This window comes from Malania oleifera, chromosome 4 (assembly GCF_029873635.1).
Source record: "Malania oleifera isolate guangnan ecotype guangnan chromosome 4, ASM2987363v1, whole genome shotgun sequence".
Lineage (NCBI taxonomy): Eukaryota > Viridiplantae > Streptophyta > Magnoliopsida > Santalales > Ximeniaceae > Malania > Malania oleifera.
The window spans coordinates 89,728,145-89,872,323 of NC_080420.1; the positions used below are offsets into that span (position 1 = coordinate 89,728,145).

At 36.5% G+C, this 144,179-nt stretch overlaps 3 protein-coding genes and 1 non-coding gene across 5 annotated transcripts; 3 read left to right on the forward strand and 1 right to left on the reverse strand.

The window, feature by feature from the left end:
* The first annotated feature begins 7,573 nt into the window (after window positions 1-7,573).
* LOC131154315 (flavin mononucleotide hydrolase 1, chloroplatic) lies at window positions 7,574-92,779 on the forward strand. Of its 2 annotated transcripts, XM_058107008.1 has the most exons (8): window positions 7,628-7,896; window positions 18,768-18,949; window positions 26,106-26,181; window positions 40,768-40,819; window positions 54,935-55,049; window positions 68,569-68,639; window positions 84,576-84,663; window positions 92,294-92,779. In XM_058107008.1, the coding sequence occupies exons 3-8, from the start codon at window positions 26,107-26,109 to the stop codon at window positions 92,457-92,459; spliced, it is 567 nt and encodes a 188-aa protein (XP_057962991.1). In that variant the 5' UTR covers window positions 7,628-7,896; window positions 18,768-18,949; window position 26,106; the 3' UTR covers window positions 92,460-92,779. The 2 variants fall into 2 exon arrangements, with proteins under 2 accessions (XP_057962990.1, XP_057962991.1); XM_058107007.1 differs by lacking the exon at window positions 18,768-18,949 and having other exon boundaries at window positions 7,574-7,896.
* On the forward strand, window positions 55,687-55,805 carry LOC131154604 (5S ribosomal RNA). Its single transcript, XR_009136523.1, has one exon. It is a non-coding gene; the product is annotated as a 5S ribosomal RNA (ribosomal RNA).
* Window positions 92,780-95,548: 2,769 nt separating the features above from the next.
* LOC131153879 (galactolipase DONGLE, chloroplastic-like) lies at window positions 95,549-96,859 on the reverse strand. Its single transcript, XM_058106328.1, has one exon. It carries the CDS (start codon window positions 96,857-96,859, stop codon window positions 95,549-95,551), a length of 1,311 nt encoding a protein of 436 aa, XP_057962311.1.
* A 20,954-nt stretch (window positions 96,860-117,813) lies between these two features.
* LOC131153880 (uncharacterized) lies at window positions 117,814-118,107 on the forward strand. The gene has a single exon (XM_058106329.1). It carries the CDS (start codon window positions 117,814-117,816, stop codon window positions 118,105-118,107), a length of 294 nt encoding a protein of 97 aa, XP_057962312.1.
* The last annotated feature ends 26,072 nt before the right edge of the window (window positions 118,108-144,179 follow it).

The window sequence follows — 144,179 nt, forward strand, 5'->3', positions numbered from 1 at the left end:
TTATTATTATTATTATTATTATGTTCATTATTATAATGATTATTATTATTTTATTTTATTATATATATATTTTTTATTATTATTAAATATTTTTGATTTTTATAATCCCTATGATTTAATTGTGGGGGGTATTAGCCTTTGGGCTTCACGTACCTTAAGCTCTGAGGGAATATATGTATATATTTATTTATTTTTCATAGGTATTTATAAATTCATAAAATGGAATAATTTAAAGACTTATTAGATTAACTTAGGGATAATTTCAAATTAATTAGGTACCGTTCATAAGAACGGGCGCGTAGGGGGTGCTTGTACCTTCCCCTCGCGTAACCGAACTCCCGACCCCAACTCTGGTAATGTAGACCGATTCTACCCCTAACGGGGTAGTAATCATGTGTTCTAACCGCACTAAAGGTTAGTGGCGACTCCGACCTTTTCCATGATTTTCCTTGAAAATAAAAAATCATTTTAATTTCGCCGCCCGGGGCACGCGCTCCCCGGGACGTCGCGACAAAAATGTCTATAGATACTCCTTTAACCCCAAGGAATTAATTACCTAAGCAGAATATCAGCATTCAAGCTCTCTAAATTCAATCTTCTCTTGCTTAACTCATTGCAAAATTGATTTGCTGAGATAATCTGAAGTGCTAAACCCATCCTACTCTGGTCTTTACTACAGATCTTCATCTAGAGAAAGAATTGGTGATATCTTATCTTGAGCTTCAATTCTATTTCATCTTGATATTTAAATTCTTAAAGTACATAGTGCTTAATATTGTACTAATCTGCTCTGTTTGAGAGTATTCTTGTACACAATGTTTATTTCATATTTCTTGTAGTTCTTGGTCGATTCAAGGTGTTTGGATTGTTGACTGAGCGTGAGGTATCGATTGGAGAGGTGACTACTCTAGCCTATTGAAGAAGTGACTGAGTGTGGGGTATCACATATAGAGGCGGTGCTTTGACCTATTGAAGGAGTGTGTAATGGTTTTGTTTCGCTCAGAAAAGAACTGGTTTAGTCAATCCTTAGGTGGTTTTCCTTAGGCGAGGACGTAGGCTGGGGATAAGCCGAACCCCGTAAAAATCCCAGTCTCACTCTTTTTCTCTTTACTCTCTTTATTTTCAGCAAACATATAAACTTCGTGGATGTTTTTAATTCCTTAATCATAAAAACTACGTAGATTGGAAATTAAATAAACCAAAGTTTAATTTTGATTTGGGATTGTGGAAATCGGAAGGGAGTATGTTGGTTGATCAATACTTTGTAGAGACCTCAAAGGGAGTACGTTGATTAGTTAACACCCAAAGACAAATTAACTAAAAGTTTATTTAAATTCTGAGTTGTTGGGAATTTGAGTTGTGGTTTGCATTGAAGAAATGAATTTCATTACTACAGGGCATAAATAAGTTTCATATACACAAGGCTGCAAAAACTGAGAATTGTTAAAGTGCTGAATATTAAATTTTTTGGATTGAACACTTTGGTTGATTGATTGGTTGAATGTTTAAGTTTTGAATTACTTAAGTTGTGTTGTGATTAGTTGTGGATTGAATAAAGAAATAAGGATTGGTTGTATTATTGCTGAAATAACAAGAGGTTAAGAATTCACCAAAAGAATTAAAAAAAAAAAATAAAACCCAATTCACCCCCCCTCTTGGGACTATACCTTAGTTTTCAGTACTAATATCTCCCCCGTCAATCCGGCCACCTCTAGCCATAATTCTGGGGAGCTTGCAATCCTTCCAAGACATGGTTGACAGAAATTCACATACTATCTGAGATATGTGGTTACATTCTGATCTGATATAGCTACGGTACCATGCTCTGCTAACTAAATCTGACTAAAATAATTCATCAGGGTCTGATACTATATAATACTAATTTATATAATTATCTTACTGTTTTATCATGATTCCAAAATAACCATAATACTGTAAAACTGATATGAGAATACTGTAATATCTAACTGAAATAACTGTAATATATGAATTGAAATAAATGTAATATCTGAGTGATATGGTTTTGAAATTCTGGAAATCAGGGTATTCTGTAAATATTGTAAAATATTTGTCTGTAAAATATCTGTCTGTATATGCACTGTAATTCATAATTCTGTAAAATCTGGAAAAGCATATTTCTGTGCAAAAATACTGTAAATCATGATATTCTAAGAAATTGTATAAATTTTGAACTGTTCTGGTATTAACTCATGCCACACAATTAAATAAATAAATAAAATGCCTTATATTGAAATCTGTATTTTCTAATAATGAAGATAATTTATACTTTATAGAATTTACCCTAAAATACATATATATTACTGATAAAATTTCTAAAATTCCTAGCATAACATATTTCTCTTACCTTGGCTAACTGAACTTGCCTATTGATTCTAACTCACGCCCACGACGTTTATAATTCCGTAACCTTGAAATTATACACATACATATCTTCCTGTTAATTAACTGAATTCCCAAAATAATTTTCATATTCACATTTCCTAAATTCATAAACTATTTTTCATTTACCTAGGTTCCTGAAAACATCCACTAAAAATTCTTAGCCTGCCTGTCGTGTATACACCAACCCTAAATTTTACAAAATCCCAATTTCTCAATTTAACCTCAGAAATACATTCACATCGTTTTGGGATAGTGCCCCAAAACCCCAAATTGAAATTCTTCTCCGCATACGTTTTAGAGAATCTTCCCAGGAATCCCGTGGTGGTTCCTGATCGTCGAAATGAGGCATATTGGAGCAGAAATTGTAGAGAGAAGGGAGAGACATCATGGGTTTTTGAAGAAAGAGAGAGAGAGAGAGAGAGAGAGAGAGAGAGAGAGAGAGAGAGAGAGAGAGAGCGAGTAATCTGATTTGGTTTAAAAAAATAAAGCTCTCGGTTCTTTATAACTTTCAGCACTAGCCAGAAAATCGTCGCTGATTTTCTATGCTTCTCAGAAAATCATCGCCAGTTTTCTATTAACCGGCTCCAAAATTACCATTTTACCTTTTACCTAGTCGTGGTTAAAACCCAAAACCGTTGCCAGTTTTCTGGCTCCTTCAGAAAACAGTCGCCAGTTTTTCTCCTGCCTTAGCGAAAAATCCATTTTCCATTTTCGTTTATTATTACAATTTCTGAGTCACTACATTCTCCATTTCTTATAAAATTTCATCCTCGAAATTTTCTATTTGTGCTATACACCATCCCCTGAGGAAAAATTGGCTTATTTTATTAATTGCCCCCACTTATGGTGGAGGAATACCATGGTTACATATACAGTTTTGGGAGATTACAAATATATACATAAAAGAAAATTCTCCCAAAACCCAAAGCACTACCTATCTCATAGCCTAATATACAACTCGTATATACATCATTCTGCTCTGCATAAAATAAAACCAAACTATATAAACTGAATTTACTTTACCTGAATCGCTATTGTTCTTTCTGTCTAATAATGGTCCCCACTGAATAGATGTGGATATCTCTATCGTATCTCCTCTTCTAACTCCCACGAGGCCTTCTCCACTACATGATTTCTCCACAGGACTTTTACTAGTGGAATTCTCTTAGTACGCAACTCTTGTTCTTTTCTATCTAAGATTTTCACTAGCATCTCTTCATATGCTAGGGTATGCCTGAGCTCTATCTCCTCATAGCTGATCACATGGGAGGGATCCGGGACATATTTCCTCAGCATGGAAACATGGAATCATGTATTCTAGATAACGCTGGTGGTAAAGCTAACCTATAGGTAACTGGATCCACTCTTTTTAGTATCTCGAATGGGCCAATAAACTTAGAGCTCAACTTACCTTTCCTCCCAAATCTCATAGCCCCTCTCAGCGGTGCTACTTTCAAAAATACCTAATCTTCCACATCAAATTCTAGTTTTCGGCGGCGAGTATCTACGTAACTTTTCTGCCAACTCTAAGCTGCACTGATTTCATCTTTAATTAATTGGACTTTATCGTAAGACTGCTGCACTAATTCGGGTCCAAAAACTCGCCTCTCACCCATTTTGTCCTAGTATAGTGGAGAACGACACCTCTTACCATATAACGTCTCGTAAGGTGCCAGTCTGATGCTGGTCTGATAGTTGTTATTATATACGAACTCAACTAGTGACATATATTGTGTAACGCCCCAACCTGGGTCTGCCAGGGAGCACTGCGTCTTTCCTCATCCACTTGGACTAGATAACAGGGGGGCGTGCCTTATCAGACTAATGGCTGGCCCCACAAACCAACACGTGTTCTTTTTAGTGTGTTTTGTCCTCATTCACACACTTCCTGAGAAAACTTTCCAGAAGGTCACCCATCCCAATATTACTCCAAGCCAAGCACTCCGAATCGTGGAGTTCTTACGGGAAGGCTCTCGAAAAGAAAGGTGCACCTTGTTGATATGGGTAGTAACATCTAATCCTTTTAAGCCTTTCTTCCATGGGGTATCATATTCTCCCCCACTTACATAACGCAACGTCCTCGTTACGAACCCACATTTCCAAACCTAGGCGATGTGAATCTCATCATACTTTTGGCTGAGTAATTGTTCTGATACCATCTTGTAAAGCACCAACCTGGGTCTGTTAGGGAGCACTACATCTCTCCTCCTCCACCTGGACCAGACAATAGGGGGTGGGCCTTATCGGACTAATGACTGACCCCATAGACTAACATATGTCCTTTTCAGTGTGTTTTATCCTCACTCACACACTTCCTGAGAAAAATTCCTAGAAGGTCACCCATCCCAAGATTACTCCAAGTCAAGCACACTTAACCGTGGAGTTCTTATGGGAAGGCTCTCGAAAAGAAAGGTGCACCTTGTTGATATGGGTAGTAACATCAAATCTTTTTCAAGCCTTTTTTCCACGAGGTATCACATGTATTTTAAGCCACATAGGTGTGAGTTACACAGTATTATATTTTATATGATATCTCAGTTCAGTTATTTATCAGTAAATTATTTATGTAAACTTAGTTGCCACACACTAGTAATAGCATATTTCTTCTTACTGAGAGTTGTCTCAACCCAGTGATTTAACATTTTTTAGGTGATCCAGTTAGACAAGCAGATCAGGCTCGCAGGTAGAAAGGTCATATACACTACCCTATTTGTAGGGTAAGTGTTATTAGGGGGTAGTATTTTTGTGTAGCATTCAGGAGATTGTGGGTAGAAGATGTTGGGATAATGTGTAATTATGTATGTATATTTTGGTGAGATACTGAATTCTCATATTGTGTATATGGTTGTACAGTTTTTTATTTTCCGCTACATAAGTATTTTCGAATAGTTATTACAGGGGTATCAGAGTAAGGGAAATTTACAGTCTATATATATACAATCAGAGTAAAGGAAATTTACAGTCTATATATATATTTTGAAAAAACGGTATGAATTTCAGGTCGCTACAGTGAATGTTTATTTGTTGTTCCTAATATGTAAATGTAATTGGGAAACACTGCTGACATAGTATGAATGTATAAAGTTGTGTATGAAAATTGTGAAAATGTTGTGATTGTTTGCCCATGGAAGTTGTTTTCTTTGAACAGGTGCAAGCATGAATGGACGTACTCGATTTTAAGAGGAGATTTTGCCAAATTTTTTATACAAGTTTAATGTAGTATGAATGTATAAAGTTATGTATGAAAGTTGTGAAAATAATCTGACTATTTGCAAATGAAAGTTGTTTTCTTTGAACAGGTGCAAGCGTGGATGGGTATACTCGATTTTAAAAGGAGACTTTGCCAAATTTTTTACACAAGTTCGATGTAGTATGAATGCATAAAGTTGTGTACAAAAGTTGTGAAAATACTGTGACTGTCGATGAAAATTGTTTTCTTTGAATAGGTGCAATCATGGATGTGTATACTCGATTTTAAGAGGAGACTCTGCCAAATTTTTAATACAACTAATTTTCCATACTTTTAATTCCGTATGCATTAACAATTTTTTAATTCGAGTAAACAACAAGTAAATTAAAGAAGAAATGTCCTTTAATCTAATCTAGCTAAATGTTGTTTCATATTGTCTAATTTATGCTCTTCCAACCAGATGTCTAGTTTTAAGCATACATATTGTTTAGTTTCAATGGGGACCTTCCATAATCAAATAATTAGGTATAGCCAAACATTTATGTTGACTAGGATATTGTATTTGCTAAACAAGAAACTTGATGCTTGGTTAATGAGAACTTATACAATGTTTAAGAAATCATGGAAAGTTGATTCTTCTACTTTGGAAAGTTTCTTTGGGGTGACATGATGGTTGTCCAAGTCACATTCTTCTTTGGGGGTAATATAATGGTGCTTCATAGGTTTAACAAATCCCACAAAATAAAAAAAAAAATTATGTAAATAATGTAGGAAAAAAAATTACTGCTTAAGAGTATATTCAAGGTTGGTTCCCTAGATCCATTTTCTAATCCCCCCCGGCCCCACCCAAAAAAAACCCCTAACTAGGGGCAGGATGGAAATGAGAGATATGCATCGAAGGTTTTTTAACCCTTACTGGGTATCTCGGTTTAAAGGCTTACTGAACCTAAAGAACATTTCTGTTGCCACATGTTCACCTTACCACGGTGGAGTCCCATGTAACTGGATTAGGACATAACTTAGGTCTTAAGATGCAAGATAGGAAGTTTTGGTGACTAGGGAAGATGCCCCCCCTTCCCACACACACACACACACACAGAATTGCCATAGAAAGATAATGAATCTGTCCTTTTCTTGAGCTTTATGTGGTTGTCAGCTTTTTGATTTATACTAAACTCAGATTTGATAATTTTATGCCCCTATGAAGTAAGACAAAGAAAAGAAGATTAACTTGTTGAAACTTTCTTGAAGTGGGGTTGTGTGGCAATTCCTTCTTATTACTTGTTTTGACTCTTGAAATCAGTATGCAAAATACATAAGAGCCTAACAGGTTAAAGTTTGATGGAGGATGATTTTAGGGATGCTCTTTTAGGGCTTCCTTTAGATAAGCTTACATCATACCATCTCATTCTTTGGGCAATTTCTTTTGTTTCCAGTACTAAGTACTCTTTCTCCTCCTCCAAGAACAAATTAATCATACGCTCCTGGATTTTACTTATGAAGTGTTTTGTTTGAAGGTTGATTTCAACAAAGTTGACGAAAATAGTTTTCAAAAGTGTAGGAGTTGAAGTTTGCGGACTGCATTTTGGAGGAAGGTAAAATGTTTTAAATCCCACCCAAATGGTGGCACTATATGCGAGCTCTTACTTATCTCGTGCTGCTAATGAGATATCACCTCCTAATTTAAATAAAATAGAAAAAAAGCTTATTTCAATAATATACAATAAACTTATTATTAACAAAAAGGAAGGCCGGGTGGCGCATACATGAGCCACGCAAAAAAATCACTACTCCAAATAGCATTTTTCAATTAAAAATGCCACGTGGTATAGTGTCTCTTATTAAAAGACTTGGATCATTCAGTATTTTTCTTTGCGTATTAATTCTAGAAATAAAGTTCATCCGTACTTTTTTCGAATATTTTTAGTTAAAATAAATTTAAATTCGGAAATAAAAGTTGATATTGATGGACAACGGATTGCGTTAAAAGGTGTTATAAAATTAATATATTATATAAAATATCCTGTGCGGGTGTGCATTGTCTGCTGGTTGTAAGAATTGAAGCAGATCCTAAGGCGTGAATGCTCGGTTCCTATGTCTCTGCTCTTGAAGTCTCCAATATTCGTTTTCTCTCAAACCCCTCGCAAAAAAGCTTCAAAAATGGCTCTGAAAAGCCATGCGACCTCCATCGCCTCTTCTTCTTCTTCTAGCGGGGAGAAGAGAAAGCTTCCTGTCCTGCTCTTTGATATCATGGACACCATAGTTCGCGATCCATTCTATTATGATGTCCCCGCCTTCTTCAGGTATTAGCTACTCATTTGATTGTTTTTTGAATTCTGCGTCTGAATCCTGATTTACAGCATTTCAAATTGCATAGTATGCTGTACGCTGTACTTTTGAACTGAAAACGTGGGGTAACCTGTTTGAAAAATATTGGTTGAAATCGAGTGTTTTGATGCCTTTACTGTTTTGGATTGAGTGGAGTTCAAAAATTGACGGTGAATTCAGGCTTCAGTTGGTTACACAAAATATATATTACTGGCAATTAACTTAGTTGTAATTAGTTTTAGGCTTGGGTAACCTCTTTCTAACCCATACTAGTTGCAACTAAAATATGGAATTGAACAGGCTTTAGCCCACATGAGCTAGGCTAGGTAGGCTTGCCTCCTTGGTCAAAATGACAAGGGAGGGAGGCGCTTGTGTTTTGTTAATAATCATCAATGGAGATCCTTTCCTAGAATGTTTAAAGGTTAAGTAGCAGTAGGAATAGGAGAGTTATGATGGAGTTAATAAATTGTGTCTCCCTTGACATTTTGTTCGCCCAAGAATCTAAGATTGAGTTAGTGGATGCTTTCCTGGTGAAGAGTATCTGGGAGTTAGGCTTAGAGACTTAGAGATTGAGTGTCCTTATTGTCCTTAGTAGCTTGGTTTTGGGGGAGGGGGGGATAGATTATCGTTTGGAGTACTAGGGTCAAGGACTGTGCCACAAATCACTTCTCTCTCTCTCTCTCTCTCTGTTACTCGATGTGAAAGGGTTTGGGGAATGGTGGTTTTTGTCATTTATGGTCCCATTCTTTCCCATCCGAGGGCTTCTTTCTTTGATGAACTGTCTAGTTTGTTTGACTTGTGCACTCCTTGTTGGGTGTTGGGTGGGGATCTCAATATCATTTGTTGTGCGAGTGAGATATTAGGGGGAGGGCGTTTCTCGGGTGACCAGTAGCATAAGGGCCTTGATACCATCATTAGGGACTGTGGGATCAAGAATTTAACTTTGTTGAATGGTTACTTGACCGAGGTAGCGTTGGGAGACAGGATTGCCTATTCCCTTATTGATTGTTTTTTGTTCACCAATGATAGGAAAGACACCTTCCTGACCCAGGAGCTTTTGGTCAAACCAAATTTTGGATCATTGCCCTGTCCTCTTGGATGCCAATCTCATACACTAGGGCCCTGTCCCCTTTTCATTTTGAAAATACATGGCTGACACATCCTTCTTGTAGAGAGTGAATTAAGTTTTTATGGGAGAGGAAGCAATGATGGGTAGGCTTTAGATTCATGAGCAAGTTGAAGTCAGTGAAAAGCAGACTAAAACTATGGAGTAAGGATGTTTCTATGGCTTCAAAGAGAAGGAAAAATTTGGTTTTGGATGATATTGAAGCACTTGGATAGGAGAGAGGTGCGTGGAGTGGCTAGTGAAGAGTAAAGGACCTAAAGAGGTTAGTTTAGCAATGATTTAGATGATTGGAGGAACATGTTGACTGGATGATTTTTTCTTGGGCATTTCTTATGTCTGTTGTTTTTTTTTTTTTTTAGTATTGGAGAGTCTTAGTTTGTCTTGAGAGATTTCTCATTCTCCCTCTTGTAAGTTATTTATTCCATTAATGGTATCTTCTTTTGTTATAAAAAAAACAGATTTAGATGTGATATCTTTTTGGGAAGCTATTAGTTGGAGGCAGAAATCAAGAGCAAAGTAGGTGAATGTAGGAAATTGCAATACAAAAATTTTCCATAAAGATGGAAAATGGGAGAAGGAGGAGCAACATTATTGAGGAGTTGGAGATAGAAGTAGGAGTGTGGTGTGGGACTCCGAACAAATATGGTGACACAATCACAAAATTCTATCGTAAGTTGTACTCTGAGAGTGACAAGAATAGGCTGATGGTTGAAGGCCTTGACCAGAGCCCCATTAAATTAAATTTTGCTACCTAGTTAGAAAGATGTATTGACGTTGTGGAGTTTAGGGAGGCTGCGCTTGAAATTAACATATATAAGGCCCTTGGCCCCAATGGTTTCACCATAGCTTTCTTCCATGATAGTTGTGAGGTTACTTAGGAGGACATGTTGGAATTGCTTAGTGGGTTTCATAAAAATGGGGTGGTGGGAACAACGTTAATTCCACTTTTTTCACTCTTGTCACTGAGAACGTGGGATTCTTTCGCTCAATAGTATTTAGAAATTCTTTGTGAAGGTTTTACCAAAAAGGTTCAGGGAGGAACTTGGGAGGAAAGTTACACTTGAGCACTTTGTGTTCATTAAGGACAACAAATCCTTGATGCTGTCCTAGTAGGTAGTGGAATGGTGGAGGATGTGAGGAGAAGGGCTGGGAGGGGCGTCTTGCTCAAATTAGACTTTGAGAAAACCTACAACATGGTTAGCTATAACTTCTTGGACTAGGTGTTGGCAAAAAAGGGTTTCGGAGGGGTGTGGAGAAAGTGGATGAAAGGATGTTTAACCATGGCGACTATGCCAATTTTAGTGAATGGCCTTCCTAGGGAGTATGGTTTAAAATAATGGTAACTGTCTGCGTTATGGTAATGGTCATGATCACCGTGGGCATTGCATAATGCGTATGGACACCACACCTGTATTTTTTTGCATTAGTGAACTTCTTAAAACCATATAGATTCATATGTCTTGATCCATAATCCTATATGCTAAATCTTAAAATGATTTTTAGTAAATTTATTCAAGTATTGGATGTCATCTAGGTTGCTTTAGTTGCTATTAGTGAGAACAAGCATTCATTTGCTACTTTTCACTAGCTTATTGATAATAAGAAATTCAAACTAAGAAATCATAAATGTAAACAAATATAAAATGTAGAATGCTTGTTATCAAAAGGAAAAAAAAAAGGAAAATGTAGAATGCCATCTTTTGTACTCTTAGTCTTTAATGGAATCTTTGTTATCCCAAAAATAAAATATAGAATATTCATATGTCAGACAAGAACAAAAATGCATACAATAGAACGTATTTTATGAATTGTTTGGAACTACTTACAGAAAAGTACTTTTTATAGAAAAAGTACTTACTTGAAAAGTACTTTAATAAAAGTAGTTTGGGATTATTTGTTATAAGTACTTTTTCAGATAAATACTTTTTTTAGGAAAAAAACTTTTTCAAAAAAAAATTATTTTCCTATAAAAAAAATAGTTTGGAAAAGCACTTTTTGAAATAAGTAGTTATTTAAATGTAAACCAAATACTACTTATTGACACAAGTACTTAATTTAAGTACTTTTCATAATAAGTACTTATTTTTAAGACGTTCCAAATGGGGGCTAGGGATCATTTGGAATCACTTATAGAAAATTAATTTTCTAGAAGTACTTATTTGAGAGTGTATTTATCTAGAAGTAGTAGGGGATTACTTATTATAAAGTGCATCTTTTAGAAAAATACTTTTTCAAAAACATACTTATTTCCTAAAAAAAATTGTTTGGAAAAGTACTTAATGAAATAAGTGCTTAAAGTGTAACCCCCACCCCCCCCCCCCCAAAAAAAAAAAAAAACTACTTATTGACACAAGTACTTAATTTAGGTACTTTTTATAATAAGTACTTTTAGAAAGGTTCCAATAGGGGGCTTAGTCTCCAAACTAGGTGTAAGTAAGACAAAAAAAAGAAAAGGGGGGGGGGGGGGAGAATAATTCAATGAGAGAAAAAATTGGGTTTATTTGAATGGTAGTTATTAAAAAATTGCATACTAAATGTCAAGGAAAATAAACCCAAAAGTGGCTTTTTTAAATAAAAAAAATCACTAACTAAATAAACCAACTCAAATTGAGTTTCTAAGCTTCAATAAAAGGAAAAGAGAGGAAAATGCAAAACAAAAGGACTCAAAAACCTGTTTTAGTCATTCAAAGCTAGTTTTGCTCTATAATGGACCATACCATAATGATCTTGGAAGCCACTAATACTGTTATGTAATGTCTGCTACTCTGTAATGACTGTTGCACACTGATTTTTCAAGCTATGCTAGGGAGTGGTACAAGATCTCATGGGGATTGAGGCAAAGGGGTCTCCTTCCCCCTTTTTTCTTTACATTTGATGTGGATGTGTTGACCAGGATAATCAATCATACTGAGGGTCCTATCCCAGGCTCTAAGGTAGTTTGCCGATGACACTCTTCTCTTTCTCAAAAATAACACCCAAGAAATTTCACAAGATTCTTACCTTGTTGAAAATCTTTGAGAATATTTTGGGTCTGAAGATCAACATGTCTAATGGTGGGGTGGCGGCCATTAACCTTGAATATCTGAGCTTGAAAATGTGGTGGTGTTCAATTTTTGGAGTGGCCTATGACATATTTGGGTCTGTATCTCGGTGGCAATCCAAATTCCTCATCTTTTTGGAACCAGTAGTGGGGAGAGCGGGCAATAGGTTGGGGGTTTGGAAAAGGACTTACTTATGTTTAGGAGGGCATTTCACCCTTAGCAGGCTGCTCTTTCCTACATTTTCATTTAGTATCCATCTTTTTTTAGAATTCCAACAGGGTGGTTGAGGCTTTGGAAGGGATTATGAGATATTTCTTCTGGTTGGCAGTTAGGGAGGGTAAAAGAGACCATCTCGTTGGTTAGGGATGAAAGAAGTAAATCTGAAGGGGGCGTGGACTTGAGGAATATGATGTCTAAAAACATCTCTTTTTTTAGTTGGAAAATGTCTTTCGAGATTCCCTTTGGACGTTAGCACGCTTTGGCACATCGTAATTAGAAGCAAGTATGGTCTACATTGAAATAGGTGAGATATTAGAGGAAGAGCCAATGCTTTTTAGCTAGCCCTTGGAAATTCATTTCCCAAGTAGCCCACTTATTCAATCTTCTCACTCTTTCTTGATTGGTAACGGTAACCTCATTTGGTTTTAGGATGGCATTTGAAGAGCCAATGTTTTGTTGGAGTGTTTGGTTGCTCATCCTTTTAGACTTTCCAGTTTACACAATTCTCTGATTATTGCATTCTATGTTTGGATAGGGACTCTCTCTTGGGATTTTCAATTCTTCAGAAATCTCAACAAGGGAGAGGTAGATGATATGATCACTTTGTTGAGAGTGTCAAATTCTTTTTCTTCTTGTATGAGTGATGACTCGAGGGTATGGATAGGGGAAACCTTTGGCTTTTCCACAAAATATTTCCCCCCTTAGCTTATGAAATCCCCAAGTCCTTACTTTTTCCCTTTTAATAATTTCATTTGGAAACAAAGTTTCCTTTGAAAATTAGAGTCCAAATGGACTATGGCCCTTTATAGGCTAAATACCAATGACTTGTTATAGTTGAGGAGACCTTTTAAGGCCATTAGTCCAGATATCTGTTTCATGTGTTATAAATTGAAAGAAACCATTAACCACTTGTTTCTCCATTGTTGGGGAACAGCACTAAATCCTTCTATTTTCAGCTTTTGATGAGCCCATGGTGCTTCCTCAAACTATTGGTACTTTATTGATGGTGCAATGCAGAGGTTTTGGGAGGAGCAAGAAAGGAGTGGCCTTATGGAGATGGGCTGTCTTTGTCCTCTTTTGGACTCTGTGGACTGAAAGGGGCACTAGGTTTTTAATGGAAAAAAAGACCCTTCTTAGCCTGCTTTAGGATAGAGTTGTTTTTCTTGCTTCTTTTGGGGCTTGCTCTCTTGGCTTTTTTAAGGGGAGTATTATTGTCAGATATTCAAAGGGATTGACCCTTTTTAGTTTGTTTGAAGGCTTTCTTATCCTCCTCCCGTTGTAAATTCTTCTCTCTTTTCATGATAAATTTCTTCTACTATATAAAAAGAAGAGTAAATATAGAATGTAGAGGAATGGGTGGGATTCGGGAGGGAGTGGCAATGCTACTCATGTGAGCCCTTGGAAGTTTGTTTCTTAGGTAACTTGCCTTTTCTTTTTTCTCAATGTTTCGAAGTGGGAATTAGGGATAAAATTTATTTCTGGGAGGATACTTGGCTTGGTGAGTCTTTGTTGAAGCTGTTTGTGCTGTGCTAGTTTAGACTCTCTTTTGTTCACACTGCATGAATTTCAGCTTTTGACTTCTTTGAGGGGCACTTTTTCTTGGGATTTCCACTTCTTAGGAGTCTCGATGAAAGAGAGGTTGATGAGTTTACTTGCTTACTCCGGTGTGTTGGAATCTTTCTTGCCAAATTTGCTGGGGGATACAAGGCTTTGGATTGGGGGTACTTCGGGGTCTTTCTCTTCAAAGTCTTTCTTTTCTAATCTTTCAAAATCCAAAAATCCTTGTCCCTTCCTCTTAATCAAAGGTTCCATTTTAAATTTGAGCTTTCATTTGCATTGTAATTCTTGACAAGATCAATAAAAATGATGTGCTACAGACAGGGAGGCCTTTCAAAGCCACTAGTCTAGATATTTGCATGCTCTACTGTGAGTCAAATGAGACTACTAGCCATAACTTCCTTGAGTGTAAGGTAGCGAGGTATATGTTGAACAACTTATTTTCTTACTTTAGTGAGGAATGGGTGGCTCTGGAAACTATTCATGACTTTACGGGTGTAATTGGTTCTTATTGGTTTGGTTTTGACCAAAATTGATAACCGAACCAAAAAAATCGGCTTTCAAAATCTAAAATTGAAACCGAACTGTACACCGACGGTATAGTGTAACCGTAAACTGAATTTTTACTTTTTGGTTTGGTTTTCACTTGATTTTTAATACAAATTTTATATTTAAAAAAAAATAAAAAAAAATAAAAAGGTTTGCCAGCCCAAAAGAGCCCAAACCTAAATCAAGCCCATCCAATGTAGACGGGTGGCCAGCTCACAACTTGAGTGCAGGGTTTTACTCAATGAATTGATGGAAAGGCTAGATGATCTATTCTTCCTCCAACCAATGTGAGACAAAGGTTCCCCAGGCAAAGTCCCCAACCCAACAGACAGATCTTCCACTCCACTACACTCATCCCACATCGCCAAAATGAGGATTTTGAGACTTATGCATCTTATATAAAATCCTTTCCCACTCCTTCCTTATCCTTGAGCAACTTCAACAACAATGCAAATTTAACTAGTCAAAAAAAATTAATTAATAAAACAAGGTATTAAATGGTTTCAATTATATAATTAAAGAAATAACATATTTTACAGCACACATATATATAGGATTAAAAGTAATCATTTTAAAATTATAATCGGTTTTTGGTTTTTGCAGTTCAATTTTTAAGTGAAACTGAAGCCGAAACCGAAAGTTGGTTTTTTATAAATTCAAAACCGAAACCGAAATACCGAACCGAAGTTTCAAATGGTTTAGTTTCGGTCCAGTTCTCAGTTTTTTGATAAATTTTATACACCCGTACATGACTTATTGATGGTGAAGCTTTGGGGTTTTGGGAAGAATGAAAGGGGAAGGATCTTTTGGGACTCTGCAGTTTTTACAACTCTGTGGTTGCTTTGGCTCGAAAGGAATGCTTGAATCTTCAAAGATAAGAAGATTTATCCAAAATTGCTTTGGGAGAAAATTTTATATATATATATATATATATATATATATTTTGCTTCTCGTTTGGCACATTCTTTTGGGGTTTTTGGAGGTATCTCGTTGTTTGATATCCCAAGGGATTGGAAGGCAGCTTTGATGTAATTTTTTAGTTTGTTTTCTTTTTTGCTTTCTGTCTTGCATTCCTTCCGGGAGAATTTCTTATCCTCATTCGATTGTGATTATTTCTTCTCATTAATAGATTTGTTTTGTTGTAAAAAAAATTATTTGGTATATTTGATGAAAGCTGGGTTTGCCCCTCCACATTGAAGGCTTTTTGTACCAAGTTTAGGGGATTTGGCAGGGGAAAGGAGAGGAAAGCTTTGTGGCAGTGCACTGTTATGGCTATTATTTTTCGTTTGGTTGGAGAGGAATGCTAGAATCTTCTGGCAGTGTGGTTATTTAGTCATTTAGCATTATTATCATTATATGTTAAGAGTTATGTTAATAAATGTGAGTTAGTAAGGGTATTGTACAATTATGGTCATTGCTATTGTACTTGACATATATTATAAATAGAGGGAGAGACCTATGATTGATGTTAGGTCATCCATTTTACCCAATTATTCAACATGGTATCCGAGCAAGATCCGACCTAAACCCTAATTGCATGACCGCTGCTAAATCAAACCCTAAACATCATAATACCACGCAACCTGCTGCAGTAGAAGGGTCATCAGCATCAACAAAGTTCAGGAACAGCTTCAGCAGTTGCTGGAAAAAAGTTGCAGTCGCCGGAAGAATCCTGGTTGCTGTTGTCCTCTTCAACACCTCTAGAAATACCTCATATTTTGCAAAACTAACCACGTAGCAAGCCACAGAACCTGCTGATCTTCCGGCCCTCAGAATTTCATAGACAGAGGATCCTCCACACGCCCCCACACAACAGCAGAAAGCTGGCAGTGCTGAACCCACGTGATGGCGCGTGAGACATTTTTGGGCAGGCATTTTGCTCTGATTTCCTGCCCAGTGTGTTGAATCCTTCCTCACACCGCAATATCTGTCATCTTTTTTGTCCAAAGGTATCGCCTTTTTTAGTTGTTCATGTGCGGGATTCTGGCAATGATTGCTTTCTAATGCCTGAAGCTTTTGGTCAATAATTATAGAGTTCATTGAGTTCTGAAACAGTGATATTGCTGGGTTCTTGATTCAGTTTTTATCTTTCTCGTTCATTGTGTGCTTGTGGTTTGCTCCGGTTGTCAAACATTGTGTGTTGGGATGGTGTCCAGGAATTCCAGGAGGGTGTTGTTTGCTGTGTACTTCAGATGTTCTACTGTATAGAGGCTGTTTGGTATTGTTACAGCTGCATGTTGGTTTTTTGGGAATGTGTTTTAAGTCTCTTCAAGCAGGGGCAGCATTTATACATTGATATTTTAGGGTTGTGGCTGTACTATGTCCAGTTGTTTAAGTCTCTTGGAGCAGTGGCAGCATTTATACATTGATTTTGTAAGGTTGTGGCAGGGCTATGTCTATTTCTTGGTGACTTGTTCATGGTTGAATCAATGGTTCACTCGTTTGTGCTTGGTTTGGTTGGTCTTAAAATTCACTTGTGGTTGTTTCGGTTGGTCCAAAAGTTCACTTTTGGAATCCCCAGAGCATTTGGTTCGCTGTGTATTTTTGATTTGCTTCTGTATTGAGATTGTTGTGTGTTTTGGGATGGTGTCCTCAATTCCCAAAAGTGTGTTTCCATTGTCAGACATTTGTTTAGGTGAACAGCATACTATAACTATCTCGGAGGAAGAGTATTCAAGGTTCCTACAGTATCAAACATCCCAACAAGCATCTCATCACATTGCATCTTTTGCTCAGAAGGGTAATCCTATAGTTTGTATGTCATTTGGTATTTCTCCCACTGGTCCTTGGATTATTGGTTCTGCTGCTATTGACCATGTGATAGGTGTAACCAATTTCTTTTTCACCCTCCAATATCCTAAAAATCTATTACAAATTACCCTTGCTAATGTGTCCACAACTACAGTTAAAGGGATAAAGACAGTAAATCCTACTCCCTCCATCACTCTTTTTTCTGTTTTGTACATTCCTAAGTCCCATTTCATTCTTATGTCAATTAGTAAGCTTATGAAGACACTAAATTGTTTTGTAACTGTTGGCCTCTCAAGGCTTAGAATCTTGTTTTGATGATAACAAAGCAAAGGAACTTAACATATTTGGTTAAGTGACGATGTTTCAGGTAACTCTTAAGTATCAAGATCAAGTGACTCATGTGATCAATATTAAAGTGCTTGACAAAGTCTATTAAAGGCTCGAACTTAATGCTATAAGATCTTATGAAGTTAAAGACTATTGAAGCTTAAAGTCAAGTCAAACATGAAGGAAGTCAAAGCAAATACGTGAAGACACTAAGAGCAAAGCAAATACATGAAGACTTAGCGCTTAGAAAGTTATTGTCTTTTAAGAAGTCTCATGTAAGTACTTCAAACAATCTCAATATGGATGCATGAAGTTCTTAGGTTAATTAATTGGACCTAGATACCTTTTAAAATACTTGGAAAATATTTTTATAAGGTCAAAAGTTATTTCAAGAGGGTTCAAATTATTTTTGGAACGAAAAACACCAAAACAAGATTCTCCAAATTCATTTCTTTTTTCTATATCTGCATTGATGTGCAATTTTCTCTATCAGTGGTTTCCTATCTTCAAAAATGGTCAACATGAAAGTTGTAGGATTTTTTCTTAGCTTTCTTTTGATACCAAGATCGTCTTATTTGGAGTTTTATAGTGAAAGTTATACCCAAAATACTGAAGGGTGGTTGAAGCTGACAGCATCAGGCAACTGACCTGTTCTAGTCAGGCGACTATACTTTTTATGCTGAAATAAATTGGGAACACAGAATAGGCCTAGTCTACTGACCCATGAGTCCAGGCAACTGACCCCATTTTGACTTTGAAATTTCCCTGGATTTTAAAAGATCAGGCGACTGACTCCGATAGTCCAGTCGACTGAACTTCGTAATGGTCAAATTTAAATAGCGAGGAAAAGTTTCCAAAAAAGATTGTTTGGCTCCCAAACTTTATGAAAGCTTGGGAAACACTCAAAGTAACTTGGGGAATACGAAAATTAACCTTTTTCCATCTATAAATACATGTTAAATCAAAGGATTAAAGACACCAATACCTACAATCAGCATTCAAGCTTAATATTTTCAACTCTTCAAAAGCTATCTTGCTAAAACTCTTGCTGAAGTGTCTATTGAGAATTTTCTGATTAAGACCTATGGTTCTTTGCGGTTCTGCTGAGTTTCTCAATCTAAGAAAGAACTCCGGTGATAAATTCTTGAGCTTCATATTTCTATATTGTCATTTGATTGAAGTATATTGGTTTTAACTTGTACTAATTTGCTCTTTTGAGAGTGCTTTTTGTACACAAGAATTGTTCTTGTTTCTCTTGTTGTTTTTGACGGTTCAGGATTGTTGAATCGTTGGATTGCTGAGCGTGGGGTATCAATTGGAGAGGAGGGCTCCATCCTACTTGAAGGAGTGTGTAAACTGGTTGCTCCGCCCGGTTAAGGGAGCGGTATAGTGAAATCCTTGGGTGGTTTGCGTAAGGCGAGGGCGTAGGCGGGTATAGCCGAACCTCGTAAAATCTCGGTGTCTTTCTCTTCCCTAAATCTCTTTAATTTTATGCATATATAAATTGCTTGGATATTTACTTAATTGCTAGAAATTAAATAATCATTGAGAATTGCGGAAACCTTGATTAAAGAAAGTATGTTGATTGTGGAAATTTTGATTATAGGAAGTACGTTGACAAACATCAAAAGTTCATTAAACATACTTAAACTCAACTAACTTGTTTGATATCAAAGTTTGAATTTGTGGAAGCTTGTTGAGATTTTATTTTGTTTCATATTGTGAAATCAAGCTTACCTTGTTGATTGGATTGACATATTCAAAAGCTAAATTGAGTTCTAATTTTGAATATCATAGTTGAAAGGAATTTTGCCAAAGATGTCATTGTTCATAGCTGAGAAAATATATTGATTCTGAAACTTGGATATGTATTGAAATATTGGATTCAAATACTGAAGTGCTGAAACTGAGTTTAATAAATCATCCTATTGAAACAAAATTACAAGGTCACTTAAAGATAATTTTCTGAAATTAATATTGTTCTTGATATATAAATCTGATCTGGAATTGTTATTCATTGAAGCACTAACAGTTGTATAAGCAACATCATCTTTTGTTGGTTAATATAAATAAAGTCGTTGATAAGAATTAAGTTGTTGATTGGAGAGTGTGATTATAATCAACCTAAGTTGAAGAAGGGTTATACTTAAAGAATTTGAAAAGAAATTTTAAAATCCCAATTCACCCCCCCTCTTGGGAGTACACCTTACTTCTTAGTAACCTTCTTTCCTGATTCTATCATTATCCAGGATCCAAAGATGAGGAAGACAATTGGTACAGGACATGAGGCTCGTGGACTATCTACTTTGAGTCGCTCACTTCTCCCATTGCCTGCACAGCTGCTGCTACACCACTTCAAATCCATTGTCGCCTTGGCCATCTGTCCTTGGACAAATCAAAACAACTAGTTGTTACCTTGAGTTTTGTGTCTGGTCTTGAGTGTGAGTCTTTTCAGTTGGCAAAACATCATTGTGTTCCCTTTGCTTCTTGAGTTAACAAACCATTATGATGTTTGGGGTCTGAGTCGTGTCACGTCAAAATTGGGATTTCGGTACTTTGTTACATTTGTTGATGACTATTCTAGGCTGACTTGGTTGTATTTAATGAAAGATTATTCTGAGTTGTTTAATATATTTTGTGCCTCATGTTCTCAAATAAAGGCTCAATTCGATATGCTAATCAAGATATTATGTAGTAATAAGGCTAAGGAGTACTTCAGTGCCCAATTCAATACCTATATGACTAATTCTTGTATGATCCATCACTCTTCTTGTGCCCACACTCCACAACAAAAATGGAGTTGCAGAATGGAAAAACAAACATATTCTCGAAGTCACTTGCATCCTGTTGTTTCAAATGAATGTTCCCAAAGTTTTTTGGAGTGATGTCATGCTCACCGCTTGCTCTCTTAGTAATAAAATGCCATCCTTTATCCTTGATGGTAAAATCCCATGTTTGGTTATCTACCCTAAGGCTCCTTTGTTCTTCGTTCCTCCTATATTTGGTTGTGTGTCTTTTGTCCATTAGTTAACTCCAAGAACGGATAAGTTGGATCCTCGCACTATCAAATGCATTTTTCTAGGGTATTCCTATACTCAAAAGGGATATTGATGTTATAGCCCTACTTTACATCTATTCTTTGTCTTTGCTGATGTCACCTTTTTTGAGTCTACACCATATTACTTTGATTCCTTGAGTTTTGTTGATCTTAATGAGTACCTTCCTCTACCTTGTCTTCTAGATCCTAACCTAATATTTGTGCCCAATCCTCCAACATCTTCATCCAGCTTAAGTTCTTCTTGTCGCTTGGATTATCCCAATTTGCAGGTATACACAGGTGACTCAAGGGAGGAGAGCCTCCTTTAGCTTCAACTTCTATGCCTTTAGTTACCTTGTAAAATGATCTTATTTCCCAAGATGTTGATCTGCCCATTACAATTTGAAAAGGTAAACATTGTCGTACCCAACATCCAATCTCTAATTTTGTTTATTATGATTTTTTATCACCTTCATATTACTGTTTTGTTTGTACTTTGTCTTCTGTTGCTTTACTAAAATATTTTTTTGAAGCCCTGTCCCATTCTGGGTGGTGGAATGCAATGATAGAAGAAATGCGTGTTGTACAGAATGATACTTAGGACTTAGCACATCTTCCTCTTGATAAGTCTGTGGTTGGTTGTTGTTGGTTGTACATTGTGAAGGTTAATCGAGATGGTTCCTTATTTCGATTGAAGGCTCGCCTTGTTGCTAAGGGATATACTCAGGTGTATGGCTTGGACAATTTAGACATGTTCTCCCTTGTAGCCAAACTCGCCTTAGTACGTTGATTCATCTCCTTAGCCACCACCTATATTTGGACTCTGCATCAGTTGGACGTGAAGAATGCTTTCCTACATGGTGATCTTCAAGACGAGGTCTATATGGATTGGTTGCTCAGGAGGAGTCAAAATTAGTGTGTCGGCTCAAGAAGTCACTGTATGGTTTAAACCAGTCTCCAAGGGCATGGTTTGGTCACTTTAGTACTGTAGTACTTGAGTTTAGCCTTCAACGGTGTGCAGTAGATTCTTATGTATTTTATTGCGATACTCCATCCGGAAGGAGTCTACTTAGTGTATGTGGATGATGTTGTGATTAATAGTTATGATGATCAAGGTATTCAAAGCTTAAAGCATTTCCTGCAGACTAAGTTTTAGACAAAGGATTTTGGACCATTGGAGTACTTTTTGGGTATAAAAGTATTGAGATCTTTTATAGGAAGGGTTGTTGGGATCTAAACCTATTGATACACCCATGGATCCCAATAGTAAGTTACTACTAGATATGGGTGATTTGTTGCCTAACCCAAGATGGTACCAAAGACTTGCTGGAAAGTTGAATTGTCATACAGTCACTCATCCAAATAGATCCTTTGCAACAAGTGTTGTGAGTCAATTTCTTGATTCCCTGAGAACAAGTCACTGGGATGCAATGATTTGCATTTTGAGATATCTCAAAGGGGCACTAAGGAGAGGTCTCTTATATCGGGTCCACACTTATATTTAGGGATATAGAGATGCAGATTGGGCTGGGCTGCCTTTTGACTGAAGATCCACAACCGACTACTATATCTTTGTCGGTGATAATTTGGTGTCTTGGAAAAAAGTAAGAAACAAACTGTGGTGGCCAAGTTAAGTGCCGAGTCAGAGTATAGGGCTATGACGCACACTACATGTGAACTTGTTTGGTTGAAGAACATGTTGAAAGAACTAGGTTTTCCACATTCTTAGCCTATGGAGTTAATGTGTGATAATCGAGCTGCTATCCATATTGCCTCCAACCTCCTCAACTCGGTCTTCCATGAGCATATAATGCACATTGAAGTTAATTGCCACTTTATTCGGGTGAAGCTTGTACAAAAGCTCATTACAACCACTTAGGTGAAGTCTAAGTTTCAACGTGCTGATTTATTCACTAAAGCCTTGGGAGGTGTTCGTGTGAAATTCATTTGTAACAAGCTAGGAGCATATGATATATATGCTCTAGCTTGAGGGGGAGTGTTAGTGATTATTTAGTCATCTAGCATTATTATTATTATGTGTTAAGAGTTGCGTTAATTTTTGTGAGTTAGTCATTGGAATTGTACTTGACATATATTATAAATAAATGGAGATACCTTTCATTGATGTTAGGTCTTCCATTATACCCAATTATTCAACATCTTCAAAGGTGTGGCTACTACTAACAATTTGCTTTGGAGTAGAGTGGTTTATCTTGCATCTTTGTTGGTGTCAGCAAGTGGATTTTTTTGTCGTGTTCTTTTGGAAGACCTGTAGTGGGATTGGTTGGCTCTGTTTCATTGAGTTGTTTTCCATTTTTGTTGTGATCTTGTCAGTGTCTTTAAAGGCGTAAATGAGGCGCGCCTTGAGGTGCTTTAGGGAAAAAATGCAGCAAGTCGTAAGTTAAAAGGCGCAAGTCCACAAAAGCGTACGCCTCAGGAGAGAAGGCATACGCATCAGGCAAAAAACCTCGCCTTTTTATGCCTCAGCATCCAGGCGTACACCTTTCGGTATCCCTGGCCAGAACCCAGAACGCAGCCTCTGCTTTTTCTCGAAGCCTCAACGAAGCCTTTTCTAACTCCGACGAAGCTCGAAGAAGCTTCTGCTCTCTCTTCAAAGCCTCCATTCTTCTCCTCTCTCAACGATTCCTCTCAACGAAGCCTCCAGTCTTCTCCGGCAGGTCGGCAAAGCTTCCATAGCTTTCCTCCAGCTCCTCCTCCCTCTCCGACGACTTGACAAAGCTTCTGTAGCTTTCCTCTAGCGCCTTCTCCCTCTTTGACGATTCCTCCAAGCTGTCGTGGACCCTTTAATTTGATCTGCCTCTATTTATTTAGTTTTATATTCTTAGAAATTAGTGGATGACTTTAATTTGGATTTTTCTATTCTTTTGGATGATGCTTTAATTTAGCTTTTTTTTTTTATATAATTTTTTATTCTTTTGGTAATGTGGCTCATGTTTATTTTTTAACATGTATTATTTGTGTTTTTTTTTTTAATCTAAAATTGGCTTATATGATTTTAAAAATTATTTTTTATATTTTTTTCTCCATTATTTTAAAATTTCTCTCATTTTTTTACTATATATAAATTGAATTTATTTATTTATTATTTAAAAAAATACAGTCCCAAAATGCTTATGCCTCAACGCCTTGAGGCTTATGCCTCACCTCAAGGAGGGTAAAACGCCTCGCCTTACGCGTTCACCTTTTAAAACACTAGATCTTGTAATTATTATTATTTTTTTTACCTTTTTCTTTTTTGATGTATGCTTTTCTCTCTCATACACTTCTTTGTTTATTTTAAAAGAAAAAGAGCATAGCATGATTTTAGTTTGGATTCTTCTTTGGATGATGTTCCTTATGTGTACGAGATCCATATATTGGATGTCAAAGAGGTTCCCATCCTCTTTTTTGATGGAATTAATCTTGATGCAACTTGTGGGCAGGCTTAGAGAGTAAGATAATGTTACTGAAGGGGATGGTATTTTTCCTCTTCCCCCCTCTCTCTTTTAATAGCAAAAGATGAGATTTCATAAATAAGAGAAGAATTTATGAAGAAGAGAATATGACATCTCCTTTCAAAACCCTGGAAAAACCTGAAAAAAGAAACTGAAGGAAAATACTAGGGAATATCAAAGCAAAAGGTTCCTCCATTGTTGCTAAACTTTTGAAAAACTAACTCCTTTAAAGAGTCCTCTTTCCCTTTCTCTATAGCAGAGGGTATATGGTAGGGATAAAGATGCTTAAGATCTTTTGGATAAAATGGGTTTGATATTGACTGCTCTTATATGTTTGAAATAAGATTGTGTGGCGGTAAGAGTAAGAAGAAAAGGGGTGAGAAAGAAGTGAAAATTTTAAGTTCTCTATAGACTATGAAGTGAAGGGTCCTAATAAGGTTTTTTAAAGGAGTTGTCTTAATCTTTTGGTTTCTTTCTTTTCTTTTCCTGTTTAACCTTGTGTCTCCTTGTCCTCTTTTAGTATGTACTTTCTTTCTTTCTCTTTTTAAAATTTCTTTTGCTACAAATAAAGTTATGTTTCAAACTAAAGATTTTGGTTAACTGAGACACTTCTTGGGCATTGAGGTAGCTAGATTTTAATGTATTTCTCTCTTAGACAAAATATGTTCTTGACCAACCATCTTAAACAAGAACATTGGGGTCAAAGCCTGTAGCTATTCCCTTGAGTCTAAGCACAGAACTTGTAGCTGATGAGGTTGAATTGCTGTCTGATGTTGGACAATGTAGAAGATTGTTTGTTTGTTGAAAAACTAAGTCACGTTACAATTACTTGACCACATACTTTGGTTGCAGTTAGTAGATAAAAATGGCGTCACCGGGCTCCCTGCTTTTCAAGGGCAGGGAGAGGTCATCTCAGTGTACGTTGCCTTACCCCTGCTTTTATGCAGAGAGACTGTTTCCTTGGATTCGAACTTGTGACCAATTGGTCACAGGAGCAACCTTACCATTGATCCAACTTCGGTTGCAGTTAGTGTGGTTAGTCAATTCTTGATGCTAATGCCACCCAGACCAGTCATCAGGATGTAGTTGGTTGGATTTTGTGTTATTTCAAGAGTTCATCATGTGGTTTGCTTTGTGGAAATCATGGTCATTTTCATTTTGAGGGTTATGCTGATATAAATTGGGATGTGTCTTTCTATGATAGAAGAACCATCACCAGGTATTGTGTTTGTTATAGTTAGCTTGGTGTCATGGAAGAGAAAGAAAATAACTGTTATTTCCAGATTGAGTGCAGAGTCCGAATATGATGTGTAAGTTGATTTGGTTGAAACTCATGATAGAAGAACTTGGTTTTAAGCAGCCACAACCTGTGAATTTTATTTTTCTGATAATTGGTCAGCTGGTTATTTTGCATTTAATCTGATATTCCATGAGCATATCAAGCATATTAAGGTTGACTATCATTCGAGTGAAATTTCTAAAGAATGCGATCTGTACTATTTTAGTAAGATTACAGGATCAATTAGCTGATTTGCTTATCGAACTTTTGAGATGTTGTAGAGTAATGCTCTAGCTTGAGAGGGGGTATCAAGCGAGTGAAAGGCATAGTGTCATTTGTATACATCTTGTTTAATATAAAAGAAACAGGAACTGGCCTGCTGTGTTTTCTGGTTCCCTCCTCTCTCTCTCTCTCTCTCCATTCAGAAATGTCCTCTATTTCTTCATATCTTCTACCATGTAACACACTTATGTATTTTTGTTGCATTATTAAACTATATTTCATTCACATATGTTTGGATGTAAAAAAATTGTGAACAATCTAAAAATCTGGCGAACCATCAGGCTATGGAATGAAAAAAGATATTCTGTTAATGCTCTAAAATCCTTATTTTCTTGAAATGGGGGATTAAACACGATTTGCAATAACATGTCTGGCTTAAAATGTCAGTGAAAGCTGAAAATACACATTTATGGGTTTTAAAAAAAAAAAATTTCATGTTAGCTAGAAAAGTTTATTTTAGTTTTGTTGCTGGTTTAATGTTCGATCATTTTTCCTACTTCAAGAATACTTATTGACTCTTGATTCCTTTGTTATGTCATCAAATTGAGTTTTCCCATTCAGAATGTCTCTAGAGGAACTAATAGACTGCAAGCATCCAAATGCGTGGATAGACTTTGAAAAGGGGCTGATTAATGAGGTAAACCTGTAAATGTTTTGAAAGAGTAATATTTGTTTGGGTTTTAGGGCCAGTTTTGCTCCTTTGTGGCCAATGAAAAGTAGCTGATGGAAATTTTTTGTAAGATTGTTCCTTTGCTAATTAAAACTGAAAACAAAAACATTGTTTTGGGACTGGAAATTTAATTGCAAAGCAGGTAATAAAACGTAGAAATAGTCACCCAGTGTTTGGTTGAAAGTGTCATATTTTACCAAAACTGAAGTTCCAAAGAAAAAGCTGCCTAAAGAAAGGGACAGCTTCTTTTTGAAGAAGTTACAGAACTTGTCCCAAGTGTCTCATGTACAAGTTTCCCTATAAAAAAGGAGACTTAACCCCAAGAAAGTTTGGCTAGACTAGTCCTTAATACTTGCTCCATATGTGAACTTTAGTTAGTATGAATGCATATGTTGTTTTAGGTAGTAACACCTATTTATTGTTAGGCTTTCTGTAATCTGTAGTATCATTAATAACTTCATGCTTACGGGAGCTTGGCATCCCCTCGATGGAGCAACTCCCTTGACGAAGCCTCTTTTCGATCTTCTCTGGCTAGACTACTCCTTTGACTCCGTTGCGTCTTCTCTCTAGCAGGTCATGATTCCTATCTTCCCTCTTTCTCTCTCCGATGTGCTGATTGGTGTATTTGAGAATCCCTCCCTCCTGTCAAGTCTCAACTGGATTGACCGAATGAAAATGGCTCGCATAAGATCCCTCTCCTTCTTCCTCTCTTTCTCTCTCTCGCAAAATAGCCCTTGCACTCCCTCATGCATTCGAAGTAATAAATTCTTGTGGAAGCCAATGTTAAATTGATTCAATTTTCCTTCCATCTGCAAATTGGCAAGGTGGGGGAGTTTCTGTCCTTACTATATTGGTTGAGAACAGTGTGTCTCGCAACAGGTGGGTTAGATTTTCCAAAGAGGCTGTGGTTTGGTTTACCGGTGGGTTGTCTGTTTTCACTCGTTTGCAAAGGGGCTTTGGATCTGTTCGAATGGGTATCATGAAGCTCTGGATGTCGATTAGATGGACGAAGGTGGTTAAGTATTTGGAGTTAGAATTGGGGTGGAAAGAGAAGAGCTTCTCAGTTTTCATTCTTGGGGGTGGAAAAGGTGATGGGTGGCAAAGCTTCACAAGCATCTTCTGCGAGATGATCAGGGGTTTTTGTGAGGAAACTGGGAGTGTAGCACACAGTTCTTCACGACACAGATCTTGGAGTCAGGTGGTGGTTGAAGGCAAGAATTGTCAAGATGTTGGCTGAGGTAGTCAAGTTCAATCTGAAAATAGGTCTGAAGGCGGGGGAACAAGGGGTGTGTCATTGATGTGGAGATGCGATGTAGTTGGTTGAACATGGGGTCATGGCAAATCAGCCAGATTCAATCAACTAGTGTGAGAAGGAAGCTAGGGTTTCGAATGGTGCAGAGATGATTTCAGAGGTGGCTAAGGCAGCATTGGGGAAGTGGCCATGAAGGGAATTGGGCCGGGATCCTTGCTCCTTATTCTGGACTTGGCTCAACTAATTGAAAAAGCAGATATTCCTTTATTGATTAAATTGGGACAGTTAGTTGAATAAGCCCAATGTTTAGGAAAGGCTGATTTGCCCTTCTGCTTGGATCCAAAGGGCGGCTCTCCTCATATGGGTTTCCTGCATAAGGCTGATTTGGGTGGTAACCAGATCCATGATTCTGTAATCGGGACCAAGTACTGCCATGTTGGTTCCGAAAAATGGGCAGGCCCGAACTGCTGTTCCTACATAAACGAATAAAGGGAAGGGGGAAGCTACTCCATTTGGTGAAGGAACTTTTATTCAGCCTCCAGTTATTAGAAATATTATTCAGCCTCCAGTTATTGGAAATTTGAATCATATTGATCAAGAGTTGGAGGAAGTTTAGGATGCTAGAAATTTAGATTCAAATCAAGATTGTGGAGATAGAAGTGTGTCTACTTCTGAAAATGTATTAGAAGGCAATGTGGAAAGAGTAAAAAAGAAGTGAGACCCGGGGAGAAATGTGATGATCGTCATCTTTATTAAGAAGTGAGACCTGGGGAGAAATGTGATGATCGTCATCTTTATTCTAATACATTTGAAGGTAATAAGGTTTACACTTGTTTAAAGGCGGCTTGTTTTGGTGCTGAAATGAAGAAGATATTTGAAGGAAAAAGAGAAAATTCAGGTGAATCAACATCAAAATTATTAAGGAAAGATTGTAATGGAGAATTCAGTATTGTGGAGTCCCTCGTGCTGAGAAGAATGTTGGATGTAGGAATGAGACTACTAAACGTGAGGTGGTAAAGAAATGGGAGGATTTTTCATACTCAGAAAGTGATGATAACAGTGATATTGACTGTGGTGGGGGGTTGTTAGAAGAATGTTGGATGTAGGAATGAGACTACTAAATGTGAGGTGGTAAAGAAATGGGAGGATTTTTCATACTCAGAAAGTGATGATAACAGTGATATTGACTGTGGTGGGGGTTTGTTGGATGAGATTTTAGAACAATACAAATACGTTTCTGAATCCTATGATGACATAGGGGATTTATCTTATGTCCATATCCCCCCTGCTGGAAGGTTTGAAGGAAGTTTCTATTTTTGATAATGATGGGTTGGTGAATAAGTTTCAGTGTGGGGATAGAATTTTGCCTATGGAGGAGATTTCGAAGGAGGATTTGGAAGCTCAAAATCTTCTGGATAAAATGGATTTTTAAAGTCGAGTGATATTGGAGGAAAAATGAAGTGCGTTCAGATTGTGACAAAAGTCAAAAGGAAATTAGAAAATTTGAAGAATTCGGTAAATTATGTTGGAAAGGGGTTGAAAAGGGGGTTTCTTGGTTAATTTTGTTTCGTTCTACTTGGGGATCTTGTGTTTTTTGTTTTGCTTATTCATTTTGTGGGTGTTATTATTTGGTGGATTACTTGTCCCCACACATTGTACCTGCTCTTCTTTCTATCTATTGTACATTCTTTTGTCATAAAAAAAAGAAATGAATGCATATGTTGAATCATTGTGTAGGAATTAAATAAATGGGAAAACTCTTCATTCTCTGCCATCATTGATGCCTCTGGGGTGAACTTCATCATTGAATGCACTTCACCTTAAATCCAGAATCTTTTCATTTTGACATCATGTTTTGCCTGCAATGTTGTCCAGAGTTCAAGCACTTCCTCATGGAACCATTTCCCCTTAAAACCCAGAATCATACCCATTCAACCTCATCTTAAACCCATAGCTGGCATTCATCCAAACCTTATCTTCATCCATACCCAGAATCCTGAAGATTTTCTAATCCTCTTTGATCCTTAACCTCATTGAAGTTCATCCTTTAGCTCTCAAGGGAAACATTAATCAGGATGAAGAATCTCCTTTGTGCAAGAGGGAGACCAATATTAAGGAAGATGTCTCCAGGTTACGAAGAGAATAAATTGCAGTCTTTTCATCATCTCTCTTTCAGAGGAGAGGCAATGGTTGTTGAGGGGCTGCATTTCTTTCTCTTCTCAAAAACAGGGAGCTCATTGGTGAAGACTTTGAGGGCATCCAATAATTTTGTCATTTTACGATTGAGAGCAAACATTTCTGGATGTTTTACATTGATGGAGAAAATATACCAGTCAAGGGGGGCAAGGAAGATATTAAGACGGAGGCTGAGGATACTGTAGGGGCTTCAGAATCAGAAAAAAGGATGTGTTTATCCCAATCAGAGAGGTATTGTTACAGATGATTTGCTGAGTCAAGAAGAATTTAGCCAAACTCTTTGGTGATCAATTGCCTAGTTCATCTATCTTCTGACAATTTCAGTGTTCCTAATTCTGTTCCAAATTTGGTGACAACGGATCTTTGAAATAACCAACCAGAGGCCTAGCAGGTAAATAATGCAATTTCTGAATGCATTCTCCCAACTTTGATATTTTCATACAAATATTGAATCACCTGCATGCCATAAGGAGTTACAAATGAGGGTTCTTTCAAGAGTGTAAACCTATTAGATAATGAGAGGGATAACTAAGCTATGTAGGATATCTAGATGTGTCAAGTCTGAGGTTAGTGAATCCTAGTGGAGAAAGAGTCATGTTGAAGGTAGAGGAACTTGGGGAAAGGAAAAAAGGTGAAGAAATTGATGGGGAATTGGATAGGTTAGCATAATGAGAGGGATAACTAAGCTATGTAGGATATCTAGATGTGTCAAGTCTGAGGTTAGTGAATCCTAGTGGAGAAAGAGTCATGTTGAAGGTAGAGGAACTTGGGGAAAGGAAAAAAGGTGAAGAAATTGATGGGGAATTGGATAGGTTAGCATCTTGGGTTAGCTACAAAGAGATAGGTCCTTCCGGGTTAGTAGTAGTGCCAATTGAGGCTTATTTCTTGAAATGTCCAGGGGTTGGGGGGAGGTGGCAAGAGGAAAGGGGTGGAGTTGTTTAATAAGATTAATCTTGTTTCTTGTTTCTTGTTTTTGTAAGAGACTAAGTTTGGAGAAGTAGATGGTTTTTTGATCAAGAGCATTTGGGACTCTAGGAGTAGCCGTGGGGTGTTTCTCCCTTGTTCTAGTACACGCAGGGGACAAATTGTTGTGTCAGACCTGAGGGTAGCTTCTATTAGGTATTGTTTAGTGGGGGTCTTTCTTTATGTTAATTTTGCTGAAGCTTAGGCGGTTTGGGGAGTGTTGGTTTATGTTGGTTGGTCTGTGGAGCAACTGTCTTCCTTGTAGTGTTTTTTATTTTTATTTTTTTAATTTTTTTTTTCATGAGTTAGTGTTTTGGTCTTTGTCTTGGGACAAATTAGAAGGGTCAAGGGTTACTAGAAGAGGTTTGACTTCTTTATTTGAAACTGCAGGCTTGAGGGATAAATTGGGGCTTTCAGCTTCACTCTGGCTGATCCTATTTTGCTAAATGTAGACCTCCTTTTTTGTTCCTAAATTTTCTGAGTATTTTCCATGCCCTGTTCTATGAAGTAGCCCTTTCTATTATTTCTCGAAAACTCTCAACTCTTAAAGCCACATGTTTAGACATAATAGTAGGTCTCAATCCCCTTTCAAACTCCCAAATTTTCAATTCCTTAATGTTGATTAGTTCTAGTCCAAGTTGTGATAGTTCAACGAATTTGCTTTTATATTCATGGTAAGTTGGGTGTAGCTCCTATAGAAGGTAAGATAAGGGAGGGACGACTCAGATGGTATGGACATTTACAACGTATGCCACATAGTGCGCCAGTGATGAAGAGTGAGTTAGTTACTGTGGGGGCCAGTAGAAGAGGTAGGGGTAGACCTAAAATAATTTGGAAGGAGACAGTGAGTAAGAATTTAATAGCCCTGAATCTGTTAAAAGAAATGGTCCATGATCGTATAAATTGGCGGGAAATGATTCATATAGCCGACCCCACCTAGTGGGACTTAAGGCTTGGTTCATGATTATTTTGCTTAGCTGGCTGATTGTTTTGAGCCATCATATCTATAGCTTGATTAATACTCCATAAGGCAGTATAAGTCCCAGCTAAACTCTCAGATTCTCTTAAAACATTCTTTTACGAATTGTCACCTTGTTCTGGTGGGGGGGGGGGGGGAGATGTAAAACCACCCCTTTGTCTCATTCTCCTTGAGAAAAAAATGTCAAAATGTTTTCATGCAATCATGAATATTGCGATAGATATGTAATCATTAACAATCCTAACTAAGCAATAGCACCAGCCATATACATTTGTACTTACATGTATGCTAAAATCCACCTAACATATGCTAGAAATAACTTCACCACATACAAGTTGAAGGATTCAACCAAATGCTACTCAAATTGATATCTATCTTGTTCTCCCTTTCTTTGAATAAGGCCCAAAATAACTAAAGCTCTCATACCACTTTGTCACATCCCTATTCTTGGTAGTTGGTACGTGACCAAACGTGACCCCATCCAAAATTTCGATGGAGGCACCAAGCCTAGGGAAGAATTAGTTTTGCAAAAACCATTATTTGAATACAGGTAAGAACTAAGAAGCTAGTCAAGAGAGTGTATTTGTTAAAATCAACATACAACAACAAAACAACAACAACAACAGCAACAAGCAGCCTTTAGTCCCACTAGGTGGGGTTGGCTACATGAATCCTTTTCCACCAATTCACCCAATCGAGAGCGTTTTTTTCTATTAGATTAATGGCTAGAAAATCCTTCCTCGCTACCTAATATCGAGTTATTTTAGGCCTACCCTTACCCATACCCCTTTTTATGCCAGAAATAATAACTAACTCACTCCTCCTTATAGGTGATCTACTAGGCTTAAGAGTTTCAAATGCCCAAACCAGCTAAGCTGCCCCTCCCTTATCTTGTCTTTGATCGGTGATATGCCTAAATTACTACGATGATCATTTTTCACTTTATTTTTAGTGTTATACTACTCACACCTTAACATTTGCATTTCAGCAACTTTTACTTTTTGTATATGTTGTTTCTTAAATGGCCAACATTCTGAACCATAAAGTATTGCCGACCTTATAGCTGTATTATAAAACTTTCCTTTTAATTTTAAGGGTATTCTATGATCACAAAACACACTTGACGCTCTCCTCCATTTTACTCTAACCTGTAATTGTATGTACTACATCGTGTTTAATTTCTCCTTCCATTTGCATAATAGATCCAAGATATTTAAATATATTAGTGCTATTAATCTCCTGATTATCAAGTTTAATCTTCTAACCACTACTACTCCTTTACATTACTGAAATTACATTTCCTGTATTGTGTTTTATTACTACTTATCCTAAACCCTTTAGACTCTAATGTGGCTTTCCAAAGTTCTAGCTTAGATTCCACTTAGCTCCTACTATCATCAATCAACACGATATCATTAGCAAACAAAATACACTGAGGGATTTCATTTTGGATATTCCTAGTAAGTTAATCAATCACTAAAGTAAAAAGATAAGGACTCAAAGTAGAACCTTAATGTACAGCTATTGTGATTGGAAAATATCTAGATTCCCTTCTTACAATCCTAAAGGTAGTCACTACTCTATCATAGATATCCTTAATGACCTCAACATATCTACTGCATACCCTTTTCTTTTCTAAGATCTACCAAAGAACTTCCCTAGGTACTTTATTATGCTTTCTCTAAAACCATATGCAAGTTCCTCTTATTTTTCCTAAAATTTTCAATTAAACTTCTTAGAAGATAGATGACTTCTATTGTTGATCTCCTAGGCATTAAACCAATTGATTTTTTGAAATTCTTATTTCTAGTCTTATTCTATGTTCAATGACCCTTTCCCATAATTTCATCGTATGACTCATACTCTTAATTCCACGATAGTTATTACATTTTTGAATATCACCCTTGTTTTTGTATAAAGGTACTAATGTAGTTTTCCTCCATTCTGCTGGCATTTTCTTGGTTTTTATAATAATATTGAATAGATTAGTTAACCAAATAATTTTTTTATCCCTAAACATTTCCAAACTTCAGTTGGTATTTTATTTGGTCTTATAGATTTCCCGTTTTTCATTTTTTTTAATGCCATCTTAAATTCAAGTACTCTAATTTTGCGAATAAATCTCTTATTTGTAGTCTTCTCGTAATTTATCACTTCTAAGTTCAATCTTTCATTTTGGTTTTAATTAAATAACTTATCAAAGTATCTTTTCCACCTCTCTTTTATCTCTTCTTCCCTAGTTAAGATATTATCATTCTCGCCCTTTATACATTTCACATCACCGAAATCTTTGCATTTTCTTTCTCTAATTCTAGCAAGTTTATAAATATCTTTTTCCCTTTTTGTATCTAGTCTAGTATATAAAGTATCATAAGCTCTATGTTTAGCTTCACTAATAGTTTTATTTTATTTTTTTTTTCATTTTTTCTTGCCTCTTTATATTTTTCAATATTTTCTATATTTTTACAATTTTTTCCGTATTTTATACCAGTTTCTTTTTGTCTTACGGCTTTTTGGACTCCTTGATCCCACCACCAACTTTCCTAACTATCTGAGAAAGTAAAAGGCTATCCTGTCTGGCCTTTAATGTCCTTATTAGAGTGGCCCACACCTTTGTGTGGGACCAATGCCTTTTTGTAGGATTCACCCATATGATAGTACCCTCAGGGTGGCTTTGATACCAATTGTCATAGATTGAACACTTCACTCCTTGCGAAGTGTCGTGCGATACTAGTTATAATACTCTTGTGTAATTAGTTAGCTGAAAATATACCTTGATTTCACTACAATAGCACATTCACAACTATCGAATACAAAGTAAGCGAAAATGGTAAGCAATCATGAAAGCAAATGAGAGTCACATGGTAAACTGTAAGGCAATGAATTCATTATTAACAACTTTGTAGGAAATGTGTATTTAGCGAGGGAGGCAAGTAGGCTAAATATGTTGACAAAAGTCTATAAGTTTTATAATGATTGATGAACACTCACCCGTCCCTAAGGAACTTTCTACACTATTCTAGATCTGACACTATGAAACACTAAACTGACTAGGGAGTCGTACTCCCATTTTACACACAGGCATTTTCTTACTCAAAAGAATAAAAACTACACTACTATTACAAGATGGTTACCCATCCTATGTACAAGGACAAGTGGCCATATGCAAGCATAAAGCCTTGGGCAAGATTGGCTCGTGACATCGGAGGATGACATAGAGCGTCGACATAAGAAAGATGCTAAACGACTGTCCTAGATTTGACACAACTTTTAACATTCCTTAAGCCACACCCTGCCCCTAATTTCTCCTCATCTCTCCCCTTCCAGTCGATACAAATCTCATAGCTCGTTGGAAATTCCACTATCATTTCGCTTTCCTTCCTTCTGGTATCCTAACAAAATAATTTCAACCTCTTTCTTTGATTTCTTCTAGGAGAAAAGTAATTACCCCCATTGTTGGATAACAATTTCACATTGAAGAAACCTCTATCGAACCTTAACATTGTTCCCCTCGAACCCTTGCCTATTGACAATGCCAAGACCAAAATTTTTCCATTTTTGCTAAGCAACTTTTGAAGCTCCTTTTCATTCCTGATCAAATAAGGAGTACGCCTCCTTGCAAACTCTAATAAACAAACAAACTCATCTTTCAAACAATCCAAATTAAGAACTTTTCTTTCAACTTTAAAGTAATTATGAAGACCTATATTAACTTAGTTAAGTTGAAAAAATCCCAACCATGGCACCACAACCCAAAATAATTTTATAATACTCAATTTACATGGAGATGCAATAAACTTTGGTCAGCCTTTTGCATCTCAAATTTGTTTCAATAAAAAATACCAAAACGAAATTCATATCTTTTCGATTAACCCAATCTATAATGAAAGACACTCGCGGTCAATGTTACAATGAAAGACACTCACAGTCAATGTTTTTCTGTGGAACATCTCTTACTAATGCCTCTTGTATCACCTCTCTATCAAATTTGTCTCTAAGAAAGCTACTGATATGAAATCCACAACATTTTGATTAACCCAATTGACAATAGAAGACACTTGTCAAAATCAATGTTTTCTCTAGAACAACTGTCTTGCATTGCCTTTCATATTGCCTCTCATCTTGCTTTAAATTAATACTCACCAAGCTAAACTTACATTAACCATTAATGTGGAGACTTTCAAAAACATCAAAAAATTGATAAAAGAATCATTTTTTTTTTTTTTGGGGAAAGGCAACAACTACATATTAGTTTCTATCACATCGTCTAAACCCACTCAAAGACCCTCCACCAAACCCCTCTCCACCACACAGCTAGTGAACATTCTAAGAAATATCTACTAATTAGGTAAACAAGAACAATAATGGAAGGTTGCCTTGATGATCCCCCTCTTTCCCCAAATCGAAGCACTAAACTATGATTTAGATTGATCATTGACAATAATCGAAAACACAGCTGAAGGGAAACAACGCCCCATCCATCTCCTCCATCTAGTACCAAACACTTTTCGCCCTAACACCTAGTCCTAAAAACTCGAACTCAATCTATCATATGCTTTCTCAAAATCCAACTTAAACACCACCCCTTCCTATGATTCCTCTTCACATCTTTGACAACTTCATTTGCTACCAGCATCCATTCAAAATTTGATGACCCCCTACAAAAACACTTGGACAACTAGAAATGGTAACATCCAAAACCTCACTCAACCTATTTGCCAACACCTTTGCAAGGATCTTATACACGCTAGTCACGAGAATAATAGGCCAAATGTCCCTTGGTATTAGCACTCTTCCCTACAAGCTCTTTATCGAAATATTGTCCAAAAAAGGCAAAAGAACTTACTTAATAGTTGCGCCACAAGTTTGGATGAGTCCATGGTAAAGCCTTGTGGCCTTGGGGCCTTCATCTTATCCATCTAAAAAATCACTCTCCTAATCTCTTCCTCCTCAAATGGCCTCTCAATCCAATGCATTGGCTCTGTCAATATAGGAGACCACTCTAGACCATCCTCTAAAACTTTATTAAGATTATCCTCCAAATACAAATGTTTAAAAAAAGGGGGTGATCTTTTTTGCAATCAAATCAATATTCCTACTCACTTCTCCCTTTGCATTCTCCAATTCTATCTCCAAAACTACTCTCCTAATCTCCTCCGTGTCAAATGGCCTCTCAATCCAATCCATTGGCATACGAGACCACTCTAGGCCATTTGTTTAAACTCGATGAAGATTATGCTCCGAAAACAACTCTTTGAAAAAAGGAGCTGTTCTTTATGCAATCAAACCAATATTCCTGATCATTTCTCCCTCCATTTTTTGCCAGCTACTCTTATGAAAAAGTCTGAAGTTGCTATAAGTGGCATATTTTTGAAGACTTTAAATATATGCTTGTGTGCGCTTGTATGCATCTTTGTGTAGAAATGTTCATAATGCAAGACTTTATGAGAAGAGTATTGTGGATTTAGACTATGAAATCCAGCCTAGCCCATGTTTACCTATGTTTCGAGACATAGTGAAAAACACAGTATGTAAGATTAGGAGAAAGAAAAAAAGCCTATATTTTGTGAGAAAGTTAATAGTTGTCATTAAATTTAATCAAGTTTGATTACAATGAAAAGTTGAAGTAGGCCAAGAAAAAATTTGTACTGATTTGTTAATTACGAATCTACAATGGGAAGGGATTTTCATGTTTTCCTTTTGTTAGGCCTTTACTTTGTGTTTTTTTTGTTTGTCTGTTTCACTTTTGAGAATTTCTTATCCTCTCTTAGGCTCTGATGTCTTTATCTTTCTCAATAGATTTTATTTTGTTAATAAAAATTAAATCAAGTTTGATTATGAATAAAGTATGATGCATGGACATTTCAAGATGCTTAAAAATTTTAAGTTCTCATGCGACTTGAAATATTGGTGTGGCTATGGGGTGAATCTTGGACTCGTTTGTTTTTAGTTGCATATGCTATAGTTGTGGCAGATAGGGAAAGAAGTGGATGTATTATTAGTTTCTTTTAAGTCCCTTAGGGAATGCTTCATAAAATGAGTGAAATATGTGTTTAAGATAGTATGTTTCAAAAAGAGCAGCCAAGTGAGGGAATGCCCTTGCAAAGTGGGCTTTGGGGAGGTCAGACGTATGTGGGATGTGGCCTTATCCTTGAGTTTGAAGAGGATATTTTCTCAGCTTAAGTTTGTCGCATGTAGTTGCCATTGTGCAACTTGAACATTGCGCTAAGTGATAAACTTGCTTGCATAGACAATTTATTTCATCCTAATGCAGGGATAGGTAAAAATCTGTTGCATTGATGATAAAGCCAGGTCCTTATGCCCCAAGGTTTGGGGGTTAAAATGGATCCTATGTATGTAACACTTAGTATTTGTTTGAGTACCACTTTATCCAAAAACTTAAGCTGCTAGGTTATGGGCCAACAATGTATGTCGAGCCTTAACACTCTCTTGCATGTGCAGCCCGGCAGCACATGGAGAGATAAACAAACGATAAAAAACACAAGTTATTGGGAATAAGATAATTCTTAATAAACAAACAATAAACTCCAGCAGAAAGACTAGAACCCAAGACCTCCTGGCAACATTGCTTTAATACCATGTTAGAATACCACTTCACCTAAGAGCTTAAGCTGTTAGGCTGTGGGCCGACAATGTATATCACGCCTTAACAGGATTCATTAGATGGTAATATCCTATAGCACAACCATCTGATGAACAAGGAAAAAGAAATGTTACCTACTCTCAACACCAAGACCTTAAATCCTTATGGAGAACTTACAAATATTTGAAATATTTGATCAAACACTGCTAATTCACTGTATGATGCTTATCACATAGACTCAAGATGACGCAAACAAAATAAACGCATTCAAAACAAGTAGTTTCATTAAATTAGCAGTGTTTTTTGATTTCATGCAATGAACTATTAGAGAAACTCTTGACTTTAAATTAAAAAAATGCAAGGCAATATAAAAAAAAACATGTTTTGTTTTTTTATTGGGAATATATCTTGTTGGTCTGATAATGGCACCGGGGGAGGGGGTGAATTGGGTGTGTTTTCAAAATAGTTAAAAATTTCTAATTCTTCAGAAAATAAAATAATATAATCAGAAAAAGCTTAATCACACCACAAGAACTAAAGATAAACAATCCACAACCAAGAGAGAACACACTATTTTAATTGTAGTTCTGTCAACCGTGATCTACATCCACTTCTCAAGCAAACTTGCTAGAGTATTTTCACTAAGTTCAAATATGTCAAATACACTGAGTATCACTTAGTTAGACAACTTGTCCTAGACAGCTCTCTCTCTCTCTCTCTCTCTCTTGGCTAACCTGCCAAATGCAGTGCAACTTGCACTCAGGGCAACCTGACCCTAAACTCCTTGGGTAAACTGCCTTTCACAGATACAAAGAAATTTCTTTGATTCTTTGGTTCTTTTCTAGTTTCCTTAAAATTTTTCTTGACCAGAATCAACAATACTAGAGACTTATGAAGGTCTCAACTGATTGGATGTTTACAATGAGCTCAAACAATTAGAAGTTCAATAAGAAATGAAATCCTTGCTGTATGTGATTCTTCAGTCTGATTCACACAAGTTTATGTATTCTGATACAAGTTTATGTATTCTGATATACTTCATGCAGACATGTCCTTGTATTTATAGATGAAGCACATTCTTGTTTGGGTATCCATCTTTTCTTAATTATTGCTCAACGACAGAAGTAATTGGAGAAATAAGCATTGGCACAATCTGTCTTTGAGAATATTGAATTTCTAAGAAGCTTTTGAGTGCCAAGAACTAAATCAGTAGTCAAACATTTCAGTTAGCTGTATTCAACTTCAATTATAACAGATTGATTAGCAATACTTAAATCACACAAGAAATTTAATCCCTGAAATAATTGGGATTAAGTATGATCATTAGGTCAATAATAATCTCTCAAACAGATAATGTTAGCCAAGACTAAAGAGATTCATTCTGATCATATCAACGTTCAACGTCATTTGACAGTATCATTTTAGGATTTCTTATGAAGCTTCTTGCACTGCTCCTTGTTAAGCTTCTTATGAATTTTCTTATAAATGCATCTTCAAAATATTTAATCATATGAAACAAAGACTTACAATTTTTGTTTTGTCAATTATCAAAATCTATTTCCAACGTATCTAAACCAAATTTGTTCTCAAAAAAGTAGTTTTCATTAAAATTTGAAAATTCAGTGAAGTATGTTTCTACAGCTGAATTCTAAGACATTCTTCTGCTATCTTGGTCATTGTGCATTATGAGTGAAACTTCCAAATTTATATGCTGGCACGTGGCAAATTGCTGCTCAATAATAGTTTAGCTGACAGATGGATTGAAAGCTCTGAGTTGTGACCCATTTTGTCTTCCCTATAGTTACAGGCTTTCTGCTTAGATTTCTTGGTGTCCCACATATTTAGGAGCTTTATGCTCTTCCATTTCAAAGAAATCCTAAAAACTAAAGCCTCCCTCTTAGCATCATTATAAAATTGGTTTTGTGACTATCCCATCCGAGAATTAATTTTGATATATGCATGCAAACCACTCTTTTGTTTGTTGGTCTCTTGAATGACTTATGCCTTGCAAGTTCTCTGTCCTCTCATATTTTGTAGCATTCCATAGCTACATTTTTTGTTTCTGGATCTGCTCGAACTCTTTGAGAGGGGCACCTTGCAGCATAACCTACTTTACTGTTTGTTGCTTAATGATCCTTAAATTGTTTCTTTATGCAAGTGAAATACTTTTCCATTAGCTGGTCAGTTAAACTACACCTTTCCTACAATTCCATCATTTATTTTTGTGAGCTTAATACATTTTTATATTTTTTAGAGCTCCATCAGCCACATTTTTTCTTCTAAAACTTGTGTAACTATATTTTTTTCCCTTTTCTTTTTGTTGGGGGCGGGGGGGCATCTTGCAACTTCCTAATGTTTTGGTTAACAATATGGTATTTAAGCTTGTAAACTGCGATTGATTGCATTTTTTTTGGTCTTGATAATGGAATGGTTGACTTACTGTTGACTGCGATCATAAGCAAGAGTTTGGAGAGTCGCTGATTTGTCCTTTTTTCGCATAACCTAGATATGCCTCTTTCAGTTCCTGTTTGCTGTTCACTTTTTTTCCCCCCTTTGCAGACAGAGTTTGCTAGGAAATTCTTTAAAGATGGAAGATCTTTCGATTTGGAAGGTAAGTGACTTTCTTTTCCAAGATTTCTTTCCCAACCGTCAATCTTAGTGATGAATTGCTCTTTTGCGTTGATGTCTATTTTTTTTTTCTTTGGAATTTGGAGCCGAATTTTTGTGAGAATTAATATGGTTATTTTGTTGAGGTAGTCAGCGTCTTTTCAATCAATCAAAGCTATGAGAGTTGTGAGTAATCAAACATCATGATGCAATTTATTTATTTATTTTGATAAGAAAAGAAGCTTTATTGAACTAGAAAGGAGGGTCTGATACAATAAAGTAGAGCAAGAAGCCCTCACTTACAAAAGCAAAGAAAAAAAAATTATTTAATTAACTCGCCCCAATATCGATTCACATCTTGATGACTGCATCCTCTAAACATCTTGCATTATAAGCCCAAAGAGAAGCCAAATACTTTACTCTATTCGAAAGAAGCCTCACTGATGATCTCTTTCTAGAAATGATACTGCTTTCCATTGAAATCCTGCATAACACAGCCACAAAAACACACCTTCACAATCTCTTCTATTCCTTACCTTTCCCAAAACCAGTAAAAGATATATGCGAGATTTGGACAAACCTACACATCACAAAAAATTCCAAAGAGGAATATTCACAAATTCTAAGTAAAAGGGCAATGTGAAAACAAATGAGACACATCCGCAGAACTATTTTGACACATGAAACACATTTTGGGAGACAGGGCTTTAGGAGGCCTTTCTACTCTGCAGCAGATTATGCCTTTAATAGCTCTCTACCCTAACTTAGCATCCTTTATCAGAGTTCCTCAACCCAGAATCCTACACGTGTGTTTTTTACTTCTCCTACAATTAAGAGTGTTATCCATATACCGTAACCTTCTTTAAACCCTTACTAGTAAAGTATTAGCCACTCAATATCAAGAGTGAGATTGTTGTGTTGATCAACAAAAAATGTCTCATTTTCAAGGAAAAAGGAAGATCATTGCGCATAACTAGAAAAACCAAATATTGTACCTTCTGCATCTCTCTGTTGGAGGAGTGAAGATGGCTGTCGAAGGAACTGGACCTCTTCCTTTTCTCAAAAATCTGAACCCATGGGTGAAGACCTTGAAAGCACCCAATCACTTTGTCATGGTACAATTACGACGGATGCATTTGGTCGATTTGTATTAGTGGAAAGGATACCAGTTTAGGGGTCTATTCAGATGATATGTGTTCTAGATGGATTAAAGGCGCGAGTGAAGGAAAGTAACTCAAACCACTTCAACCAGATGACGTGGTGTTTCGATTGTGGCTCTTTGAATGTGGGCGGAGATCACAAGCATGAACAGCAATCAGTTTTTTTATTTTATTTTATATTTTTTAGAAGAGGAGTTAGGATTCGAACAAGTTTGTGTAGCAATGAGAACGGAAGATATATCTATCGAGAAACTGTCTCCTAGAGGTCAAAGGGAAGGCCACAGTATTCCAGAGGGTAATCAGAATAAAGGATGTCACAAGTTCATAGAAAACTTGATGAAGTTGTCTATCGACCTTGAAGAAAACCGTAGCATGAGTTGTGCATATTGTGGCCCCATGAACATCATTTGTCATGAGCAGAAGTTGGAGAATTCGAATTTGTTTTAGAGGCTCTTGGAAAATTGCTTATTCCCCGACTTTGTTAGAGACTTCCCGATAAAGGAAAGGAGAATTTCCAGGACAATCCTTGGCTGAGATTTTAGGGAGAGGGGGTTATTTCACCCCTCATGTAATGTTTTTTTTGATAATAGAAGAAGATTAATAAAATAAGAATATACATGGAGGAGAATAAGACATTTCCTTACAAAGTTTGGAAAATCTAGATAGAAAACACAAAGGAACAACCTACATACTAAAGATAAAACAAAAAACCAACACAAACTAACACTCCAACTCATAACGTCAGTTGCGCTGAATACTAGAAAAGCTCACTCCCTTAAAATTCCCTTGTCCCACACACCAAAGAGCAGCTAATTAATGTATCTTTTCTAAAACCAGCACCTGAGCCAACTTCTTCCCTAGAAAAATGTGTGCATTATGCCCCATCCACAACACCCAAAAAACTGCAAAAAAGCACATTTCCAAAGCGCCGCCCTTTCCTTTTTCTTGCCAAATCCAGCAAAAGTCATTGCCAAAAAATCCTCCACTGTTTAAGAACTCACCCAGCATTCGCCTAAAATACCAAATAGCTTATTCCAAACACTTCAAGCATAGTCACAATGAATGAATAAATGCGATGATGATTCTGAAAAATTAAAAGAGAACACATATGTCTAGAGATATAGCCTTCAAAAATCTCCTAACCTGCAACAAGTTATTGGTATTAATTCTATCAAGCACAACCAACCAGATAAAAGCCTTGATTTCAAAGGGGACTTCGGCCTTCAAAATGGAACTATAGAGTGGAAAAGAAAACTTCAACCTGGCCAAAAAATCACTAAAAAATTTACACGAATATACCCTCGAAGGATCCAGAGACCAAGACCGCCTATCCTCTGCTGAAGAAAAACAACAATTATTCAACAAGACTAGCAGAGAGGATAGCTCTCCCATCTCCCTATCATTTAACAATCTGCGGAAGTGGAAATCCCAAGAAGGCAAAGGACCACCTAAATCAACAGCCAAAGAAGAAATGGACTCATGCTGACTTGAGCTTAGGCGAAAAAGGCATGGAAAACAGGTGGACAAAACTCCATTTCCCAACCAAGGATCTTTCCAAAACCGAATATTACTACCTCTACCCACCAAGAATTTAATATGGGGAATGAAGAGGGAATAACTCTGAGAGAGAGTTTTCCATGGACTCTTTGAAGAACATTTAAAGCTCAAATTAATATCCCACCCATTCTCATCTAAACCATACTCACTTTTAAATACCAAATGTCATAGAGAGGAATTCTTTGGCAGGAACCGCCAATGCCATTTAGCCAAAAGGCTGTGTTTTTAGACAATCGGATTTACTATACCCCAAACTACCCTCCTATTTAGACCTACCCACCACGCACCTACCCACCACACCCCAACTAAACAGACGATCTCTACTACCCCCTACCCTTGACCACAAAAGATCCCTTATAATCTTCTCAATCTCATTGGCAACCCCTGTTGGAATCTTAAAAATCGGAAGGAAATATAATGGGATACTAGAAAATTAGAGTAATTCTACCACCAAGAGAAAAAAATGCCTTTCCACCTATCCAATCTCTTAGAAATCCTTTCCACAATAGGATCCTAAAAACTAGCAGATTGAGGGTTACTCGCCAAAGGAACTCCAAGATAGGACAGTGGCCATTTCAAAAAACTACACTCCACCTCCGTACATAGCTCCCTAGCATTCTTAACAACCACATCAATAGCGGTGATACCGCTCTTACCAATATTAATCTTAAGCCTAGAAACCTTCTCAAAAACGTGAAGGTGACCCAAAATATACTTTAAGGATGGTTTATGATCCTCTAGAAAAAAAGTAGTATCATCAGAAAATTGAAGGTGCGAAACCTTGACTCTCTTTCTCTCTCTCTCTTTCTCTCTTCCTCCCCACTTCCAAGCCTTTCACTAAACCTCTGTCCATTGCCCTATCCACCATCTTGCTCAAAGAATAAGCCACTAGAATGAACTAAATGGGGGAAAGAGGGTCTCCTTGCGTAATCCCTCTCATGCCTTAAACCAAGATTTAGACTCACTATTTACTAATATCAAGCAGCTCACATTAAGAAAACAATTTCTAATCCAACACCACCATCTCTCTCCAAACCCCTTCCTCACAAAGATCTTATTTAGGAACTCCTAGTTTACTTTGTCATAAGCTTTCTCAAAATCCAATTTTAAAATGATAACCTTCTTCCTACTCCGAATATCCTCCACAACCTCATTAGCAACCAAACTTTGCCTATCCCCCACAAAAGCACTTTGAGCCTTTGAAATAGTCCTATCAAGCAGCTTACTCTGCCTATTAGCTAGCACTTTAGAGATGATTTTGTAGGGGGTGATTTAGAAATTTGTCTATGTGGAAAAAAAAAAGAAAAAGAAAATGTGTACTTCGCTTGTGTAATACAAGTTATTTGTATACATAGCTGGTCCCAAGCCTGAATAAAGGAGTAGGGTTGTGTTAGGTAGATGACAACCAACATAAAACTTTGTCAGGACTTATTATCATGAATTATTACCAAATTCACCTAAATCAAGTGAGTAGACCGGGTCAGTAATAAAAGGGAGGATAAATAAGTTAGTTCAAGAAACTAAGATTAGATTAGCAACTTGGAATATAGAGACTCTTATGAGAAAAAAAGGTATGGACATAGTGGAAATAATGTTTAAGAGGAAAATTAACTTTATTTGCCTTCAGGAGACGAGATGGGTGGTGGAGAAAGTTAGAGAAATTGAAAAATCAGGATCTAAGGTTTGGTACAGTGGTAAAGAGAAACATAAACAGGGGTGGGTATTATTGTAGACAAAGACCTAAAAGATAATGTAGTAGATGTTAAAAGAATAGGGGATAGGTTCATTAAAATCAGGAAAACTTTAGGCTTGGAGATAGTGAATGACATTAGTGCGTATTTGCCCCAAATAGGACTAATAGAAAATCTTGAAAGACAATTTTGGGAAAATATGGATAGTATTTTACAAGAGATACCAATGTTTGAATAGATATTCACAAGAGCTGATTTGAATGGTCACATTGGAAGGGATAAATGGGATGTGAGAGGGTAAATGGAGGCCATGGATATGTAGATAAAAATGAGGCCGGTGTTATCTTAGATTTTTTCATGTTTTACAATTTTGTTATATTAAATACTTGCTTTATAAAAAGAGAAGAACACTTAATAGGCTTCCAGAGTGGGTATATTTGAATACTTGCTTTATAAAAAGAGAACACTTAATAACCTTAAAGAGTGGGTATAATAAAAGCCAAACAAATTTCTTCTTAACTAAGAATGGGGATCATTTATTTTGTAAGGATTGTAAAGTTATAGTCTTAGGATTAGATATACATATAAAAAAATGGAAGAGGAGTAGCATAAATCAACGCAAGCGAACTTGATGGTGGAACTTGAAGGGAGATAATATAGTAAAATTTAAAGATACAATGATCAAAGAGTGATTGGACAGTGGGGGATAAGGTTAATGCAAATATTGTTTGGAATAAATGGCAAATTCTATTGTAAGGATAGTAAAAGAGGTTTTAGGTGAGTCCGAAGGAAGATTCTCTAGTAGTAAAGAAAATTAGTGGTGGGATCAAGAAGTCCAAAATGTCGTTAAGACAAAAAGAAATTGGTATAAAATATGGAAAAATTGTAGAAATATAGAAAATCTTGAAAAATATAAAGAAGCAAGAAAAAAATGCAAAAAAAACTATTAATGAAGCTAAACATAGAGCTTATGATACTTTATATACTTAACTAGATACAAAAGAAGGAGAAGAAGACATTTATAAACTTGCTAGAGCTAGAGAAAGAAAATGCAAAGATTTAGGTGATGTAAAATGTGTAAAGGATGAGAATGATAATGTCTTAATTAGAGAATAAGACATGAAAGAGAGGTGGCGGAGATACTTTGATAAGTTGTTTAATGAAAACCAAAATGAAAGATTGAACTTGGAAGTGACAAATGAGGAGAAGACTAAAAATAGAGGATTTATTCGCAAACTTAGAGTCCTTGAAGTTAAGATGGCATTAAAAAAGATGAGAAGTGGGAAATCTATAGGATTAGATAAACTACCAATTGAAGTTTGGAAATGTTTAGCGGATAAAGGAATTAGTTGGTTAACTAATCTATTCAATGCTATTATAAAAACCAAGAAAATTGTAGAATAATGGAGGAAAAGTACATTAGCTTTATACAAAAACAAAAGCGATATTCAAAACTATAATAACTATCGTGGAATTAAGATTATGAGTCATATGATGAAAGTATGGGAAAGGGTAATTGAACATAGAATAAGATTAGAAACGAAGATTTTAGAAAATCAATTTGGTTTTATGCTTGGGAGATCAACAATAGAAGCTCTTTATCTTTTAAGAAGTTCAATGGAAAAGTTTAGGGAAAAGAAGTGAGACTTGCATATGGTTTTTATTAACCTAGAGAATGCTTATGATAGAGTACCTAGGGAAGTTCTTTGGTGGGTTTTAAAAAGGAAGGGTGTTTGTAGTAGATATATAGAGGTCATTAAGGATATGTATAATAGAGTAGTGACTAGCGTTAGGACTGTAGGAGGTGAATCTAGAGATTTTCCAATCACAGTAGGCGTACATCAAGGTTCTACTTTGAGCTCTTATCTTTTTACTTTAGTAATTGATGAACTAACTAAGAATATCCAAAATGAGATCCCTTGGTGTATGTTGTTTGCATGTGATATCATGTTGATTGATGATAGTAGGAGTTGAGTGGATTCTAAGTTAGAACTTTAGAGAGCCACAATAGAGTCTAAAGCATTCAGGATAACTAGGAATAAGACAGAATATATGTAATGTAAGGAGTAGCAATAGAGAGAAGATTAAATTTGATAATCAAGAGATTAATAGCACAGATAGATTTAGAAATCTTGGATCTATTATGCAAGTTGAAGGGGAAAATGAAGAAGATGTATTATATAGAATTAAAACAGGTTGGGTAAAATGGAGGAGTGCATCAGGTGTGTTGTGTGATCGTAGAATACCCTTAAAATTAAAAGGGAAGTTTTAGTAGGCGACTATAAGGTTAGCTATGCTTTATGGTTTAGAATCTTGGACAACTAAGAAACAACATGTACAAAAAATAAAAGTTGTTGAGAGCGAATGTTAAGGTGGATAAGTGGTTTAACATTAAAAGATAAAGTAAGAAATGAACATATATATAATAATTTAGGCATAGCATTGGTTGAAAACAAAATACGGGAGGGGCGGCTTAGATGGTTTGGGAATTTGAAACGCAGGCCGAGTAAAGCACCTATAAGGAGAAGTGAGTTATTGTGTCTAACATGACAAAGAGGTAGGGGTAGACCTAAAATAACTTAGAATGAGGTAGTGAGGAAGGATTTAATAGCCCTTAATCTAATAGAGGAAGAGGCTCTTGATCGGGTTCATTGGCAGAAAAGGTTTCATGTAGCTGACCCCATCTAGTGGGACTTAAGGCTTGTTGTTGTTGTTGGAAACTAAGGTAATAGGTCTATTGTCTAAAATCTTAATAGATTTATTTGTTTTCGGCACAAGAGTTATGAATGTGGAAAATGATACTCTTGCTTAAAAGCCCATTCCTGTAAAATTTATTAAAGACCTTAAGAAAATATTCCTTAACCACCTTCCAACAATCTTGGAAGAAAGCCATATTAAAACCGTTCATTCTTGGAACTTTATCCCTTTCCATCCCAAAACCGCGGCTCTCACTTCCTCTTCCTCGAAAAATCTTTCCACCAACCCACCTCCTCGTTGGATAAAGGGTCCCACTTTAATCCTTCAATCATAGGTTTGCTAACATCCTCCTCACAATATAAATGAGAATAAAACTTAGTGATTTTGGCAGCAGTTCCGCTCTGTTTTGTTATAATGACCCCCTATCCACTTCCAACTCCTTGATCAAATTCTTTCTCATTTTCCCTGTTGCTATATTATGAAAAAATCTAGAATTACAATCACCTTCTTTGAACCATTTAAACTTCGTATTTTGCCTCCAACTTCTCATTTCCTTGAAAATCACGTTTTCCAACTCATTCTTCAAAGATACGCTTCTCATATGTTCCTCCCTTGATAGGGTATTATCTTCTTCCTTCTATCTAACTCAACTAACTCACCTAAGAATAAGATCATGGTCTTAAATTTCCATGAAATTACCAAAATTTCTCTCGAAATTTCTACTTTCCCTCACCCTCAAAATCGAAATGGTTGTCAATTTTTGTCTTGCATAATTTTCTTCAAAATTTCAACGAATCATCCAAAATTTATCGAAATATTGAAATTTTGGCTAAACTTGTTGAAATTTTAACTATGGGATAAAATTCCCTTAGAATTAAAATGTGAGATTTAGATGCAAAGTGATAGTTCTCTATTAGTTTATCTTATGTGTTTTATTAAAACAAAAGATTATTTCAAGAGGTTTTGAAATTACTTGAAAAAATAAACTTCCAACATTTTATTTAATCATTTATATCTAAATTATCTTTATTTATATAATAAATAACATTTAATTGATTTATGAATTTCATTTATATTAACCTAATATGTCTAATACACATATTATATTATGAATATGTTCAATGCACATATTATATTACAACTATTACACCTGATGCAAAACATAGATGTATTTAATTTGTAATATATTAGTCCTAAACTTAAATTATTATGTCTATTAACCATTTCTAAAGTTTCGTAAAAGGATTCCATTCTTTAGTTCTAATTTCCATCGTTCTTTAAATTGAAATCTAAATTGTTGACAAAATTGAAATTTCTATTGAAATTTCCATACTTTTGGAGCTTTGAGATTTTGGTCAAAATCGAAATTTTAGACCTTGCCTAAGATACTTGCCTTTCTATACCTTAAGTCTCCAAACACCTTCCTATTCCAATCTTTCAACTTCTCTCTTAACCTTTGAATCTAAAACCTTCCGAATCCCTCTCCACATCCTCATTCCAAGAATTCTTGACTGAGGGCTAAAAGAGATCATGATCCAACCACATATATTTTAAACCTAAAAGGAGAGGGTACCCTAGCAACCTTTCTGGATTCGAACAAGATGGGAAAGTGGTTAGAAGTGTGCCTAGGTAAAATAAATTGAGAGAGATTAGGGAACTTGTCCTCCCACTTCGTACAGAAAAGGAATCTACTAAGCCTACTTGCCATCGTTCTAGCAATTAGAATTATCAATAGGAAGGTCTCTCAAACCACACTCCCTAATAAAAGAATCAAAACTCAACATAGCAGAAGTAACTTTATCGCCTCCTTTCTTTCTCTTGGGGAAACCTCACCGCATTAAAATCACCTCCCATAGTCCAATTAGGAGCACAAAAGCTTTACACCTATTCAAGATCATCCCAAAAATTGTTCCTAAGGATTGGTCTAGACAAACCATGCAACAACGAAACCCATTGATGACCTTGACTGTGAGAAGGTAAAATGCCACCGGCTGACCCTCGAGAAGGTACAAAGCTCAGCCCGTATTGCGATTTCCTAGATCCCTCTAACAACCCCCCATCAACATTCTCAAGTTTGGTCTCCTGAATCAAAACCATATTGGGGGAGTATCTAAGCAGGACCTTTTTATTAGCCTCCTCCTTTTATAATCTCCTAGCCCTCTAACATTCTAGTCATTGATTTTCATAATTTCACTCGTTTACTTCCTTCCCTCCCCTGTAGTTAATAGAAGAAACCAAATTCTTAATTTTTTTTTGCACCTTTTTTATTTTGCCATTCACAAGTTCTAGGACTTACTGGAAATTTCACCTCAATCCCTACTGGACTATTAATTTCAAACCTAGGTTCTCAGGAGTTTATTTGGACCAAGAATGTCTCTCTCACTACCCCTCAGGCCAATACTCAAAGTGCTTACCCTAGAAGAAACCCCCTGTGGCATAAAGTGTTAGAAGCAATAATGGATTGAATAGAGTTAGGCTCAGGGACAGGGGGCAAAGTCCTTTTATCTATCAATACTTTCATTTGGTTTAAATTGTGCTTATTGTCATTAGTCTCCCTTGGCACAGTTTCAGAGAACAATTGAATACATTCTTCCCCATACAGCTGTATGTCTTGTGTAAATTCATCATTCTGTCCTAAAGCTTCCAGTCCCTCTCCTTCGGAACTTTCCTTTATTAATTAAGGCAAGGGTTCCTCTTCATACAAGGCTAAATTAGCTCTCAATTGATCCACCAACAATTCCTTCTTAGATTCGCAAAAACTGCTCAAGTCATCTTCCGTATCAAATACTTTCTCTAACCCCCCCCCCCCCCCAACTCTTAGGAACCTTAGGCTCCCTTTTTGATGACCCACCAATTGAATCGAAAGATAGTTTTGGCTCGAAGACTTGGGCCTTTCATTGTTGGTAGCAGTTCCTTTCCTAACATTGGTAATGGGGATTGAAGACTTAGGCCTCTCTATGGATCTGAGACCTTCTGGCACTAAGGAGAGGGGTCAAATGATTTGGGTTTCTTTTTGGGTGGCTAAGTGGGTGAGGATAGTGAATTGTAATTAGGGAGAAATTTAGTAAGAGAGTTCGGGTAGAGTTCTAAAAAAAAATTGAATGGAGAGGATTCAAATACACAATGCTCGGGAGACTTGAACATGAAGAAGGAGAATTTGGGTAATGCTTCATATGCCACTAACTCATGACTATCTCTCAGTTTAACTGGTGGGGAATTAGGAAAAGAGTTGGAGATTCCAGATAGTGGAGGGGAGGAAGTTTTTGCATTGAACTCAGTAGGAGGGAAATGTGAAGCAATCAAAGGGGATGATGGGTAGAGTGCTAGAGATAATTTACTTGGTGGTGAAGAGGAGGTCTTTGATATGGAAGATGAAAAACTTTTGTGATTTTGAGGAGGAATGTTGGTTGATCTGTTGAGAGCTGACTTAGATTTGTATGAAAAGGATGCCTTGGCACAACTTATAGAGGGATTTTTTGAAGGTGAGATAGTGGAAGCGTTGGGGTAGTGTGATGATCTCACACAATATTTGCATCAATACCAGCAAGCATGTGGTCAATTCTTTTTCGACATTGTGCAAGGGGATCCAATGCTATTGAACACAACTTAAATCATACAAAAGGATTGATTAACAAGGGATCTTTGTCCCCTTGTCCTAGAGCCTAATCTTGATATGATGGATTTTGTTGATATTCCTTCTTTTAATGTTTTTTTTTTTTTGGGGGGGGGGGGGGGGGGGGTGTGTTGATGAAGAGGTAGCTAAATGGTTGATCCATATTCGTTCAAATTTAGGAAGGGAATTCTTCCCCTCCTACTCGATCCATTTTTTTATTTTGACACTTTATGCAATAGTGGGAAGGGGGGGGGGGGGGCGGTCTTCTAGGGGTAGTGCTTCTGATGTTGGCTTGGGGGTAGTGAGAGAAACTTTTTAGATCCAAATAAACCTCTTGAGGACCTAGGTCTAGAATTAGTTAGTCCAGTTGGAGCCATGGTGAAATTGCTGTGGAGTCCTAGAACGTATGAGCAGAAGAAGAAGGAGGCTTAGAAATAGCTAAAGAACTCGGCCTCTTCTATTAATTATGGGGGAGGGAAAGGAGGGAAACAATTGAAATTATGAAAATTATCTGTTGGAATGTTAGGTTTGGGGGACTTTAGAAAGAGGGGGTTAACTCGAGAGGTTTTACTTAGATATTCTCCTGATATTGTTTTGATTTAAGAGACTATGGGCACAGAATATTGATGACCATGGCTTGTATATGAATGAGTAAGAGAAACCAACGATTTACCATGAGATTCATCTCTAGACGGATTTAGTTTAGGAAGTGTGGAACTTGTTTATAAAGTGAAATACAATGTAAATGTTATATATGAAGTGTAACTCAATGTAAAGAGCTTGCCAGTGCAAGTAAAACCTTTTTGGGTTTTATATTTATGTACCTTATGTTTTAATGAATACTCTTTATTAACTTGCTTATTACATGTAGTCAAATGTTGATTTTTGCAAATCCATAAGATCTTTGGATTGAGCATGGCGGTCACGTAGCAACAATAGGGACATGACACTCTTGCAGTGTGTGAATCACTAGCAGTTTCCTTTGGAGATCCCTAGAGCTATCATTAGCATGATTTCCTTGCCACAATGTGTGCAAATGCGAGAATTTGCCATTATGGACTCCTCTTCTTGATATGCTACCTGTGCCATGACTGCCATCCAAATCTCATCCTCGTCCTCCAACAATTCCCCTACTGTGGTTAGATGCAGTGTAGCCATGGCTAAGCTATCATGGGAAGAAGTTTAAGAAGAAGACAGAAAATCATCTTTGGTGATCTGTTGGGTTCTAACATATGCTTCACTCATTGATGGTGTGGATTCACTTGCAAGAATTTGATAGCAGATGGATAAGTTCAAGACTTAACCTAGATAGAAACTTGGCAGCCACGATCTCTGCCTTTTGCCATTTAATCATCTTAACATTTGATCTAACTTGATAGATGTTAGTTGCTCCCACATACCCTTTAGGGTGGTATAATCATCACTAGTCGACCTACCTTCTTGGTGGTACTTGAAAAGCTTCTCATATAGGTAAAAAACATGAGTTTGATTTCTATCTTTTGAGAAGCTTTTATTAAGACCATCCTATATGACCTTGGTCTGTTTTGTTAAACATCATGTTTGCAGCAATTCGTGGCTTCATGCTATTTAACAGCCACACAAGCAATATGCCATTCTTTTTCATCCAATCTTCATAATCCTCGGAGTCTGTAGATGAAGGGGAATGCAGCAAATACTTTTGACTTCCCTTTCGTGTTAATATATACATGCACTGCGTGAGACCACATCTGATAGTTGGAAGATCCAACCAATTTGATGTTTGTGATCTGTAAGTCAACAGTATTAGCTGTAGCTCTCTCTGTAGAGGCCATCAAAACCACCCCTAGTGTCATGGATGAACAACACGCAACAATGCAGAATCAGGCTGCACAGACAAGCACAGTGCAGCACTTCAGAACTTCAAAGATCTAGAACTTGAAGCCCTGACAATAGAATTGAAGTTACAATATCCTTCGAGGAATTGCTTGACCACACAGAAGAAGTAAACCACATCAAACACCGCAGGCATTTATATATAACCTGGCAGTGCAGCAGCTACGGGCATTGTGCCTGGCAGCAGCTAGAAGAGTAGAAAATAGTCATTGAACACCAATGAAAACGATCAGCAAGTAATACAAGGTTGCAAGCAATCAATCACAAACACTAGTAGCATCATCATGCCACAGGCAGTGAGAATTAGAACAGCAACAACAGCATAACAGAAACAGAGTATAGCCGACTTCACATCAGCACTGAGCAAACCACCATGAACACACATCCTGCCGAGGTTGCTGCACAGCCTGACTGAGATGAAAAATGTCCCTAAACGACTCCAAAATCAACCAGAAAATCAGATTTGAGAACTGCTCTTAACTAGGGGATGACGAGAAGAAAAACGAAAAAAAACAATCTCACTAAAACAACTCAGTTAAATGAGATTTAGAGGAGATTAGCACTTAATACCATTGTTGAAAAGTTGGAGATGGAGGAGAGATGAAGAGAAGAAGAGATGAAGAAAAGAAGAGGAAAAAGAAGGCAGCAATTTCATGGAGCATAGTAGCATACATACAGCTTCAGGTCTGCCCCCTTATATATTAATAATAAAAAAGACACGAAAGACAAAAATTCTCCCCAACAAAAAAAAACTATATAATTACTAAAGTAACTACTCTCTTCTAACAATTTTGATGCAAATTTATTTTGCTGCAACAATATTATCGTCTTTCTGCAACAATGCAGTATAAACTGATCAGGCACTTGCTACAGTTTTCTCCTGTTTTAAAAATATTAGCACAGGTCCACACATAGGTTTGGCTGAAAGTATTATGTGTATATAAATGAGGTTTATGGTTTTTATTTTCCTCTTTACAATAGAAGCATATTATCAGTCATCTCTTCCTATTTGACCTTCTTGTGCTGTTTTCTGTAAAATATTGTGTCAATTGCTCTGTGTTGTGTTTTTGATTTTTTTTTTTTTAATATTCTATCCTTTTGTATAGTTTTAGAGATTCTCAGGAATTGTTTAAGTCATTCTGTTGAAGGGGTATGGCTTTATGGGATTGGATATAACAGGTTCTGCAAATGTACAAAGGGGAAAATTCATACTTTTATGTAAAATATAACTTATATAACTAATCTAATATGCGTGCGAGCATGCATGTGCCTATCCTCAAAAATTGGTGTTAAGAAAATATGTGCTTTTTGTCATGGTAATGTTTCCAAGTCCTTAATTATTGCTGAAAAGTTTCAATATTTTATGTTTAATCAGGTAATTAGCTGTCATTGAAGTTCAGTCATGTGTCTCTATATAGGAAAATTAGATTTTTACCCTACCACTGATCAAACATGAGCCGTACATTGCTTAATTTATCTCTTCCTTTGGTCTTCTAAAAGGCAGTGTCTGCATTTATTTTATGTTGCAGGGCTAAAAAGTTGTATGAGAAAAGGGTATTCCTACATAGAAGATGTTGAAGGATTGCTTGAGGCCTTGAAGCAGAACAAATATGAAATTCATGCCTTCACAAACTATCCCATTTGGTAAGTTTTTTTTCCTCCTCACAGCAAAATAAACTTTATTGAGAGAGAGCAAAGTCTCATCCATGGAAACGAGAACCCAGCATGGGTCAAGAATATACTCAAAGAATTGAAATCAACAACCTCTCTATAATTAAGATTGCAAAAGAAATGAAGATTCCTAGTGATATTAGTCATCCTAGAGATATTAAAGCGACATGGACTGTAAAAGTTAGCAACATGAGCATGATGAATGATGAAAAAATGATATAAACATGGAAAACCAGCAAATATAGATTGTTTCCTTTGCATAAATCCTCCCGAAAAAGGAGTTTAGGACCATCCCCTGATTTGTAACGAGTCAAATGAATAAACATGGGATATATTTGAGAAGGGATTTCCATGGGGGCAAATATTTGCTCTTGATCACCTTAAGCCAAATGGACTTGATTTCCAAAAGAAAATGCCACAACCACTTCCTTTCTGAGGAGATGATTTTGGACACTTACTTCCTGTATCCAATCCTCCTTTAGATATGGTCTTCCCTGCAATCTAGCAACTAACTGAATGATCTTTCCTACCATCCCCCACCCCTAACCAAAGAAACTGTCACCAACTTCTCTGTTCTCTTAGTCACACCGACAAGGGTCCTAAGCAATAAGGGTGTGATCATACCAGCACTAATGCACCAGATCCCATCAGAACTCCGCAGTTAAGCGTGCTTGGGCGAGAGTAGTACTAGGATGGGTGACCTCCTGGGAAGTCCTCGTGTTGCACCCCTCTTTAAAAAAAAAAGAAAAAAAAAGAAAAAAAAAAGGGGGGTCCTAAGCAATAACAAAAAATAGAATGCTAGACAAACAAGCTAAGACGAGAGTAGTATGGTCATCTAAAGAAATTTGCAGCTTCCACCCATCTAACCTCCGCAACTCTACTTACAGCTACAACTGGATCTCAATACAGCTGGACCCCAAAAGAAGTCCCTAAAGGAAGACCTAAATAAGTAATTGGTCATTTCTGAACATTCCAAGCAATGAGGGAGGCACAACTAGAAACAGCTTGCAAACTCAAACTCAAACCAACCAAACTAAGCTTAAGACAAATTAATTCTGAGACTGAAGACCCAACAACAACAACAACAAAACCAAGCCTTAGTCCCACTAGGTGGGGTCGGCTATATGAATCCTTTTCCCTCAATTTATGCGATCATGGATCATTTCTTTTGATATATTCAAGGACATTAAATCCTTACTCACTATCTTCTCCCAAGTTATTTTAGGTCTACCCCTACCCCTTCTATTGCCCCCCACAGTAACCAAGTCATTCTTCCTCACAGGGGCTCTATGTGGCTTACGTTGCAAGTGTCCATACCATCTGAGTCGTCCCTCCCTTATCTTATCTTCTATAGGAGTTACACCTAACTTACCACAAATATGTTCATTCCTTAATTTATCTTTCAATGTTATACCATTCATCCATCTAAGCATTCTCATCTCGACAACTCTTACTTTTTGGTTATTATGTTTCTTCATCGCCCAACATTCCGATCCATATAGCATAGTTGGTCTAATAGCTGCACTATAAAACTTCCCTTTCAATTTTAAGGGTGTTCTATGATCGCAGAGCACACTTGAAGCACTTCTCCATTTTACCCAATCTGCTTTAACTCTATGCATTACATCATCTTCAATTTCTCCTTCAGCATGCATAATAGATCCAAGGTATCGAAATCTACAAGTACTATTTATTTCTTCATCATCAAGTTTAACTTTGTCTCCAATATTCTTCCTATCATTACTAAAATTACATATCATATATTCTATCTTATTTCTATTTATCCTAAAGCCTCTAGATTCCAAAGCTTCTCTCCATAATTCTAACTCAGCCTCTACTCTGTCCGTAGTTTCGTGAATTAATACAATATCATCTGCAAACAACATACACCATGGAACCTCTTTTTAACTACTCGTAGTCAATTGGTCCGTCACTAAAGTAAAAAGATAAGGACTCAAAGCCGATCCTTGATGTACACCTATGGTGATTGGAAATTCTCTAGTTTCTCCATCTATAGTCCTTACACTAGTCATTACTCCATTGTACATATCCTTAATGACATCAGTATACCTACTACATACACCCTTTTTTTCTAAAACCCACCATAGAACTTCCCTATGTACCCTACGAATGCTTTCTCAAGGTCAATAAATATCATATGTAAGTCTCTTCTTTTCCCTAAACTTTTCCTTTAATCTTCTTAAAAGATAAATAACTTCTATGGTAGATCTCCCAGGCATAAAACCAAATTGATTTTCTGAGACCTTCGTTTCTAACCTTAATCTTTGTTCAACTACCCTTTTCCATAGTTTCATCGTATGACTCATAAGTTTAATTCCACGATAGTTATTACAATTTTGAATATCTCCTCTACTTTTGTATATAGGTATTAAAGTGCTTTTCCTCCATTTATCTGGCATTTTCTTAGTTTTTACAATTGTATTAAATAAATTAGTTAACCATATAATTCTGTTATCACCTAAGCATTTCCAAACTTCAATTGGGATGTTATCTAGTCCCATAGCTAAAGCCGTTTTAAAACCCTCTAAATCATCCTTTAAAAAAAGAATGGTATCATGAGCAAATTGAAAATGAGAAACAAAAACATCTCCCCTGCCAACCCTTCGCATCCAACAATCCAAAGCCTTAAACTTACACAACATACTAAAGACATCAATGACTAAGGCAAACAAAAAAAGTGGTGGATATCAAAGGGCAACCTTGTTGCATACCCTTGAAATGAAGAATCAAGCTTTAGATTGACAATTAACTATCAGTGAAAAGAGGGAAGAAGAAAAACCACCCCTATCCATTTTCTCCTCCTCTCCACAAACCCTTACATACATAATCCTATAAAAAAAAACCCCATTTAACTCTCATAATCCTTTTCAAAATCTATTGTAAGAACAATCTTCTTCCTATCCCTTCTTCTAGCACTCTTTACAACTTCCATTAGCAACTAATGAAGGATTCTAAAATGTACGCACCTCCAACAAACACCATCTACGAAGGAGAAATAGTGAGCCCAAAGCAGCACGATCTCTTTATAAAACCTTAGTCAATATCTTATACATATTCATTAGTGAACTAATCTGCCTATAATCTCTTATCTGCACCTACTGAATGTCCATCTTGGGCACAAGAGTACTAAGTGCATGTTTGTATGTAGGAACGGAACAAAGAAAATTTGTTACCAAATTTCTTCATGTTGTCCATTCAATTTTTATTCCATTCCGTTCTAACCCATTACCATTTTCAAACGAAACGTAATGTATGTGTACAGTTAGTTCTCTTACCGACAACCCTTTTAGCATGAGTGGAGCGGAGTATATCTTAAATAAGTCACTAGTAAAGTCATCAAAATCGCTGATACTGCCTGTAATTCTAGAGCCCCCTAGATTTTCATGAGAAGTCCTAAAAGCATTAAAATCACTGGCCTAGCACCAATGAGACCGACACAGCCCATGCGAATCTCCCAAAAAGAAGACCTAATACGAGGACAAATAGAGCATAGATAGAAGTAGCCCACCACTCTCTCCCCCTAATGTTAAGAAGAAGAGATATCAAGAATGGCCCTACAAGAGAATCTACCTTAGAGGTGAACTCAGTTTCCCAAACGATTAGAATGCCTTGTGAAGCATTAGATGATGGTAACTGCCCCAGTCCTTGAACTTATGTTCTCAAAAATCCCTATAAAAAATCCCTTCATGGGTTCTTGCTTAGTTTCTTGAATAATGTTGGAAGAGAATATCAGTAATTAGGTTATGCGTGGGAGTAAATTTTGTCCTTTAGTCTTTTTATTATTATTAATATATAAGAGGGTAGATCTGGAGCTGTACAGAAGGCTCCAGGATCTGCCGCTCTTTTTCTCTTGCTTTCTTCTTCTCCTTCTCTTCTTCCCTGCTCTATCTCTAACTTGACAACATGGTATCAGAGTTTTATTCTAAATCTGGATAACCAGAGCTGGTTTTTTAGACACTCTGTTTTTTGGGTTCTTTTTTTATTTTTTCTTCTAATCTTCCCCCAATTAGTTCTCAATCTGGTTTTCTGTTTGGTTTTAGAGTCGTTTGGGGGATCCCTTTTCATCTTGGTTTGTATGTGCAGCATCCTTGGTAGGATGAGTGCTTTTGTGGTGGTTTGCTGATGTAAAGCAGTTGTACTCTGTGTTGGGTATAGTGCTGGTGCTGCTATGCTATTCTGGCTGTTTGTAGCATGCCGATGTTTTAATGTTGTGTTTGTGATTGCTTGCTTGGTTGCAATCTTTTAGCAGTGCCCTGAAGTTTCAATTGGTGTTGAGTGACTCTCTTTCCTGTTTTTTCTGCACACTCTTCTAGTTGCTGCCAGCAATAATGCCTGCAGCTGCTATGCTGTCTTGTTGTTATTAAGTTCCTATGGTACTTGTCGTGATCTGCTTTTCTACTGTGTAGTCAAGTAATTCCTTGTAGGATTGTAACTTTAGTTTTTTAGTTAGAGCTGTCTCTTGAAGTTCTGAAGTGCTGCTCTGCGCTTGTGGGTGCTGCCTGATTCTGCATATTTTCTGTCTTATTCATTTCCCATACTGGTGTGTGCTGATTGTAGTGTGTAGGGGATGGTTTTGATGGCCTGAGCGGAGAGAGCTTCAGCTGATACTGTCAAATCACAACCATCAAATTGGTTGGATTCTCCAACTAGCTATTGTGGTCTCAGGCAGTGCATTTGAATGTTAATGTGGAAGGCAAGTCCAAGTATTTGTTGCATAGAACACTATGCCCATTTACAGCCACATTCTCAGAGATATCAATGTCAAGTTTCAAGTTGGTCTAGTTGATTCTTTTGATAGGCATTTTTGAGGTTGGGCTAATTTGGCCATATTCTCTCTAGTTCCTGTATTCTATTTAAGCCAAATGAGATTTTAAAATATTGTAATAGAGATTGTCCTACTTTATTAATATGATTGTATCTCTTCTCATTATGAGGATTTCTTATCCTCTTCTTTGTATATTCCTTCTCTCTCATTAATAAATTTCTAAGAATGGTTGGCCCAAATCTAGTATAATTAAAAAACTGGACCCATAATTTTCCCGACATGTCATGTGCAATCGTTGTCACACGTGCTTCCTTTTGCAAATGAGAGTCCTGAAACCTAATCTTTTCTGTGCCCTCTTATCTATTGAATCTAGGGTCTTAGTAAATGCTGCATTTCCTGGAGGCATGCTTCCAAAATTCCACATCTCACATCCTCATTAGTTGTTCCCACAATTTTCCAGCATCTTGCTCCAATTGCTATGATCTTCAACTTTGGCTGATTAATTCCAATTACAGTTCTCAGAGAAACTTTGGACATATTTTGATGAAACAAAACCTAAATAAGGAAAGGTCAAACTCGAGCTCAATCTATTGTTTTTGTTCCTAATGCTAATGAAAAGAACTTGTGATGGGTTTCTCTTGATCTCACAAAAAAACTTTCCCTTCCTCACACAAACTTGATCATGGCTGTCCTAACAGTAGATGTTAAGGCATTCGGTGCAGATCGAAGGCAAATCCTTTGATCTGAGTGTGGTGGAGGAGGGGGAAACTCCAACAACATCCCTTGAAATAGGTGAAATAACTCTCAAAGGAGGCAGCTTCATGGGTTGCTGATGGATTATTAGCTTCCAGTTGGTTGGGAAGGGGATCCAGAAACATTTGCAAGGGAAATCTTCATTGCTGGATGGCAATTAGGTGAGCGTGGGGAACTTTTGGAGCCAAGGCTGAGGTGGAAAGGAATAACTTTTCTGTGTTCATGCCTGGAGGTGTAAATGGAATTGTATGGCAAAGCTTTGCAAATGAGTTCTGTGAGTTAGTGAAGGAGTTTTGTGCCAATCTTGAAGCAGCAGGCGCTGCAGGTTCATCAGCTCCTAGATCATGGGAAGGGAAGTTAGAGGACTTAATATCTTTGGTGTGGCGGAGCTTTGCAATTGAAGGAATCCGAAGTGACAACTTTAGCTGTTTGTTTAGCAGAGAACATCCATAAGGAGGTAGCGCGCAGGGTTTCAGTAGTTGCTGCAGTTGTTAAAGACTTGGCTGGGGTTGCAATAGAGAAAGACGAGGGTATGAAAGCTGGGCCGCGATGGCTGGTTCTCATTTTAGATTTGGGCTAGGTATGTGAGAAAGGCAGGGCTTCTTTTTTAGAAAATTTGGGCCATTTAATAGAGTGGGCCCAATGTTTAAATAATAAATCTATGGGCCTTTCTTTGGTTTGAAAAGAGGGATCTCCTCAACTGGGGAAAACTCAGTTGGGCCTTGCCTCTAAGGAGGCCCATTGTAAGGTTGTGGGTGAAAATTCGCAAAAGCCAAATAAGAGGTAGGTGGACATACAGCCAGTTAACGAAATCCAAATCCCTTTTTCAGTTCTTCAAGACAAACAAAAAGCAGATCAGCAGTCAGTGTTTAATTAGGATGAATATTGCTACCTCTTCCCACCAGGAATTTAATATAAGGAATGAAGATGAGATAACTTTGAGAGATAGCTTTTCACGGACTCTCCGAAGAACATCTAAATCTCAAATTAGTATGTCAGCCATTCTTGTCTAATTCATACTTGCTTTTAACAATCAAATGCCACAGGGAAGAATTCTCTAGCAGAAACCGCCAAAGCCATTTAGCCAAAAGAGCTGTGTTTTTAGATAGCAGATTTCCAGTACCCAAACCTACCCTCTTGTTTAGAACAACCCTAGTTGTTTGTTTGGAGGAGAACATCCATAATGAGGTAGTGTGCAGGGTTTCGGTAGTTGCTGCAAGTGTCAAAGAGTCAGCTAGGGTTGCAATAGGGGAAGACAAGGATTCAAAGGCTGGGCCGCAATGGCTGGTTCTTATTTTAGATTTGGGCTAGGTATGTGAGAAAGGCAGAGCTTCTGTTTTAGCAAATTTGGGCCATTTAATAGAATGAGCCCAATGTTTAAATAATAAATATATGGGCCTCTCTTTGGTTTGAAAAAAGGGATCCCCTCAACAGGGGAATACTCAGTTTGGCCTTGCCTCTAAGGAGGCTCATTGCAAGGTTATGGGCGAAAATTCGCAAAAGCCAAATAAAAGGTAGGGGGACATACAACCAGTTAACGAAATCCAAATCTTTCTTTTCAGTTCTTGAAGAGAAACAAAAAGCAGATCTGCAATCAGTGTGTAACCAGGATGAATATTACTACCTCTTCCCACTAGGAATTTAATATGGGGAATGAAGAGGAGATAACTTTGAGAGATAGCTTTCCACGGACTCTCCGAAGAACATCTAAATCTCAAATTAGCATCTCACCCATTCTCATCTAATTCATACTTGCTTTTAACAATCAAATGCCATAGGGAAGAATTCTCTACCCGAAATTGCCAAAGCCATTTAGCCGAAAGATTGTGTTTTTAGACACAAGATTTCCAACACCCATACCATCCTCCTATTTAGACCTGCCCACCACTCCCCTACTTACCAAATGATCCCTAATATCCCCCACCCCGATCACAAGAAATCCCTTATTAACTTCTCAATCTTTTTGGCAGCCCCGTTTAGAAATCTGGAAAATCTAAATAAAATATAAAGGGATACTAGAAAGACTGGCCTGTATAAGCATAATCTACGACCATGAGAAAAAAGAGCGCCTTTCCACCCATCTAGTCTCTTAGAAACCCTTTCAACCACAAAATCCCAAAAGCTAGTAGATCTAGGGTTATCCCCCAAAGGAACCCCAAGATAGGACAGTGGCCAATCCAAAACACTACATCCCACCTCCATAGATAGCCCCCTAAAACTTTCAATAAACATATTGATCGCTGCGATATGACTCTTTCCCATATTAATCTTAAGCCCATAAACCTTCTCAAAAAAGTGAAGGAAACCCAAAATATTCTTAAAGGATGGTTTGTGGTCCTCTAGAGAAAAAGATAGTATCATTGGGAAACTGAAGGTGCGAAAACCTGACTCCTTTCTTCCCACTTCCAAGTCTTTCACTAAACCTCTAACCACTATCCTATCCATCAACCTACTCAAAGAATTAACCACTTAAACAAAAAAAAACAGGGAAAGAGGGTCACCTTGCCTTGTCCCTTTCGTAGCCTTAAACCGAGATTTAGACTCGCCATTTACTAAGATTGAGTAGCTTACACTATGCAAACAGCCAGTAATCCAACCCGTGATCTCTCGCCAAACGCCTTCCTCACAAAAATCTTATCCAGGAACTTCTAGTTCACTCCATCATAAGCTTTCTCAAAATCCAACTTAAATAGGATTCCCATCTTCTTCCTTCTCTGAATATCCTCTGCAACCTCATTAGCAACCAGAATGGCATCAGCTATTTGCCTAACCCCCGACAAATGCACTGTGAGCCTTAGAAATAGTTCTATCAAGCACCATACTCAGCCTATTAACTAACACTTCAATGATGATTTTATAAACACTCTGGAAACTAAGGCAATAGGTCTAAAGTTCAAAATCTAAATAGATTTTTTACTTCTTCGGCACTAAAGCTATGAAAGTGGAATTGATACTCTTGCTTAAATTCTCATTCCTGTAAGATTCAGTAAAGACCTTAAGCAAATCATCCTTAACCACCTTCCAACAATCTTGGAAGAAGGCCATATTAAAACTGTCGGGTCTTGGAGTTTTATCCCTCTCCATCCCAAAAACCGTGGCCCTCAGTTCCTCTTCCTTGAAAGGTCTCTCCAAGCTTCCTTGAGCTTGGTTTTGACAAATTTAGTGAGGTGGTCTTTGCAGTTGGTTTCATTCAATGCTACTACAATCTTTTGGTGACTTCGGTCTTTGTTTGCTGAAATGAGAAGGTGTGGTGCTTCTAGTTGCTTAAGCAATGACCAACCAAAGTGGGATTGTGGATGTCAAGCAGTGGCTTCAAGAAAAATTTGAAATCAAAGACTTGGGTTACTCTATGTTACTTTCTTAGTTTTGAGATTGTACAGTTTAACATAGGGTTGAATCTATCTTAGCAAAAGTACTCGGATTTTCTAAGTGAGACTAGTATGCTGGTAGCTAAACCAGTTGAAACTCCTATGGTACCCAATGTAAATCTATCTGGGGATGTTGGATTGGACTTTGAAGATAAATATCGATGTAGGTAGTTGGTTGGCAAGTTGATCTACCTGACTGTCACTAGACCTAGCGTATCCTTTGGTTTGGGGTGGAGAGTTAGTTTATGGGAAATCCCAAACCACACCTGATGCTATTTGTAGGATTCTGCTCAAATGCTCTTTTGGTAGGGGTTTTATAAATAAATGGAACATAAACTATGAGATCGTGGGATACTCTGATGCTGATTGGCCTAGCTTACTTGATGATCGAAGGTCTACTATTGGATATTGTACTTTCGTGGGAGGTAATCTTGTTACTTGGCGTAGTAAGAAACAAACTACTATAGCTAGACCTAGGGTTAAAGAAGAATGTCGAGCTATGGCTCACATCGTGAGTGAGCTTATGTGTTGAAGTCTTTTATGTCAGAGATGGATTTTTTGATCAAGAAACCCATAGATATGTTTCGTGATAATCAAGCTGCCATTTGTACTGCTAGCAACCCAGTGAATCTGTGATCAGTCAGATGTTCTCATGAAGACTTTATTTAAGCCTACCTTCTCTAGTGTACAACAAGCTTGGGTTAGGTGATATTTATACACCTCCAACTTGAAGTGGAGTTTTAGAATTTTTAGTAACTATGTGGTGTTAATAGGGGTATTTTTGTTTTTCAAGCATTTTTCTAATTAATATATAGAAGAGCTGTCATGGAGCTGAATGTAACTCTTTGAAGCTCCTGCCTCCTTTTCTTTTCTTTATCTTCTTTTTCTTCCTCTCGCTTCAATCTATAACTTTACAACAATCTTCAATAGGCACCATTTGCCATTGGCCTCTGCATCAGTTAGTTGCTAAGAATGTCTTCCTACATGGTGATTGAGGACATATACATAAAGCATCCACCAGGGTTTGTCTCAAGGGGAGTTAGGCCCAGCATGTCAACTCAAGAAATCATTGTATAGCCTGCAGTCGTCGCCCAGAGCATTTTTTGGTTGATTTTGTGCTGAACTTGAGCTTGGCTTCCAATGGTTTGCAGTATATCACTCTGTATTTTATCATCAATCTGCAGTATATCACTCTGTATTCATCATACTCTATTTGGTAAGATTCTGCTTATTGTGTATGTTGATGACGTTAGGATTACTGGTGATGATGATCAAGGTATCCAAGGCCTAAAGCATGTTCTACAAATTAAGGTTCAGATCAAAGATTTAAGACCATTGAAATACTTGCTGGGTATAGAAGTATTTTGATCTTGTATGGGAATCATTTTGTCATAGAGGAAGTATCTTAAAATGAGATTGGTCTGTTGGGATCTAAACTTGATACACCCATTGATCCTAATAGTATAGATATGGGTGATTTGTTGCTCGACTTTGGACAGTATCAAAGACTTGTTGGAAAGTTAAATTATCTCATAGTCACTTGACTGGATGTAGCAACAAGTGTTATGAGCTAGTTTCATGATTTTCTAAGAACAACTCACTGGAATGCAGAAATTTGCATCTTGAGATACCTCAAAGTGCACCTAGTAGAGGTGTCTTATATTAGTATCGGGTTATATAGATGTAGATTGGGTTGGCTCACTTTCTGAATGAAGATCCACAATTAGGTATTATATTTTGTTGGTAACTTGGTTTCTAGGAATAGTAAGAAACAAACTGTACTTGCTAGGTCAAGTGCTGCTTTCAGAGTATAGGGCTGTGGCTCACACTACATGTGAACTTGTTTGCTTGAAGAACGTGTTGGAAGAACTTGGTTTTCCACATTCTCAGTCTATGGATGTGTGATAGTGAATCTTCTATTCATATTGCCTCCAACCTAGTCTTCCTTGAGTAGACAAAACAAATTGAAGTTGATTGTGACTTTGTTCAGGAGAAACTTGTATAGAAGCTTATTACAACCTCTCATGTGAAGTCTGAATCCCATCTGGCTGATTTATTCATTAAATCCTTGGGGATGCTCGTGTTAAATTCATTTGTTACAAGCTTGGAGCATATGATATATATGGTCCAAGTTGAGGAGGGGAGGGGGTCTGTTTTTGGTTATTTTGGTTATCTAGCATTATTAATATGTGCTATTGTTATATTAGCAAGTGTGTGTTAGTAATAGTATTATGGTCATTGTTATGTACTTAGCATATATTGTGAATAGGGGGGTGAGACCAATTGATGTATTTAGGTTTTCTGGTTTACCCAGTACTTCTTTAATAATAACCTATGAAACTCTGTAATTTCCTCTATACTAACCACACAATCTTTGACAATACGATCCTTTCTATAACCCATTTTAATCTTGTTTTTCATTGCTGGTTAACTTCTTAAGCAGCACAATTTATCAAAATCATTTGAAAGTTAAAGACTTATGGCAAGTAGCTCATCAAAAAGGGATGCTTCTCTGCCCAATCTAAATTCCAATTTCCTGCAGAATGTCACTTTTTTTAATGGCACACCCCAAAATATCTGTATTTCAGTTCTTCTACGTATCCTAAACAAATCTCTAACTTCTTCATAAAACAAAAACTTTTCCCATCCCTCAATGGCAACTTCCTCCTGCTACTCCTCAACTATCTGGGCAAAAGATGAATGAGACAACTACATGCTCTCAATTCTGATAGGAGTAAGACCCCACTTAACTAGGTTTGGCTCAATAGCAAGGGAACAATGCTGCTGCTCAAAAGACTTTGAATAAAAGCAAGGGTCCATACAAGGGTAAAATTTTGGTGGGGCTCAGAGGGGTCCTGAGGGCAATGCCGCTGCAAAAAGTAGTTTATGTAAGGACTTCCATTCATGAAATTGAACTTGTGGTAAGGTTCATGAATGAAATTTGAAGATGCAGAGGTAATCTCTTCCTGGTGGATCAAGTGGAGTGGGAAAGATAAGTGGGCGTAGTACAATTGAGGTGTCTAGAGAAGTTCCTCTGGAGATTTTCTTGATGGAGGAAGCTCTTGGATGGAGAACGAGCATCAATCTGCTGGTGATCCAAGTATTGAGCTTGTCAGGCTCTGCTTATGAAGACAGATTGTAATTGTGGGGTTGTAATGGAATACCAGATGTTGGTAAGGTGTGTATTAAGGCCGATTCTACTATGGTCTATTCTCCTCATACTGTTGGGCTGGAGGGGCTAAAGAATGAAAATTCTCTTGTTAATGATCGAACAATTTCTTCATTTTTTCTTTGAGAAGGATTTCGTATTTGGCCTCCTTGTTGGTTTTTGAAGCTGGGTGTTTCAAAGAGTTTTCTTTTTCTGATTTATAGTGTGATTGGTTGGCTGTGTTGTTTTGATTTATTTTGATTTTGTTTTTTTGTTTTTTTGTTTTTTCCTTCTCGTATCTTTTATGGAGGATTTCCTATGCTCCTTGTTGCATGTCTTCTTCTTCTTAACAAGTTTTTTTTTTGATAAAATAAAATCATCGAGCAACTTCTAATGTAAAGGGGCAGGATTATTCGAAGATAGATTCGGATACAGAGTGTAAAGAAACATGTCATATTGAGGAGAAAATGAAATGGAAGGATGTAATGGAAAAGAACAGCGAGTTTTGTAATGATTTTTTCTGTGATGGTGGTCTTATATTGGGTGAGGTTTGTGAACAAATTGGGCATGTTTCCAATTCTTTTGACTTACATGGGGATCTTTCTTATGTACCACCATCTTCACTTGAAGGTTTGGAGGGTGTTTCTATTTTTTTAGGAGGATGGACTCGGTAAAGAGTTGCCATTGAGTAATCAATGTAAAGATAGAGTTGGCCACCTGTGGATGAGATTAGTGGGAAGATATTGAAACTCAACAGGTGATGGATGAATTGGGATTATGGATATCTAATCCTGTGGGATAGGCAGGAGAAAAAATTTTCCTTCATGGTGGTATAAGTAATGTGAGGAAAGGCTAGCATGAGCGCAGATTAGCAAATGTACAGTTTTTATGTTACGACGGCAATGGATTAAAGAGGGATTTCTTGTTTAGAAAGTATTGGTTTTTTTCTTCTTTTTGTTTTTCCCTTCCGTTCTCTAGTTGCTTTTAAAGATTTCTTGTCTTTTCCAACATTAGTTTGATTTATTTTCTTTTTAATACATTTTATTTTGTTATACAAAAGGAATAACATGAAAATGATCAAACACCACCCTTGGAGGCACCTTTTGACAAAAATTTAGAGAAAGCAGCCTCCTTATATAGAGTGAAAAAAGTCTACAATCCAAATGGAAGTAGACCAACCAGCAGCAAATGTGGTGAACACCCATTGACATTAAACCCATATTGTGAAAGTTTGACATCCATGGTGTTTCCAGGGAAAAAGTAGCAGCAAATTAAAGCTAACAAAGGCCAACAATATTTGTATCGTTGTTATTTAAAAAAAATATATTTATACTAACTTGACAGATTTTTTATGCAGCATCCCATTTGGCAAGATTAACTACTGTTGGATGTACAATTTATATGTTTTAACTCTTTTTTTTTAAAATTTGTTTGCAGGTATGAAATGATCGAGGACAAGTTAAAACTGTCAAACTACTTATCTTGGACATTTTGTTCATGTAAATTCGGTAATATTACTATTCAACTTTGTTAGGCTTTGTGTGTGTGTGTGTCTAAACATCACATTTTAGGTGTCACTCTCACTCCTAAAGTAGAGCACTTCTAATGTCGAAGCATGTAGAAAATTGGTTCTTTGTTGGTAGAATTGCTAACATAGGGTAAACTTGCATTCTTAGCAAGCTTAATATGTTGCACAATATGTGAACTTAGCAAAGGAAAGAAAAGGGCCACCATGCTGATGTTGGTTGGCTGGGAATTTGATCATGAGATGAGGAGTGATTATGTGCGAGGAAAAGATTGAGCATTATGTAGTAGAATTATGCGAAGAAACTATGATTGTGCTGATGGAAAATGGTGAGGGAAAGTTGAGGGATTTGAGGGAAGTTGAGGGATGGTGGGACGTGGAGCTTGACTAAACTCTATTAGGAGTTTGTGATATGCTGATATATCTTTTGTTAAAGGAGTTTGCTCATCTTTATGGAATTATGGTGGATGAAGGAGGCTGGTGAAGGATTTTGGTTAGGTGTATAATTATTTATTTCTGGTTTTATTTTACTTTTTGGGATGTTTTAGGTGGCCTGTTGGGCCAAGGCTACGCAATAGAAGGTAGCCCATTCTCCTTGGGTAACCCATCCACCATTCCCAAGGTTCAAATGGGAGACCCTTAACATGGAAGTCTAATGATCAAACTATTCGGGTGCCCTCTAAGGGAATTTTAGTTTGTTCTTTTAGGGCTTAGTTTTTTTGGATCTATTAGTTTGACTTTTAGTGTTTATAAGATCTAAGGTTTTGGTTGATAGGATTAAAGAAGTGATTGGGAGAACCATATCTAGTTCCCAAGCAGCTTTTATGGTGGGTTAGATGTGCTTTAAAGACTGTCTTTTTGGCAAATGAGGTTGTGGAGGATCTCAAGAGGAGTATGAGGTAGAGTTTATGATTTAAGTTGGACTTTGTGGAGGCATACATATGGCTTGTTTGTTGGCATTTTTTGGGTAGGGTCTTAGGGAGGAATGATTTTAAGGTTTCTTGTTCAAATCAGGGAGACGGCTAGGGTTGTTGTGCGCTGCCTTTGTAGGTTGAAAGGCTGGTGCCTAGGAGGAAAATCAGCGATTGGTTTGGTATTGATGGCTATGAAGGGATGGTGATAATTGATCAACAACCAAGGGACCTGGCAACAAGTCTTTTGGCTAGGGAGGATGATAATGTTTGGTAACATCAAGGGCTTACTGTGAGGGTTAGGGAGGCTTTGTGGATGATAGCGCGGCATGATGGTGATAGAGAAGCTCTTGCAGCAACAACAATGGCTTGCCAACTGAGATCAATGTCATTGCACTTCAGCTAATTTAAGGAAACAAATAATTTTGTTTAAGTACTTGGAATAATTTGAAATATTAATAAGGAATTTAGATTTGATGTGGGTTGTCCTCAATTAGGGCATTGAGGGGAGTTGAGCTGCAGCCTGCTGGATGTGTGTGTGTGTGTGTGCATGTGTGTTGTTGATTTATGCTGCTATAGTTGATGAATTGGGGGTTAGAAAGGAGTAGCGGTGAAGGTGGAGACAGTGCATGATGATTTAAGTAGAGAAGTCATGAACCCTACAATTTTTGTGGAAACTCATAAAAATTCATTTCAAACACTGATAACTGCAATGATTTGAGTTAAAATTGCAAACCTTGTTAAATAGTACTGATAGCCATGTCAAATCAAAGCTTGCTATGTCGTTTGATGGATCAATGTCCTTTAAATAAATGCAATTCAGTCCTGAATAAAATGAATATATCGAGGTCTTTATAGGCTTACGACTGTTGGCGAAGAATAAAAAGAAATATAGAAACCTTAAAAAAATGCTTCTTCTCAAAATTGAATTATCGTACAATCTAAAATATATATCCTAATAAAAATACCCAATTAAGAAAAAGAAAATAAATTTAATTGCCCATGCTAACTACATCTTGATTGGTCTAGAATGACTTTATTGTTTATGTCAAAAGACTAGCCAGAAGTTATTCATGCTTTCAAGTCTTTAAAGTTGACATAGAAGTTTAATATAATAAGTTCATTCATGTGTCAAGATTCTATATGCTATCAAACGTGTGGGTGGTGGGGATTTAGTCTGATAACAAACCCTTTAAGCCAGGGTAAATTTGAAATTGCTTTCATTAATTGCATGGTTTTTGCTTTTGCCTTTGTATTGAATGAGTTTACAGTAAGCTTGTTATGCATCAATTATGTTATGTTAATTGATATTGGAAAATTCATTTAATTTAGTAGTGGTAGGAGGGGTTAAGATGAAAGGAAATTAAGAAAATCCATGTAAAAACATAAAGGACATAGGACTTGAGGCAGAAGCAGGGAAAAAAACCAGAAGAGGGCATGCTGAAACCAGGAAGGGGACACTTGGAAAAACAGCTGGCTGCATTGACAGAGCCCTTGTTGCAAGCTGCTCCTGTCCTGCCATGTTTACAGCCCACAAGTTGACATTTGGCAGACAACTGGTACCAAGCTACTGCTGTGCTGACCTATATTCTAGTCATGCATACTAGCAAAAACACAATGTACAATTAATTTTTTTTTTGTAAAACATAACTCTAGAGAAAAAGAGAGAGGGGAAGGAAGACAGAAAACTCAGAGTCAGCAAATTAAGGTAAAATCAGGAAAAAAGTACAGAAAATTCTGGGGAACCTTCAAAATAAATTGGAGCAGATATTTTTCATTTATTCATCTAGAGATTTTGGGTAGAAATAGAGATTTGCAAGGAAAAACAGTAGAAACTTGCATGACATTGAATACTAATAAGGAAGAATTTTAAGCATGTTATTTTTAATTACTAGATATGGCTGCATTTATGTTCTCTTGGGTTTCCATATCTGCATATTTTTGTTTTAGTTGGGAAATTTACATGTGATAGATTTTGATCTTGTGAGGGAAATGGTTTGTTTGCTATGGCATAGCCTGTGTTCATCTATTGAATTGCCATTATGTGAAATATCTGGCATTGTATGTGTTATTTGTGGTTGTGATATTGTGAAATTTTAGCAAGTAGGGATTGTGTCTCCCTTGGGTGAAAGGCCTTAAACCTTTGGAGGGTATTTCTGTGTTAAGTGCTGGTTGCCAAGCTGGGAATTGGAACTGGTTTGAGATGATGAAAATTGGAACTTATGTTAGGGATTAATGTACATTATTGGCCCACGATTTCACATCTTAAGCTTTTAGGTAAAGTGATTATTTAACATGGTATGAGAGCTATGGTTGCTAGGAGGTCCTGGGTTCTAGTGCCTTTGTTTGTTGTTTGTTTGTTAAAAATTATTTTATTCCCTGTAATGGGTGTCATTTATTGTCTATTTATCTCTCCATGTGCAATCAAGCTGCACATGCAGGGGTGTGTTAGGGCTTGATATAACCCAAAATCCTGAGATCACAAATCAATACTATGTCTATGACAAAACCAAGCATCCCTTATCCCTCAAGAAGATTACTGGCAAGACCAATGTCCCAAGAGGCATTAAGGATATTATTCAACCCTCAACCTTTGATTCTCACCAACTTATAGCAACTGAAGCAGAACCTTTGTTGTTATCTAACAACTTGTTTGACGTAGCAATACTATGTTGAAATGATGTTGAGTTGTGTGCTATTTGAATACCATGTGATGCTAATTCTAGATAATTAGATTTCTTAGAACAAGAGTTTGTTCATAACGGTATGATTATGCATGCATTTAAAGAAATCACATCTTAAAATGGTGAAATCCTCATACGAATAAGGGGGGATTTAGAATGTCTATTGAGCTCATAGTTGCTCACCCTACTTCTATAACATAATAGTTTTGGGTTTTGTTGGACTAAAGGAAAGCCCTACTTGCTGCGTTTTCCAAGAGATTGTCACTTTCGACATGTTGTACATGTTGGCAAGAAGACACAAAAATCGATTTTTTGTTTGTGAACATATTTAGTCTAGAAGCGTGGAAAATGTTGTATATAAAGTGAAGGGCAATGTAAATGTTGTATATAAAGTACAACCCAATGGAAAGAGCTTCTTAGTGAAAGTAAAACCTTCATTGCATTATGAAATATATGTACATATTTTGTGTTTTATCAAATTTTCTTTCTTTATTGGCTTATTACTTGTAGTCAAATGATGAATTTTGCAAAATTATTTCTTCCCTAGGCTTGGCACCACCATCGGGGTTTGGATAGAGTCATAGCCAGTCACATACCAGAAATAGGGACATGACATTTACAGAGGTTTAAGGCCTTGGCATGTTGCCTTTTTTAAGATTGGCCAGTTTCCTATCTTGGTCTCTCTCTCGGAGGCAACCCTAACTCTTATGACCTATTGGGATGCTATAATTGAGAGTGAGGGTAGGAGATTTGAGAGGTGGAAAAGGGTGTACTTTTCTCTTTGAGGTTGTATTACTCTCATTGCTGCAGTATTGCCTCCCTTTCCTATTTGCCTATTTATTTTTGATCTCTTTTTAAAGTTCGTACAAGCGTTGCTTTGTTGAAAGGCTGAGGCATGAATTCCTTTGGTGAGTGTTAGGGAAGAATAAAAGGGATCACATAGTTAGTCGGGAGAATGTTAGGAGAACCAAGTTGGAAGGGGGTGTGGGCCTTGGAAATGTGGCTTCTAAAAATATCTCTTTAATTGGGAATGATTGTGGAGGTTCCCCTTTGAAGTTAATTCCCTATGGCACAAGGTGATAAAAAGAATGGGGTCCATTGAAAAAGGGTGGTATACTAGTGGAAGAGGCATTGTTTCTTATCCTATCCCTTGGAAGTCATAGGTTAGTTGCTTATTCTTTGCTCTTATCTGGTTAGAGTTGGTAATGACAATATGGTTTGGTTTTGGGATACTTGGGCTGGTGTTAGATCATTGTTGATGATGGTGCCAACTTTTTAAGATTTCCACTCTTCACAATGCACGTATCGATTTTTTCTTTTCTTTTGAGAGGGGCCCTCTTTTCTTGTAATTTTCATTTTATTAGGAGTCTTAATAAAAAGAGATTGATGATCTTAACACTGTGCTTAATGCCCTGGATTCTTTTGTTCCTTCAAATAAGGTAAATTAGAGAGTTTAGGAGGAGGATTTTTGAAATCTCTTTACTACTAAATCTTTTGTTAAAGCTTGATATACATTGTTGGTCCACCACCTAACACCTTGAGCTTTTAAGTAAAGTCGTAATCTAAGATGCTGTCTGAGCTAGTTACCAGGAGGTCCTAAGTTCTAATCTTGTTGCCCATTTTTATTGTGTGGTGTTTAAAATTATTGTGTTCCCTGTAATGGGTGTTATTTATTTTTAGTTTATCTCTCCACCTGCTGTTGGGATTCATGTGCGGGGAAGTGTTAAAGCTTGATGTACATTGTTGTGCCACAACCTAACAACTCAAGCTTTTAGGTAAATTGGTAATCTAACATCCTTTTTTCTTCATCTCTTAAAAACTCCCACAATCAATCATTTTCCTTGGGGCAACATTGTTTGGAAGGCTAAGGTACCTTTTAAAATCTGGATATTCATTTGGCCTGTGTCTCACAGTAGGCTTAATATGCATGGCTTGCACATTGTCGACTACAAGGCCAGACCCTCAACCCTAATATGTCTTCATGTGAATCCACTGAAATGAAATGCACACCTTTTCCTTAATTGTTGGGTGGCAAACTTTATTCAGGGATGCTCTCTTGACTTGTTTTGGTGAAGCTTGGGTGGCTCCTTGGGTTGTGGGGATTACTTGCAAGTTAGATATTGGGGTTTACAGGATACAGAAATGCCTTTTTGAAATGTGCAGTTTTTGGCTACCTTGTGTACCCTTTTGGGTTGGGAGGATCTAAAGAATTTTCAAGGATCGCATAGCTTCGCTTCGTTTATTGCTGGACAGAGTTGTGGTTTCTTGGGCTCATTTCTTTGTGTTTTTTTGGTTGGTTTTCATTGCCCCAACTTAAAAGAGATTGAAGGGAAGCTGTTTTATTATTGATTCTGCTTATTTTATTTTTTTGTTTCTCTTTGGAGGACATCTTGTTCTCTTTGTATTGTAATTTATTTCTATGTTAATTTATTTTTTTTCTTGTCCAAAAGTATATGCTCAATGATTTATCTTCACTTTGTTCTGTTCAGGGTATCCTTCATCAAACATTACTGTGCTGCAAAATGGAGTGTCTGAGAGGAAGAACGGATACTCCTAGAGATTGCCTATGAAATGATGATACAAATTCAAGTTCCTGAATCTTTGTAGCTGATGCTACCTTTCTTGTTTTTTACCTTACTAATTTCATACCTTTCACTGTTTTGGATGTTGCTATATCTTACTAGCTGTTTGGCTTGCAGCCTCTTCTCTCCCAGAGGTTCAATGCCCTAGCTCCCTTGCTCTCTCTCTTAGGCCCACTGCTTCTCATTGTTCATTCATCTTTGAGCTTGGCTGCTGTTGAAATCTCCTCTCAATGGCCAATAACAACGGGAATGGAGCAACTCAAAGGCTCTTCATGCTTCCTAGCCACAACTTTAGCAGTGTTTAATCTGAGGTCATGCAATGGTTCTCTCTCACTCTTAAAGGACCTTGACTCACTCTCCTCACTCTCTTCATTAAGATGCTGTTAATTATTTAGGTGCGGATATGTTCAGTCCAGATTGAAGGGAAACCCTCTGATCTGAGATTGGATAAAAGTAGGGAATGTTGGAGCTTTGTTCATTCAGGAGAAGAATCGGCAGCGATCTTGGTGGGTTTGATTTACTTCAGCTGCAGAAAAATGGTTCTCACAGGGATTCCTATCTCTTACTGGAAATTTAAGCAAGGATGTTAGTAGCTCTTGGGTGGGTTTTGTTGATTATTGGATGGTGATTCATGTAATGAGGACAGGGAAATTCTTGGAATTAGGGCATGGATGGAGAGGCAAAAGATATTTCATCTTTGTTCCTGAAGGATACAGAGGCAATGGGTGGTTTCGGTTTGGGAAAGAGTTCTTTGTTTTGGTGAGCTCTGGTTTGTCAGGAATTGCTGGAATTGATAGTAAAAAGAGGAATGAGAATCGATCCTGGAGTCAAATAGTATCGAGAGAAACTGATGCTGATGGAGTTCTCTCGATTCTAAGGAAGGTACTTGCTTGGTTCCTAATGATGGGAGTTCGCTCAATCCCTAAGGATGTGCTGGAGGGGGTGTTTGTTTGTTGTGGGGGGAAGATGGAAGAGGAGACCCTGCAGACAACTCTGCATGCTCAATTGACGTCGCTAAGGGAGAAGGTTCTAGCAGAGGAAGTTAGTCCTGAGGTGGCTAGGGTGTTCTGCGTGAATGATTGGATGATGAAGGTGAGGTGGGCTGGGCCTGGGTCTTTGAGAATTAATTTAGACATGGGCTGGCTGTTTGAAAGCAATAAAGGCCTTCTTAAATTTCTGACAGTCCTGTTGGTTAAGGAGGCTCAAGAGCAGGATTTTGATTCTATATTGGGCTAGATTAGAGAGGAGAAAATTCAGCAGGGTAAATCGCAGTTGGGCCAACCGAAAGGGCAGGCCCAGATGCTTAGTCAGGTTTCCAGTCAAAAAGAAGGCCTACTTATGAAAACCTGTGAGGCTGTGGGAATTAATCTCTCCTAAGAATAGAAAGAACGCACTAACAAGATCTACAGTGATCAAGAGGAGAGAAGCAGTTGCTCTGAAAATAGAAATGAAAAGGAGGCAAAACCAGATAGGTGACCTGCTAAGAAGTCTGAATTTTCTAGAGTAATGCATCTCCTATTCTGGAGAAGAATGATAGTAGGCAGGGTTCCAGGGTTGAGTTTGGGGGATCTTCTTTGAAGAATTTTAATTCTTAATGAGTTGAAAACCAAGATTTAATTGTTTGTTCGGAAGGGAATTCAGATGATAAGGGAGTCAATCTGGATAATCTGAGGAGCCGAAAGGTTTATGCTCACTGTTCTGCCAGTTGGACTTCTTCAATCCCAGTACCTCCATTATGAATGTTTTTAATGACAGCCCAGTTTTTACTACTATACATTTCCTTAGAAATAGGCCCATTCCCCAGTTAACAGTAAATGGCCAGTACCTCAGCCCCATTCTTGACTTGCGTAGGCCCACTAGAGTTCGGCCATTACTGTTATGCCCATATCTTAACTTCCCCACTTCTTTAAAATTGAAATCCTCAACCCAATACTGAATCTCCTTCCTTTTCCATCATTATGCCCTACGATCGAAGATGTTCCCAGATTCTTCGCTATTGGGTAGCAATGGTTGTGAAACACCTATCGGACTTCTCAGCGCCATAATTTTACTGCTTTTCTGGATCCTTCACAGATTTATAAACTCACGGTTGGTGCAACACAGGATCGTCCCTTCAGCCTTCAAATTTCTCTCCTTCTCAACCAACAATAGCTTTCACCATCCAGCAGCTTGGAACCCTTCTGGAAAACATACAGAGCTTCTTTGACCTGTTGGGAAAAAATTATATATACGAACGATTCCCACAAATAAATGAATGGTGTAATGCAAATAATAAATAAAATGAGACACAGGAAATTTAACGTGGTTCCCTCAAATGTTGAGGTATGTTCATGGGACACGACAGTCCAAATCCACTATCACCAAATTTGTACAAAGTGGGCACAAAAGACATAAGCCTTACAAATACACAAAAGCTTATAACAAATACACAAGATGAAAATGTCTCACCAAATGTTGTGAACAAAGCTCCCAAAAAACCAACCAAAGTAGAGCACAACTGGAAATCCCAATATGCTGATAATAATACACAGCCGGAGTTGCAAGGAGGAGGGAAGAGCAGCAGCAGGCTGCTGCAGCAGAGAAGATGACCGGCGCAGGTGTGGGCGTGAGGAGCTGGTGAGGTGCTCCTGTGAGTGAAAACAGAATGGAGAAAAACTGTGGGGAACCGGCTTGCTGCTGTGCTGTACCCAATACTCTGCCTGGGAGAAGCTTGTACAAATATATGTGAAGGAAGTGGAGGAGTCACACGCTGCTACAGGCGTGAAGCTTTGGAAAACAAAAGAAAACAAAAAATGCTCTAGAACTGCTTCCTTGAGAAGCCAACAAATCATTAAAGAGAAAATAAACCTTTTCAAGGCATTGGGGCCCACAATGAGGGACACCCAACAAATCTCCTGCTCCCGACTTGTGGGGACGACTCCACCAATCCGGCCAAAGCTCAACACTTCACATGCTTGTCTCTAGACAATGCTTTTGTCATCATATCCGAACCCTCATCATCGGTGTAAATTTTGTCAAGTTGCAACAATTTCTTATCCGACACATCCCGAATCCAATCATATCTAACATCAATATGTTTTGACTTTGAATGGATGATAGAATTCTTGCTCAAATGAATTGTACTTTGGCTATGACAATGACGAACATACCTTTCTTGTTCCATGCCCAAATCTTTCAAGAATCTCTTCAACCAAAGCAATTCTTTGCAAGCTTCAGTAATGGCAATAAACTTGGCTTCCGTAGTAGATAGAGCAACACATTTATGTAATTTTGATTGCCATGCCACAGCTCCCCTTGCAAGAGTCATCAAATAACCCGAAGTAGATTTTCTAGAAGCAACATCACCGTCCATGTCGGCATCTGTGAATCCATGGAGCATAGATTTATCATTTCCAAAACACAAACACACCTTTGGAGTGCCTCTAAGGTATTGGAGAATCCATTTTACTGCTAACCAATGCTCCTTTCCTAGATTAGAGAGAAATCGACTAACAACTCCAACGACATGAGCTAAATCCGGTCTTATGCAAATCATTGCATACATTAAAGAACCAATTTCCGAAGCATAAGGAATTTTCTTCATCTCTTTGTTGTCTTTCTCACTTGTAGGACTTTGTTTTGTACTAACTTGAAGTGACTAGCAAGTGGGCAACCAATGGGTTTTGCTTTATCCATATTGAACCTCTTAAGCACTTTTTCAATGCAACTTTATTGAGACAACCAAATTTGCCTTTTTTCAGGATCACGAGCAATTCTCCTGCCAAGAATTTGCTTTGCCGGTTCCAAGTCTTTCATAGCAAAAGACTTGCTCAACTCCAACTTCAACTTGTTAATCTTGGAGGAGTCTTTTCCTACAACAAGCATATCATCAACATAGAGTAAGAGAATAATATAGGTACCGTATGGAAATTTTTTCACAAACACACAATCATCCGGACAGGTTTTTGAGTAATCATGATCAATCATGAAAGAATCAAATTTCTTGTACCATCTCCGTGGTGCTTATTTCAACCCATACAAACTTTTCTTTAATTTGCACACTAAATTCTCTTTTCCTTTTTGTTTGAAGCCTTCCGGTTGTTCCATGTAAATTTTCTTTTCCAAGTCACCATATAAGAAAGCAGTTTTTACATCTAGTTGCTCAACTTCTAATTTCAAGTTTGCTGCCATGCCAAGAACAACCTGAATAGATGACATCTTCACAACCGGTGAGAATATTTCATCAAAGTCAATTCCCTTTTTCTGACCAAAGCCTTTTACCACAAGCCTAGCCTTTTACCAAAGGTTCTTTTCATCATTTTTCAACCTAAACACCCATTTTTTTTTCAATCAAATCATAAGTATGTTTGTCAACTATGGACTTCATTTCCTCTTGCATAGCCTCCATCCATTCAACTTTATTTTCATGGTTGATGGCTTCTTGATAGCTTTCGGGCTCCCCTTGATCCGTTAGAGTAACATAATACTTGATGAATATTTAGTTGAAGGTCTTGGCTCTCTCGAAGACTTTCTCAATGGAGCTTGCTCTTAAACTTGTTGCTCCCCCTTATTTTCATCTTCCACATTACTAGGAATTTCATCATTTTCAACATCTTCAAGACGTTGATGAACATCTTCCATATTTTCATCATATGCCAAAGGTGGAGAAGGTGACTCTAAGTCAACAAAATCATTCCCATTAGATTGTGGTTGCTCAACCGTGCCAAAATCTTCATTTGTTTGATCTTCAAAAAATACAACATCCCGGCTTCTCACAACTTTCTTCTCCACTGGATCCCACAATCTATATCCAAATTTATCATGCCCATAGCCAAGAAAAATACATTGCATTGTCTTGTTATCAAGTTTGGATCTTTTATCTTTTAGAATGTGAACAAATGCATGACAACCAAACACTTTCAAATGATCATAAGTGACATCCTTACCTTTCCAAATTTTTTCGGGAACTTCACCAAGTAGAGTAGTTGAAGGAGAAAAATTAAGCAAGTCCACCGCCATCCTCATTGCTTCACTCCAAAATGATTTTGGAAACTTCACATGAGAGAGCATACATCTCATTCTCTCCAGTATGGTGCGGTTCATCCTTTTGAAAATTCCATTTTTTTGAGGGGTTTTCTTGATAGTCTTTTAATGTCTAATGCCTTGGCTATAACAATATGCCTCAAATGGGCCAATGTACTCTCCACCATTATCCGAGCGCACACATTTCACCTTCTTTCTGGTTTCCCTTTGAACTTTGACCTGAAAATGCTTAAACACATCTAACACTTGATCTTTAGTTTTCAAAGTGTAAGCCTAAACTTTTCTTGAACGATCATCAATAAAAGTAACAAAATAAAGTGCACCATCATGAGATTTAAATTTCAAAGGACCACATACATCGGAATGTATCAAATCTAGAACGTTAGCTTTTTTAGTAACAAACTTTGTACGAAAAGGAGCTCTATGTTGCTTACCAGCCAATCAATGAACACAAGCGTTAAGAGGAGTACCTTTCATTCTGGGTAGAAGCTTCTTTTTGAACAAAAATTGCATTCCTTTTTCACTTATGTGCCCAAGCCGCTTATGGTACAAATTGTTGGAAGAGTGTCTCTCAATTGCATTCACAACACCACTACCAATTTTACCTCGCATCGTGTATAGTGTACTAGTCTTCTTGCCTTTAGCCATCGCCAAATCACCCTTTTTGAGCTTCCATTTTTCATCACCAAAATGGTTGTCAAACCCTTCATCATCAAGCTTTTCGGTAGATATCAAATTTAGCCGAGTGTCAGGTACATGTCTCACATCTTTGAGCACCAACTTGCATCCAAGATTTGTTTCCAAACAAACATTTCTCATGCCAACAATTTTTGACAAACCTTCATTTCCCATCCGAACAAATCCATAACCTCCTTTGGAATAGGAAGTGAAGAAATCTTCCCGAGAAGTGACATGGAATGACGCACTGGAATCAATAACCCAATCAGTCTCTTGACTTGTTAAATTAATGCAACTTTCATTACAAACAACCATAAGATCACCATCAAATGCAACTGAAGTTGTGTCTTAATGCTTTTTCTCAAAATTTTTCTCTTTGTTTTGTTCCTTGAATTTCAATTTTCTACAATCCCGCTTCATATGTCCTTTCTTATGACAATAGTGGCACTCAATATCCTTTTTTGAAACTGACCTAGATTGGCCTTTTGATTTATCATAACGGTGAGAAGATCTACTCTTGCTTCTGCCTCTCCCCCCAGTTTTCTGTCACAAGTGTCTCTGAATGAGAAGAGCGAACTGATTTTCTTCTAATTTCTTCATTTAACAAGCTGCTAGTTACTTGGTTCATAGTAATAATTCCATCGGGAGCCGAATTACTAACTGTCACAACCAAAGTCTCCCAACTTTTCGACAAAGAGTTAAGCATTTCATAGTAGTAAGTTGATTGATAATATTTTTCATCTAATTCAAATGCTCGGTAATAAGACCGCCATCTTTATATTTCAAGTTCACCATTTTTCAAAAAAGAAAAACTTTATTTGTAGCTGACTTTCTATTATAAAGACCCTCCAATTTTTTCCACAATTCATGTGCCGAAGTTTCGGCAGAAACAAGATGAAAAACACTATCATTAATCCATTGACGGATGACACCAACGGTTTTTCTATTAAGCCTATTCCACTCATTATCACTCTTGTCTTTAGGCTTTCGGCTATTACTCTCGATGGGTCCATCTAAATCTTTGCAAAATAAAAGATCTTGCATTTTTGTTTTCCAAGTTACGCAATTGCTTCCATTGAAGCTAATCATACAACCAATATTGCCATCCATGATTTACACAATCCTAATGAGTCCAAATAACACGACTTTGATACCACTTGTTGGGAAAAAAATATATATACGAACGATTCCCACAAATAATTCAATGGTGTAATGCAAATAATAAATAAAATGAGACACAAGAAATTTAACGTGGTTCTCTCAAATGTTGAGGTGTGTCTACGGGACACGACGGTCCAAATCCACTATCACCAAATTCGTACAAAGTGGGCACAAAAGACATAAGTCTTACAAATACACAAAAGTGTATAACAAATGTAGCAAGGTGAAAATGTCTCACCAAATGTAGTGAACAAAGCTCCCAAAAAACCAACCAAAGTAGAGCACAACCAGAAATCTCAATATGCTGATAATAATACACAACCGGAGTTGCAAGGAGGAGGGAAGAGCAGCAGCAGGCTGCTGCAGCAGAGAAGATGACCGGCGCAGGTGTGGGCGTGAGAAGTTGGTGAGGTGCTACTGTGAGTGAAAACAGAATGGAGAAAAACTGTGGGGAGCCGGCTTGCTGCTGTGCTGTACGCAATACTCTGCCTGGGAAAAGCTTGTACAAATATATGTGAAGGAAGTGGAGGGGTCATGCTGCTACAGGTGTGAAGCTTTGGAAAACAAAAGAAAACAAAAAATGCTCCAGAACTGCTTCCTTGAGAAGCCAACAAATCAATAAAGAGAAAATAAACCTTTTCAATGCATTGGGCCCCACAAGGAGGGACACCCAACAAGACCTTCCTCTGTCTACTTCTACAAGCACATAAATCATCTCCACATGCTCCCCAGGTAGATTTAGATGATGTAAACATCCTTCCACCCTGAAAGCAAACCCACAAAATTATTTTCTAGCCCACAAAGCCCCAACCAAAAAGCTGTAATCTGAATCAAGACCTGCTGAATTTCTTCATTGCTCAGCACCAAAGAGGATTATACTGATTCTCCAATCTATCAAAGTTAATAACTTTTCTTGAATGGTGAAATTTTCTGAAGAGGAAAATTAGGAAAAATCAGGGTCACCAAGATGAGAGGGCACAAGTAAGCCTTTTACTTGGTTTTTCATTAATTAGCTTACTAAAGTAACTTCACCATATTTCTTTTATGTTTTCTTAACCAAGACAATATCATCCTCACTTTTTATTCATTTTACGTCACCTAAGTCTTTGCTCTTTCTTTTTCTAGTTCTAGTAAGTTTAAATGTCTCTTTTCCCTTCTTTGACATCTAATTTAGCATATAAATTATTAAATGATCTATGTTTAGCTTCACTAACAGCTGTTTTTGCATCTTTTCTTGCTTTTTTGTACTTTCCAAAGTTTTCCATGTTTCTACATTTTTGCCATGGTTTATACCAAATTATTTTTGTATTTTCAGATTTTTGGACATCTTTGTCTCACCAGTCACCACCAACATTCTTTGCAGTCTAAGAATCTTCTTCTTTCTTCAAGTGGTAGAAAATAAATCATAGATGAACATTATGTAATGAAAGTAATCGATCTTGCCATAATATTGATTTTTCAGGGGATCCATTGAATAGTATAAAAAACTCCAGTGAAGGTGTTGCAGTGAAGAGAGATGGCAGAGCAGAGTAACTCCATGAAGTATTTGGCTCAAATCTGCGCCGGTGTCCTTGAAGGTGCTTGAATGGTGGAGAGATGGAAGTGATAATTAGTGATTGCTTATCTGCTTCTGGCAGCAAAGAGAGAGAGAGGGTTTATTTATTTATGTATTTTCAGGGATAATGGGAGGAATGCCAGAGAGAGAGAGGGGGGGGGGGGGGAGAGAGAGAGCTGTGGAATGCTAACAAACCTGTAAGATTACCACCTTACCGAAAAGCTTAAGATATTAGTTGTGCGCCAACAATGTATATCAAGCTTTTATACTCCTCCCCCCACCACCCCCCCCCCCCTCGCGCGTGGGCGCACATGCACGCAATAAAAACACCCATTACAGAGAATACAATAATTTTTTAAAATACCACACAATTAACGTGGGCATCAAGACCAGAACCTGAGATCTCCTGGCAGCCATGGCTTTGTTACCATGTTAGGCAACCACTTTACGTAAAAGCTTAAGCCCTTAGGTTGTGGGCCGATAATGTATGTCAAGCCTTAATAAATCCGCAGCTGGTATTCACCCATAAAAGATGGTTGTTCTGGCAATTTGTACAATATTGATTTATAACTGGTAATATGAGTTACAATTTCTGTAATATTTACTTGTTTAATTACAAATCTCAACAACTTTATTGAATTAAAAGTTAGTATTATTACTAAAAAACAAGGGCATTAATTTGCATTAAAAGAAATAATTGATTTGGTAATTGATTGCTGTTATTTATTTACAATTTACGTAATTTTATTGAATAAGGATAGAAGTACTGGAGTTATGCTGCTTTTTCTCTGAATGAATACAAAAGAAAGAAAAACAAAATTTGTAAAAATCTTATATAGTGACCCAAATAAGTGGTTCAAGCATGCATGATGTGAAATGCCTTACCAACTAAGCCTACCATCCAAGAAGCACCTATGACTTAAGTAGCATATCTCATTCCTGTACTGTACCTGTACAATTTCCCAAAAATCAGTGTTCCAGGTCACCATGAATCAGCCCATGATTGTTTGTTGTGATAATGAGGTTGTCACCTTCATTGCTATTAATCTAGTATTCCTTGTGATAATGAAAGATATTGAAGTAGATTGTCATTTTGTATACTCTAAGTGACGATCTGCTTCCAACTTTTATAGGTTAGAAAGTAGATTGCCATATTGAAGTAGATTTATGTCATCTTCATCATCCAACTTGTTTTTCTCTTCGTCTTTCTAACCTAAGTGACAGGTTTGAAGTTTTCTATTCAAATAGTGTAAGTTTACTTCCATGCATACATTGCTATTGCCTATTAGCCTTCAGAAAATAATAAAATTTTAATTTTTGTTGCAGGAAAGCGGAAGCCTGAGGCAGACTTTTACTTGGAGGTTTTGAGACATCTTAAAGTAGAGCCAGCAAGCTGCATCTTCATTGATGACAGGTTATTTTCATTTCTTTTTCTTTTTCACTTTGATTCTGTAATAGGAATAACTCCACTTGTCTCAATAAAAAAATTCCACCCAAGCTAACCTATAAAGGTCCATTATCCTTGGTGAAACCATAAGCTATGAAGATGCAAACACGCTTCTGAAACTTACAAAAAGTCCACCTTTTTTTTTTTGGGATTTGTCTGCTGATCAGTGACATGTGGTTTTTCTTTGTTCTTAGGCCTTTAATAGGGCAAATGTTGGACCTCCTAGGGTTGACTCTTAATCTGAATTTCATTTTTTTGGGGGGGGGGGGGGGGGGGATTTTTGGTCAAGTGAAAACTATAGTGACTATGATGACAAGTCAGTAGCATTGGTGGCACGTTTTCCACCTTTGATCTGTAAAGTACTCTGCAACACAAAGGATTTATTCAGCTCTAGAATAGGCAAGGCGCATTTGCAGTCCCTTTGTGAATTTTCATTTTTTACTATCCCTTGCATTTTGTTAACGCAGCATCAAAAATCACATTTCTTTAGTGAATTGAGGAGATTTGATTTATAAGAGAGACTCTCTAATATTTAATAGGTTTTTGACTTTTGGTAACGTTTGAAACGTGTGTGTTTATATATATATATATATATATATATAATGTTTTCCTCTTCTTGTTACATTTGTTCTCTTGGTCCTGCACTCTCACTTCACTTGAATGCTTTACCCTTCAATACAATAGACAGACAAGCCTCTTGGACTGTGCCGAGACTTCCCTTCCTAAATGACCAAAAATACACAGTGGATGATGAAGTTATGAATAGGAGGGTGAATAGAGGAATTTATATAAGTTCCTGCATTTCCCCATACTTTCTTGTGCAAATTTGAAGTTCTTGCAATTAGATATCTTAAGAAGGTTTTAATCACTCTGTTTGCCTTACATGAGGTCACCAGGTTAATTTCCAAACCTAAACCTCCTCAAGAACTTATCTCCATTTCATGACCAGATATTGCAGCAGACACGGCCAGTGCCAAATTTTCTAGTTGTAATTGTGTAGCTGGTAACAATCTTATTGGTTGTTGGCAGACTAGATTAACCATATGAAGGTCCTTCTTGAACTTTGGTTTTTGGATTTCTGCTAGACTACTTTCTGAGTCTTGGTTTATATGTAAAATTTCTGTAGTCATTGCAATTCAGTATCGATTGGTTCAAATTGGCTTATTTTCCAAAAGTACCCTTTTCCAATCTTACCAGCTATAGAGCTCTCCACTATATAGTTTCCTTCATTTTTCATTGGGTAATTTGAGTTGCCATCCCAATTATGCCACCATATGGCACTATGAATATTTGCTTACAAAGGTTAGGGGCCGTTTGATATCACAATCACAAGTTATGAAAATGAAAACTAGTTGTGAAAGCTGAAAAATGAAACAAAACCTAAAAACCGAAAACGAGCAACCTATTGGTTAATATTTATAAAATTAATACAAATAAAAAACTTGATTTACTGAATGCTCATTTTTGTCCTCAAATAAAAAAAAAATAAAAAAATAAGAAGTATGTTTTAAATAATAGAAATAAAAAAAGATACAAATTTAAAAGTATTATAATAAAAGTAGAAATTTTTATAATTGTTTTACTTAATTATTATATTTCAAAACTCACTTTTTAGTGCTACAAGAACAATTATATTTGACATGAAAATTGAAAAATAGTAAAAATAAATTTTAAATGACTTATTATTTCTTTTTCAAGTTTTTAGAAATTTTATGGATATTTTTATGTTAGTTGGAGAGGCAGATTATGGTCGAGGCATGGGGACAACGATGCATATGCCAAGGCAACTCCAAGAGATGGTCTATCATGGCCTATCTTGTGGGTTTTGGATTACTAATTGTATTGCTTGAGGTGCCTTGGTGGATGATTGACTTTGTCAAAGATGGACATAGTTGGGGCCATGGTCTTTGACCATACTTCTTGGGCCATGGTTAGAGATGGACATTTTGGTTGTGCATGCTAGTTAATGCAATGGCTGGTCCAAAGCATATATCATGCAACGTCTTGCTTATGTGTGGACAGTGACATGATTAAAGGAAGCCTATGTGGAATGGCATATTGATTTGACTTGTAGACCATGTGTTCAGACCAAAGGACGGGGCAGTTGGTTCTTTGATCAACGGAGCAGCTACTTGGAAAGTTAATGTGATAATTGAATAGCACTCCCTCTGATAAAGGAGATTTCATGGGTTTCAAACATGTGGTAGTATTCCAGGCATGCAGCAACAATTAGGTGGGTTAGTGTCTTGTTGGAAAAATTCAATGGAAATTTAAGTGTTGTGATACTACATGTGCTAGAGTGATCCGCTAGCCCAAGTCAGTTCCCCATGGAGATTGCAACGACGACCAATAGCATGTTTTCCTTCTCATAATGCTTGCAACATGACTATTACCACAACAAACACCTCATATTGAACCACCATCTCTTCCAGTCACCCTCCAATCTGGGCCTCCCCCCCAACACTACCTTTGCCATGATTGGAGGTAGTCTCAACCATGTTTGGACTCTTTCTAGGAGAAGCTAGAGAAGATGGGTGAGATCCATCTTTGATGATCCATTGGATTCTGGCAGATGCTTCATCTATAGATGATATGGATTGACGAGCAAGAAGCTGATCATGGGATGGTTGAAGCTCAAGACTCAATCCAGAACTTGGTGACCAGGAATTTTGCTTCTTGCCTCTTAATCATCTCAACATCGGGTTGGCATAGCCTTGAGTCTAGTCTATTCTCTATTGGTCAAATTTGCAAAATTTCTCATACAAGTAAAAAGTATAGGTTGGATTCTAATGTTGTTGAAAGCTCTCATGAAGACCACCCCATACAACCTTGGCAGTTCTGTGAAACATCACATTGGCAACAAGTCATAGACCTATGCTGTTCCGCAACCATACAAGTAGGCATGCCATTCTCCTTCATCCAGTCATGCTCTTTGGAGCCTGGAGATGGTGGAAAATGAGGCATATACTTAGATCTCCCTTTGGCACTAGTTTACACTTAACAGCTTGCTACCACAAGTAATACGAGCGTGGTCTTAAATTTCCACGAAATTGTTGAAATTTCCATTCTCCATCACCTGTGAAATTGACATTGCATTTGATTTCCATCTTACATAATTTTTGTAGAAATTTCATTGAACATCTGAAATTTATCGAGATCTTGAAATTCAAGTGAAATCTGTCAAATTTTTAACTATAGAATGAAACTTGGAATTCAAATCTGAGACTTGGATGCAAAGAAAAATTTCTCTTAATTTATCTTTTCTATAAACAAATGATTATTACAAAGGTTTGAAATTATATGAAAAATTATTGTTACGACAACATTTTTTATTTAACTTTTCATGTTTAAATTTTATGTATTTATATAATAAATAATATTTAATTGATTTATGAATTTCATTTTTTATAACCGAATATGTTTAATACACATTATATTACGAATATGTTTGATACACATATTATATACAACTATTGCATCCCATATAAAACATAGATGTATTTAATTTATACTATATTAATCCTAAAAAAACTTACAAATCATGTGAATTTTAAGGGGGTGAGCTTTTATGATATTCAGCTCGATTGGTGTTATGTGTTGGAGTGTGTGTTTGTGATGATTTTTTTCTCTTTTGTTCTTTAATCTGTAGGTTGTTCCTTTGTGTTTTTTATCTGGATTTTTCAGACTTTGTTAAGGAGATGTCTTATTCTCCTAGATGTATATTCTTATTCTATTGATGAATTCTTCTTTTATTATTGAAAAAAAATAGCCATTTCTTCCTATTCTATTAATGAATTATTCTTTTATTATATAAAAAAAGCCATTTTTAAAGTTTCATAAGAGAACTACATGCTTTACTACTAATTTCCATCATTTTTTCAAATCAAAATCGAAATGGACATCGAAACCAAAATTTCCTTAGTTTTGGAGCGGCCTTCTACCTTGTTGGGATTTTCATTTTAGGGGAGCCTTGAATGATAGGGAAACTATTGAATTATCTTCCTTGTTGGTTATGTTGAACAAGTGTTGGGCATCTTCCGAGGTTGATGTTGATCATGGTTGTTGGATTCCTTAGGTGTTTTTTCTTGTAAATCTTTCTGCTATTTCTTGGTTGATACCAATTTCTCCTTTCCACTCTACAATGTAATCTGGAAGGTCAAAATTCCTCCTAAAATCAAAGTATTTCTTTGGTTGGTTGTGCTTAATGGGATAAATACTAATGACTTACTGCAGATGAGGTACCTTTAAAGGCTCTCTCTCCTGATATATGAATGCTTTGTTTTGATTGTTCAGATTCTGTTTCTCATCTTTTCTTGCATTGCAATTTTACATGGAAGGTTTGGAACAAGCTACTCAATCATTTTGGAGAAAGCTTGGTTTGTCCTAGAGCAGTGGAGGAGTTCTTGGTAATATCTTTTGTGGGGTTTGGGAAGAAGAAGGAAGGAATTGCTTTATGGAATTGTGCTATATGTGCAGCATTCTGGGGCTTGTGGAAGATTCGTGATTTGCGTACTTTTTTAGGGAAGAAGATTCCATATTGGTTGGTGTGGGAAAAGGTACTTTTTATGGCTTCTTTGTGGTGTGTGGGCAATGGAAATTTTGAGGGGATGTATATTTCATATGTTCAGTGTGATTGACAGTCCCTTCTAATGGTGTGCTGATTTTAGTTTGCTGTCTTTTATTTTTTTAAGTCTTTCTTTTATTTATATTTATTTATTTATTGTTTTTCTGGGTACCCCCTTCTAATGGCGTGCTGCTTTTAGTTTGCTGTCTTTTATTTTTTGTCTTTCTTTTATTTTTTATTTTATTTTACTTTTTGTTTTTATTGGGGTACCCGGATTTAGTTAAGGAGATGTCTTCTCTCCTGATTGTACATTCTTTCTGTTTCTAATAAATTTATTTTTCTATCAAAATCTCTCTCTCTCTCTCTCACACACACACACACACACACACTCGAAACATTCCTTTTTGCCTCTTGTGCGTACAGTGCTATGAATACTGAAACGATTGATTCAGATTGAAGGAAAATCCTTCAGTCTACAATTAGACAAGGTTGGGGACGTCTTGTCTTTGCTTGTGGTCGAGAATATGTCTCTCAAGATAGGTGGATTAGGTTTTCTAAATAGGCTGTGGTCTGGTTTGCTGATGGGTTGTCCGCTTTCAATCAGATGCAAAGGGGATCTCGAACTGTTCCAATGAATATCATGAAGTATTGGATGTTGATTAGGTGGATGAATGTGGGACAGTATGTAGAGTCGGGGCTGGGTTGGAAAGGCAAGAAACTTTCAGTGTTTATTCATGATGGTGCAAAAGGAGATCGGTAGTGAAGCTGCGCAAGTGATTTCTGCAAGATTGCAAGGATTTCGTGAGGATTCTGGAGGTGTAGGTGCAGATAACTCTTCACACCACAGATTGTGGAGCCAGGTGGTGCTGGAAGGGCATAACAAGTGAAGGTAAGGGTTGCAGTACTGAAGTTCATTCTGGAAATATTGTGTTGGTTGGGAAAGAAGAGCTGTGTCGTCTGTGTGTAGGTGCGCTGTGTCTAAACAAACCTGGGGCCTCACAAATTGATTAGAATCAATCAACAAGAACGTGAAGGAAGCCAGGGATCTGAATGGAGCTGTGAATCTCACAGAGGCGGCTAGGGTTGCGTTTGGAGAGGAGGCTGCAAAGATAATTGGACCGGGCGTATGCTCCTCATTTTGGACTTAGCCCATTAATTGAAAAGGAATGTATTTCTTTTTTGACTAAATTGGGCCCTTTCTTTGAACAGGTTTGGAAAGTTTGGTTCAGGTTTTACTTTGGATCCAAACAGAGGCTGTCATATGGGCTTCCTACGGAAGGGTCATGATGGTAATTAGGCTAATGCTCGGGGAAATGGTGACCTGAGTACTTTCTTGTCGGTTCCAGATAAGGGGTAGGCCCAAAATTCTGCTCCTAGATGTCAGAAGATGGGTATAGGGAAAGTCTCTAACTCTCAGATGGAACTCATATCCCGCCTCCAGTTCTCTGAGATATGAGTTGAACAGAACAAGATTTGGAGCAAGGTCATAATGCTAGCAGATTAGATTTGAAACAAGTTTGTGGTGTTAAAATTGTGTCAAGTTTTGAAGAGGTATTAGAAGGTATGTGAAAAGAGTAAAAAAGAATAAGCTGGGTTGGGGGAGAAATCTGATGATTGTCGTTTTAATGCTGATAGATTGGAGGGTAACAAGGTTTATGCTCGTTGGAATGCAGCTTCTTTGGGTGCTTAAATGAAGAAGGTATTTGAAGATAGGAGAGAATTTTGGTGAGTCAGTGACAAAGTTACTAAGGGGAGATTCTAAAGGAGAGTTTAGTATTGTGGAAGGCCCTCATGCTAAGAAGAAGGTTGGCTGTAGTAATGAGGCTAGTAAAGGAAAGGTGGTAAAGAAATGGGGGGATTTTTCAGTTTCAGAAAGTGATATTAGTGAGTTTGATTGTGTTAGGAGGTTGTTGGATGAGATTTGAGAACAATATGGGTACATTTCTGATTCCGGCAATAAAATTGGGGATTTTTCATATGTTCATCCGCCCCCGTAAGTTTTGGAGGGAGTTTCTATTTTTGATAATGATGGGTTGGTGAGCAAGTTACAGTGCAAGGATGGAATTCTGCCTATACCTGTGGAGGAGATTCCTGAGGAGCTAGAAGTTCATAATCTTTTGGATAAAATGGATTTAAAATTGAGTGATATTGGAAGAAATGAAGTGCATACAGATTCTTGCAGAAGTCAAATGGTGAAGGGTCAAATGGAATTAGTGAATTTGAAGAGCTTGGTAAGCTGCATCTGAAAGGGTTTGAAAGGGGGCTTCCTTGGTTAATATTATTGTGTTTTATTTTACTTGTATATTTTTGTCTTCCTTCTTTTTTTCTTTTTTCCTTGGTGTGTTTTTATTTTTATTTGGTGGATTCTTGTCCTCACATATTGTACTCTCTTCTTTCTATCTATCTTCTTTTGTTATAAAAGAAAAACAGTTGGCTGGAGAGAGCAAGCCATTGGTTATTTACCCTGTTTCCAGACAAGAACCTATTTGATCAATAAAATCCATAGGAGAGAAATAGCCTCATGCGCAATATACACATGATACCCTACCCTGTAACAAATTTTGATGAGTTATTCTTAATCTAATGCACTAAAGGTAATGTCTTTTATAGTTAGAAACACCTCAACATCGTCTCTTACAAGTGCCATTACACATTTTTTGCCAATATATCTGTGCATATATACCTTAAACATACTGCATTTTCTTTCCTTTAAACTCCTGGATTATGAGCTTTATTGAATGAGCAAGGTGATTGAAGAACACACTGCAATGTATTAATGAATCAACATTTACACAAGAAAATGGTGTTACTTTCTTTTTATATTTTCTATTACAATTTTATGAATTGAAGACAAAAAATACATTCTTGTTTTTATATATTTTTGCAAAACAAAAATGTGAAGGTTTTAGTGGCACAAATCAAATTAAGTGTGTGTGTGTGTGTGATATTCCTTGGTTGAGTGATTACTAACTGGGACTGATGACATTTTTCAAGCTTCACTTGCTAATTTATCCCTTGGGTGACCCATGCCAGGATAAAAAATGTTGAGGTGGCAGTCGATGTTGGTATCATTGGTCTACATTTCAAAAATGCATACTCTCTGTGTCAAGATCTGTCTCTATTGGGGATTGACATTTCGTCAAATGAGAGCAATGTAAAGCAGGATCTGGATAAGACCGCCAAAGAGTACTTGCCTTGATTCTCCAAGTTCCATAAGTCCTAATTTCTTATGTTTTATCATTTGTTTCTTCAATCAGTGCGTCATTTTAGTTATTGTTATTTATTTATTCTTAGTGTCTCACCTTGTCAAACACAAATATTTGGGTTTTAGTCTTGAGAATGGCCACTCTGTTCAATATTTGGATTATATTTAGATCCTTCTTCTCAAGTTCCTGCTTAGTACTTTCAGATGTTGCTAGTAATCCATTTCTTGAATCTGTGCAACGCTTCAAATTCTGAGGATAGCAGATAATATATTTTGTGAAGCCTCTAAATGACAATTGACATCATTCATCCAAATTTATGCCATCCTTGAACTGTCTCATTAAATCCAGTTCTTCATGAATTCTTACTCCCTTTTGTTACATGACCTTATTGCAATTTTTCTTAATTTTCTTTTATTGGCAGATGTAATAGTCATGATAATATATTTTGTGAAGCCTCTAAATGACAATTGACATCATTTATCCAAATTTATGCCATCCTTGAACTGTCTCATTAAAACCAATTATTCATGAATTCTTACTCCCCTTTCTTACATGACCTTATTGCAATTTTTTTCTTGATTTGCTTTTATTATCAGATGTAATAGTCAGACTAAGTATGGTGTTTGAAACTAATTCTGTTGTGTGAATGCTAAGCAGTGCAGTTTAAAGTGGAACATTTTTACTTGTTAAGCCAACTAAATAACCACAAATAATTTATTTATTTATTTATTTTTTTTATGAAAATAGAATTATAGCCAGGTGTGTCCAGTTTTTCGGTCATGAAATAGGAAGCACCTGCACCGTCTAGGAAATTGTATTCTCATATAGTGGACCAGTGTTTGGGTGTGTTGTGATGAATGTGATTTTTGATAGTGTGTATGGAAATAAGTTAGATGGTGTTGTTGGATATAGAAGATTGTTGGCCAAGCACCTAACATTGTAAACATTTAGAAAAAACAGAAGTAGAATGGCATCAGCATCCTGGTTCAAGAGATCCTTGGTTCAAGCATTGTTAATTGTGTTTTCTGCGTCATATCTGCTATAGTGCATTTTGTTCTGTATGCATTGTGCACCAATTCATGTTCAATTTGTTTGCCTCTTCCCATAAATGATATGGTCCTACATAGAGTGTTGAATAGCTTGATATATGCTTTTGACCCACTATCTAATAGCTTAAGCTTTAAATTAAAGTGGTGACATAACAGTAACAAGCTTTGAGTGGAGTTATTGGGCAAAAAATGATTTCTGGTACAAATGTCTTGGAATGCCCATCCTTGGGTACCATATAAAGTTGCATAAGATTCAAGTGTAGTCTAAGCTCAATTAATTGCAAAAATCCTAATAAATTCAAGTTATCAAGCAAAACAATTTCTAGAATTCAATAATTTACATTCTTGTGCTGTTCACATGTAACCCAAATAGAGACGTTGCATCAAATCTTATGATTTAGAGGAAAACAAATTTGCCTCAATGAGTGGTAGAGAAGTTCTAGCCAAGCTATGGTTGCCCCTCTTTTCCAAAAAATTTCCTTGCTACTCCATATTTCACGAGTTTCTTGATTCCTCTCAAAGGGATTGGAGATCACTAAATTAAGTAAATTATCATGTAAATTTTAGCTATTGTGAGGGATAGAGTAGATTAGGATGTATTTAAAAAAAAAAAAAAAAACTTATTCTTTATTGATTTTGGTGCTAGAATGATAATTTAATGTTGACGGTAAAGGAAATAAGTGTGAAGCATGTTATTGTGTTCTCAGCATATTTTATTTTAGTTATTAGCAAGTCCTTTTTTTGGCGAATTTTGTTTCGAACCATGTGGTACTTCCATTGTCATTTTCTGTTTGATTTCAACAGCTTAAAAACTCTAGTGTCCATTATGAGCATTTCAAACCAACCTTGAAATGTGAGTTCCTTTCCACACATTAGAACATTTCAGATTTGTCTCCTTGTGTGAAGTTTTATTTGGAAAAGGAAGCAACTTTGTCAAAAAGTGTCTCCATGGTAAGTTTGTCTTTTGACTTTGGTAGAAAAGTGAGAAAATAGTAACTGCTGTCATCTGTTTACTTATTTTGATCAGCTAGAGGATGACAAGAGTATGCCTTTTTTGACTTCATGGCTCTAGTTAAAGATTCCTAGAAGTCAAGACCGGTTATTATGTTTCTAGTTGAGCTAATCTTACATGTTTGCCTAATTAATACAGTTTGTGGTACTAGTAATCATGGCTTGGTGAAGTGTTTCAGAGGTGTCATCCATTTGAGTGCTCTCTTCCCTACTCTCAGGATATGACATTAGTAGAATTAAACCATGACCATTTTAATTGACCTCCTTATGCTCAATTGTGTAAATCCACTGCAAGTATATTTCAAGTGCCATTCTGTCCCCTTTGATACCATGCCATATTTTGGTACTAATGTGTTTCACTGTTGGTACTCAGGATATGACATTAGTAGAATTAAATCATGACCATTTTAATTGACCTCCTTATGCTCAATTGTGTAAATCCACTGCAAGTATATTTCAAGTGCCGTTCTGTCCCCTTTGATACCATGGTACTAATGTGTGTCACTGTTGAGGATGAACCTGTTAACTTCAATCACTTCTGATAATTCTTGGTTCTAATGAATTTTTGGATGTGTTACTTTTGGAAAGTATTATTAAGAGAAGTATAATCAGGAATCTTCACTGGCCAGCCTTGCAAATTTCTCATCCTCTTTTTGGTAGAAAATGAAAATATTTTCCCCAGTGGCACACTAAATTTTATGTACTAGTGTAGTGTTTCTTGGTGTGCGTGCTCTTTTTATTTCTTTCTTTTAAACATCAGCAGAAGATAGAAATAGTTGTTTGTCTGTGGTGGTATGACAAGTCCCTTGAGGGTGAGCAATAGTTGCAATGAGAGATATACTTTTATTGCAGACATTATATCTATTTCACAATTCAATGCTATAATTATATGATGAGTTGTCAGCCTACTTGCAATGTACAGAGATGCAGATTTCCAAGTGAACCCTCGACTGAAAAGAACAGATATACAGGGTCGAGGGTCCATCGCATTCTAGGGTTATACCTAGAGCAAGTTCAATTCCTCAGAAGATGAGGTTTATCCATTGCCAGGTTTCCATACTATTCATACCCAACAGATAATTCCTAGCCTTCTCCACCATATCAATCCTACTTTTTCGGCGCTGCACTCTCCCAGGGCTTTTCAGTAACTTGATGTATGTTCCCAAATCATGAACACTCCAAGGGTTTTGCATGTTGAAGAAATCAAGAGTTAACTCAACGCCCACATGTGTATAACATGAACTTCTCCATGGAAGTTCATATTTCCCCCAAAAAAACTTGAAATTTTCATTGAAAATGATCCCTGGAAGGTTAGTGATGGGGTCATTGACATTTGCAATTCTTAAAACCTTTATTCCCAACTCCTCACACCGCTCCTTGAAACCTGAATTTCCAACTCTAGGTCCTCCAAAGGAGTAGACTGTGATGGGTATCTTCTGCTCTGAGGAGCATTGATTCAAACCAAGCTCTGCTATATCATAAGCCAGAAGAAGAGCTATTGAGCTGCCCATGCTATGTCCTGCAATGGTAATACTCAACTCCTCTCCTTTATACTTGTTGATAATTCTTGATACTTCAGAAAGAAGCTGTTCGCGGCAACTCCTGATCCCAAACTTGCCATCACTGTCATCCGAAGTATACAAGTTTAGAAATCCTGACTCCACCTTTACCTCTGGTCTGTCATTAATGGGATCTAGCCTTGCCGGAGTGAGTGAGCTCATGAAGTTTGCCATCCACTCTGGGTTTGTTACAGTTCCCCGGAATACTATAGCAATGTCTCTCCTTCCAAGCTTTTTAACTTCTTCGCTGGAGGAAACTGCCACATATCCAAGCCAACGGCTGCAACAATTCCCATTGTCAATGGGGATGCTGATACCGGGTGTGGCATAGATATACCGAGTGACTTCATACCCAGAGTCCACCATTCCAACTTCTCCTAACATATTCTTCCTCCCATACTTGCAATGCAAGTAACGTTTCGAGCCTGGGTTGAGATTGAAGGCCTTGTAGCAGGCGGTGATTAACTCACCATATCGTATGATCTCGTCTCGGAGCAGAGGATTCAAGGGTTCCAGGAGATTATCCCAGTTTTTGGAACCATGAATCTCTCTCCACACGCTGGCCAAAGTTTTGCTCTGTTTAAACCTGGGAGCGGTGGTCGCAGGTGCAATTACAGAAGCAATACTGGGCCTCTGGCTCAATGAATCGCTACTCCAGTCTGGCACGGGCAATGTGAGAGGTCTGAAAGAAGGAGGAGAGTAACCAGAAATGGAAGGTTCACTAATTGCACAGGAGGCCATGATGTGGTTGGTGTTTGGAGTTGGGAAGGCCATGGTTAGACCTATTGACATGTTTGTGGGAGTGGGCTCTGAGGCTTCTTGCTTTTGCATATAAATATATATATATATATAGGAGGAAAACTTGGAAAGTGGGTTGGGCATGGCAGGAGCAGCTGAGGCAGATTTGAGGAATTCTCTTGTCCATGCAAAGAGGTCAAATGCCAACGCATAGGCACTTAATGCAGGAAGTACACTCTTTTTGCAGCTACGTGTCCATGCTACTCCCATAATCATTGTGCCAAAAAGTTATGGAAGTAGTTTATTCCCAAATTTTTAGTCAACTTAAAAGGCACATTTTTTTCCCGGCAGAGTTCAATAATTCCTGAAGAATTATCCACAGCCATTCCAAACTTTATGAATATTCCCTAGGCTAAAATTTCGGAAAATCCAAAATTTAAACCACACAATGTCTATTAAATTAGCGCACCACAACCTCCCTTAAATTGTGGGGGAAAAACGACTCCTTCCAAATGCCATTGTTCTTGAGATGATGGAACAAAAATTATTGAGCCTGGTATGTCACCATTATTATTTATTTGGTGAACTTCATTGGACATGGAAGAAGATTTTCATTCAGATGTACGTGCGGGTGAGAAGGCCCGAGGCCCGAGGCGTATTTTACAATTCATGTGGAAAGTAATTAATAAAAGAATGAGCATGGTTGGCAAGGATTTGGCTGTGATTTTTAAGGGCTTATATTAATTTGTCGGCTGGGGATTGGTGGGGGAGGGGCAGTGCCAGCCAGGCTGGGGTATTAATTTGCAGCCAATGAGGAGATGAATTTCATGGATGGTTGACTTGCTCCGCCCTCTTACGTGTCACCCTTGTGTTGGCTCCCTCGAGTCAACAGCCATTTTTACTTTTACATAGGCTGGGATTATCTGTTTATTCGTAGAAAATATTTGATGAAATCCATGCTCCTCCATGGTATTCATTTTGCCAATCCATTTTTTTGGCCCAGCTTTTAAAAATATCACGGTACAAATTAGACTTGGAATTTTGCTAAACTAATGTGTGACGGATATTGTGTAGTTTGCGGAATATAATAAGGTTAAAGTGGACGTAATGAGTTTAGAATAGACATTTCTAAATTAAAATTTGAAAATCTTAGGCATTTTTAGAGTGGAATTTAAGAGTAGTTATTCAATTCGTATGAAGTAAGATGGTAGAATAGGAAGCAACGATTTTGGGATGAAATTTGAACCCTGCTCATTAATGCTCTCTCTCTCTGTCTACTCCCAAGGAAAAGCTTTAGACGGCCATGGGCTCATTGACTACCCTAGCTAGCTTTTGAGGAGAGAATGACAAAAAGCAATTAATGCTTGAGAGAGTTTTATTTGATTTTGTTGTGCTATGAGATATTAACAAAGAGAAAGGTATACAGTTTCTTAGTAGAGTTTAAACGTGTGAGTGAGTCAAATTTGTTCATGAGCTATTTGGACTCGATTCATCATTTGACTCGATATGGTTCGAATTGAATTCAAGTTACTTGAATATTTTAATGAGTTGAGTTCGAATTCGAGTTTGGTAATAGCACCCAAGTCGAGTTTCGATCTTTATCAAAATTTTTAGTTTCTGTTATTTTTATATTATATAAGTCATATAGAATATATTTTATAAATATATTTAATATCATATGTACATTATATATATTTAGATATGTATTTTATATGAATTCATAATTGAATCAAATTCGAGTTTTAAGATTTTGTAGGTGAGTTGAGTTCAAATTTAAAAATTTTAATAACAATCAAATTCGAGAGTTTCGAAACTTAATATTTTTGAGTTGAATCTAGTTCGAGTATTGTGTTGACTTGATTAGACTCGAATACACCCTAGAAGAGTCGTTTCATGGTTAAACACAATGTTATTAGTGGAGTTCCAAGAGGCGCAAGGCACCTGCATTGGCAGCATTAGTAGAACTGTTAGTTAATGAGGGTTGGACCACCAAAATTTAGGATTTGGAATTAGTATTAATTGTTTTAAAAAGTATCACAATTATAATGTTACTATAAATAACACTATTTGTTTAATTTTGGACAAACTATTACTTTGTTGGCCTTAAAATTAATTTAATTTTTATTTTTTTATTATTATTATTTTTTATTGATTCTTATTTTTTGTTTATTTTTTTACTTAAAATTACCAAAAATAGAAATGAGTTATATATATATAAAAGCAAAATTAGGGGCTTTCATGGCCTACAAAACTATGTACGTATGCATATTATTCTTATTACTAACATTACAAGGAAATTAATGCAAAACTATCTCTTATTCTCTCTTGTTCCCAATCTACCTAATGCACTTTTCATTAAAAAATTAAAACAAGATGTATTAAAATTTAAATAATATAGGTATAATATAGAGGTGTAAAACATTTTTTTAAGAGATAAAGATATTGACCTTCCCTGAAGTTTGGTAAAAGGATAATGACCTTTCTAAGATTTTAAAATTTTCATTAACCTCCCTTGAAATTTCAAAAATGTTATAGACCTTTCTGACATTTGATTTTTAGGACAGTTACGCCCCTCAAAAGATTTATTTATTTATTTATTTATTTTTTATAAAATACGGAGAAAAGTTTATATCTTTTTGACAAATCTCAAAGAATGTATCTAGAATTTTTAAAACTTCAAGGCCTTGAAATTTTTAAAATCTCGGAAAGGTCAATATCTGTTTGTGAAATTTGAGAGAGGTAAGTGTCTCTTATCTTTTTTGTTTTTTTTTTTTATCAGATAGGACAATGAAGGGACATAAGTTATAACTCAACATACCAAATATAATTGAACTAATTATTTTAGAATGAAAAAGTAGGATATGCTTTATAAACACTCATGCACATATTATTTGAAAGTTTCGATTCAAAACCAAACATATCCATTAATTTATGAACACCCATAAATCAAAAAAGACATCATGGAATTATTATTGCTTAATTCAAGTAAAAAATGAATTACTACTAAGCTCAAAATGAAAAGCTAGACTGAAAAATAAAAATAAAAAACTATATCTTACGAAACCAAATTAATAAATTATGGATAGAACTCAAAACCATATAACCATATGATAATTTTGTAACATTGGTTATATTTTGAGAGGAATTATAAGAAATTTATGATAAAAAAAAAACTCTAAATAGATCAATAAATAGTGCATGCTTGTCAAAATAGAATGGTTTTAGCAATGGTTCTTAACACTATTTTTTTTTTCGGAAATTCTTTTCAAAGAAATGAGACAATGCAATGATAACTATATTGTTTTGAAAATTTTTGTGGTCAATAGCTCTTAAATATATATTATTAGTTTTTAATTACATATATTTGTAATAATTTTAATTGCATATATTTGTAAAAATTTTAAATCTCAAGTCTTTATTGCAAAACATGCAAAAGGTGGTCAAGAAGTAGTGTTCTTGATGAAAATTCAATAATTTTTTTTTACAAATATTGTAGAAAATTATTTTTTTCTAATTACATTTCCATTTTATTAAAAGTAGGTCTTAAAGCTTATCTATTATCATTTCTTACATAATTATCGATTATAATTATCTAAATAAATGAGTTTTCTTTATTAATCTTTGCGCTACAACAAAATTAATTTTAAAAATTATAATTTTATAAATTTGAATAAATAATATTACTTGCATATGAAATAGATCATGCTAGCCATGATAAACAAGCAAAGCATCCAAATATGACTTTAAGCGCTTACCACTATAAACTTTACAATATTTTTGCATGGTCAATAATTTTTCAAACCTATCCCTACTCTCATCTTAAAGTTTAAACTTGACGTCTTCAATATAAAATCTGTAAACTCACAAACTTTGACAATTTCACGTGTCATGCATTTTATGTATCTTCAAACTTAACTAAATGTACTTGATAAATCAAATATAAAAATTGGAGGAAAATTTTTGTTTTCTTAATAATAATAATAATAATAATAATAAAACAACAACACTAAAATGAGTGCATGTGCTTGATGAGGTTGCTTTTACAATTTGACCCAAATGCACAATGTTTTGGTACGCTTGGTACTGAAATTTGATTCCCAAAACAAGCAAGTATAGATCCCTAAAATAGGTGCACGTGTTAAAACTCATGCCATAATCTAAGAAATACATAATGAACTTATCTCAAAGGCAATTGGGGGACAATCCTCAAATAGCCTTAATACCTTATTTATATAGGAGAGACGGCATGTCAAATTTTAGCTCACTAATTCTCTAATGTTTAGGTAGCTAGCTTCATTTTGTACTTTGTGGATTTGTAGTTTTTTATGTGCTCTTTGGGTCGAAAAATTAAAAGTCCAATAGTGTTGATGTGGGATACCTTTGGCATGCTTGAGATAGTTCCATTAGCTTAAGAAAGAGATGCCAACTGTTTAATATTTATTGAAAGTAGGGAGACGGCTCTCATGCCTTCTCCTAACACAGGCTATTTGTAAGTCAATGTAAATGGCTCTCGAGAGCCCACTTCATGATGGTTCAATTCTTATTTTGTGAGGAAGACCTTTGTTGCTATTTGATCATTTGAACAAAAATTAGTGTCGATTGGCTCCATCTATGAAAAACATGACAATAAGCATTCTTGTTGCAATACTCAACTTGGACATGGTCTCGAAGGTGGTGATACTCAATAATGAGTATAAAAATTGTTAAGAGATGCCAACTGTTTAATATTTATTGAAAGTAGGGAGATGACTCTCATACCTTCTCCTAGCACAGGCCATTTGTAAATCAATGTAAATGGCTCTCGAGAGCCCATTTCATGATGGTTGAATCCCTCAAATGCGTCTTACATGGAGACTCTGACGGAAAGGTAAGACATAAAACGTCCCATCCATCCAACTTCTCCTTCACTCCAGTATATTATTACTAGCATAAATATCAAAGGTTTCCTTAAGCACAACCTACTTAATCCAATACCAATATAAAACCCCTTTTGAGTATGTTGTACTAGTCCCTTTTGCAAATGTTGTGACACCTTGAAGAGCCAAACTCGAAAAAGGGGAGGATGGATGAACATTCAAATCGCCTTGATTGAGTGGCGAACTTGATATCATGTGAACTTGGTATAATATACTAAGAAAAGGGTAATTTTAAGAGTCAACAAAATCGTCACTAACCTATTCTATTTTGGGTGTGGTTGGAAAACCTATTTAATATACGAATAGTTCATTGATCACTAACCTACTCCTAGGTCCAAGAAAACCAGTAATCAATGGTCTACATCACTACGTCAGATTCGGGAGTATGATTACCCAAAAGGAAGGTATTAGTAGCATCCTTTCACACCCATCTAATGGACAGTACCTAATTGCCTAAAATCACCTCACAAAACAATCCATAAAGACTCCAATTCATGTGTACTAATGACACAACTCCCAATGATCCATTCGGGGATTATTCATTTGGTGTGCTTTCCATAATTTTTGATGTGCTCATTACCCAACTTTTAACTTATGGGAGGACTTGCATAGGATTCAAAGTGATTTTGGTAGAATTTTCACCCCTTAGGAGATAATTGAGGACAAAAGATTGAACCCCAATTTACTGAACATTCCTCATAGGGCTACTGTGCACACACATAAAGGCACGAAAGCGAATGTAGCAATTAAAGAAAGGAGAAAACATACATTCATCACACAATCAGCAAGCCACACGAGAAAAATATTGAAAAATAACCAAAACTGAGCAAAAAGGATCCTAGAATTTTACTAGATTTTTTTTTGTTTCCAAATTTTGAAGATTTTTAGGGAACTTTCCCAATTTTATTTATTTTTGTGATTTTTAATTTTTTTCCGTTTAAGTTAAAAAAAAAAAACATAAAGAAAATTTTCTAATTTTCCTAATGTGTTTTTTTTTTTTTGTAATTTTTCTATAATTTTTTTTTGAATTTTTTAAATGAATTAAAAATTAATTTAAAAAATTATTTTCTAATTAAAAATGAGGGGAAGCAATTCAGGTGATTGAACTAAGTCAAATCGATTTGACCAGGTCAATAAGGGATGAACTAGGTTGGCTTGCATCAAAGCGGGTTGACTCGGTCAAGGCAAAAGGAGAAGAGGCGGGAATTAAGTTGGGGCCACCTTGTGTCACCCATTAGTGGTGACACATGGTCACTCTTGAATGGAACCTTTTTTTGAAAAACAAGGAGATGACACATGGTAGGGTGGCATAATGATGCTATCATTGTTGTGTATAGGATCGTATTGCCTAGCGGAATAACAATGCAATAATCAATGAAGAACTAAATATGGAACACACCCACGTAGTATCTATATGACAGCAAATAGAAATCAACAAAAGAACGCTAGAATTTATGTGGTTCGGCAATGCCTACATCCATGGGAGCAATCAGCAAAGATTTCTCTATCTTAGTGTCAAATGACATAATACAATGATCTTCTTACATTCAAAATACACCCAGAATGGTGTATTTATAAACACTACGGAGGTTTCCCTCCAAACACCCAACCACATTAATGTTCGTTATTCAAAATTTGAAATCAGAGCTGCTCTCCCGAGAGAAATAGTCGACGGTTTAGACCAAACCGTCGACCAAAAGATACCGAGACCAAACTTCTTCTCTAAAAGTTCAGACAAACCGTCAATGGTTCCTTCGATGGAAAGATACCAAAAGCATGCAATTATGAAATTCAGCCAAACTTTTGACGGTTTCCCTCCAGTATTGATTCTACTATGTGTTTCTTCCTTGTGTAAATCATCCACTCAAAGATATGAGTCACAAAAACACAATAATCTCCACCTTGGCAAATATCTATCCTTTAGGAGAAACCCGGAAAACATAGTTCGATGCTCTACCTTGACCTTGGAACGTTAGGTTGGGTTCGTATCCCTTCTAATACTTGGAGACATGAAGTAAGTCCAAGCAATGCTTGAACTTTTCAGTAGTAACTGGCTTTGTCAAGACATCCACTGCTTTCTCTGATGTGTGAGCCTTCTCTAGTACAATTTTACTTGAAGTAATCAATTCCCGAACCCTGTGGAACCTTACATCAATATGCTTGGTTGTAGCATGGTACACTTGATTCTTTGCTAAATATATTGCCCTTTGACTGTCACAATGCAGAACGACTCCACCTTGCTGTACACCTAGCTCCTTTACCAAGCTGGGAAGTTATAAGGCTTCCTTAGTAGTTTCGACAACTGTCATATATTCAGACTCAGTTTTAGACAATGCCACCAGGGATTGTACCATGGACCTCCAAAAGATGGGACCTCCCACAAGAGTAAAAACATAGCCCGCTGCAGATCTTCTATCATCTGTATCTCCTACATAATCAGCATTAACAATCCCCACAATTGATGGACTATCATGTTTCTTGCCGAACATGATGCCATAATTAGATGTACCCCATAAGCATGTGAATATCCATTTAACATTTTCCTAATGCCATCTACCTCGATTAGAGATAGACTTACTTACCACACTCATTGCATGTGCTAATTCTGGTCTTGTACACACCATAACATACATTAAACTCCCCATAGCACTAGCATAGGAGACCTTTGACATGTCCCAAATTTGATCATCTGTCCTTGGGCATTCTGCAGTAGACAATTTAAAGTGATTCTCTAGAGGTGTACATACTAGTTTAACATCTGTCATTCTGAACCCATACTTAGGCGTCTGAACTTCAAAAATCAACTTTTTTCATTGTGTTTGTTTGGGCAACCGAACTGTGGATCAAGAGCCCAAAACTCTCAGGTTGTTTTAATTTTTACCGTGGTTAAGAAAGGTTAAATGGGGTTAATTTTCTTAAACAGTTTTAAAATAATTTTAATTATTATCTCTATGTCCCCAACGGTGAAAATTTAGCCCTTCTCTATATATAGGGGCTTATTTGCTTGGATTAGTAGATAATTAGCAAACTGATTAGCAAAAAACTCTCTGAAAATTTTCAAATCCTATTTTCTTATACTAAGCCCATACACTCAAATACTTTCATTCCTTTGATAAATTTAGCATTATGAGTGTTTTATTTATTGAGTTTTATTTCTAGAAACCCTCACATCTTCTTGTGTATTTGATTTTCATTTGAGGATTAAGCAAATATTTTTTTTCTTTGATTTTATATAGTAAATCTTTGGTTGGGAAAAAATCTCATAGCTTTGTGGGTCTTTGCATTATTATTGAAAGACTCATTAGGGCTTGAATTTTTGTGTGCAAGAATATTTTCTACAGGCTCAGATTTGAATATCCCCTTGTGCTTGATATTGAGAAAACTATTTTTTGAGATATTCTAAATTTCCATTGGCTTGAATCTTTAAAACCCTAAACTGAGATTGAGATTTTATCATTACTTAGTTTCAAAGACTAGCATGTAGATACACTCTTGTGCTTGATTTGAGATAATTACTATTCTGAGTGTTGATTACACATATACACCATTGAGTTTATTGTTCTTACATGATTGGTGTGTTCTGATTATTACTGGTACAACTCTGCTTGATTAAGAAGCATTTTATTTGTACGCATTTTGTATTGAAATAATGTTGTATTCCAAGAGTGGCTTGAGGGGGCGGTAATCCAGTCCGAAAGGATTGGTTGTAAAGGTTGAGGTCAGCCCCGTGCTAATTGACTTGGTTGTATTTAGGTGCCGCTCCACTCGTTAAGTGAGCCTATAGTGTAATCCTTGTACTTGTGAGCCAAGGCGGGGACGTAGGCAGTTCGTCGAAACTTAATAAAATTTTTGGTGTCGTCTCTATTTACTTGCTTTATCGTGCATGCTTAATTAAATTACTTGTGCAGTTTTATTTTCGCTAAATATATATACTGATTTATTTTATACGCACTAGATTGACCTTAGGCTTGTGTAATACTACTGCTAGTGGATTGACCTAAGGGATTAAATTTTAAAATACCAATTCACCCCCCTCTGGGGATTATAACAAAGCTAACAATTGGTATCCAAGCCTAGTAGCTCAGACTTAATAGTTATTTTGCAAAAGATCTAAATGGCTCATAGAACTGTAACCCCTTTCCTTGAGGGACCCTCTTCCACATGGCCTCCGATTTTCAGTGGTGTCAATTACACTTTCTGGATACAGAAGATGCGCATCTATCTTTAGAATATTGACTGGAAGGTGTGGAGAGTTGTCTCTAAGGGAAACTATGTTCCTATGAAAACTGAAGGTACAACTAGAGTTCCTAAGACTGAAGAGGAATACACATGAGATGATATGAAAGCTATTAGTTTAAATGCTACTGCCATAAATAATATGTATTATGGTCTTGATGTTAATGAATTTAATAGAGTTATGGCATGTTCATCTGCTAAAGAGATATAAGATAAGTTAAAGGTCACATATGAGGGTACTAGAGATGTAAAAGATTGTAGGATTGATATGTTAACCAGTGAGTATGAAGATTTAGGATGAACACTAGTGAGTCCATCCAGAGCATGTACACTAGATTCACACACATCATTAATTCACTGCATCCTTTAGGTAAGACCTATCCTACGTATGAGATGATTAGGAAAGTCTTTAGAGGTTTGCCTCCTATTAGGGAAGCAAAGGCTACGACCATATCTGAGAGTAGAGACTTTAAGGCTATGTCATTAGATGAATTGATAGGTTCACTTATCACCTATGAGTTAGCTATTAATGAGAGACTGAATGAGCACAATAGGGTGAAAAAGGTTACTGCATTAAAAACGTCTACAAATACTTCTAGTGAGTGCAGTGAACCTGAATTTGGAGATTACATGGCTATGCTTACTAGAAAATTCAATAGGTTCTTCAGGAAGAACAGTAAGTCATATAGAAAGTTTAGGGAGTTTGCATTTGAGAAGGGAGAGTCTAGTAAAATAAAAGAAAAATTGAATGCTCCCACGTGCTATAATTGCAACAAAGTCGGGCATATCAAACCGGATTGCCTTTTGCTGAAAAATGGAGTTTAGGAAAAAGAAGAAAGCCATGAAAAGAAGTACCTTATGAGATAAACAAAACAACAACGATTCAGATTCAGATGGCAGTGACTCTGAGATTGCTTGTGCCTAATGGCACGGGGCGATGAGGTATTATCATCTTGTTCTGTATCTTCGTATTATTCTGATGATGATTGTGATTCCAATAGCATGCCTACTTTTAGAGAATTGCAATATGAATATATTCGTGTATCCAAATTGTTAAACCAAATGACCAAGGAGAATGATGTTTTGAAAAAGAAATGTGAAAATTAGTCAAAATTGTTTGAAATTGCAAAGAATTATCATGCTTCGATTCTTAAAGAAAAAAGATTTGAAAATTGCCGAGTTTGAGAGAAAATTGGAGGATAGTTCCAAAATTATTTTTAAATTTACCGAGGGCCAATGAAATTTTGAAAAACTCCTAGGGGCCCAAAGAAACTCTCTTAGCAACGAAGGTCTTGGATTTAATGGGGTTGAAAATGTGAGACGACCTGATCTTTATTTGGGACATTTTACATAGAATCAAAATCCCAAATCTCACCTAAAGATCCTAAGTGTCGAATGATATGTTTTAAATGTAAACAAATATGTCATATCTAGTTTGACTGTCCACGTAGAAATAAGCATGTAAAAATTAGAAAGGTGTGGAGAGTCAAAGGTGATCCAGAAACTGACCCTTGTGGACCCAACATAATTTGGGGACCAGCGTCAGTTACTTAGTCCTTCTTGCAGGTATGTTTGAGATTGTCCTCCTCTAAGGACAAGTGGTACCTGGATAGTGCATGCTCACGACATATGACTGGCGACAAAGTTAAGTTCGCATCCATCACTCCCAAAGATGGAGGATACGTGACATTCGACGACAATGCAAAGTGGTGAATCATCAGTGTAGGTAAGGTTGGTAAGGAACCTTCCTTGGTTATTGATAATGTACGTCTTGTTGATGGTTTGAAGCATAATTTGTTGAGTATTAGCCAATTATATGATAAAGGGTATAAAGTGTCTTTTGAAAATGATAAATGCATTGTTGAGAGTAAATCAGATAATAAAGTACTTTTTACAACTGAACGTCGTGAAAATGTGTATACAACTAATTTTGATAATTTAGCTTCTTAACAAGTTACATGTTTTTTCGTAATAGATGAAACTAGCTGGTTATGGCATAGACGCATAGGACATGCTAGTATGGATCTCCTGTCAAAACTTGTGAAGAAAGACTTAGTTAAAGGCTTGCCAAAAACTCATTTTGTAAAAGATAAAATTTGTGAATCATGTCAAATGTGTAAGCAAACAAAATCAAGTTTTACGAAAAAGAAATTCATATCAATCACTAGACCACTTGAAATGCTACACTTAGATTTATTTGGTCCTAATCAGGTTCAAAGTCTAGGTGGTAAATTGTATGCCTTTATTATTATGGATGATTATTCTAGGTTCACATGGGTGCTATTCTTTTCTCATAAAGATGAATCATGTGAATAATTCACGAAATTATGTAGAAGAATTCAGAATGAAAAGGATATAAAATCACTCACATAAGAAGTGATAAGGGAACTGAATTAAAAAATGATGACATAGAAAACTATTGTGACTTAGAGGACATATCACATAATTTTTCTGCACCTAGGACCCCACAACAAAACCGAGTTGTAAAAAGAAAGAATAGGTCCTTGCAAGAAATGGGTAGGACAATGTTAAATGAACATAAATTACCCAAATATTTCTAGGCAGAAACTGTGAATACTACATGTTATGTCATGAATAGAGTATTAATCAGGCCTTCACTTAATAAGACTCCATATGAATTGTGGAACAACCATAGACCTAATATTTTCTATTTTCATGTTTTTGGTTGTAAATACTTTGTACTTAGAGATAATGAACATCTAAGGAAATTTGACTCTAAATCTGATGAAGTTATTTTCTTAGGCTATTCACTTAATAGTAAAGCATATAGAGTTTTTAATAAACAAACACTAATTAACTGTTATTGAATACATTCATGTTGTGTTTGATGAATCTAATCCATTTTCTAAAAAAAATGATGAAGATGATATTGATATTAGAAAATGTTTAGATAAGCTTTTTATTGAAAATAATGTGGACATCAATTCATAAGCAAATCATAAAGTTGAAAATGAGGTTCAAGAACTACCTAGGGATTGGAAATACATTACAAACCATACTTTAGATCAAATTATAGGTGAAACTTCATATGGTGTAGCCACTCGGTCCTCCTTAATAAACCCTAGTGAGTCACTTTATTTTCTTATCCCAAGAAGAGCCTAAAAATATTAAGGAAGCCTTAGAAAATGAGTCTTGAGTAATGTCTTAGGCTTAATGAACATACAATTATTGGATCTAAGTGGGTATATAGAAATAAGAAGGATAAGAATGGGGTAGTAACCAGAAATAAAGTTAGACTAGTTGCGTAGGGATATAATCAGGAATAGGGGATAGATTTTGATGAAACCTATGCTCCTATAGCTAGAATGGAAGCCATTCATATGTTGCTTACTTATTCCACTTTTAAGACCTTTAAATTGTATCAAATGGATGTTAAAAATGCATTTCTTAATGGCTACATTAATGAAGAAGTGTATGTAGAACAACCACCCAGATTTGAAAATCATAAATATCTTGATCATGTATACCGGCAGTCCAAAGCCTTGTACGAATTGAAACAAACTCCTAGGGATTGGTATGAGAGACTTAGTGGTTTTCTATTAGAAAATAGATTTACCCGTAGCAAAATTGAAACTACACTTTTCATAAATTCTAAAAATGATGATATGCTCCTTGTTCAAATTTATGTTGATGATATTATTTTTGGAGCAATTAATGATGATCTGTGTAATGAGTTTGCCAAATGCGTGTAAAGTGAATTCGAAATGAGCATGATGGGTGAACTGAGTTTCTTCTTAGGACTACAAATTAAACAGGCTAAATACAAGACTTTTATTTGTCAATCTAAATATGTTAGAGACTTACTAAAGAGATTTAATATGGAAGACGGTAAAATTCTTGGCACTCCTATGAGTTCTTCCATTTATCTTGATAAAGATGAGCAAGGAATCCCTGCAGATGTGAAATTATATCGTGGCATGATTGGTAGTCTCTTATACCTCACAGCTAGTCGACCTGATATCATGTTTAGTGTGTGCATGTGTGTTAGGTTTTAGGTCAATCCTAAGGAGTCCCATCTATTAGCAGTCAAAAGAATTCTTAGGTACCTAATTGGAATTGTGGAATTAGGCTTATGGTACCCTAAGCATATGACATTTGAGATTGTTAGTTATAACTGACTTTGCCGGTAGTAAGGTTGATAGGAAGAATACTAGCGGCACTTGTCACTATTTAGGACAATCTCTGGTTTCTTGGTTCTTAAAGAAATAGAACTCAGTTACCTTATTGACAGCTGTAGCAGAATATATTGTGACTGGAAGTTGTTGTGCTCAAATGCTCTATATGAAACAACAACTTACGGATTTTGGATTGCTCTATCATATGTTTCCCATTAAATGTGATAATACTAGTGCAATTAATATTTCTAGAAATCCTATCTCACATTCACAAACCAAACATATTGAGATTAGACATCATTTCCTTCATGATCATGTGCAGAAAGGGGATGTGGTACTTGAGTTTGTGTGCACAAATGAGCAGTGGGATGATGTTTTCACCAAACCACTTTCGAAAGATAGATTCATACAGATTAGACGTGAGTTAGGTATAATGCATAGTAGAGATGCTTCCTAGATTTTTTATTGAGTGCACGAACTTAGGGGGAGCTTCCTAACAATTGGTATAACAATTGGTATCACTTTAAATCTATCATTGATTTATACTTTATGAATCGGTTTGTGTTTTGAAATGCATGACTATCATATCTCTTGCATGTTGATAGTTATATTTATGTTTTATGTCTCGATCATACTAGGTTGTTTGAGTTAAGTAGCTGTAGATAAACTGTTAATTTAAAACTTAATCAGGTCATTTCTATCCAAGTTTTTTTTTTTAGGAAAATGTTTTATTTTCAAACAACATGCTGCCGAAATTTGTAAAATCTTTTCCAAACATTTCTTGTATTCAAATGATTCATACTCAATGCTTATGCCTATGTGCTTTATGTTTACTATAACCCTTTTTGCTGTTGCAAAAAAGGGGAGAAGAGGGCAAGATTGGGTACTTATGAAAATATTTGAACTTATAAATCTTTCAAAATTCTCATTGCGCATATTACCAGGGGGAGCCTTTCAAGGCTATAACCCACTTTTGCATGGTGTATTTGTCATCATAAAAAAGGTAGAGAATGTTGATCTTATAGGTCATACCCAGTTTTAATTATAACATATACTCAAGTATTTAATGTCTATCAAGTTTGTGTGCAGGTTCATATTTGCAAGATCACTTGATGGCTGAGAAGACTTAAACTCTAAAGACCTAGAAGACTTATTCTTATTGTAATTTATTTTATGCTCATTCAGGTCTGTAATAGTAATTTAGGAAAAGGTCTGTAATAATCACTGCATATCACACATGTAGATGCAATAAGCTCAAAAGACCTTAGAAAGACCTTAGGTCCTTGCACATACACATAAGATGTCCCCAAAAACACATATATTATCAGGGGAATTAATTGAAGTAAAACTGGACTTATAGGGTAAAATATGTGAGGCTGTGGGCAATCAAACTATTGTGTTCAAAACACTTCAAGCGACCGAACCCTTGACCAGTCAGATGTTGACTTGGTCTTGGGCGACCGAACCAAAAGGAACGTTCCATCCTCGATCAACCGAATCATAATTCTGATTTTTTCCACTAACTCGATAGGCTGAACTTCACATTCAAAAATGCCTTGGGCTACCGAACACATGAGTTTGGTAAATCAAACTTAGGACTAGACAACTAAACCTCAGACATAATGGAAATCGCCTTGGTTCAGCAAACTGAACCCATACTCAGGTGATCGAACTTCAAAAATCAACTTTTTTCATTGTTTCTATTCAGGCGATCGAATCGTGGATCAGGCGCTTGAAACTCTCAGGTGTTTTAATTTTTACCGTGATTAAGAAAGGTTAAATGGGGTTAATTTTCTTAAACAGTTTTAAAATAATTTTAATAATTACCTCTATGTCCCAAACGGTCAAAATTTAGCCCTTCTTTATATAGGGGCTCATTTGCTTGGATTAGTAGATAATTAACAAACTGATTAGCAAAAAGCTCTTTGAAAATTTTCAAATCCTATTTTCTCATACTAAGCCCATACACTCAAATACTTTCATTCCTTTGAGAAATCTAGCATTGTGAGTGTTTTATTCATTGAGTATTATTGCCAGAAACCCTCACATATTCTTGTGTATTTGATTTTTATTTGAGGGTTAAGCAAAAATTTTTTCCCTTTGGTTTTATATAGTAAATCTTTCGTTGGGGAAAATTCTCATGGCTTTGTGGGTCTTTGCATTATTATTGCAAGACTTATTAGGGCTTGAATTTTTATGTGCAAAAATATTTTCTACAAGCTGAGATTTGAATATCTCCTTGTGCTTGATATTGAAAAAACTATTTTTTGAGATATTCTAAATTTCCATTGGCTTGAATCTTTGAAACCCTAAACTGAGATAGAGATTTTATCATTACTTAGTGAAAACTAAGGTGTAGTCTCAAGAGGGGGGGGGGGTGAATTGAGTTATTAAAATTTTCTTTTAAACCTTTTATGAATTCTTGACCTCTTTTAATTCTTTTAATGAATTCTTGACTTCTTGTTGATTTATCCAATACACAACAAATACTTAAGTCTTTATACAATTCTCAAAAACAATATTCAATCCACAACCATATACCAACAAAGTAACCAATCAATCAACCAAACATAAAACCATTCAACCACAATATATTCAATCAATCAAACATTCAATCAAGAAAGCTTTAGAACAATTATCAGCTTTTGTTAACAGCCGTGTATATAAATTTGTTTCTTCAATGCAAACCACAACTTAAATTCCCAAAAACTCAGAATTTAAATAAACTCTTAATTAATTTGTCTTTAGGTGTTAACCAATCAATGTACTCCCTTTGAGGTTTCCACAAAGTATTGATCAACCAATATACTCCCTTTCGATTTTCGCATTCCCAAATCAAAATTGAACTTTGATTTATTTAATTTCCAATGTACGTTGTTTTTTATGATTAAGGAATTTAAAATATCTATGCAGTTTATATGTTTGCTGGAATTTAAAGAGAGTAAAGGAAAGAAAAGGAGACTGCAATTTTTACGAGGTTTGACTTATCCCCATCCTACGTCCTCGCCTTTAGAAAACCACCAAAGGATTCCACTAAACCTATTCCTTTCCAGGAGAAACAAAGCCTTTACAAACACTCCTTCACTAGGAGTAATCACCTCTCCAAGCGATACACCACGCTTGGGCACTCCTTCAATAGGCTAGAGTAGTCACCTCTCCAAGCGATACCCCACGCTTGGTCAACGATCCAAACACCTTGAATCGTCCAAGAAACTACAAGAAATATGAAACAAACACTGCGTACAAGAACACTCTCAAATAGAGCAGATTAGTACAAATTCAGCACTATATACTTCAAGAATTTAAATATCAAAATGAAATAGAATTGAAGCTCAAGTATAGAATTCACCAATTCCTTCTCTAGATGAGGATCAACAGTAAAGACCAGAGTAGGATGGATTTAGCACTTCAGATTATCTCAACAAATCAGTTTTGCAATGAGTGAGCAAGAGAAGATTGAATTTAGAGAACTTGAATGCTGATATTATGCTTGGGTAATTAATTCCTTGGGTTAAAGGAGTATTAATAGACTTTTTAGGATGAGTTTCCTTGTGTCCCAAGTTACTTGGAGTGTCCACTAAGTTTTTATAATGTTCACTTTTGAAAAACTAATTTTTAGAATTTTTCGTTGAGGTTCAAAATTTAAAAATCCTAAAAGGTAAGTTGGCTGGACAGGCGACTAGGTAGGTGTTTTATGCAGGTCAGTCGGCTGGACAAGCGGTTGAGACCTTTCTATCTGCTAGAAATTTAATTCCATTAAATTGTTAATCGGCTGACTGAACATAGTTCAAAAAGTGTCAGTCAGCTAGGCTTGTCAGTCGGCTGACTGATCTTAGTTCAAAAGTGGTCAATTGGCTTGACAGTCCCTTTGTTAGTCAGCTAACTGAACTCAGGTCATTTTTTTCATTCGGTTAGACAGTTCAGTTTAAAGGTTTTAAAATGTTATGGAAGGTTAGTCGGCTGAGGAACCATAGAGCAATCTGGTCAATCGGCTGACTAGTCAATTTTTTTAAAACTTCTATTTTTTTAAGCTTTTAAACATTTCGTTATTTGAAAAACTTAAATGTGACTTTTCGAAAACATTTTCCATCGTTTTAAAAAACTGTTCTTTAAGTCTTTGTTGTATCCTAATAAGCTTCAACATATTCCAAGAGATATTTAAAATATGAACCACTTACATAAAGACTTCTAGGACTTTGGACATTCTTGGCACTTGAGTCTTCATGCTTGTCTTTTGAGCTCTCTCGCTTTGTTTTTCTTTGGCTCTCTTGATTTGCTTTTCCTTGGCTCTCTTGTCTTCAAGCTTTAAGCTTTTAGAACATTCTATTTAACATTTACACTCTCATGATCTTCAAACTTTAATAGATATCATCTTTGCATCCATGCTTTGACTAATCTTTAAAATTCTCATTCTTAAATCTTGAAATATCATTACTTAAACAAATATGTTAAGTTTCGCTTGTTTGTTAGCATCAAAATAGGATGTTAAGCCTTGTAAGGCCAATACTTTGTTTCAAAGACTAGCTTGTAGATACACTCTTGTGCTTGATTTGAAATAATCACTATTCTGAGTGTTGATTGCACATATACTCCATTGAGCTTATTGTTTTTACATGATTGGTGTGTTCTAATTATTACTGGTACAAATCGGCATGATTGAAAAATATTTTATTTGTACGCATCTTGCATTGAAATACTGTTGTATTCTAGGAGTGGCCTGAGAGGGCGGTAATCCAGCTCGGAAGGATTGGTTGTAAAGATTGAGGTCAGCCCTGTGCTAATTGACCTGGTTGTATTTAGGTGCCGCTCCATCCATTGAGTCTATAATATATGTTGGCCTGGTAGTATGTCTAGAGGGGGGGTGAATAGACTTTCTTCGGTGATGAGATTACTTTCTACAAACACAAAAATCTTACCACGAGCAAGTGCATAAAATTGTTGAGTAAAAGGAAATGTAGCAAATCACAATAACAATATAAATGAGATAAGAGAGAAGAAAAGCTTAACATATTGATATTTACGTGGTTCGGCACCCTGCCTACGTCCACGCCTTGAGACCAACTCAAGGATTCCCAAAATCCACTAAAATCCTTCTTCGGGCGGAGAAGCCAATACACACCAGCTCACAAAGAACTTCAACAAGGTGCTCACTTAGAGACACCCAAAAACAGCCCACAAAGAGCCTTTGCTTACAAAAAGGTAGATGAAGATTAAGTGTAAGCTTGAATACTCCCTTGAGGTAGTTAAACCAATAAAATCCTTACTCAAGATCCTCTGTCAATAGAGTGAATGCAATACTAAGAGTAGTAAGAAGAGGGGAAGTGAGTTTGTGAGTAAACCCTAGAGATGACAACACCAATGAATGTTCTTCTTTCAATATGATTTCTCAAGGTATTTAGTAAAATGCCATTTACTCCTATTTATACATTGAATGGACAAGGGCAACGCTGGAGAGCTGTTGGGCATTTATGAATGTAAGAAAAGATTCAAAAATAGCCGTTCACAGCATTTAATGTTCACTGCTGCCCGACGTTCGTTGACGAAGCCCTGTGTTCGTTGATGAGCTCTTCAGAAATTTTGTCGACGAAGCCTTGTGTTCGTCGACGAGTTGTTGGTTCTGAATTCATATGCCCCTCGGTATATTTTCGTCGATGAGACCCTGTGTTCGTCGACGAGGCCTTCATGTAATTCGTCGACGACGCACTGTGTTCGTCGACAAGTTGTGGTTTTGAATTCAGATGCCCCTCGGTATCTTTTCGTCGACGAGAACCCTATGTTCGTCGACGAAGTTTGCACTAAGATCATTGACGAACCCCTGTGTTCGTCGACGAGATCCTCCTTTTTAAATTTTTGTGCTTTTAAGTTTCTAAGAAGGTTCTTGTCCATTTTTGGAGTTTCTCTACATACTTAAAAAATGGTTTAACTAGTATTTTGTTGTGCGTGTGTGATATGCCCCTTTTCTTGCTCTTTGTATTGAGTTTCACTTTATGCACAAGATATTTACAAGATAAAATCTCTCTTATTTTACACACTCATTTATCATATGACTTTTGTACAATTGTTGTATTTGGTCATGAATGCAGCATTTAAGAGACTTGTGCTTCTGGTCATGACATGAGTTGTTTTGACTGCTTGTTGGTTCATATGCCATTCTGTATACCTGAAACATATCTTAGAGAAACGTTAGTGACCTTGAGAGCAGCTAATGGGTTGATAACATCAAAATATAGTAGGAATGAAAGACCTTTAACTATTTGGTCTAACATTCTCCCCCTTTTTGATGTTGGCAATCCATTAGTGTCTCTTAAAAAATATAAATGCTCCCCCTTACTAAATAGAATGGTTTATAGTTTAAATAAAATCCTCCCCTTTAATGTTTGCATTTTATGAAAGAGTATTTTATTTAAAGTTTGGCAGCATGTCGTTTATAAATGTGATAGTTTCCATTTAATCCTGCATAAACCATGACAGTTCAGTATATCAATCAATCAAATACACAGATAGAGCATTTACACTAAAAAGGATGCAATGATAGTTCCATTACAAATTATATGCCGTGCTTACAATGAGTGATTAAATCTAATAGCATCAATTAGAATTGTTTTCTAAATACATCTGCATATTGCATACATCTGAAAATTGAATCTAAAACTACTTCTCCCCCTTTGCCATAATCAAAATTGGGGGGGTGAGCAAGCTACTCAGGAGGGCGACCTAGTCGATCAAACAAGGCAGCAAAAGATGCGTCGAGAGTGTCGAAACGAGCGTAGTTAGCGCTTCGAGCCAAGTAAGAGATGCATCAATAGAGTCAAACCGATGGCGGTGGCTACGCTCGGACTGCGTCACAGTATGCTGAAGCTCGTCTAGGCGTGTCAGTATGTGACCATAGATGGGGTCCTCGTGCTCGCTTTCTTCGGCTTCGGCTGCGTCTTCGACTGCGAGGTCAGCCTCAACCTCATCTACAGGAATAGGGCCCTGGTCATGGGCTTTGACCCATGTGTTAGTGTCTTCATCCTTCTCGAAGTGCATGCAACAGAGAGTCGCCTCAGTATAAATATCTTCGGGCGTAGGACGAATACAAGAAAGGCCGGCACGAATAAGGTCAAAGTGATCAAAGAAGGTGGTGAGGAGACGACCATATGGGAAACAGCCATGTTGCCGCTTGAGGTATTCTTCCATGTTCTGAACGATGATGGAGGGGAGATATATACCCCAACCAACCCACAGACAATACATGCAAAAAATGTCACCGAGGGTAACCCAATCTCGGCCACCAGTTCGAGGACATAGGTTATATGTGATGATGTGATGGAGGACCCGAAATTCCACAGTAAGGTCCTTGGATTTTGGGCGAGGTAGTGCAGAGATACGAGGGTTACCAGTAATAAGCTTGAGTGCTATGTGGGAGTCGAACCAGTTGAAGCGGGTCGGCCAGGAAGACCTGGGGATGCCACGAAGAGGATAAGTATTGCAACCCAGTACCGCGATGAATGTAGCGTCGGACAGCTGAATGACGGTGCCTCGAATGGTAGAGTAAGCGACACTGCCGCGATAAGAAGGGACAAAATTCGCGAACAAGATCTTCATAAACTACGTCATTGAGATTAAAGAGAGCATCCCATCCAAGAGCTCGAATTTTGGCAAGAATAGCAGGGAAATGAAGCTGTAAAAACTTAGAGGGTACTATTTTGCCATATACGACATGTCGTTTGACAATGTCGATTTGGTAGCGGTGGGCGGCTTCAGAGGAGACGAAGCGGAGGTCGGAGTTGGCCGGAGCAGGGGTAGGGGGACCGGAGGCAGGGGCAGGGGGACCGGAGGTAGGGGCAGGGGGGCCGGAGGCAGGGCGAGAGGATCCCTCGCCGGCTTCAGTTTGAAGGTGCCTGCGTTTGGGGCGAGGGGCCATGGAGGGATGAGGAGAAAGGCTCAGCTGAGAGGGAAGAGCAGGGGACTGGAGGGAGGAGATAGGCGGTGTCGTGCAGGAGGGAAGAGCTGATAGCGAAGATGGAGGAGGGAGGTGGTGGGTGGTGGTGGGAGGTGAAGACGCAAGGTGGGAGAAATGTGAGCACAGGGTCGAAGTGTGAGCGCAGGTTTGGGTTTCTATTGTTTTAACTTGAAGACATAAGTACCCCAATAAAATTCGTCGACGAGAACCCTGAGTTCTTCGACGAAAATTCAAAATTTTGGGCGACGAACGCCCTGTATTCGTCGACGAATTATGAGGGTTTCTCAGCGATGAGGACCTTGTGTTCGTCGACGAGAACCTGGTGAAAAGAAATAAAATTAAAGTGGAAGAGTAGGGGAAGGAAGAGTGGAAAAGACATACACCCTATAGTATATCCGAAGGAGTGCACATGCCTAGGGCATGCCGAATTTTGTGAAATCTTTCTTCATTGAGAGGCTTAGTAAGAATGTCGGCAAGTTGGTTTTCGGTGGGAACATAGACCAACTCGACATCTCCTTTTTGGACATGATCTCGAATGAAGTGGTGCCTAATTTCTATGTGCTTGGTTCTAGAGTGAAGACACAGATTTTTTGAAATGTTAATGGTACTAGTATTGTCACAATGAATTGGAGTACTTTTAACTAAGATTCGAAAATCCTCAAGCTGTTGTTTCATATATAATGCTTGAGCACAGTAGCTACCAGCTGCTATGTACTCAACCTTGGTGGTGGAAAGAGCTACGGAGGTTTGTTTCTTGCAAAACCAAGAAACAAGGGAATGTCCAAGGAAGTGACATGTTCCATTAGTGCTTTTTCTATCGGTTTTACAACCACCGTAGTCAGCGTCAGAGTAGCATGTGAGGTTGAAGGGAGCATTTTTGGAAAAGAAGAGTCCTAAGTTAGGAGTGTCTGCTAAGTATCTGAAGATTCGTTTAACCGCAAGAAGATGAGATTCTTTAGGACAAGATTGAAATCTAGCATAAAGACAAACGCTGAACATTATGTCGGGTCTACTGGAGGTGAGATATAGTAAGCTACCTATCATGCCACGGTAGAGCTTTTGGTCAATGTTTTTCCCTTTTTCATCAACGTCAAGCTTAGTTGTGATACTTATAGGAGTTGCCTTAGATTTTCCTATTTCAAGATTAAATTTTTTCAACATGTCCTTAACGTATTTGGCCTAATTTATGAAGATTCCGTGCTTCATTTGCTTGATTTGTAATCCTAGGAAAAAGGTTAGCTCACCCATCATGCTCATCTCAAATGTGTCCTGCATAGTTTGAGCAAAGTCTTGAATATAAGGTTTCATTTGTGGCCCCGAAAATAATATCATCTACATAGATTTGTATAACTAGCATATCATTCTCTTTATGTTTTAAGAAAAAAGTGGTATTGAATTTTCCTCTTGTGAACCCATTTTCAAGAAAAAAATTGCTTAACCATTCATACCACGCTCTTAGTGCTTTCTTAAGTCCGTAAAGAGCTTTTGAGAGTTTATACATGTGATCGGGATGAGAGTGGTTCTCAAAATCAGGAGGTTGTTTGACAAAAACTTCTTCATTTATGTATCCATTTAAAAAGGCACTTTTAACATCCATTTGAAACAATTTGAAGTTTTTGTAACAAGCAAAGGCAAGGAGCATTCTGATAGCCTCTAGTCTAGCTATAGGAGCATAAGTTTCATCGTAGTCAATACCTTCTTGTTGGTTATATCCTTGGGCTACAAGTCTAGCTTTATTTCTGACAATGTTTCCGTCTTCATCTTTCTTGTTCCTAAATGCCCATTTAGTGCCAATTATTGTGGTATTTTTGGGTTTAGGTACTAAGTGCCATACTTTGTTTCTTTCGAATTGATCTAATTCTTCTTGCATGGCATTTATCCAATCTGCATCATTTTTAGCTTCTTCAAAGTTTTTTTGTTCTAGGTGAGATATAAAGGCAATATGATTGCATCCACTTCTAAGGTGAGATCGGGTGCTGACTCCTTGAGAGGGACTTCCTATGATGAGATCAGTTGGATGGTTTTTTACAAACTTCCATGCTTTGGTTAATTCATGATCTTCTTTCTCTTCTGGTTGGTTAGGTTCTTGAGGAGAAGATCCTAGATGATCTACATTTGTATCTTGATAATTTGTGTCTTGATCATCATTTATCTTAAGTTGTTCTGATTCTCTTTCAATTCTAAAGGTAGTGACTTGATTTTCTTCATTTATCTCAACAGGGGTTTTAGATGTGTAAGGATTTGTTTCATCAAAAACGACATGTGTTGACTCTTGAACGGTTTGAATCCTCTTATTGAATACCCTATATGCTTTACTGTTCATTGCATATCCTATGAAGATCCCTTCATCAGACTTTGAATCAAATTTAGCTAAATGATCTCTATCATTTAATATGAAGCACTTACATCCAAAAACCTTAAAATGTGATATGTTAGGTTTTCTGCCCTTCCATATTTCATATGGGGTTTTTCCTATTTTGGATCTAATAGTGACTCGGTTACTAACATAGCATGCTGTGCTAACGGCTTCTGCCCAGAAGTATTTTGGTAAATTATGTTCATTGAGCATTGTTCTAGCCATTTCTTGGAGTGTTCGATTTTTTCTTTCAACTACTCCGTTTTGTTATGGGGTTTTTGGTGCAGAGAAGTTATGTGAATATCCATTTTCGTTGCAAAAGTCCTCAAGTTCTTTATTTCTAAACTCTCTTCCTCTATCGCTTCTAATATGTACAATTGACATCCCCTTCTCATTTTGGATTTTTCCACAAAAATGAATAAATGCATTACATGTATCACTTTTATTAGCAAGAAAAATTACCCATGCAAATCTGGAAAAGTTATCAACAATAACAAATGCATACAGTTTTCCACTAATGCTAGCAATGTCATTAGGTCCAAATAGATCAAGATGAATTAACTCTAGGGGTCTTGATGTGGAGATTACTTAGTTTTGAAGGAGGACTTAACTTGTTTTCCATATTGACATGCATCACATATTTTTTCTTTCACATAGTTGTCTTTTGGTAGACCGTTTGCTAGATCCTTGGATGAAAGATTATGAAGAAGATCCATGCTTGCATGACCTAGTCTCCTATGCCATAGCCAACAATTTTCATTTGTGACAGCTAAGCATTAAATGTTACAACTTGTGATTTCTTCAAATTCAATTGTATATATGTTGGACTCACGTTTTCCTATGAGAATTGTATTTCCATTTAAATCATTTAGTAAGCACTTTGTGGATTGGAAAATGATATTTAACCCTTTATCACAAAGTTGACTAACACTTAGCAGATTATGTTTGAGAGTGTCAAATAGAGCAACATTTTCAATAGCTAGGGAAGAATTACCTATTTTACCTTTACTGATGATTCTTCCTTTGGTGTTGTCTCCAAATGTGACTAGCCCTTCCTTTTTTCATGAAAGGGAAAGGAATTTGTTTGCGTCCCCCATCATGTGTCTTGAGCATCCACTATCTAGAAACCATTTGTTCTTTACGGAGTTGCTCTTTAAGCACACCTGCACATAACATCAAGTAACTTGTTTTGGTACCCATATTTTCTTGGGTCCTATTGGGTTAGTGTTTTTAATCACCCATTTGTAGTTCATATTTTTTCCTCTATTTCCCCTGAAGGGGCAAGTAAATCGTACATGTCCCTTTTTCTCACAATATAAACAGACTTTATTTGTGTGTGAGGGTTTAGTTTAGGTGCAAAACTTTTCTTGAATACAAAGCTCCTTTTGGCATGGAGGTTTGCAAATCCTATTGATTCGGAAGATGATAGGCCGTATCCTAAACCTTCTTTGAAAATTCCAAATCCTTGGACTCCAAACAATCTATCAAAATTTTCCTTTCCATTTGTAAATTTATATATGGTATTGCTTTGATCCTCCACTTTCTTTTTTAATGAAGAGTTTTCTTGAAGAAATTCAATTACTTGACTTTTCAAGCTTTCAATTTCTTTTTGAGAGGACTTTTTGTATTTTGAGTATTCTTTAGAAAGCTCTTCTGTTTCAAGATCAGAAGATGCATTTTTAGCTTTCAAGGTATCACACGAGCAAATCTATATTTGTTTGCATTTTGAATAGTTTTCTTCTAAAAGTTTGATTTTCCTTTTAGATGCTCTTAGTTCAACATAGAGTTTTCTACAGTTTTCTTCTAGTTCCTCATATGAAGGGAGATATCCGTCATCGGAGCTTACCTCACTTAGTTCGTCCGCAATGAGGCAGAAATGAGCGATTTCTTCTTCGACTTCTTCATTGGTTGAGGTTCCATCTAGTTCATCCCATTCAGTTGCGTTCATTGCTTTGAATCTCTTTTTGTCTCCTTGTTGATTGTTGTTTTTTTTTTGAAAAGAGGGCAATCGGCCATGTGGTGCCCGATCTTTTTGCAATTGTAGCATCTGATGCTCGATTCTCCTTTCTCCTTTGATTTGCCATTTCGTTTGTTCATTAGAAAGTTTCTGAATCTTCTGATCAGTAAGGCAACTTCGTCGTCATCATCATTGTCCTCTTCTTATATGATCTCTTTTTGCTTTCCAGCTTTTAGAGCAATTCCGGTAGCTTTCTTAAGGGCTTCAGCTTTAGCAGCAGCATTTTCCTTCTTGATTTCGTAGGTCACGAGAGATCCAATTAGTTCGTCAAGTGTGACCTTTGAGAGGTCCTTGGCTTCTTCAATTGCTGTGGACTTTACGTGCCAAGATGTCGGTAGAGAATGAAGAACTTTCTGCACATTATCTTCCATAGAGTACTCTCTACCGAAAGCTTTCAGTCCGTTAGTGATGTGTGTGAATCGTGTGAACATAGCTGTGATTGTTTCACTTTATTCCATTTTGAACATTTCATATTCTTTTACAAGCATATAAATTTTAGATCTCTTTACCTGAGTAGTTCCTTCATATGTTACCTGAAGTTTTTCCCATATTTCCTTGGTCGTGTTGCAACCACATATCCGGTTGTATTCTTCATCACTTACGGCACAGTATAGGAAATTCTTGGTTTTAAAGTTGAGCTGTGCCAACTTTACATTTGCCTCAGGAAGTTTCCCAATGGGTATGTCATCGCCGTCTTCGTTTTTGAAGGTGTAGTCTCCTTCAGTGATGACATTCCACATATGGTAGTCATAGGCCTGGAAGAAAATGGACATTCGATCCTTCCATGCTGGGTAGTTAGTCCCACAAAACTTGGGAGGGCGGTCCACGGACTGACCTTGGGCAAACATATCTGCCATGTTGATCTTTTCGCCTGGATGTTACTCCGAATTTTAGTGACTGATGCTCTGATACCACTTGTTGGCCTGGTAGTATGTCTAGAGGGGGGGGGGGTGAATAAACTTTCTTCGGTGATGAGATTACTTTCTACAAACACAAAAATCTTACCAAGAGCAAGTGCATAAAATTTTTGAGTAAAAGGAAATGTAGCAAATCACAATAACAATATAAATGAGATAAGAGAGAAGAAAAATTTAACACATTGATATTTACGTGGTTCGGCACCCCGCCTACGTCCACGCCTTGAAACCAACTCAAGGATTCCCAAAATCCACTAAAATCCTCCTTCGAGCGGAGAAGCCAATACACACCAACTCACAAAGAGCTTAAACAAGGTGCTGACTTAGAGACACCCAAAAACAACCCACAAAGAGCCTTTGTTTACAAAAAGGTAGATGAAGATTAAGTGTAAGCTTGAATACTCCCTTGAGGTAGTTAAACTAATAACTCCTTACTCAAGATCCTCTGTCAATAGAGTGAATGCAATACTAAGAGTAACAAGAAGAGGGGAAGTGAGTTTGTGAGTAAACCCTAGAGATGACAACACCAATGAATGTTCTTCTTTTAATATGATTTCTCAAGGTATTTAGTAAAATGCCATTCACTCCTATTTATACATTGAATGGATGAGGGCAACGCTGGAGAGCCGTTGGGCATTTATGAATGCAAGACAAGATTCAAAAATCGCCATTTGCAGCATTTAATGTTTGCTACTGCCCGATGTTCGTCGACGAGCTCTTTAGCAATTTCGTCGACGAAGCCCTGTGTTTGTCGACGAGTTGCTGGTTCTGAATTCAGATGCCCCTCAGTATATTTTCTTCGACGATACCCTGTGTTCATCAATGAGGCCTTCATGTAATTCATCGACAATGCCCTATGTTCGTCGACGAGTTGTGGTTCTGAATTCAGATGCCCCTCGGTATCTTTTCGTCGACAAGAACCCTGTGTTCGTCGACGAAGTTTGCACTAAGATCGTCGACGAACCCCTGTGTTCGTCGATGAGATCCTCCTTTTCAAATCTTTGTCCTTTTAAGTTTCTAAGAAGGTTCTTGTCCATTTTGGGAGTTTCTTTATATACTTAAAAAATGGCTTAACTAGTATTTTGTTGTGCGTGTGTGATATGCCCCTTTTCTTGCTCTTTGTATTGAGTTTCACTTTATGTACAAGATATTTACAAGATAAAATCTCTCTTATTTTACACACTCATTTATCATATGACTTTTGTACATTTGTTGTATTTGTTCATGAATGCTTTAAGAGACTTGTGCTTCTGGTCATGACATGAGTTGTTTTGACTGCTTGTTGGTTCAGATGCCATTCTATATAACTGAAACATATCTTAGAGAAACGTTAGTGACCTTGAGAGCAGCTAATGGGTTGATAACATCAAAACATAGTAGGAATGAAAGACCTTTAACTATTTGGTTTAACAATATAATCCTTGTTCTTGTGAGCCAAGGTGGGGATGTAGACAGTTTACCAAACCTCGGTAACGTTTCTGGAATCATCTCTATTTACTGCTTTAACGTGCATGCTTAATTAAATTACTTGTGTATTTTAATTTCCGCAGAATATATATACTGATTTATTTTATACGCACTAGATTAACAGTAAACTTGTGTAATATAGCTGCTATTGGATTGACTTAGGAGAATAAATTTTAAAATACCAATTCACCCCTCTTTTGGGATTACAGTAAAGCTAACAAATTCCACAAAGACTGTTGGCCTAACAAGGCTAAATCTTGTTTTAATGATAACAAATCAAGGTTACTTAACATTGTTGTTTAAGTAAATTCCAGGGGTTCAAAAGTATTGATGAGATCAAGTTCAAGTGTTTTAAGAGGATGAATGAAGGTTATGCTTAAAGCCATGAGTAAAGATGAAGTTAAAGTATATTGAAGAAAAAGTTCAAGCAAGATAAAGAATGCAAGCTAAAGCATGAAGACTTAGTGCATAGATAGTTTTAATTTATAAAAGTCTCATGTAAGTATTTCAAAAATTCAATATTGATGCTTGAAGCTCTTAGGAAATATCCTTGACTTGGAGACCTGGTTTTAAAATCATGGAAAATAATTTCATAAAGTCTCAACTAAGTTTTTCCAAGATCAAAGCTAAGTTTTGAAATCAAATTTTGAAAAACAAAGAAGTAGCAAGCAAGATAGGCAACTGATGTGTTACTGACTTCGTTAATAAGCAAACAGAATAGGAGCAGGCGATTTACCCTTTAAAGTACAATCAACTGACTTAGCACTGACTTTTAAAATACTTTGAACTTAAAAAGATTAGGTGACTGACCCTCATACCATGGTCGACTGATGTTTATGTTATAACTTGAAAGTTAAGGAGTTGTCCCAAGAGGGGGGGGGGGGGGATGAATTAGGTTATTCAAAATTTTAGTTCTTTTTATGAATTCCTAACTTCTTGTTGATTTAGCAATCACACAAAACTTAAATGAATAATCAATCCACAAACCAATCACAACACAAGTAAACAAACCTTGAACAATCCAACAACCAATCAACAACTAAAAGAATAAAAAAACTCAATCAAGAAAGCTTTTTGGCAATTCTTAGCTTTTCCAAGAACTCAAGGTATTTGGTTGTATGTAGTCCTGTTAATATATGTAAGCCCTGTGGTTAATGATATTTGTTTGCACTCTTTTAACTAATATTTCCGTAAATGATTAAACAACGTACTCCCCTTTGGGTTTCTGCAAAAGTTTAATCAAAATGTACTTTCTTAAATTATGAGTCTTCTTTAATCTTAGTTTTTGATTTCAGTAACCTACACTTTGCATACACACAACACAATGTATATATACGCTGAAAATAAAGAGAAGAGTAAGAAAGACACCAAGATTTTTATGAGATTCGGCTTATCCCCAGCCTATGTCCTCGCCTTGGGCCAATACCACCTAAGGATTCCACTAGAACACTCCTTTCTGGGTGGAGCAAACCGTTATAAATTCCTCCTTAAGGGTAGAGCCCTCTTTAAGTGATACCCCACGCTCGGTCACTCCTTCAATAGGCTAGAGCAACACCTCTCCAAGTGGTACCCCATGCTCGGTACAACAATCCAACAACCTGGATCGTCAATTCACTACAAGGAAACAAGAAAAAATCCCTATGTACAATAACACTCTCATAAGAGCAGATTAGTACAATTGAAAAGCACTATATACTTCAATATTCAAATATCAAAGGAAATAAGATTGAAGTCCAAGAATGAATTCACCAATTTTCTTCTCTAGATGAGAATCAGTAATAGAAGTCAATGATTTAGAATTTAGAGAAGATCAGCACTTTAGAAATCTCAGCAAATCAGTTTTGCAATAGTGAGAGCAAGAGAGAACTTTTAGAGAGCAAGATGACTTTCAGCTAATGAACAAAATTTTCAATTTCTTGGTGAGTTTAATTTGCTAAAACCATGTATTTATAGGCTCTTAAAAGTAATTTGGTGTTTCCCAAGATTACTTGGAGTATTTCCCAAGTTTTCATAAAATTTGGAGCACAAGAAAGCTTAGTTTGAATTTTAAAACACTTAAAATTTTTAGCCATTAATTGTGTTCAATAGACTAAAGTGTCGGGTTCAGTCTTTTGAAGTACTTTTAAAACTTTGAAAAATATAACTGGATACAGGGTCAGTCAACTGGGGTGAAGCGTTCAGTCTTCTGAGGGTGTACTGCCTCTTTTGTATTCCAATAGAAAATTCTTTAGCAAAATGAACTTATTCTTCAGTCTTCTAAAGAAATTCTTCAATAGACTGAAGTTAAACTTTAGTCTTCTGAGGTAATTTTTCAATCTTCTGGAATTGCACTTCAGTCATCTGGGCAGTCACGTTTCTGGTTTTTCAGTTTAGTTTTCAAAAGTTCTTTTTACTCTCTTGCTTTGATTACTTATAAAACTTTTTTTGGGGTTTTAAATAAGGTCTCTAAGTCCATAATTAACCCCTAAAGAGTTTCAAAATATTTCATGAGATATTTTAATATGAAGTGCTTACAACATGATCTTAAAGCCTAAAACTCTAAGCTTGAAGTCTTCCATGGTATATTGCTTTGTTTCCTCTTTTGACTTGAGCTTGAGTCAGATTTAGATTTCTACACACTTTTCTCATGTTGATGTTGCTTGAGCTGTCTTTGGATTTCTTTGAATTCATGCCTTAATATTGTTTAAGCTTCATTTGATCATCTTTCTTTGGAGTATAAGCTTTCAATGATCCTAGAGAGCACTTGACCTTGTATTCACATACTTGAGTCCTAAAATAACATCACTTAACCAAATATATTAAGTTCCTCTGATTTGTTATCATCAAAACAAGATTTTAAACCTTGTAAGGCCAACATAACTTTTAAACAGCGTTGCAAAGTTTCTAAAATTCATTTCTTGGCTTCCAAACTTAGAAAAAACTTGGGGAAAATGGTAAGAAACTTTATTGCTCTATATATACATGATATTTTCACAAAACAAAATACAACATCAAGCACATACGGATCATAATGTCATAGTTATCTTGCTGAAAGCTTTTCTGAAATACTGGTGTGCTGTTGCTGAATTAATTCACGAATTTCTGATATGCTCTACGAGAATTCTCAATTATAAATTAGAACCCTGGTGATATTACTTTGAGCTTCATCTTGTATATTGTATTTTGATTGAAGTATACTAAATTTGAATTGTACAAATCTGCTTTAACCGAGAGTACTGCTTGAACAAATAAAGTTATTTTCGTATTTCTATTTTTTGTTTGACGATTCAGGATAGTTGGATCGATGCCTAATGAGAGGGGTGTTCTCATTAGAGAGGGGTCTCCACCTCGAATAGAGAGAGGTTGTAACGAAGTTGGAAAGGAATCCTCACAACATGTTGCTTGAGGCAAGGACGTAGGCCGCTGGCCGAACCTTGTAAAAAATCTAGTCTTTAGCTCTTCTTCCCTTAATCTTTTTACATTCTTGCAAGTATATAAACTGAGTGTATGCTTATTTAATTGTTGAGAACTTGCTGGATATTGGGAGTTTGCTGAAATTCTAATTTTGATTGGTATTTGAATCAAGGAATTGATTGGTTGTATGATTGGACAAATTCTGAATACTGAGTTTTGAAAATAAAGCTGAGGTAAACCTTGTGAATTTGATTATCTCATTGAAGATAAATTGTAGGGTATCTATGATCAATCCTGTAAAATTCTATCTTAATATTTTCTTTGAAATTTGTTGAAAAGAAAGCTGATCTTGAATATTGTGTTGAGATTTGAATTTGGATTGTGGTACCATATTTACATTCATAGGATTGTTGATTGGTATTGTAAGGTTGCTGATTAGAATTATTGGTTTGTGTGATTGTTGGAAATTAATTTGAAAAGGGAAATGCTTAACTAAAGTACTTGTAAAAGAAAATTTTAAAACCCAATTCACCTCCCTTTTGGGAGTACACCTTAAACCTCAAAAAACCAAGTCTAATTCTTATGCAATAACTCCATTTCCTCCAGCATAGCCATCCACCTACTTTTCTCCTGGCTGTACACTACCACTTGAAATATAGTTGGACCATTGCTACTGGTAATGAAAGCATAAGATACCTAATCATCAAAGCCATACCTTGGCGGTGGTCTAATAGTGCATCTGGATCTCTGTATAGGAACATTGTCGACATGTTGGTTTCCCAAATTAGAACTCCCTGCAATCGAGGGACCAAGATCATTATCATTGTTGGCCCTAGAGTTGAGTCTAGAGAGGGGGTGAATAGACTCTTGCATATTTTTTCTTTTCTCTACAAGATATAAAATCTTGGAAAGATGCAAATGATTATATCACAATAAATACAAAGTAAATTATGCACAAGATATAAATTTAAAGAGAAGGGAAGAAAAGCTTAATAGTGAGTTTAACGTGGTTCGGCCCCTTGCCTACATCCATGCCTTGAGTCACACCCAATGTTTCCACAATCCACTAACACAACTCCTTTACTTGCGAAGAAGCCTTTACACCACGGGAACAAATCCCGTCACGCTCAGAAAGCCTTCTAGCAAGGTTCACCAAGAACCCTTGCAAATTCGGTTCACCAAGAATCCTCACACTTTGGTTCACCAAGAACCTTTGAATTAGGTTCACCAAGAACCTTAATACAATAAGATGATGAAAAATGACTTACAAAACAAATGCTCCTTGAATGAGCTGATAATTTATACAATCAAAATCCTCAGACAACTCTCTCAAAGTAATGTATCACACTAAAGATTAGAGAGCAAAAGAGAAGTTGAACACAAGGATGATGAACTAATTGAAGTGTGCTTGCAAATAATGTCTGATTACTAAAATCAATATTTAACAAGCCTTTGAACTTGTACTTATAGGCAAAATAAGTTACTAGCCATTTTATGGCTGTTGGGCTTATAAAATAATTATTTACTTTGAAAACTTGCTGTTTATGGCTATTGAGGCTTGAATCTTGGTACAAACCATCGACAATTTCCCCCAAACCGTTGATGGTTTCCTCAGGAAAAAGTCCATTTAGCTTTCTTCCTGAAATTGTCGATGCACCTGGGCCAAACCATCGACGGTTTGCCTTGTTTCTTTACAAACTTGATTTTCTTGTTTACTTAGGTGCATAAAAATGGTTTTAACCCAACTGGGATCAAGTATATAAAAGATTTACAACGCTAGGATTGTTTAAAACATGTCTCTTATGAAAATATGGCAAGTATAGGATATTTGTATACAACTCTTTATTTTGTTCTTTGAAAACTCATGAAGTTTTGTTCTAAGAGTTTAGTGATATCCTATATACTTATAACCTAATATGAAATGCATTTTCTAAAATTTTGCTCAATGATATTGCATGAAACAATACCGCAGGAGTTACAGTTGTTCCTACCTTAAAAAACTCCCTATTTTACTATAACTTTGTTGGATGTGCTTAAGTTCTTCTAAGTGAGTGTCTACCTTGATCTTTCCTACTCAAATGTCCAATTGGTCCGATCTTTTGCATTTGATCCAGTACATTCATGTATTTGTCACTTATACCTATACTAACTTGATCTGCAAAGATAGGTTACACTTAGAACTACAAATAGGTTAATATCATAAAAACACATTAAATATGATTATGTAGCCACTAAGGCTAACAATCATTGCCCTATGTTTCTAACTCCACTTGCACAACATGTTTTTCTCTACTCTTGTAGTGACCCGAAGAATAATAGTATTTTAATAATAAAGATGGAGAGAAAATGGAAACATGAGCAGAATGAGGTTTTGGGGCAGCCTGAATTTTGTTGATGAGGGAATAATGTTCGTCAACGAGATGACGTGTCTCGTCGACGAAGGCCGCAGTATAACTAGTGGAAAACTCGAATTTTATCCATTTTCAATGCTCCTCTCTCTCTTTACGTCCCTCTCTCACTTCTCTCTTCATTTCTGGGCCTATTACTTGCCGAATCAAAGATCTGAGGTTACCACGATGCTCCTGGTAAAGTTCTTTGCAAGTCTGCCGGAGTTGATCGTTTGAAAAGTTGGGTTGGATTTCGTCCCAATCTCAGGGTAAGGCACTTTATTCAGTATTTGCTCTTCCCTCAGTTATGAGAAATGTTTTATAAGTAAGAAAATACTGATGTTCTGTTCTGGGGGATTTTGTTTTCAAGATGTTGAGCTGGGAACCCTGCGTATATAGAGTTAGAATTTTGTAAGGGCTTTTCAAAGATAAGGTAAGGAAAATATGCTATGCTAGGGTTTTAAGAATATTAATAGAGTTTTCATAGATACATATATACCAGTTATTATGCAGTTTTTATAGAACGAATATTTTAATGTTGTGTGGCGTAAGTAAATATTTATCTGATGTAAAATTTATACAGTAATTCAGCATATCATGTTATATAGCATGTATATATAGTTATTCACAGATGATTAACAGACAGATTTATATAGATTTTATCTAGTTCAGTATATCATAGTTTTTACAGAATGCTATGTTTTCATGAATACCATAACACACAGTTATAAAGACAGATTATACGGTTACAACATCGAGATGCTATAGTTATCCAAATTTTTCAGTATTTACAGTACAGAATTATAGTGTTATGGTTATTTTGGAAACATAATGAAAACAGAAAAGGTATATATATATAAAGATGTACTTATATAGTATCATATCCTTGTGGAGATATTATAGACAAATACAATTTATAGGGCACCGTACCGTTGCTATATATAGTTAGAGCGCAACCACATATCTCAGATAGTGTGTGGGTACTTTCTAACCATGCTCGGAGAGGATGCAGCTCCGCAGTACACTGGGTAGAGGGGGCTAGTTAGATGAGGTAGTAGCCAGTCCCGTGCTTAGGAGTGGATGCAGTTTGGTCGGGCTGAGGTAGTGTAGAGTATGATGACTTACTTGGAGGGCCGACCAGGTTAAGTCCCACCTACGGGCATCACAAACCTGTTATAAGGGGTCAAATCATGACATACAGAGTCTGGGAAAAGAACACAGTTATATGCATACGTATATAGATTCATAGTTTTCATTGTATATAGTATGTTATAGCAGTATGAATGGTAGAAAGCTTAGATGATACAAATGTTTTAAACTTTTATACATGTGTTTTATAGATTTGTCAAATCATGTAGTTTTAAATATTATTATTATTATTATTATTATTATTATTATTATTATTATTATTATTATTATTATAATTTTATGACTCGGTTGCCACACACTAGTAATAGTATATTTCCACTTACTGAGCGTTGTCTTACCCCATTACATTATCATTTTTCAGGTGAGACAGCTGGGTGAGCGAATCAGGCTCGCGGATAGAGAGTATATCGATTACCTTGGTTTAGAGGGTAAGTTTTGCGTAGGGTTTGTATTTTTGTGTAGTGAACACTGGGGAGAGAGATGTATTATAAAGCTATGGTTGAAAATACTGAAATTTTGGTATTGTATATACTTGTATTGGTGGTTATGTGATTTATGTTTTTTCCGCTGCATAAGGGTGCCCATTACATACAGGTATTGGAGTAATATATTATTATTATTATATATATATGGAAAAAAATAATAAAAATAAATAAATGGTGAAAATTTGAGGATGTCACAACTCTAGTTTTTGACTCCTATTTCTCTTCATCATCAACTTGAGTATGCTTTACCATAGCTTTCTTATCGAAAACTACCTCCCTACTGATCACCACCTTATTTGTCATTGGATCCCATAGCTTGAACCCCTTCACACCGTTTTGATACCCCAAAAAGATACAGCATCTATACTTTGCATCAAGCTTCGATCTCACCTCACTAGACACATGGACATAGGTTGGACACGAATGCCTTGTATTTAGAATAGTCTACCACATGTCCCGTCCATACCTCTACCGCCACTTTCCCCTCTAGCGATGCCCTTGGCGATTGGTTTACCAAGAAATAAGTCATACTAACTGCCTTGGCCTAGAAGTTCTTCGCTAGCTCTGCATTTAGCCTAAGACATCGAGCTCTCTCAGATAGAGTTCAGTTCATCTATTCAGTCACACCATTTTGCTGAGGTGTCTGACAAATAGTGAATGTCTCCTAATGCCCTGCTGTGCACAAAACTCCATGAAACGAGAATTGTCATACTTGGTCCCATTGTCTAATCAAAGGCATTTAATTCTCCTCCTCCTCCTCTAGTTTTCCACTTTAGCTTTCCATAACTTAAATCTAGAAAATGTATCTGACTTGTGCTGCATGAAGTAAACCCAGACTTTCCATAAGTAATAGTCAATAAAACCCACAAAATAACCATGTCCACCACTTGATGCTACTCTCACTGGCCCCCAAACATCAGAGTGTATGTAGTTAAGAATACCTTCCGTCTTGTGAACCGCTGATTTGAGTTGCAACTATTTTGCTTCTCGAGAACACAAAACTTGCAGAAGTCCAGCTTACATGTTTTTATGCCCTTCAAAAGTTTCCTTTTATGAAGTTCTTTCATGTCATGTTCACCCATATTCCCAAGTCGTATACGCCACAAAATGGTTTCATCAAATTAAAAATCTACAATTGTAGCTCCACCTACAATAGTAGTTTCCTGCAGTGCATAAATGTTTCCATCTAACTTTTGCCCTTTCATCACTGTTAGATTGCCTTTGAACACCTTCATTATTCCACTTTTAGACTTGTAATTGAATCCATCACAATCTAAAGTGCCAAGTGAAATGAGACTCTTCCTTAAGTCCGGTCTATGTCTTACATTACTCAAGGTTTTTATAGCACCATCAAACATTTTGATTCTTACATCTCCTATGTCAATGATTTTATAAAATCAATCATTGCCCATAATAATTGAGCCTAAATTTACCAACCTGTAAGTGCTAAACCACTCCTTATTTGGAGTTATATAGTAAGAACACGCCGAATCAAGGATCCATGAGTCCGTGAGGTGATCCAACCCTGATGAAACTGAAAGTATATGACCTTCACTACAATCTGAATTCCCTTCTTCAACTACATTTGCTGATTTTGAAGTACCTTGTTGATTTATAGCATTCCCTTTCTTCCATTCTGGACCATCCGGTTTAATGTGCCCTTTTTTCCGCACTTAAAACACCGGATTTCCTTTTTCTTTTTGGGCTGAGATTGGGATTTTTGACTTGATCCATTTTTGAATTTTCCTCTCTCACATTCATGGTTACTTTTCATAACAAGCCCCTATGCATAAGTTATTTCATCGCTGACTTTCTTTCTTTGATGAAAGCCAAGCAATGCATTTGTTACCTCTTCCACATTCAAGGTCTATTTGCCCCATGTAAAAGTTGTAACCAAGGTCTCATACATGTGAGATGCTGGAAGGGAATTTAGTAGCATTAGTGTTTTATCTTCCTCTTCGAATTTCACATCAACCCGCATTAAATCTCTTATGATTTGATTAAATGAATTGATGTGTTGGTTCAAATCCGAACCATCCATCATCTTAAGCCAATAAAATGATGCTTAAGAAAAAGTTTATTCATAAGAGATTTGGACATGTACTGGCTTTCAAACTTTTGCCATACAGCCACAAGAGAATCCTTTTCCATGACGTGATACAACACGTCATCCGCCAGACATAACCTGATAGTAGATACTGTCTTTGCTTCTAATTATTGCCAATTTGTGTCATCCATGCCTTCTGTTTGGACACCATACAAGACTTTCACCACCCCTTGTTCACAAGTAAATCTTTCACCCTTCTCTGCCACAGACCAAAGTTTCTAGTTCCATCAACTTTTGCAAATGAAGTACCTGATGCCATAACAACAATCGCTCTGATACCAATTTGTTGTGTATAGGATTGTATTGCACAACGGAAAACAATGCAGCAATCAATGAATAACTAAATATGGAATACACCCATGCAGTATATATATGACAGAAAATAGAAATCAACACAAGAACGCAAGAATTTAAGTGGTTTGGTAATGCCTACATCCACGGGAGTAATCAGCAAAGATTTCACTATCTTGGTGTCAAAGGACACAATACAATGATCTTCTTACATTCAGAATACACCTAGAATGGTGTATTTATAAACACTATGGAGGTTTCCATCCAAACACCTAACCACATTAAGATTCGTTATTCAAAATTTGAAATCGACACTAGCCTCCTGAGAAAAACCGTTGACGATTTAGGCCAAACCATTAACAGAAAGATACCAAGACCAAACTTTATATTTGAAAGTTAAGACAAATAGTCAACGGTTCCTTAGACAAAAAGATACCGAGAGCATGCAATTCTGAAATTCAGCCAAACCATTGATGGTTAAAGCCAAACCGTCAACAGTTTCCCTCCAACACTGATTCTACTATGCTTTTCTTCCTTGTGTAAATCATCCACTCAAAGATATGAGTCACAAAAACACAATAGTCATCCACCATGTCATTGCCTAGTCATGCCAGGCCATTGGCCAAGATTATTATACTTGGATCACTAATGTGGCAACAATCTAGCCGTCCATAGAAAACACAACACGAATGGCTGAGATTGTGCCATGTCGCTGGGTGATGTCACCAAGAACGTGCGGTCTTTAGTGTACCACGTGTCACCACCCAATGGGTGACACATGTTCCATTACAATTTTTTTTAAGAAAACTTAATTGTATATTTTATTTATTTTCTTTTCTTTCTTTTCTCTGATTTCTTTCAAACTCTTCTCAAATTTTCTCCTCTTCCCTTCTCTCTATACTCTCTCTTTAGCTGCACCATAGTAGTAGTAGCCACCATCGCTGCCCTAGCCACCATCACTGGTGACACCCCTAGATGAATCTCTCATTCTCTCTGTCGTTTGATTACTTTCTTTATTCTCCCTCTCTCTCTCTCTCTCTCCCTCTCTCTCTCTCTCTCTCTCTCTCTCTCTCTCTCTCTCTCTCTCTCTCTCTCTCTCTCTCTCTTTCTCTCTCTCTATCTTTTAATCTCTTTATTTCTCTAATCTCTTGCCTTTTTTCTTTTTTTTTTTGCAGGTTTGAATAGTGGCATTCGAGGGTAAAGAGCTTGTCTTCGATATCCAAGCTTGGATTAATTTAAAGGGGAAACCTCCTTCATTTTTTTCTCTTTCTTCATTCTCTATCTCAATTTGATCTTATTCTTCCAATTTCTCTTTGATATCTTCGCTTTTCCTTAATTTTTCTTTCATTTTCTTTTGAGTTTTGGTATTTTCTTGCATTTTATCCTGATCTAAACATAGACGAGCGATTGACTAGGGTTAGGGTTTAGTTAATCCAAGTTTAGTTAGGTCTAGGTCTGGGTTAAGGATTAATTTGGGTTTGGGCCTATTGGAATTTGGGTTTGGTTTGATTTTTAGGCTAGGTTGGGTTCACAATTGGGCTACTGGGTTCATAGGCTTAAGATTGGGTTGGATGGATTGGGTTTAGGTTTGGACTTGGTATTTTGGGTCCAGGGCTTAGTTTTAAATGGGCCTCGGGTTTTAAAGTTAGAGTAGGTTTATTTTAGGCTTAGGTAGGGTGGGCTTGGATTGGGTTTAGTTAGTGGGCAATTGGGTAAGGGTAATTAAGTGGGCCAAGTTTGGACTTAGGCTAAGTCTATAGTTGGGCTTAGGCTGGGTATTGGGCTAAAGCAGGTTTGGGATCAAGGTAAGTTTAGGATTGTTTGACTCGGGTCAAGTTGACTTGGGTTAGGGCTTGGGCTGATTCTGGTCAGGGTTTGGGTAGGTTTATTTGGGTCCAGATCATTTGACCCAGGTATTTGGGTAAGATTGAATTAGGTATTTAGATCACTTGACTCAAGTTGTGGGTGGTTTGACCCCAGTATTTAGGTCAAATCAACCCAATCTTCAGAGTCACTTTATTAAGGTTTTGGCAGGGGTTTTTGGCTAGGTATTATAGCTTTTGTTGTTTTGAGTTCTAGATGGGGGATTGAGGCTATTTATGAGTTCTAATCAGGAATTTGAGAGTTTTGATTTTGAATTTAAAGAATTTAGCTGGGTTTTGAGAATTTTGATTTAAAGTTCTCTATTCATAAACCACTCAATTAAGCATTAGTCCTAATTCACAAGCATCTATAACATTTTCTCAATCATGACCAAGACAATTTAGTTATTCAGATAAAAGAGAATTATTATATGGGGTACTTACCTTTTAAGTTCTTTCTCTCCTACCTTTGCTCTTTATCAGAAGAGGTCTCCTTTTTCAAATTCTGTGCTTCTTGTTCTCTTTACTATCACCTTTTATATTGTACTCCCTAAACTCTGAAATGCTCTGTCTTTTTATCTCTAAATGCTCTCCTCTTTGCCAACCTTTTGCTTTCAACCAAGTGTTCGCTGTTATGACTTTAGATGATTTCTGCCCTAAAAATATCTCTGCACTCCCCCCCTTTTTAGAGCCTCTACAAAACTCTCTCTTTTCTTGCTTTCTCTAAATTTTGCCATTCTAAATGTCCTTCCCTAAATTTTGAACTTTAACTCCTATCTATAGCAAGCTAGCATGGGAATCAACTCCTTGGAAATACAAAGTATGGCTGGAAATAGGAATCAACCATATAAGAAAGTGAAACACTTGGGGAAGGGAAGCAAAATTGTATGCCATGGCTATTCCCCAAGAGCAACCATGTGGGCATTGCTTATGCAATTAAAGGGCCCCTTCCCATAGCCCCAAGTTGGGGTGTTTCTTAAAATAAAGGCCCCATAATGGGATTGATTCTTAAAAATAAACCCTTTTAATGGGCTACCAATTCAAAATAAATCCCATGGTGGGCCTCAAATCACTTAAAAGCCCAGATTGGGTTGCAATGAAAGCAATGGGCCCACAGTAGGCAAAAATCACCATATAGCCTAAATTGAGCTATTTTTTTTTTTTTTTTCACACAAAGGCCCTTGAGTGGGCCATAAGAACAAAATAGGCTCAAATTGAACTAAAATTGTGATTTGAAATGCCTTAACTTATAACACTAACAGAAATGTTCTTATACACACATGTGAATGCAGGTAAAGGAGGCATAGCCCAAAGATGAAGACCAATTTTTTAACAAGGTTGATAAACTTAGTCTGCCAAATGAGGTTACAAAAAGAAGTATAAACAAGACTTTATTTATGTCTACTCAAATTCAGCCAATGCTTGGGACTTTCTAGAGAATGACAACATAAAATAAAAAGAAGAAACCTAATTTAATTCTCCCAATAGTTTGGTGAGGGCAAACAAATCTCATAGACATTGAACGGAGTCCTCATCATCGAGCATCATCATCTTCCCTCCAAAACTATCACGGACGTGCAACGTCAAGGTTATTCTAGATCTCCAATCACTTCATCATCTTGTCCTATGTTGCATTATAGTAGTAGGAAATAAACATAGATGAATAGTCCATCTAGTATGAATGGAATTAACCTTAGCCTCTAGCTTCACCAACTTTCGAACACCCTTACATTACTAATCGTTGACTTGATGGGACTAATCTCGAAGGAATTTTAGATTGAATCTTAGAGATGCATCTTTGGCTAATCTTTCTTCTCTAATCAAGATCTCAAGACTAGCATTATGCTCCCCAACAACCTTGGTGAGGAGAAATTCTATTTTTTGCTTCATCATACAGAATCAAAACCCCATCAGAGAGCACTAAGGATAATCCCTAGAGCACTTGCATAAACATCACCTTCAAAAAAGAAATCAGTGGTGAAGGAGCGGCTTTTTCCCTTTATAAGAGGGAATTAAATAATGCTTTTAAAGAGTCCATAGTTTGTATGTAGATGATCATGAATGAATTTGCAGAAAAAAAAACTTAGAAGAAAGGGAAAGCATTTGCCTTTTAGGGAAGCAAGAGGCAGAGCTGAAGAATAAAAGCAGAAGTGAGACAAAAGTAATGAAAAGATTGAAAAAGAGGGAGACACAAAGAGAGCATGGAAAAATGGAAAATCCTAATAAATAACCTTCATATATGAATAATTCTCATATAATTAGACTAGATAGTAGGAAATTAAGGAAGGAATAAGACCAAGCAAGCGACTACTATCATGTAAGCGACCGGGCGACAAAATATTGCCTTAAGAAATTGCCTAGCCATTCTAGCAATAAAACAAAAGGTCGTCCAAGCAAGACATGAACCTAAAATTGCCCCAGTTGTACTAGAGTAAATTCAAGCTTTGAATAGTTGAAAGGAAATCCTATAATGGGATGTGAGATAACCTAAATCCCTTCACTAGGCCAAATATCACATTTTTAGGCTACTAAAGTGATTAATATACTTTTCAAACGTGTGATGTGTTATCTCAAGGGGGGATGGCACAAGGAATTGACTAAAAATATTCCGAGTATAGGATTACCCAAGAAAAAGAAATAATTTTGTGATTGACCAAATACTTATGTCATGATTTACAGTTGCTCATATATACGTATTATAAGCAACTAAATGGAGCAGTCACGTGGGGCATTTTTTGTGTCATTTTATGCACCTTGTTAATGACCATTTTTTCTGAATCATTAGAACTCTAACTGGGAACATTAATAATCTTAAAACATTGGTTTCCCCCCTTCTATCTATTGATTTGAGGCATCGTGATTCTTTTTGTCATTTGGACCATATTTGGTGATTTGAAGTAGTCCGAAATGATAAAAAAGGGTCCAAAAAAGTTTTGTGTTTTGCACAAAAAGTAAGACAATACTCCCATTTATGTATTTTCCAATTGATTTTAAACATTTTTGCTCAATTTTAGCAACTTTTTATCATCCTAGGTGATTCGGAGTAATCCAAAATGGTTAGGAGCAGTTTAGCAAGGTTTTGAGTTTTATGTATGGAAATTGAGAAAAACCCCATCTTTTAGGATTTTTCTCCCTTTTCTATTTTTTTTTTTTTTTTTGGATTTCTAGATTTTTCTAAAATTTTTAAGTACTTTTTTAGAGTTTTGTGCATAATTTTTTCCATTTTGATAAATTTAAAAAATTCAAAAATTTTAAATTTAAAATTAATTTTAAAAATAGTTAAATGATGAGTTAGTCCTTGTACGATCAACCAAAATCTATTTTATTCTTTATACTTTGAATTAGTACAATTAAGAGCTCGTACTTATTAATTTTATTATATCATTAGTTGTCATCTAAACTACTTTGGTAGTTTAATTATTATGAACTGGAGGGTAGAAATTAAGGAAAGATCCCTCAACCCTATAAATTAGTTGATCGAATATTTAAGCCCAATATATTATTGGTTACAAAAAAAAGCTGGTCGATCGGACACTAATTGCTAGAGAAAAAAGCTGACTATTGAAGCCTATAAAAAGCTAAGATGATTGACTGCTCCCTTGAGCTAGTTGACCACTTCAAGCTTCTGCCTAGGCCAATCCACTACTATTTGGGATAGGTCAAACCCCCTCCCCCCCCCCCCCTCGGAACAAGGCAACCTTGAACACTCTCTTTGTTTTGTATGTTTTTACATGTTTAAGTGCCTTAATTCCATGGACTTCATATTATTATAGATATACAAGATAAAGCACATTACAATTTGAGAGAAATAAGTACAAATAAAGTAGATAAAGTCTTCAAATCTTCGTTCAAATCTTTAACTTAAATGGTTTAATCCTGTCACAATAAACAATTTAAGCACAATGTCATTAGTACCAAGTAGTTTTTATCATAAAAAATAGGTTAATGAAACCTAGGTGCTAAAATGTTTGAAAAGACACATTTGTAAAAGCTTGGCTGAATGGGCAAAATTGAAGAGGTCAGCTTGACCAAGTAAGCTCACTTGATGAAACTTGGTAGAATGACTAATAAAGAGTAGATCAACTTAGCGTAATTGGTTGAAAAAATAACCTTGGTAGAATGGCCAAGAAAGAGTAGGCAAGATCAACATAAATGAACAACTTGGTAACCGATGCAAAATAGAAAAAATAGAGTAGTTAAGTTTCGCATAAATGACCAAGTTGATGGTTTGAATGTTAGAATCAATAACCTTGGCAAAATAACCAAGACACAACAAGTTAGCTCAACCTAAACCACCAAGGTAATAATTTTAGTAAAATGGCCAAGACAAAGCAAGTCAAATTAGTCTAAATATCCTATTGATAATATTAGTAGAATGGACAACACTAGAGCACATCAACTTAGTTTGAATGACAGAGCTGTTAATCTTAGTGGAATGTCCAAGAGAAAGCATGTTAGATTGACCAAAATAACTGAGTTTACAATCTTGGTAAAATGGATAAGAAAGAGTATATTAACTCATCTTGAGTAACTCAGCTAATAATGTTGACAAAATGGTCAAAACCAGAGTATGTGAGCTCAACCTTAAAGACTAAGTTGATAACCTTGATATATTTTCCAAGATTGAACAACTCTATTTGAATGATCGAGTTGATAACCCTTTACCTATTTGAATGCTTAAGTTGATAACCCTTGCTAGTATGGCCAAGATAAAGCATGTCAACTCAATTTGAATGACCAAGCTTATAACCTTGGTAGAGTAGTCAAGACTGGAGCAAGTTAGCTTAACCTAAAATAACAAGCTGGTATCCCTGGCATAATGGTCAAGAGTAGAGTAGATTAATTCATTTTCATGATCTAAGCAAAAAGAAAAAGTATATGAAATTTACTATTGAATCCTGAAAGCTTTTCTTCTAGGTTTTGGAGTAGTAGACATCTGATGAGATTGAATTTAGTCTGTTTCTTACAAATTACTAGAGGAGCCTTGGATTCCAATTTCACCAGTGAATCAACCCATTTATTGAGTGAATCCCTTGTAAAAATGGTGAAATCAAGGTAGGAATTAAGCAAGGGCAACATGGAAGAATGATTGATGTAAACCATTGAGATTTTAGGTGTACTCCCAAGAGGGGGGGGGGGGGGAGGGGTGAATTGGGTATTTCAAATTTTCTTTGCGGAATTTTAATTTAGTTTAGCTCGTTTATTTTTGTATTACCATAATCATACAATTTTAAAGATCAATCCTAAATATGAATGTGAATATGAATGTATTTCAATGCTTCAATAATTAAGCAATATACATAATCAGTATTTAGCAATTATCAATAATAATCTCAAGATACAATTTTAGTAATTCAATCTTTTGTATCTTACAACTTTTAACTCAATAAAATAATCAATTACACACTTGTTTTACCTCAGCTGTGTATTCAAAAATTCAGTATTCAATGCTTATCTAAATATTCAATCCAATAACACAACCAATATAGTTCCTTGATTCAAATACAACCAAAATTAGTTATTTAGCAAATTTCCAATGTCCAGCAAAATCACAATGATTAAGTAAGCATACATGCAGTTTATAATCTTGCAAGAATGTAAAAAGTTGTGGGAAGAAAAGTTGAACACAATATTTTTTTTACAAGGTTTGGCCAAAAGCCTACGTCCTTGCCTCAAGCAACCTGCTGTGAGGATTTCCTTTCCACTCCGTCCAAGGTGGAGGTCCTTCTCTAACGAGAACAACCCTCTCAGTAGGCAATGATTCAACTACCTCGTATCGTCAAAACAATCTCAAAGAAACAAACTTTGTTCATACAATGAAATACTCTCAAAAGAGCAGATTTGTACAAGTTAGAATCAATATACTTCAATCAAAATCAATATAGAAGTTGAAGCTCAGAATTATATCACTAGTGTTCTAATTATCAAGTGAGGAATTTGAAAGATTGAATTAGAATTTCGTATGAAAATCAACAAGAACACAGCAGCACTTTCAGAATCGCTTTCAGCAGTATATCTTAAAGATTTGAATTCTATGTATGTTGTGTATTACCCTAATATGTGAGAATAATACATACATACATATATATATATATATATATATATATATATATCTATATAGTGAACTAGGGTTTTTTACCATTTTCCCCAAGTTTTCTCTGAGTTTGGAAACCAAGAAATCAAATTTGGAAACACTTTTAGTACTATCAAAAGTTTAAAACATAGGTATCAATTGACTAGACACGAAGGGTCAGTCACCTAACTCTTTTAAAATTAGCGCATTCTGAAAGTCAATACTAGGTTAGTCGACTGGGTCCAGTAGGTCAATCGCCTATTCCTATACAGTTCATCCATTAACAAAACCAGTAGCATATCAATTGCCTAATGATTAACCATTAGTCATCTTCCCACTTGGCTACTTAATATATATGTTTCAAAGTTTGGTTCCAAAATTTAAATTTATAACTTGGAAAACTTATTTGAGACTTTATGAAAATATTTTCCATGTATAAAAATAGGTCTCTAAGTCGATGATTTATCCTGAGAGCTTCAATCAACAATATTGAAATTTGACATGAGACTTTCACAAGATAAAACTATCTAAAAGTCTAAGTCTTCATGTGATTGATCTTTTAACATTCTTCTAAGCTTTAAGTGAATCTTTAATAATCTTCATATCCCTCATGACTTGAAGCTTTATTTTCATCATGGCTTATGACTTTAAGTATAAACTTCATTCAAGTTCTTCACGCAGGTCCACTTGATTTTATAAAAACACTTAAGCCCTGAAACTTAACTCAAACAACCATGTTAAGTAACCTTGATTTGTTATCATCAAAACGAGATTAAAGCTTGTTAAGCCAACAACCATATCCTTAATAATGGAAGGGTATTCCCCTATTAATATAGGGAATTAACTCCCTATATAAAGTTTATAGAAGGGAGGAATGTGAGAAAGGAAGGTAAGACATTCTCACTATTACCTATAACTCCTAACTTATTCATTTTTTCCCTCTTATTGGTTGATTGGATGCCCACGTTGGGCTAGATTACAAAATAAGAAGTAGCTTATCTTTTATCCTATACACGTTCTCATTCTTCTCAAGATTTGAACTTGAAACGTCCAGTATAGACATCTCAAATTATAACCGCTATAATGTCTCATAGGAGACACCTAACCACTAGCGAACCCAGAAATTTTCTTTTATGGGGGCAATGAAATATATAATAATGAAATTATAAATGTTTTTTTTTTTTATAATTTCCAAGGAATTAATTAGAATGGACATACATTCATAAACACAACTAATGATTATTTCAAATAATGCGCGCTTACTAAGAAAGAGTAGAAAAAAAAAAAAAAACCTCTTCTGTCATGTAATTACAAATAATTTGCCATATTTTATGTTCTTTATTCTTCTTGAAAGTATTAAGCCATACATTCTCATCGTTGTGAAGAGTGGAGGCAAAGCAGTATTTTTAGTGAGGATAACCTCCTAATTTACCAAGAACTCATTTTTAATTTTTAATTTTCCTTTATTTTCAAATTTTCAATGGGGACACTTACTCTTAATGAGTTCTATCTAGGTTCATGTAACGGTCATGCGCCCAATTCCGGTGAGGTATTGTTTGCTTTTGCCCACTAGCCAAAAGCAGACAATACCTCACCCGAGTTGAGCTCAGGACTCTTAC

What these genes read in the sequence shown, in the direction of transcription:
- LOC131154315 (XM_058107007.1), top strand. Translation starts at nt 7,688, where the DNA reads ATGTCTCTGCTCTTGAAGTCTCCAATATTCGTTTTCTCTCAAACCCCT. An exon ending in AAGATCTTTCGATTTGGAAG is followed by an intron (nt 40,820 to 54,934) that starts GTAAGTGACTTT and finishes TTTATGTTGCAG; the next exon opens with GGCTAAAAAGTTGTATGAGA. An exon ending in TTCACAAACTATCCCATTTG is followed by an intron (nt 55,050 to 68,568) that starts GTAAGTTTTTTT and finishes ATTTGTTTGCAG; the next exon opens with GTATGAAATGATCGAGGACA.
- LOC131153879 (XM_058106328.1), bottom strand. Translation starts at nt 96,859, where the DNA reads ATGGCCTTCCCAACTCCAAACACCAACCACATCATGGCCTCCTGTGCA.
- LOC131153880 (XM_058106329.1), top strand. Translation starts at nt 117,814, where the DNA reads ATGTCGTTTGACAATGTCGATTTGGTAGCGGTGGGCGGCTTCAGAGGA.